The 144,179-nt window shown below is 37.1% G+C and overlaps 2 protein-coding genes across 5 annotated transcripts; both read right to left on the bottom strand.

Moving 5' to 3' along the window:
- Positions 1-20,731: 20,731 nt before the first annotated feature.
- LOC140158242 (uncharacterized) lies at positions 20,732-102,821 on the bottom strand. Of its 4 annotated transcripts, XM_072181354.1 has the most exons (14): positions 102,639-102,821; positions 78,399-78,494; positions 77,346-77,517; positions 75,072-75,098; positions 73,158-73,291; positions 71,155-71,217; positions 69,520-69,588; positions 66,545-66,616; positions 61,538-61,609; positions 55,210-55,278; positions 52,943-53,149; positions 45,301-45,438; positions 35,170-36,231; positions 20,732-20,829 (listed from the first exon to the last, which is right to left on the bottom strand). In XM_072181354.1, the coding sequence occupies exons 2-14, from the start codon at positions 78,420-78,422 to the stop codon at positions 20,758-20,760; spliced, it is 2,181 nt and encodes a 726-aa protein (XP_072037455.1). In that variant the 5' UTR covers positions 78,423-78,494; positions 102,639-102,821; the 3' UTR covers positions 20,732-20,757. The 4 variants fall into 4 exon arrangements, with proteins under 4 accessions (XP_072037455.1, XP_072037457.1, XP_072037458.1 ...); XM_072181356.1 differs by lacking the exon at positions 69,520-69,588; XM_072181357.1 differs by lacking the exon at positions 66,545-66,616.
- A 26,308-nt stretch (positions 102,822-129,129) lies between these two features.
- LOC140159464 (craniofacial development protein 2-like) lies at positions 129,130-129,876 on the bottom strand. The gene has a single exon (XM_072182948.1). The coding sequence runs from the start codon at positions 129,874-129,876 to the stop codon at positions 129,130-129,132; it is 747 nt and encodes a 248-aa protein (XP_072039049.1).
- Positions 129,877-144,179: the final 14,303 nt, after the last annotated feature.

The raw sequence follows: 144,179 nt of genomic DNA on the forward strand, positions 1-144,179 counted from the left end.
AAATTTTACATTAAAAAAAACCCCTAGTTCATGTACACTCATCCATGTACCATACCTCGTCCCCATGTCCCCCTGGCCTATGATACTAAGTTTAAATTATACCCCTCCCCCAATACCGCTTCACCAAATGTTAGGGTTTAGGTTATATATTTTGAACACAAACTCATGATTTCCAATATTGGCATATTTAGATGTCTGTATGGTACGTGTCAAGTCATAGCTCACAAATCTGGATTTCATATTATGTCCCATCATTCAGTGGGACATTCTGCCTTACTGTAGTACCGGAGTATAAGCATAGACCATCCAAAGATATGCATTATGGGATATGATGTCACAAATCTACACTCATAATTGACATAAACAATGTGTATATTTTGTTTTGGAGAATATTTGCCAAGAAATAGTTCATGTTAAGGTGATGCTGACTGAATCATTTAAGACTGAATGTTTTTTTCCAAATTGAGATGCAGACACCTAGAAAATTGATTCACACTCATAACACAAAGCTCGAGCATTGTACAGTCATCCAATCTAATTAATAGCATCTCTCGCAAATTTTGAGATGTCTGGCCAGGGTCAAACAAAAGTATTTATATATCACATGTGTTTATATTTTGTTTACGACATTATGCCCAATCTTGCAATAGGCCCCCTATTTGATGCTTACAACTCGCCACTAAGAAACTCTAAAAATATGCAGTATGCAGGTATGCAAAACGAACCTGCCGCGATATAATACAAGTTATCAAAAAAATTATATTTTTGACATTTAACAGTCCTCGCATTAGGTTTCGGGTTATTAGGCCAAAAAAAAAGTGTTTGTTTGCCCAGACACGACCGACCCAAAAAATTCAAAAAACATCATACACTTTTTTTTTTTTTTTTACAATGATATAAAAATAAAGAAAATGATGTTTTTCCCCATAAAATGCCAAATGACACTTGAAAGTTAATATTCCTGGCAATCACAGCATTCATTTAGCCCTCCCCAACCATGCCAACAATATTTTACCATCAATCAACATCAATATAGAGAACCAAGCACGGTGACAAGTACATGTACAGGTATGGTCTGGGATTTTGTACTCCAGCCCGATTTTGTTACCAAAGAGGTTTATATGGTAAGGTTGAAATACATCCATAGATCAAAGCAGCCAATCAGAAAAGCGGTTAGAAAAGTATGTGGAGTACATTGGTTGTATATAATGTGCAATCCGCGTACAACGCGCAGTGCTTTCAGACGCTTTTTGGGCGGGTTGATGCATTTTTATTTGGTCCTATTTTCCAACATTTTTAGTGATAGTTTTGTTATAAAAACATCAAAAATCACATTGTTTTTTTCTTCTTGTGTAGGAAATAGGGCCTACTATTCAAATAGGTTAATGAACACGTTTTTAATACTTGTTGCTCGAGAAATTAGACTAAATAATGCACTTGCGCTACGCATCAACATCAGCGCGCATGCAGTATTTTTGTCTAATTTCTCTCCCAACAAGTAATACACGCACGCGTTCATTAACCTATAATTAAAGTTTGACACAAGTACAAAATGTAAGGCTGAATGTCGTATATTTTCTCTTACACCACTTGCTGCAACACATGTACACATCTAAAAAAAAAAAGAAAAAAAAAGAAAAAGGAAATCGACCTACCGACCCACTCCTTTCTCAAGGGTGAACAGTACAAACAACACATTACATGCCAGTGTACGAGATCAATTAATGATGCTTACCCGCCAGCCTAATATAATCATACAAATAGAGGAAGAGGCTTACGCATCATACACTGGAACATGGAAACATTCAGACATTACAAACTAGTGCACGAGATCAAATTAAAGGGGTCTCCGGTAATCACAACATTATGCCTTATATGTTAGAAAAATAATTATCAAGCATGAATCGCATGGTTTTATTTAAAACAAACTCATAGTGATCATAAAAACGAATAAAAATATCCGTCTCTAAACAATCATGCGATATTCAACATTCCCGGGCACCCAAATTATCGAGTGCAATGACGTCCCAGTATACAGGGTGTCCCAGAATGATCTGTACCGGAAAAGATGGAATTTTTTAGGTATGAAGGGCATGTTGAATGGTCATATTGTTTTGTTTTTTAAGTTCTACATATATTTAGCTTGCTCAGATTTTTTAGATTTTAAAAATTGGACGTTTCTAGTAGAAGTTATAGAAGATTGCGTAAAAATGGTGAATTCTAAGTTTTGACAACGCAACCTATTTTGAAAATCTGTAACATTACTAACCGTTCAGCACAAAGTTATTTGGAAAAAGTTATGCAGGTGTTTTAGTTGTGCCCTGTTAATATTTCCACTAAATAACCGATATCTATCTATTATTTATGACGTTACGAAGCAATCATTATATGGAATTAATGATTTTGTGACCTAATCCCATTCTCTCTTTGGCGGTAGTTTTAAATACTAGTTATTGTGGTGTGAGGTCCATGTCATTTGAAATGCTTGCAGAGATCGAACTGGTTGTGGTACAGAAAAGACGGCTCCTCAATTTACTGTACAGCAGCGTGGATTTCTTTCAAAAACTTACTGGCAAACCGGCAGCTAAGTTGAGACGAAGAAGGTTCATTAGACGATAGTGTATAACGATAACGTAAAGAAGTTTGACGAGCACGGAACTGTCAGGAATCGGCAGAGTGAAGCTTCAGGTGCTCGTAAGACTGTAAGAACTAGAGCGAACATTGTAGCTGTCCGGCAAGCTTTAAGGCCCAACCCCAACAGTAGTTGTCGTCGAAATGCTGTGCCAAACATCCCACGTTCTTCATTTAATCGTATCGTGCCATTTTTCAAAGGTATGCGAGTCGTTTTTCATCGATTTTGCATTATTGCATGCCACGCCAAAACAAATAAAGGTAGCGTGCTGAAATTAACAGAATAAGTAGGAGACATGTCCAACATTATAATGCTGGTATCATAAATAGATACACTGCCCGTCTTCTATTTTTAGTTATTTTTGCAAACACGGTACAAATCATTCTGGGACACCCTGTACAATGAATGCTGACGACAATTAAGCATAAATAACCATTACGTCATTGCACTTAGACAATTTCGGCGTGGGAATTTTGAATATCGCGTGTTGAGAGGCGACTGTTTTTATTGTCAATATGAGTTTGTTTTAAATAAAACCACGTGATTCATGTTTGATAATTATTTTTCTAACATATAAGGCATAATGTTATGATTGCCGGAGATCCCCTTTAATGATGCTTAATCGTTATTCTCGGCCTATCGCTCGGCCTACAAGAAAAATGGCAGGCTCCCTATAATACTATACATTGCTTGGACCGATATACCATGCACGATGCAGTCAAAATCGAAATATGTATTGTGCGCAGCACAGTAAACGTATTGTTGTATTTCTATTCTATACCCGATAAATGTTGGATTTGCCTATAGCCTATGTTTAAAAGTCAATTTGGCTACCAAAAAGTTATGTGGTTCAATGGATCAGCGTGCTGGACTTGAGTATTCTGTATGTAGCCGCGGCGGCGTGGGTTCGAGGCCCACCTCTGCGAACTGAAATTCCATTTTTTTTTAAATTTCGTATTAGGGAAATGGGACTGGGCGAATTTATGTATGACTAAAGGAGGAGTGAATCAAGCCAATCGTCCCTGCCGTGATCTCTGAATTACATATCACCTGGTAAATAAGTAAGTATTACGTAGCGCTATGTTATACGCTGGCGAAGTTACGTAATAATCGGATTAACTACCATAGCAATAGGTGAAAACAATTTTTGAATATACCGCGCTGCACTGATACGTTCACGCGGTACCTCTTCATTGAACCATATCATGCTGATTACTTGCACCTGTAAGATTAGTATCTTTGAAAAGACCAGTATTGTATTCAATCTATGATTGCAGACATACACAGGTGATGAGTGTAACCTGCTTGTAGTGCAGCGCGGTATGTTCAAAATTGTTTTCACCTATTGCTATGGTAATTAATCCGATTAATTACGTAACTTCGCCAGCGTATATGACTAGTTCAATTCCCATCCATGCATGCTGCCAGATCGAGGCTCTCCTCGCATATGGTGGAACCCTGCAATCGGTGATAAGTAATTACTTCAAACTGAAAAAAAAATATTTAACAGCATGTACGAAATAGCATAGCTTCAGCGGGATGGCTGTCAGATATATTTAAATATGTCAAACTTTCAGGTGAAGATTTTCCTGAACCGATATTGAATAATGAATTTACGATTACGCCATTGGCGAACTGATTTTCTTAACGTAATGGGCACTAATGTTAGAGCAATCTCTATAGCAGAGCTATGAGGAAAAACGCGGGACTTAGTAATGGTTTGAAACCATTTACAATGCATTATGTACGAAAATAAGGAAAACAAAACTGTATACTGATCGCATCAATTGAAGAGAGGATTTAAAGTGAACATGACTTACATGACTTATCTCGTTAAATCTTGACATAATGCTTGTCTGTTTGTCACCTATTTAAACTATTGTTAAATTTGAGAGGAATATCCGTAAGGCTAGATTGGGTTAGATTTTGTTATCCGGTGTAAGGTTAACTATCAGATAGCGTCATTTTACGTCGACGTTCAATCATGCATTATACTCTGGTATGCTTTCAGGGTGCAAACCTTAAGACTTCCAGGCAATGTCTGTGATTAATTTCGGTTTCTCCTCCGTAACTGTACGTCCCGGGGGGGGGGGGGCACTCAACTTTTGAAGTGACGGTATGTGCCTGTCAATAGGCCCCTCTTTTGAAGTCGACTATACCCGATGACCCCCTTTTTTTAAAGTCATACCCGATGACCCCCCTTTTTTTTAGTTGCGGCTACCCAATGACCCCCTTTTTTTGGTTGCGGCTACCCAATGACCCCCTTTTTTCTAGATTTTCTAGAATAGCATCATCAAAATGCCAAAAAATAATGCCGAAACTTTCCAATTTTGCTCAATTTTTTCAAAATTTTGCTCCATTTTTTCAAAATTTTCTACCCGATGACCCTTTTTTGAAATCCTATACTCAATGACCCCCTTTTTTCAAAATATTATACCCAATGACCCCCTTTTTTATTTTGTTTGTACCCAATGACCCCCTCTTTTAAAATAACGCTTTGTGCCCGATAGGCCCCTACTTCGCGACGCCGGTAGGCACATACCCGTCACTTCTAAAGTTGAGTCCCCCCCGGGCTGTACGTACAGTATACAGGTATCATATTTAAAGTGGGACAAAGTTCAGTCAGATGAGAGCAATCTAGAGCAATCTTTTGGCGGTGATGAATGACACCGATAGGGGAAACCTTTAACTTCATTCTAATTGGATACGTCTACCAAGTGTTTTATTTTTTAATTTCAAATACCTTTTGCAGTATTTTGCTCCGGTATTTTGTTGGCCGTATTCATAATGTATTTAGGTATCTAGAGAAACCAATTGTAGTGTATCTCTATCGACGGATTTTTCCTGTTGAGCAGTTATGCTGGTTTCATACTTTCTGCCGCTTGCCGCTGAGCGGCATGACGCTTCATCATGCTGATTGCACTTGTCTGCAAGAGCGGCATGACTCCGAAAACCGCTCTTGCCGCTCAGCACCACTCCAAAATCGTATTTTGTTCTCAACGGTCAAAGCGGCACCGCTCCGAGTTGATTTGAATTCACCTCCCAGCGGGTTGCCGCCGCGGCAAAGTGGTGGAGTGATCGATATATCGGTTTGCCGCTGGTCACCACTAGCGTTTTTGGTGCGACTGCGCAGTGAAGTCAAAATCAAGTTTGAAACCGGCATTATAGACCAGCTGATGACCATTCGCTGCAGGATGTGTTCAGGTGTTGTTGACGTTAAGTCTACGACCCATATTTGCACCGCCTCAGTCCCAACTCATCTATACATTGCAAAAAGATTGCATTTGATTCCCTACCTGTGAATTCTCTTCCTTATATCAACAACACAATGAACTGCAACACATTCCTATACGCTGGCGAAGTTACGTAATTAATCGGATTAACTACCATAGCAATAGGTGAAAACAATTTTGAACATATCGCGCTGCACTACAAGCAGGTTGAACTAATCACCTGTGTATGTCTGCAATCATAGATTGAATACAATATGGTCTTTTCAAAGATACTAATCTTACAGGTGCAATTGATCACCACGATGCGGTTCAATGCAGAGGTACCGAGTGAACGTATCAGTGCAGCGCGGTATATTCAAAAATTGTTTTCACCTATATTGCTATGGTAGTTAATCCGATTATTACGTAACTTCGCCAGCGTATACTCTACGATGCTTTTACTTGAACTTCACGCCATTCATTGATAACAGCAGAATGGTTTAAAATGTCATTGTATAATTGGAGGCCAAAATAATGGCGTGTGACTCAACACATAAAATGATTTTGGTCTTTCATAATCTGAGTTGATATTTTAACCAACGTGAGTCGTACATTTTAAAAATTAGATTAAAACAATCATTCGTTAAGGAAGTTGGTCCATTTTTTGCTACGGTGTAATTTAACGTGTTTAATGTAACTAAATGATTTGATTTAATCTTTTTTGAATATCATATTGGTACTTTCACAGGCGTAAGGATATGACATGGTGTAATTACGTGTTATATTTATTATTATTATTATCGCTTCCCCTCTCCAGTTACCATAACTTCAAGTTTGTTTATTACCCAGCCCTTAACATACGATTTTAAGATGCAGATAAACGGTGCTTGTTGCATATCTATCTGTTATAATTCAACAAAATGATTAAACCTAATTCTTTCGGCACTCAAAAAGCTACTGACCTACTGACCTTCCTCTTGTTATGCATAATTATTCTATGCATAGTCGTGCTGAAAGTCGATCGCTGAAATCAACACAATTCACCTTTATGCTTTGAAATTAATTTTCTCGGTCAAATAAAAAAATAACAATTTTTTTCATTCATGTCACTTAAAAGCACAGTGCTGGAATATACGTGTTTTTTTAAACCTGGTGTTAAAATTACGCATGAAATTGTGTCTTTTAGCGTAAGAATTTTCATTTTTATAGGTCTGGGGGTAACTTTTTAGCGTTTCAAACTAATATAGTTCGCTAAAGAAACATTTCCCCAACTCTATAAGGCACATCGTCTCGGTCTATAATATTATACTTTTGTCAAAATATCCGTTTTGATTTCACCATTTTTACTTGCGACTGCCGATATTTCCATTGTGACTCAACCAGCGATTTAGTAGCCCAATTGGGTGCCCTGGTTAATGATTGAGATAAACATTTAGTGAATTCTGGACATATGCTCCCATGAAAAATCCTTCATAAGCGAATTATTTTACTCTGAAAAGCTAAAAGGTTGATCAAAAAAAGCTCATGGGGCAATTTGAAGCCTGTGAAAATCGAAAATCTTACGCTAGAAGCCTAAATTTCACACCTAAGTTTAGCACCAGGATTTGAAAAAAAAATACAGTATCAAGCATCAGTTTTTCTGCCATTTACCAAAATTAATGCTTTTCATCTGACCGAGAAAATGAATTATGAAATGAAAATGTGTAACTAAACATTGTGCTCATTTCAACACCAAATTAGATCGTTTCCAAGTGACTGAGTGGGTCTTGTATAACAATTAGTAGAGGCAGAATATGGAGCCCCATGGGACTGTGGCGGAGAAGGTTTGAATATGTTTTTGTACTTTCAAGGGTGATAAATAAGAAATGTTGGGTCCAACCTCTGGAAAAGGTGGGGAACTTCCGCTAGAGGACGGTTTTCAAAATGGCCACCAAAATACCATTAAATAGCACTCTGGAGTCCTAGAATAGTGTAATGATGAATATATTGACTGAACTTTGTACTTTTGAGGATTCTGAATAAAAGTTTTTGAGTCCAACCTTGGGGAAATGTGGGGAACTCTCGCTATAGGGTATTTTTCAAAATGGCCGCCAAAATACCTTTAAATGGCATTCTAGAGCCCTAGAATAGTAATACTGATGGGATATATCGACTGAACTTTGTACTTTTGAGGATGTTGCACAATAATATTTGAGTCCAACCTCGGGGACATGTGCTGAACTCTTGCTAGAGGTCGTTTTTCGAAATGGCCCCCAAAATACCATTAAATAAATGACATTCTAGAGCGTTAGAGTAGTAAACTGGTAGGATATATTGACTCAACTTTGTTCTTTTGAGGATGATAATAATATTTAAGTCCAACCTCGGGATTATGTAGGGAACTCTCACTAGAGGGCGTTTTTCAAAATGGCCGCCAAAATACCATAAAACAAATGGCATTATAGAGCTATAGAGTAGTAAACTGATAGGATATATCGACTGACTTTGTTGTACTTTGGAGGATGCTGAATAAGACATTTGTGGTTCAACGTCGAGGAAATGTGGTAAACTCTCGCTAAAGGCTGATTTCCAAAATGGCCGCCAAAATGCCGATGCCATTCCAGTGCTCGAGAATAGTCTATAAATGGGATCAATTGACGGAACTTTGTATTCTCGAGGGTGCTAAACGACAATTTTGGGGTCAAACCTCGGGGGAAATTCGGGAAACTCCCGCTAGAGAACATGTTTTAAAATGGCTACAAAGATACTAATAAGTGGCATTCTATAGCGGCTTAAATAGTTTGCTAATGGGATATGTTGGTTGAACTTTAAAAAACCCTAATATTACCTGATGATAGCCTAATCAATTACTAAGGCTAGCATCAGACTATATCCAAAATGAGAGCGAAATGGCACCCTTTTAAAAGGATGAAATGGGGGAAATTAATGGTGATTAAAATTAAAGACATAAAAATGAGTCTAGTTATTCACAATAACTTTTATTACACCAATTGCTGCTAATTTGGTATTACTAAGCTTCTAGTGGTATTTTCTAAATATGAATGCGTTTCTAATTCTATTCCGGACTCAGTATTATCGAAATTTTGTGACGGCACTGTTTTGGCGCAAAAAATAGGTATGGATGAATACTTTTCCTTCTATAACGGGAGTCCGTTGTTGGATGGACACATCCAACAAACAAAGGTTTTAACGTTTTCTATTCTGCTCACTAAATGTCAGATGTTGTCCTCATCTGCTGTCAATGAAGTGATATACTATATTATACCCTGAAGGACAAGAGCATTAATTTAACAACATGGTCGGTAGAACCCTGCTTCACATACCATCAGTATGAAGCATTGTGCAACAGCAAGGTAGGCCTACATCAATTATCATAGATGATGAGGACACTGACGTTGTTGTCATTGTTGCTCATATGTCTCACCACATACAAGGAAAACAAGTAAACATCTCAAAAAAAAAAAGTAACCAACCCCTTTAAATAATGACCAATTTACAGATTCTAGCGAGAGTTCCCACGGTTCCTCGAGGTTGGACTCCAAAGTCCGTATTCAGCACCCTTAAACGTACAAATAGTCCGGTATCTACAGTAAGTTAATGATGACCCCACAGGACCCTACCAAACCAAATTTTTTAGCTTCCTTTTATTGTCCTATAACACATTCAAAATAATTCCCGGCACTCCGGCCATATTCAAGGTTAAAGGTCATCACAGTGGTCAAATTTCAAAGTTGTTCAAATCTGGTTAACAAGCACACCAAATTGTTCCTCTCATTGCAAGGATTCTGAAAAAGTATAGTTAAACCTATCTGCGACATGCCTTTCTTAAAAGTTCAGTCTATATATCACATTAGTAATCTATTATAGAATGTCATTTAATGGTATTTTGACAATCATTTTGAAAAAACGCTGTCTAGCGGAGGTCCCTATATGTCCCAGAAGTCTCAAAATTACAAGGTTCCGTCAATATATCCCATCAGTGTACAATTCTAGAGCTCTAGAATGCCATTTATTTAATGGTATGTTTGCGGCAATTTTGACAAACGCCCCTTAGCGAGAGGTCTCCATGTCTCAGAGGTTGGACCCAAATATTATTATTCAGTATCCTTGAAAATACAAATAAAAATTTCAAACCTTCTCCCCCTCGTTAGTCGCACGGGGCCACATATTCTGCTTCTTCTTAATAGCAAGCGACTGACTAGCGTTCTGAGTGTCGTGCAGTTAGGGTGCAGCATAGAATAGCACTTGAGATAGTGGTATATTCAGTTCGCTCAAGCATATCGATATACCAGTCCCTTTCCTTTGTTGATAAACAATGAGGTGAACTCATCTAATGCGGGCCATACACGATCAATTTGATTGACCAATATTGGGGACCCTAGATGCAGGACTGGATACAAAATAATATTTCTCTTCAATATTATTGAAGAGATCTAATCTAGTTTGATTTTATTTACGGTTAAACAATAAAATCACTATTATGTTCGTGTGTAGTACACAATGGTTGATTTTGTATCCACTCTTGTATTTGGGGTCTTTGATATTGATCAATCAAATTGATCGTGTATGGCCCGCATAATGCGCCCTATGTCAGGTTTTTCCTTTAGGGATCAAATCAAAACTCGACCGCCGGTTGCCCGCCGGTTCCGGGCGGTTCCGTCCGGTTCTAAATTATACACAGTAATGAGGTCAGTCGTCACACCTATTCCCCTGCCATGATACCCATTGGTCCTGAAATCCCATGACTTACCATGGTACCCCTTGACCCATCCGCCTTTCCCTTGACACACTCCCCCACAGCGTCATCATCCCTATTTCTTCGTGTCATGTCAGAAATTGCCATGCTAGTAGGGCGAATATACTAGTTCTTCAAGAGTCACGCATGGCGAGTTTGTTCGAGATAGGCAAATCGACTCAGGCTAAGCACACCAATAACAGCGGTTATCATAAAAATACACGCTTCTTCCACATTATGAATTGACAGCGTTGCCATTTATCAGCATTTATCCTCTTTAACTCAAGAAAACTCGATTTTTTTTTGTGTCAGTTTTTGTTTTCAAGACGTAGGTTGGGTTTTCAATACGCACAGTATCATATTCTTCCAATACATATATTCAACGGCAAACTTTTTGTACAAATAGCAAAAATAACGGTAAGGGTTGGAATGAAATTAGTACGGTATTGCAAATGGACCCCGTTCCCCCGATTAATGTTGAATCCTGAAATTTTGATCATGTGCGCGGAGTAGTGCCCAACATTGATTGGTGGGGCAGGAGGAGGTATTGTGGGTGAGGTAATGTTTAGACTTGACACTAAACAAAGCGCCATTTCATCACTCTAAAAATAACGTAAATATGCCCATTCAAGGTGCCCATTCTATTTTTTATTCCAACCTATTTTGTAGTGCATTGTAGTGTGAACTTTGTTTTTAAGTTTTATCACATGATCCGAACTTGTTTTTAACCTCATTTGTTTCAATGTTCCTTTCCGTAATTAGTTAACAATGGTATTCAAATGTGCAAACATAATGTTTATTTGAATTTCATTTTACCATTATTAATATTAACTATGGTTCGAAATGAGAGATAGAAACTCATGTTAATTGTTGTATCAGCAAAATATAACCGGACATTGCATAACCATAACTGAGGTCGCATGTAAGAGCCCAGTACAGTCGCATGCACACCACCAGATGTGTTTATTAAGCCCATTCCTGTATGTTAATATTATTGTGCGAGAAATATCATGGTCTGTGTATTTTACATTTTACAGTGATCATAAAGTCCATATAATTTGCACCATAGTGTGTGTGAAACATGAAGTTTTTACCATTACCCGTTCTAGAGTTTATAAGTAAAAACGAAGTAAAGATGCAATATTTGGAATTTTGCTCAGAAAATATAAAGGAAATCAATGGTGGCACACTGTGGGGCATATTAAATGTAGACCTAAATGGTTACCGTTTGGCTCGCCCACACCGACCCCTTATTCAAGTCTCTCAGGACGCCTAAAATCCAAGACCTTTACATTTTCCAAACTGCCCAATTTATGTTCAATTACCTTCATGACCAACTACCATCTCATACTACTGACCCAGACTACTTTATAACCAACAAAGACATCCACACCCATGACACCCGTTTTTCGAATGACCTTCATGTTAGCCTTACCAATACCAGGCTGGCTGAAAATATCCTTCGGATTCAGGGTGCCCTACTCTGGAACTCCCTCAACCAATCATTGAAACAGTCTCCAACATTGGCTATTTTCAAACATAGACTTAAAGATTATTTAATCGAATCTTATACCACATATTAAGGGTATTTTCAAACTTTCCATCTCACTTGGGTCTGTCCCGTCCTGTCATGTCTTGTACTGTTCAGTCTGTCCATACCCCATTAATTTATTTGGCACAATATATTTGATTCCGATCTTGTCCAAATTATCTTTACTAGCGGGATACCCGCGCTTCGCGCGGGTCCCCGCTAGATGAGTAAATGGGAGCGTTCACTATAACAGGAAGAATTACTGAACGGTAGAATCATTTGAAAAGGTACATTTTATTTATCTAAATCTGTCTCTTCTTACATTTTCTTTTTTAGTTTCTTCTGCTTAGCTTGTGATTTTCCGTTTCCATGTTATTTATTTATTTATTTAACCCCGTTCCCATTATTATAAATCTGTTCTACATTTCCCTTTTAGCTTTTTTTTTTTTATTTGCTGCTTGTGATTTCCCGTTTCCATGTTTTTTATTTAATTCTGTTCTCATTATTTGAGCTTCTTATTTTTCCTTACATTTCCTGATTAGTTTCTTTCCTTCTTTGTTTCGTTCACAGTCCCGTTTCATTTAGTTACTTTAACCCGTCCATGTACCTTTTTGTCCTTTATTTTCTATTTATTTTTCCTTCTTTCTATATTATCATGTCCACTGGTCTCTGGCTCGCATGTCGCGTGGCTCTGCGCCCTTTACGCCCGCATTGATGTAGTGCGCATTACGCACGCGGCGCTGACGCGCTGCACGCGGCGCCGACGCACTGCCGGCCAGCTGCAGTGACGCGTAGGCTGGTAAACGATTTTCATAACAAAAACCCCGTTTTTACCCATATTTTCACTGTTTTTGCAGCCAATTCTTGACCGATTTCAACCAAATAAAGTCCAGGCAATTTCCCGTATATTCCTCGATCTCCCGTATGAATTTGGCGACATTTGGATCGAAACTGACGGAGCCTTTTACATAAACCACATACATACATACACACATACAACATTAGCCTATTTATAGTAAGATGTGAAGGAATCATACGTTTCTCCTTTCATTCAGCTTTGTGTCAAAATATGTGATTTATTATATATTTTTTTAATTATTGTACTTTTGAGTATTATTATCTGATTTAATGATTCCGTTCAATTAAATTTCAATTATTCTTATTTCGGCCACATGATATCATCATTGTAGTACATATTAATATTGTAGCGTAAGTTAAATTTCCATCTTGTTCAGATTCACGCTCTGCGTCTTTGCGGCATCCACATCTCTTCACTTCTCATGTTCTTATATTGTGTTTCTGTAAGTAAATATCATTAAGTATTTCTTATCTTGCATTTCCATTTGTATAACTTCTTGTGAATTGAGATGAAAACAAATAAAACTTGAACTTGTTGAACTTGTTGAACCCTCTTCCCCAATTCAATGCTGAAAAAAGCACTTTTGACATTGGGCTCTCTAGACATCACAATATTGATTAAGGGGGATTTTTTTACTTTGATTGTCGGAGTTATTTCAGTTCGGGAGCACTCGTAATAAAGTTTTCTAACTCGTGAAACAGTTAGACAACCCATTTGACCCAAGCAGAGATACTTCCGGGTCGTATTTTGTCAGACCGGAATTCCCCGGGAGTTTCCATGGTTGCGATTTTAGCATCGTCATTTCAACCAATGAGAGCGCTCCTTTCATATGGGTTTGGCCACGGAGATCCCAGATTTTGATCATTGCATTTGTTGACCAGCAACCGGGAGGACGTAACAAATTTATTTGCACAAATATTTTCTCCATCTATACTATTAAAGAGGAACTTGCCGATAATCGATACTTTGAAGAGGAACTGATCGATTCATCGGTATCATGTCAGAGATTATAGATGACAAATAAATTAATAAATAGATAAATAAATAAGTTCTAACATTTCCAGATGAATGGTAATTGCATAGATAAATAGATAAATTAATAAATACAAATAATTATTTGGATTTATTTGGTGGATCAACCAATGGTGGCCCGTCATTTCGTTGCCATGCTATAGGCCTACGCACATTAATACGCACACACGCATAGCAACCCAGCGAGCGAGGACGCGTCAACCTCAAGACACAAAAATGGCAGTGACGGTACGAAAAATGCGACAGAGTAAATGCTATTACCGTTAGAAGATTTGAAGCAGTTATGTCATCATATTGGGGGGTCACCGACCATGGGGTGGGGGGGGGGGGGCTTGATGGCCGCAGTTTTGCGGTCTTCGTGCGAATTTGCGGCAATTTTCCTGTGGAATTTTCTAAATTTTCAGACCGATCGGAGGCACATGCCTGTCCATATCACGCTACACGCAACTGATTTAAAGGTAGGCCTATGTAAATTTGTAATTTGAAAATCAATTTTGAGTTTTGATGGCGTTTGACTATAACTTGAGTAGGCCTAGAGTGGAAGAAAGACAGAGTAGGAGAAAGGGAAAGAAAAACCTAACGTAAGAGATATAGATAGAAAAAAAAAAAGACACAGAGAGGGAAAATGAGAAAGAAGTAAAAAAAAAAATGATGTGAGCAAAAGTAAATTGAGATAGAAGGACTGAGAACGAAGGAAAATAAGAAAGAAAGAAATGAAAGAAAAGAAGGGTTTAATGACAAGGAGCCCTGGCGAGAAATAAATAAATAAATGGTGGGAAAGGGTAGGTATGAAAGAAAGTGAGGACGGAAGGATGTGTCGAAAAGAGATCAAAGAAAACAAAGAACGAACGAGCGAAAGAAAGAAAGAAAGGGGAAGTGACAATTGGAAAGAAAGAACTTAAAAAAAGGTATGGCCTACCAAAAATACGCAAAATGGATTTGTGTTTTGGTCAAATTCTAATAGGCAAACACGCGTTATTGGGCTGGTAAAAGCGATATACCACTTGCCATAATTACCATTTCCCCCACCCCACCACCTGAAGTTATACGCCTATGTAACTCAACCTTCGTGAAACCCAATGTTGCCATTATAGTATAGGCCTACATGATGAAACAGAAACAAATTTAAAAGAACGAACGAACGAACGAAAGAAAGAAACGGCCACATACATGCGTGCAAAAGTGGAACAAATTCGCACAAAGACCGCAAAAATGGGCACTTTTTAGTAGGCCTATGGCCAAATATGAGGTTAATCAGAAACCCACATGTACATATGTATACAGGAAAAAAAGAAAGACAGACAGACAGACAGACAGACAGAAAGAAAGAAAGAAAGAAATACAACGAAAGAAAGACAGACAGAAAGAAAGAAAGAAAGAAAGACAAAGAAAGAAAGACAGACAGAAAGAAAGAAAGAAAGAAAGATAAAGAAAGAAAGACAGAAAGGCAGACAGACAGAAAGAAAGAAAGACAGACAGAAAGAAAGAAAGAAAGACAACGACAGAAAGACAGACAGAAAGAAAGACAGAAAGAAAGAAAGACAGACAGACAGAAAGAAAGAAAGACAGAAAGAAAAAAAGAAAGAATGAAAGAAAGCAAGAAAGAGAAAGGGTGAGAGAAACGAAAAGAAAGAATGGGAAAGACAAAAAAGACAGACAGACAGACAGACAGAAAGAAAGAGCTAGAGAGAGAGAGAAAGAAAGAAAGGGAACAAGCAAGAAAATAAAAAGGAGAGAAATGGAACGAAATAACGGGGAAGTAGTGGTGTGCGCAAAGGGGGGGGCGCAGGCGGGCACATCCCCTCCCCCCCCGCACTTTTGTTGGTCATTCGGGGGATTCGTGGGAAAAAATTTGCCCCTTCACACTAATAATAGAAACTCCATGCGGGAGAACTGAACAACCTCCCCCCTTTCAATGTGCTGCACGCCACTACGGGAAAAAAAAAAGAAGCAAGAAATGGAAAGAGATAGAGAGAGAAACTGAAATAAAAAAGGAAAGACAAAGAAAAAATAAGTCAAAAGGGTGTTTGGTACACAAATTACGCAAAAGATTATGCTAAAGGAAATCGTTTGCAAAATGGAGGCAACAAATTGTACCACATCACTGACCGAGTATAGGCCTAGGCCCTAATAATTGAGCTGTTAAATCGATACCAATTGTCATGATTACCATTTTCCATCGTTTATGCTAACCGCTCCCGTTTACTAACCGCTCCCGTTTACTCATCTAGCGGGGGCCCGCGCGAAGCGCGGGTACCCGCTAGTATTTTACAAAAGTACGACCATTTCTGAACATCTAACCTAGCTGTAATTTTAGGTCATAAAAGGAAAGACAAAGAAAAAATAAGTCAAAAGGGTGTTTGGTACACAAATTACGCAAAAGATTATGCTAAAGGAAATCGTTTGCAAAATGGAGGCAACAAATTGTACCACATCACTGACCGAGTATAGGCCTAGGCCCTAATAATTGAGCTGTTAAATCGATACCAATTGTCATGATTACCATTTTCCATCGTTTATGCTAACCGCTCCCGTTTACTAACCGCTCCGTTTACTCATCTAGCGGGGGCCCTGCGCGAAGCGCGGGTACCCGCTAGTATTTTACAAAAGTACGACCATTTCTGAACATCTAACCTAGCTGTAATTTTAGGTCATGTTAGAGAAATATATTTGCTAGAAGTTTTGGAGAATAAATAAAATATTGGCTGGTTATTTTTCACACAGTGATGATAACTAGTTTAACTCGTGCGCATATAATATGCATGAAATAAAAGTTAAATTAAATATAGAGTATTACAATTTGAAATTATCACAATGTGGAAATAATTCATTCCTTCATGTTTTATTTCATATATCACAAAATAATAATAATAATAATTATAATAATAACACTAATAATAATATTAAACAAATATTAAAACTTAATGTTATAAAGTTAAAATATTCCCACTTTTATGTTAAATCATTGGCCATTTATTTGTAGCCTTTAGTATAAAGATACCACATAATCTACATTTTAATGTGAACGTCTGAAAGACCATAGTTGAACCAGAGAAGGTGAGATTTTGAATAAAACAATATATAATAATAACAATACTTTTAAATATTGCTACTCTAAATATATGAAAATAAATAAAACGTAATACTAAAAGGAAGCAACCTTCCCAGCAAACACAAAACATTTTCGAGATCATTCGCAAACGGTTAGAAAAGGTTGTCAGAAAATGTTTAAATGTCGGGTTATATAAAGGGTATACAGACGATATAAAACGTTGGTTTTCAAAAATATTTGTTGATAACTTACTGTAAATATTCTAACAATATGTTATTTAAGTGTTGACAAAAATTTCACACAAAAAATGTTTGGAATTTTTATTAACAATAACATTTTGAAAACATTTTAAAAATATTGTTGTAGTGTGTTTTCATAAAAAAACATTTTAAAACGTTTTAATGACCTTTATATAATCCGACATTTAAAGGGGCATTTCGTGGTCCACAGCATCATCCCCCCACTTTTTTCAAAAACAAAGTTGAGATTGTTATATCACTGGAAACCTCTGGCTATAAAATGTTTATGTACAAAAAAAATCTTGCAGATTAATTCGTTTAGCAAAGATATCGTGAAATTTGAATTTGAATTCGAAATTACAACATGTCTATGGAGCAGTATAATCATGTATAACTCGCAAACGCAAAATTGGATTCAACTGAAATTTTGGGAATAGGGCCTAAGCTTTTTTCGTGGATATCTACTGAAAATTGTCATAAAAAGAGGATGCTATGATCACGAAATACTCCTTTAATGTTATTAAAAAGTTTTAAGCAAAACCAAAACCCAAAATACAACCTGCTTACAACGTTTTAAAAATGTTTTGTGTTCGCTGGGTTAGGGCCTACTACAAAAATGTATTAATTGGAAAACACTTCAGATTTATTGTCCTGCTTTTTTACCAAATAAAAAATAATAATAATAAATTCATTGTAGGCTGAAAAAGCTTGTCTCTCAGCCTATACCTCAGCGTGCAGTTAGGCCTATATGGCGTTTTAATTGAATTTAGGGCCTACAAATATCGCAAAGCGCATTTTAATATAAAATTTTTCTGCTAAATTGGATTGGTAGGCTATTGTTTTGTTAAAATAATTAAACAAATGATACGAGAAGCAATATTGTATAAATAAAGACAAAATGACAAACTGAGACGAAAATCTAGGTATTTTCGTCTCATGTTTTCAAGTTATTTGACAAGTTTATAATATTCATCATGTTCATGCTGTTTGTGTGGCCTATAAGATGTTGCGAAATGATATAGGCCTTGGCCTATAGTTAACATGTTAAATTAGGCCTATGATCAAATATGTTTATAATTTCTTTAATATAAAACAAAATCCTATATATTATAGTATATATAATATTATCATCGTTTAATTATTATTATAATTTCGTTGTTGTTTTTTTAATCGTAATCATAAAGAATAAATTAAGTCATGGCATCCTGCTGCTGAATCCAGTTACCTGGCTGAATCACCTCGTAAAGTATTAAAGCGTGCCGCCATAGTTCATCCACAATCTTGATTCTATTTTTACGATATTTTTATCGGATCATTATGTATTGGACACAATAGATGAAGTATTTGATTGACAAAGTTACCCCTGCGTCCCCACACCCGCGGGCCCCACACACTGTGTCCCCTAGCTGCTTGAATACATCTGGTCACCAAACATACTGTCAGATATCTGACTTTTGCAGTTCTGAGTTTGATCATGCTAATTATCGATCATCATGTCATCATTGTTGAGAGCTAATCAGCTATGATAGGCCTACGTGTACGTTTCCAGTGCGTAAATTCGTATCCATGACGATTGTCGAACGATTTTACCTTGTATGAACTTTGAACTTTATTAAATCCTATCTGATTTTTTGAGCCAGTCCCATAATCGTTGCTATGCGCCATTGTTACTATGCAGGCAGACGCAAAACTAGCTAAAACTGCTGATAGCCCATAATGTTGGCAACGTCGAATTTGCGACGGCGTTTTACAATATTCTTTAATACAATCACCACCATGCGTACACATTCTCTGAATCAAGTATTGACTTTATCCCTTTTTACATCAAGCGCACGTCCTTTTTCAGGTTGGATAGTAGCTGGATTTTGATTGGTTCACATGCCATGAGGTCATCGCGAGATGGCGTGTTTCTCACAAGAAGCCTAAAAAGTTTATTACGGGACGCTAAAGACGTGACGAGACAAACCTTTAGAGGTTCAATAAACAAAAAGAACCTTCGTGAAAGAGTTCTTCAAAGAACCTGTCACAAACACCCTTTCAGTCCGGTCCGACTGCCTGATCAGGAAATACTGCCGAATCAGACAGCATGCTGCCGAGTCAGGCAGCATGGTATCCCACAATGCAATGCTCTATTTCAAATAGATCATCTTTTAATATACCGTTATTTCTTGGTTTAGAGTAAAGAAGTAGGTAAAATAAATAAAATTATCAATGGATGTACAATTAGTATATAGTATTTTTTCATCAATTTTAGTTAAAATAAAGTTAATTTGCATATTTAAGTAAAAAAATTAAAAAACCGTTAGAAATTGTTTTGTTATTTAAATTATTTTCCGCCCGGTGGAATTTTTTTTCGCCCGGTGAAAAATTGTCAACTTACATGTAGCTCATGTGTGTCAAAGTACAATTTCCACCGATCTTTTATAAAATCACCATGAACAATTTAGTCCTTAGTCTGACAAATTCGGAAGGGTTACCAAAGCCTGTGTTGCCTGACTCGGCAACATGCTGCCTGATTCGGCAGTACTTCATGATCAGGCAGTCGGACCGGAGACCCTTTAGAGGTTCATTGAAGCACCTTTTTGATAGGGTTCTTCAAAGAAACCAAATGTAAAGGTTCCCTAGAGGATTCCATATACGGGACAAGGTCAATGACGCTTAGGGGTTCCAACTTGCACCCTTTTTTCGAAAAGTGTGTATGCGTGTAGACATATCGCATACTATTTCAACGACGTTTCTTCGGGGGGGGGCACCCCCATATATTGACCATGAAAAGACCCCGGTATTTTTGGCAAATCCTACACACAATGACCCCGTTTTTTCAGTAGCCTACACTGAATTACCCCCTTTTTTGAACAATTAGTCTTCAAAAATGAAATTTCGGCGCGCTTCGCCGCATTTTGAGCAAAATAAATGAATTTTGTCTATTTTGTACTGTAAAATTGGGTAAAAAGCTAGTTTTGATTGTCAATGATGTGAAATTTTGGGCGCTCTCACACAAAATCACTCCATTTTTGACATTGACAACACCGAATGACCCCATTTTTTCTGAAATTTTCTACACCGATAGACCCCTAGTTTCGTACGGGGGGGGGGGCAGGCACAGGTACATCACTTTCATATTCGAGTGCCTCCCCGGACGTTTCTTACCACTTTATGTTATCTTTTATACGTAAATATATGTCAGATGGGCTTGTATTACTTAAAATTGCATTTTTATTGCGCCCAAAAACCCAATTGCAATATGCAATCAGAAAAAAGGTTATTTTGAAGTATACCTTAATAATAAAAAAAAATACAGGCTAAAGTTCCAGTATTATAGCCATATAGGATCACGTCAACCAACTGGCACATACGTGTAACCTGCGCATGTGAACGCACCCACCCACCTCTACATACACACACCCCCCGACCCCCCCACACACACCCAACCACACACCCCTAAATCCCGGGTTCGGGTTCCGGTTAGGAGGGGGGTTCCGGTTCTGGTTCTGGTTCACACGCGTCTCCCATAGTATCGTCGCCATACGTGTCAGCCTGTAATTAAAGTTTTATGCGGATAAGTTAATTAAAATTATAAATTGCAAATTGCAGATAATTAATCACTGGTCTTAATACCGAAACCCTCCACCATAGGGCTTTTGGAAACAACAATTTTTTGAAACCTTACCCATAGTGGGAATCAAATCAGGTTGTTTGTTAAAATGGAGACCCTTAGTTAAACGGCGATGGCGCTTTTTTTTTCAAATTGGCTGCCAAAATCCCATACAATTGCATCTTTCAATGCCATTGTATTTCAAAATAGCAATTAGAAGTCATTGTCATATTTCTTAAATTTAATTTTCTTTGCAAAAATGGTGTAATATTAGCTCAAACCTACTTTTGTTAATGAAAAGCAATGACGGAAGGCGCTTTTTTCAAAATGGCCGCCAAAATGCAATCACGTGCAAGAATAATTTATTTGCTTGTACTAACTTTGCTAATGCCTTGACATTTGAAGGTTGAAAGCAGAGTGATTTCAGTTAACCCTTACACCAGAAAAAAACACAGAATACCACGATGAAAAATTCTGCACATGCATGCATCCCAGGGTCTGCGATGACGCAATCACCCTAGTGCCCCGGGCCTAGTGTCAAATGCTCACAATTTTGATTTATACACCGCGTGTGAGCCGTTTAGTAATATTAAGGGTACTTGCCCATCAATTTCATTCAAGGGCGTGTTTGAAAAACGGCACAGCGCATTAGTAAAAAGAATAAAAAATACTAAAATTTTCACCAGGGTTCGAACCACTGCCAATTGCACTATGAATGTTAAAGATGCCTACTGTGCCACGGTGACTGTGGTTAACATTCGGCGATTTTCAAAGATGACAGTCATAGAAAGACATATGACTCTACTTGTCTGTTTGTTTTTCATTTAATACAAATTAATTTTGATGAATTGAACTGGTACGACTCTTAAGACTCGTGATAAACGACGATTAATTTTTTAATAATAAAATGAAAACGCTGGGTCACTCACGACGTCATTTGTAATTCATGTCAAAACCTGAGGAGGACCACACACATCCATGTTACTGTATACGTGCGCAATCGATACTCAAGATGATCCAGACAATACCGTTTGAATATACCGCCCTTATGTATGCACCTGCTTGACACATCTTGTCACTTGCGGGAAGATATACTATAGGCCTTCCCTAATAGCTTACAATAGATACCCCACCGTAAATAGCTCTCTTCATTACCTCGCTGTGCCATTATATACGCAAAGTGTACGAACTTTTGAACCATATTTTGTTCAAAAATTATAGGAAGGGACTGTTTTCAGCTAAAATGTTGGTTATCAGCAGATGCTTAATGATACCGGGAAGTGTTGCAGAAAGGTAAGCGTACTCTTTATTTTTTCAAAATATCACATATCAATGAATTTAAATTGGAAATCCAAAAAAATTCTCACATTAGAATTATTGTGAAATAAAATCAAACCAAATTTAGGCTCCGCAAACAACGTCCAATTATTCCCATTGGTGTTTGCTACACGTGCATATAATAAATTATGATTTGGGGCTAATTTGAGAAGAGTTAATGCCTCGAGTTTCAAAATACACCGAGTGATGTTGTTTGATCAAAAACATCGACAATTCAAGACTCTGTAAAAACAAATCAAGAATTTTCTGGGATAATTGCAACTAAGTATAATGAAAGTTATGATCTAAGCTACCAGATGCATCATTAAATTCTTGACTATGATATTTAGTTGTGGGAAAAGATTACTTTATAATGTTTTGGCGGGATTATTTCCCGCCAAAAATTTCAACCAAAATGGGCATGTAGCCTTAAGGGGTCGAGCTGTATTGTTTCAAATATCTCCGAAATGAGAGAAATTTGCCATGTTTGATGTGAATTTTTGCCTAGCAATATTGATCATAGGTTCAAAATTGATGGTACATATCAATGACCAAACTCTCTAGTTTTATATTTGAGCCTGATCACTTGTGTAAGGTCTTAGGAAATTATGTAAACAGGCGTGTATATTTGATGTTACATTATTGCTCACGCACTTTCTAGTGGCAACGAAGATTTCATGAATTGACTTTGCATCGATTTCGCCAGAAGTTCGCCTTAATATGTTGCACACTCTATATAAATAATTACGGTACTTACTTTCAACTTGAGGGTAAGGCATGTGTCTTAATTGGTATCGTTTGTGCACACAATTCATCGTAATTTTGCAACCTTGGAAACGCCTATTTCTTATTGCAATTTTGTCCATCAAAATTTAAAAAATGTCCCACTTTTTTAACGAAAAAGACTTCTACACCCATTCCGTTAGCGAAGAAACCCAAATTTGTGTGTATTTAGTAAATGCATCCTATTCAAAACGTCCACTTTAGTGCTGAGTTTTGCCTTTATATGTCATATCTACAGAATTGATGTTATGGAATTTTTTAGCATAAATTCATTGATTTTATTTTTTTTACTCACCGCCTTGCCTCGAAATTTCACACATAAGAAGGCCAAACACAAGCGTTGCACATTGGTTACTATGTTTCTTCCGATTGGTGTCTTGAATTAGTATAAATCCACATTTTCCTGGTAACAGTCCATTGCAATACTTCATAACTAAAAACATGTGTCACTCTGAGCAGCTCTGGATTCAGTGTCGATATATTTATCATCATTTCAAGGGGTCTCAATGTAGGTTGTCAATATACGCTTAATGTATAAAACCGAACTTAGTCTCTGGCCGCGATACTGCCCAGATCATTTTTCTACTGCCAAAATATGTTCTAAAAGCCTTCTAAACATTGATCGCTTCGGCTAACGACTAAAATTTACAGGGACCGGCTTATTCTATACACTGTTCAATAGCCTTATTGTGATCTGGAGCTAGCATTTTTTCATAAATATCGCTTTCAGCCTCTATTGGACTATAAACCATTCGATAAAGTAGGCGGGGCATATATCGGAAAAAACGACAACCAATTTTTTATATTCCAACATGTATAATTATTTCTAGAGTAATTTAGTGAGAGTTATTAGTAGAATTTAGTGTCGAGTTATTAGTAGAATTAGAGTTAGACCCGAATGGGGTAGGCCTATTTGGGGTAGCCGGGGTAGGTGTGTGTTTTAAGTCGACGGAGTGTGGATTTATTGATGTGGGTGCTGTAGGGGGTGTGTGGGATGTGCGTGTGTGAGTATTAAGGGTTGCAAGGTGGAATGTGTGCATAGGTGAGGAGTTGGAAGTCTGAATTGGGATTCAGAGAGTCAGGGGTTAGATAAGGTTTGGGGCTAGGTTTAGGTTTAGGATTAAAACTTAGGTTACAGGTTAAGGCGACGTTTAGGGTTATGGTTGGGGTTAGGTTTAGGATATATTTGTGTCTTATCATTAATTGTGAACAAAAAGAAAGAAAGAAAAACAATAAAAAGATGCATTTCAGCATATACCTTCATATTACATAAATGTTTCATTCAGTCAAACATTTTACCTCAATCACCCGAAGAAAATAATACCACAAGGCAAGAGCAAAAATTAGGAAAATGTACATTTTTCGGCAGGCATAATTGATGACGTTTTAACGTGAAATGTGTACAATATTTCAAAACCAAATTGTTTTTGTATAGGACAACGGATCAAGTTTTAATATGCCACAAATGGCCATATTAAAAGATAAGCGCACCCTAAAACAAGCAACCTGTCCTACACACCATCACATGTTACGCCACACTATAGGCCTACATGCTACCACACAGAGAATGCTGCAGTATTTTAAAACGTAGTTTATAAACTCTGCAAAGTAAATCACAACTCGCCAATACTATATTCCACAAATATGTACATTAATGTATTCGGATCACTGAGGTGTGTCCAATTTAAACATTGAACTGATTTCTATAAAGCTTAACAATATCAATTGTTATACCTTTACGGTTAAGCTCGGTTGGTTTATTCAGGGATGAGACATGGGACAGCTTTAAGGTGATAGAGGCACAGGTGTGTAGTTCGATTCCAAAACCACTAACTACCATTCATACCCATCACCTGTTTTTATCTGTATTATCATTCGAATTGCCCGTGGTACCTTATACGATGTCAATATTTTATATTGATGATGAGGTTGACATGAGTGACATATTGTATACCCTCTGTTGCTTTAGACTTGACCAAGTCTTTTGACATGGTTAGAACAGTAAAATTAATTTGCAGAGAAAATTCATGATGTAGGCTGTATATGCCTAAGCCTAAATTACTAAGTTATAAGAGGTGTACGACATATTATCATTATCATTATCAAGATATCATAGGCCTATTATTTTCTATTTAACATAGGCCCTACTTTACAGTTAACATGGTACTTTATGAAGTAGTATTACATGATGCAGTCATGTCTACAGTAGAATTCATCTCGACCTTTGCAGGACTTAACCCCATTAAAAGCTATTGAACCAAGATAACACTCATTGAAACAGCTCAACTGATTAAATCGGATCTTCTCTGGTTGTGCACAAGTAGCCAGACGATGGTGGACTACATTATTCAATGTGGCAACAGCCAAAAGCGTAAACAAAACAGACAATATGACGGCAACACTGCCTGCACGATGGACGCAATTATTTTTTGCCGGGAGCAAAGATCCGTTCTTAGCTCTATTGGCCGGGTGGCCCCATTACAGAAAAAAAATGCACAAAATATATTTCCCAGTGCAATATATACATTTTCACATGAAAATAAATAATTTTAAATTCAAAGAAAAAAGAAGAAGAAAAGTTTTTAATCATCGCCGGTGATGGGAATCGATCCCGGGACCCTTTGCGTGGGCGGCGAGATCCGCAACCACTACACCACGTAAACTCATTGATACACGTAGGGGAAATTTTCAGTATATATCGTAACATATCGTGCGTTATTCATACAAAAAAATTAAAAAAACAGTACTTACAATGAGGTTCACTGGCGAACCTCAACGGATTTAGACTGATAAAATAGTGCTTAATAACATACGTACAGTTTTGGAATAATTTGAGACATTTTTGTGTTTACGTGTAAAACCAATGACAACGTCAAAATTGAGCCAATCTTGGCCGGCCCCCCCTGCAAGTAGCCTACAAGTGTCTGTTTTCATGTGCGATATCGCAATAAAGCTGGTATTCATAGCTTCAGTTGGGTAACCGATTATAAAGGAAACGAAAGGAAACAATGGTATGTGTGGCTTTGTTCACGAAATCAGACAATGGCGTGCTTTTTGTAAACCAGCATTCTTGAAAATGAGCAACATAATGATTGTTGACTTAACACGGTTTGGAAATAATTTCTTCATATTTTTGGTGTTATCTGTCGTTTACATGTCCTTCCTAAAACACAAAAGTACGACCCTCTCCAAACACCTAAATTAGCTAAAAATTTAGGACATGTTACAAAACTATATTGTCTAGAATTTTAGAAGAGTACTTTTAATATTGGCCGGTTATTTTTCACACAGCGACGTTAACTAGGCAATGTACTATTACCTATAACATTAACTAAAACACCAAAGTACGAATATTTCCAAACATCTAAATTAGCTAAAAATTTAGGACATGTTAAAAACTATATTTTCTAGAACTTTAGAAGAGTACTTTTAATATTGGCCGGTTATTTTTCACACAGCGACGTTAACTAGTCATATTCCCATACTTTTAACGTAGGGCTATTTGTAAAGGTCACGCGTCAATGGGAAAGAGCACTGTGTAGGCCTATTGTGTATAGGAAAACGGACAGTAACTGCAGTATGAATGAATCATCAAAAATTCAAAATTCAATTCATGTAGGCCTATATACCAAAATTATTCACTTCAAAATCTTCCAAACAGGACATAAAAGGTATAATTTACGAGGATACTATTTTGGTGCCACACTCTACATGCATGTAATCTAAGACCAATTGTAGGATATTGAGTTTGGATCTATGATTTGTTCAGTTTCTTGTGAGTACACAATTTTGGGCCTACATGTATGTAATCTAACAGTATGGAAAATGGTGCCAGGTGCAATGCTAGCCATTTACATGTAAACATTAAAGAAACCACCATGAGTTAATATCAGCACATTTATATTTTTTGCAAGCTGGATTTGACCAGGGATATGAGATGAGACAACACAAGGGGGGGCATATAAAGCAATTATTGAATAGGCCTATATTGTATGCTTTCCCACATGTGACTTATAGAACCAAAGCCTTGGGCCAAGGCTACTATAATTGCTTTAAGCAATGCATTATGTAAAGCCACAAAATTTATTATTCAAGGTCTGACCGTCTGTTAATGACCTGGCAACAAACACGCCCACGGTACAAATAGTTGTATATAGCTTGTAAACATGGTAAAAGATACTGTTTATCGCAAAAAACATTAAAAAACGATACTTTAAGGTATTGTTTTGTTAATTTTTGTATGGCACATCATACATACACATGTGCTGAGGTCAAAAAGGTATCAATTTTGTTTTTGACCCCTGACTCACCTGTCATTCAAAACAACCCCTTAACTCTCTTCACGCGGGTGTCGACTGCAGACGACAAGTTTCAAAAACAATTTAGAAATTCAAAAATTTCAGAAATGTAAATTTTCATGACCATATTTGGAATCAGCATGAAAAATGCATTAAAATGAGTACAAACAAGCCTAGTATTGATTCAGTAGTTCTTAAGATAGCTCTTGATATTTTGAGAAAATATTTCAAAACTTGAACTTTTTCCATTGAGGCGCATGGCTAGCACGCAGAGCATTAATGAAGTGACACATTGATGCACGGCGTTTATAGCACTTGTACATTGCACTGATATGTCACTTGTTGAATTACGTGTAGGCCTACTAGAAGAGTTTAGGTCTATCAAAAGAATAATTGAATGATTTTGGAGATTATCAAGGGCTGTGTAATAATTCTGAGCCGGGGGGGGGGGGGGGAGAAGGGGGATTTTTTTGCACACATTCATGGTAGGCCTACGCCTATTAAATAAAACGCTCTAAAATGGCTTAGGATAACAGTACCTGTCCGGAAACGCTTAAATATGCAAATCGTCTTTTGAACAAAACCAAATTCTTCGCCTGTTTAATAGGTCAATAATGAGTAAAAAATCGGTTTTGTTCAACAACAAAAATGTTTCTTACTGTAAGCCTATAGGAGGGCCTATCCACCAATCTGATGAATCTATTTAATTTAAGGTTTGCGGGATCCCAATAATTTGGATGTGCAACGACGGGTGGGGGTGTCACAATTTTATTTGCAGATAAGCGATTTTTGGCAGGCCGTGGGCGGGGGGGTGCATTTTTGGACACGCCGTTTGGAAATTTTATCCCCGGGGACCCATAATTAGCCCCGGGGTAAAATTTCGAACGGCCCGCCAAAATCGCTCCCCTCTCAGCCTGCCAAAATCGCTTGCACCCCCTCTCGATCCGCCAAAATTCTTAGCCCTCCCCTTGCACATGTCAAATTTTGGGATCCCAATTTGCAAACATTATACCGGTATCATGCGGTATGGCGTATTATGTTGCGAGCGCAGCGAGCAGGAAAATTTGTATATTAGTTCCGTACTGTTTTCCGAAGCCTTTTTAGAGCGTTTTATTTCAAACGCACCCCATGGATGTGTGCCAAAAATCGCTTCTCCCCCCCTCTCGGCTGGCCAAAATTGCTTGTTCCCCTCCCTTGCGGCTCGCCAAAAGATTTTGCCCCCCCATTTTACCCTCACCCAGGGCTCATAATTATTGCACAGCCCCTAATGATTTCAAAAGAGAAATAGGCCTACAACAATTTTATGAAAACAAAACAAATATACAGATAGATAGCCCTAAACGAAATGGGACATCTATTGCATTGATTTTTCTTGCACAACTTTTTTTTATTTATCTAATAATTAATTAGTTAATTCATGACCGAATGTATGAATTAATTACTTAATTAATTTTTTTTATTTATTTATTTATTTATTTATTTTTTTTTTTTTTTTTAATTTATTTTTTTATTTTTTATTTATTTTTTTATTTGCTTGTTTATTTAGACCTATTGAAGTAACTCAGCTCTTAAACATTTCAAGTACTCACTTGCAACGGCTCAAAGAATTAATCAATAAATCAATTCTTCAAGTTATCAATCAATCAAACAATAACAATATTAATAATTATATAAGAGTCAATTTCGATCAATAGACTTATCAAACCATCAAACAATGAAACAATGAACTGATCGACCAATCAAGTTGTCGATCAATTTTAATTTTATGACTTGTGATGACGTGAGACTAAATGACTGACAGATTGACTGATTGATATGTTGATGTATGGATTGATTGATTGATTGATTGATGATTGATTGTTGGAATAAAGTGTGAAGGTATAACATGTAAATGAATGAATGCAAGAGTGATTGAGAGGAGGGAGTTGATTGGTTGATTGATTTACTGACCACATAGTATTTCACACAATATTATTTTGTAAGATGGATGATTACTGAATCTGTCATTATGGTAAAATAGACAGTGGTGACGGTGGATGAATAAATTTTTCTGAAATAAATGCGAGCAATATATTATTATCAATGTGTATCAATGTGTTTTTCAGTATTAGACACATTAACATAATGCACTTTTGATAATACATTAAACAAAATTTTAAAAGTTATGCAAATCGGATAAAAGATTTAAAAACAACGGTTTTTTTAATTTTCAAACGCGTTTTTTACACATTTCATTTTTTCACCATATTTCGACCTGATATAAAATGTAGCTCCAAAAGTATACCCACCATAATAGGCCTTAAACTTTGCATATATTGTCTTTAGACTATTTTCTACTGCATGCACCTACAATCAAATTGATCTATCTGGGACATTTATAAAAATATTTGGTCAAATTTACAAAATTTAAATAATTTAAATAATATTGTTCATGATATAATTAATTGGGTTGTTTTGTCATCAGAATGAGATTAATTTTAAGTGAGTGAGTGATGAAGTGAGTATAAATGTTAGTGATTAAATAACAAATAAATAAATAAATAAATAAATAAATAAATAAATAAATAAATAAATAAATAAATAAATAAATAATAAATAAATAATAGTATGGTTATTGTAATATTTTTTTTCCAATAGAGCCGTAACATTCTGTTTCAAAATATTTATTTAAATTTATTTGATTATTTTCTAACTTAAATATTTTCTTTAGAGCAAAGACAAATATTTTCCCTTTTCTCTAGTAGAGCTTTCTCCAATTTGAGCCCTAAATAAAACTCTGTTGGCCCATTCCATGTCAACTCAGGGATGTGCACCGCAGCACCTCTTCAATTTTTTCTTTTTTCTGTGTGGTGGTAGATATTGATGAGAAAGTAAAATCCTGAAAATTTGAGCTTCATACTCCATTTCGTTTTCCCGTGGCATCAATTTGAAATTTAGGGGTCAGCGTAAAAAATGTGTCGCAACGCGAAAGACGATGTTTGGAGGTCCATAAATGTATAAAGGGAACCCTTTAAAACTTTGAAAAGTATGTATCCTGGGGTACTTTTTGGTGTAGAATTCAAATCTGCTATCAAAAACTTGTAACTCCTTTACTTTAAAAGATATAGGGCCCTCAAAATGCAACTTCGTCCAACCAGGACCAACTTTGGGGGGGTCAGAACTCCAAAAGTAAAAATAATTTTATTGTCCATTTTTTGGCCAGTCAGAGCCCTTTGGTAGGACATGACTCTTATCCAATATTGAGCATATTAGAATACATTTAGCTGAGATATTACCCATGCAAAACTACTTTTTTTACATTTTGACTCCCCTGAAAACCAATGTCAGATACAATTTGAATTCCCCACCATCAACCCAGATATGTTGAAAGTTATATTCTTGGACAACATTTATGAGAGATATCCAAACTTTTGGTCTCTTGGCTTCAACACATTAGTTAAATTTCAAATTTGCCACTCCATAGAGTTGTACATCAAATCATTACTTTCAAAATCAAAATGTACCACCACACAGAAAAAGAAAAAATTGAAGAGGTGCTGCGGTGCACATCCCTGAGTTGATATGGAATGGGCCTGTTCTTTTTATTATTGATTTAATTTCACGATTTATTCCATTGAGCAATATCAAGGATTAAAATCACACGCCTCACAGCAGATAGTTTCTTGGCTTAGTGGTCATACGCTGTGCCTTTCAACCGAGATGTACCGAGACCGATTCCCGCCTCTGCCTACTATTTTGTTCAAGACTGGAAAGAATGAAGCTTATTTGACTTTACAACACTAAATTATTCATGACTTACCCTACGTGGTGGTGTAAAGTCACAGAGAACCAGATGATGGTGGATGCGATATCGCTATTTTTGACGTCGCCATTGGATTAACACATAATCATGTAATCTTCACAAACAATTCTAAATTTGTTATGTGGTGTCAAAGCAAAATTATCTTACTCTAAAACCGTTGGGGTTCTGCAAAGTACCCCACTGCAAGTATGTTAATTGTCCATTTATAATCGCTAACCGTGTATTGTGAATGGGGCTGTCAGCCCTGTATCTTCGCCAGCCTCGTACGTCCGTGTTGCGTGTCCTATGCCGCCTGCAGAGAACCTATTCTTGAGAGGGCACTCTATTCACGTGGTTTCTTTTCCAACGCTAAAAGATCACGAATTTTGGTGGTTTGCAAATGAAAAGTGTCCGCACTATCGATTGATTACGTAACTGTTATGAATAATTTATTAGGTTTTTCAATGCAATCGCCTCGACCCATTAATACATATTATCTGTATTATCAAAGTACTTGGAATAGCAATCCGATGAGTTCACTGAACTACGCCCTAATACTGACGGAGTTTTAATGGCGTTAATCCTCTCCATACACAGATGAACAAATACAATAGATGAAGGTCAACACGTATGACCTCCTATGTGACATGTTATATGTGATGTACAAAAACCTGAATATCATAAAGATCAGTATTCGTTTGTGCATATGAACTGCACGTTTACGTTGCTAAATATTGCTCATTATATATTATGACAAATATTGGTATTATGACAATACGATATATACATTGTATATAAAACGACTAATAGATCCTGCTATCATGGCGTCAGGTCAATGTTCATCATATCCCGTATGTTTCTTGAAATTCACTCATATTTGAGACAAATTTCTGTGCCCATTTTATAGGTGCACAAGTAGAGCCGTGTTGTTTTTAATTTTCATTTCTTTTTAATGAAAGAATTAAGGTTTACCACTGCACGGGGGCCAAAAGGGTGATACTAATTTTAATGCTATATTTTCAAAACAAATACGTGTTCCCGGTTGGCTCTATAGCGATTTCACAGAAAAGGTATTTCTAGTACAATGCAGCGTCGGACTCTAGCTGAGAGCGTAGCCTAAGTCATTATAGACTCCAATAATGGCTCTCCATACACAAATGAACAAACACAAAGGAGGGTAGTCTCCTCCGTGGCCAGCTTGATTTCGATGGAGCGAAACCATATTGGCTGCGGAGGAGACGGGTAATTTTGCCATGCAAATGAGCTGAGTGTCGTAGCCCTGGTAAAGTGTTACCGGTAAACATGAATATGAATTTATAACACAATGGCTAATTTAAATAAGAATGCGGCCTCATGCTAATTAGGGAGTGCCTCTTCCTATCAATTATTCCATGGCAGCAGGTACATTTATATATGTCTAGGAATTCAAAATGGCCGATAGTGAATTCAAATTGGCCGTCCCCTCGCTTCGTCATAAAAGAGCAAAAATGATAAATAGTAACACAATTTTTATTTATCTCGCGGTACATAAAAATAAAAAATCCTTTAAAAAGGAAATGGGCATACCAAAGAAAACTGTCAATGATGTAGGGTAATGTCAATGTGATATAAGTATTGGGAATAATAGTATTATGAATGATTGAACAGGGACACAAATAAAAAAAAAAAAAGCACTTGAGGGTTGTGGTATGAGCGTTTGGACAGTATTCTAGGTGGGACATGAGAGCACATGAGGCGGATTACATTCCGAATACTATAAGAATGTCGTTCTGATATCTAATAATATTGATGTTTTGAAATTCGCGATATAATTTGGCCTACATTGTGTAGCAAATGATTAGAAATTGATATTACAGGTCTCGAATATGTGTTTTAAATCTAAATGATGTATTTAAAGTATATAGCTGGGACAAAAAGCCAAGGGCAATTGAAAATATTGACCTTTGTATTGAGGATACTGTTTTGCCTCCAAAACAACCAAAAGAAATAGGTCTTTCTGGAAAAGAAATGTGTATCATTAAGGGATGGGGTATGAACGTTTGGATTTTATTGTGGGACATTAGAGCACATCAGACATATCGAATTGCATTCTGAATACGAAGAATGTCCTTCTGATATCAAATAATATTGATTTTTTGAAATTCGGAATGTAATACACATTTTATGGCAAGTGATTAAAAATTGATATTTTTGATATTTAACAGTACTCGAAGTAAACTTTAAAAATCTGATGATTTATACTTTAAGTGTATGTAGGTGGGATGAAAAGCCGACGATCAATTGAAAATTTTGACCTTTCGTATTGAAGATATGGATATTTTCCCAAAACACCACAAAAAAAAGATCTTTTGGACAAAAAACAATGCTTTGTAACCCACCACTTGAACAAGATTTAGCAAGTGTGCCAACTATATATTATTTGCTGATTGTAGTTCCTGCAAGCTTGAGAAGGTATATAGGGAGGAAATATCCACTGTTGATGAAAATGCTATACCAGGTTCGTTGATCAATGATCAAAAAAGGCCTCCAGATCAAGTGTATACAGTATTAACGTCAAAAGAGAAACCCAACGACCCGGGAAAACATTTCTTTGGGCAGTTATCTTATAATAGCAGTCTTGTTTGCAACTTTGGATGAGTTCAGTAACTTTGAAGTAAACTAGATCAAGACATTTGCAAAGTTAGCAAAGTTACAAAGACAAGTAAATCATCACTGTGTGGCTGAGCAGATAATCCCAATCCCCCCTCCCGGGACTGCTCTAATTAGGCAGAACAACTCGATATACATTGCAGTTTGCATCTCCGGAGGGTACATCATACATTTTTGGTGGGTATGCTCACCTGGAATTTTGAAGTGGTGGGTCTTTGGCAGCTGACGGCGCGCGAATGGCATACCGGTAAAAGGGGGTCTTTTGGAGCTGCAAACAAGTGAATGGAAGTCTTTTGGAGCTAACAGTCAAAATCAAGGGTCAATTTTGGCTTTTTAGCTGCAAATCGCCTGGAAAAAAATGTGATGAATGAGCAATTTAGGGGTCTTTTAGAGATGAAATTATCAAAAACAAGGGTCTTTCAGCGCTCTGTTTTGGGGGGGTCTTTGGGAGCTGCGTGGTCCAAACACAGGAGTCACTCCGGGGGAGCATACCCGTATGGTCATTTGTGTTGATTGCCTCCCGGTTATGTATCTTCTTTTTCAACTCAAACAAAAGGGGAGATACGATCAAATTTATGACATTTGTATACATGCAGATAAATAGTGCACATTAATGCGGACTGGGAAAATGACGTACTGGGAAAAGAGAAATGGAAATACAATATCAATTGCTATTTTTAGTAGATTTAAGTCATTTTAATAACAAAATGCCTTTTAAAAAAGGCATTTTGGAGGACATTTTGAAAGAACATTGCTTTTCATTTACAAAAGTAGGCTTGAGCTAATATTAATATTACACCATATTTACAAATAAAATAACATAATCTAACAAAAATTTAAACACCTTTATATTTGATTTTGCCAGCCATTTTGACGTTGAACCCATGGTCGACATTTATTTAGACAACCTGATTTCAATTTCCAAAAATAGTCGTCTCCAAAAATCCCTAGCGGGGTTCAGTTTTGAGCCCAGGGCTAAAATGATATACATAATTTACAAATAAAACGGGCTTAAAAACAAATAACAACCCAGAGGTAGAATAAGTTTTAAACAAATAATAGAGGTTCATTAAAAAGGCTGATGTTGAAATTGACAAACATGAATACCGTAAAACCTCGTCTACAAGCATACAGTGCTTCTGATGAAAGCTAAATTAATCCAGGCGCCATCATGGAGTTTGAGCAAATAAATTACAGATCCAAGAATATACAAACTAGTATTATTGTAAGACCAATCTATTGTATTGGCATATTTATGCATGTATCGTATTAAATCAGCTTCCATCCAAAACACTATATGCTTGTAGACGAGGATTTACGGTATTCCAAGCAAAATAAATCTAACACATCAGAGATAAGATATTGCTATATTCTTGAATATATAATTGTCACATACACATGTCTCTCTTTACTTCCTGTTTACCGGGTTTCCACATGAGATTTATTTTACTAACCTGGTCAGCGTTGGAGACGTCGGGGCAGTTGTCACACACGTCGCCAACCCCGTCGCCGTCTCCGTCATCGGCCTGATCAGCGTTGGAGTCGTCGGGGCAGTTGTCACACACATCTCCAATCATGTCGACGTCTCCATCGGCCTGATCTGCGTTATCGTCGTCAATGCAGTTGTCACACACGTCGCCAACCCCGTCGCCGTCTCCGTCATCGGCCTGATCAGCGTTGGAGTCGTCGGGGCAGTTGTCACACACATCTCCAATCATGTCACCGTCTGCATCTGCCTGGTCAGCGTTAACGTCGTCGACGCAGTTATCACACACGTCTCCAATCCCATCACCAACCACGGCTCCCATCTCAACTTCTCCATCGGCCTGATCAGCGTTATCGACGCCAATGCAGTTGTCACACACGTCTCCAATCTCGTCACCGTCTGCATCTACCTGATCAGCGTTAATGTCGTCGACGCAGTTGTCACACACGTCTCCAGTCCCGTCGCCGTCTGCATCGGCCTGATCAGCGTTAACGTCGTCGGGGCAGTTGTCACACACGGTTCCAATCTCGTCGACGTCTGTATCGGCCTGATCAGCGTTACCGTCGTCGGGGCAGTTGTCACACACGTCTCCAATCTCGTCGACGTCTGTATCGGCCTGGTCAGGGTTGGCGACAGCGGGGCAGTTGTCACACACGTCTCCAATCTCGTCGTCGTCTGCATCTACCTGATCAGCGTTAACGTCGCCGGGGCAGTTGTCACACACGTCTCCAATCTCGTCGCCGTCTGCATCGGCCTGATCAGCGTTAACGTCGCCGGGGCAGTTGTCACACTCGTCTCCAATCTCGTCGTCGTCTGTATCGGCCTGGTCAGGGTTGGCGACAGCGGGGCAGTTGTCACACACGTCTCCAATCTCGTCGTCGTCTGCATCTACCTGATCAGCGTTTACGTCGTCGGGACAGTTGTCACACACGTCTCCAATCTCGTCGACGTCTGCATCGACCTGATCAGTATTACCGTCGCCGGGGCAGTTGTCACACACGTCTCCAATCCCATCAGCATCTGCGTCAACCTGTAATTATTTTATTTCATTCATGTCATTCGGACAAATTCATATTGACCTTTGACCCCAAATGGGTCATGTCAAATTTAAAGCCTGGGATTCCGAAATTGAGCTTATTTGTCTCATTTTCCAAGCAATATGCGTCAGAGATATAGGTTAATCAGACTAGCCATCAATCTTTGCCTTATCAATAGAGGTGAGAATCCTGTTGTGAATGTCAACCACAAATCCCCAAGCACCCCCTGGAGGCACTAATATTTAGCACATTTTTATGATAAATCAAATGTTCTGCACAGTTAAATCAAAGTATTCTGGTGCTTAATTTGCAAATGTTCTTGTGTACAAATCCAAATGTATTTCGGTATAAAGATCTTAAACATACCTCAATGAGGTTACTCAAATTGACTGATCAAAACAGGCAATATCAAGTTCACATATAAAAAGTAGAAAACAGTCAAACTGCCTTCCTTGACACTCATCGTTAGCAGGATGGTTCAATTAAACTCTTAGTCTACCGGAAATACACATACAGATCAATACCTTCACTTCCAATCTCATCACCCACTCCAGCACAAACTCAGTATCATTCGTACGTTAATGGACAGAAAGGACAAAGTTATTACGGAAGAGGCAGACAAGCTTGTTGAAGAGCACAAAATCAAAGAAGCCCTGAAATTATGTGGTTACCCTGAATGGGCATTTTAAGCTGTTAACAAAAAGACTGCAAAGAAAAAAGACCAGTCGGAGACAACCACCAGAGGCATCCCAGCAAACACAAAACGTTTTCGACATCATTCTCAAAAGGTTATAAAAGGTTGTCAGAAAACGTTTAAATGTCGGGTTTATATATAAAGGGTACATTAATGGTATAAAACGTTTTCATAACATTAAATAACATTTGGTGGTACAGACTTGACATTTAATATGGAATATTTTTCGCAAAATTGCAAGACTGGCTTGGACGTAGTCTGCATAGACCGCGCGGGCTAAATATTAATTGGGGTGTGTCGGGAAATGGTGTAAAATAATTGTTTGATAGAAATTGTGCTTTCCATATGTTTACATAGTGGTGCTCATAATGTAGCGAATTTGCCTAAAATGCCGGATTTAGGGAGGCGGAATTTGAGCTTTGTGGGGGACACAATTTCAGACTTTATGCAACATGGTTCTGTTATTATCAAATTTATAGGGGTTTGAGGTGATATTTCTTAAACTTCGTCAGCAATTGGCATTCATCACAGCTGAAATACACTTACAATGTACCAAGTTTTTGAACAGGGGAGGAGCTTAAAATGGGGCTCATAGAAACTGTACGTACTCAGAAAGTTTGAATGGCCCCTGAGGCCAAATGTTATAAACTTACGGTACAAAAACACATGTGTGGATTGCTGGTTATCCAATGAACTCAGACTATTTCTTTGTGTACAGTAGGTTTATAACATTTGGCCCCAGGGACCATTCAAACTATCTGAGTGCGCACCACCTTTAAGAGCCATATTTTTAAAGCTCCTCCCACTTTCAAAACTGGTAGATCACAGGTGCATTACAGTTCTGACGAACACTTATTGGTATTTAGGTTCAGTAAAATCGGCTCAAACAACAATGAATTTGATATTATCAGAATAATGTTGCTCAAATTCAAAAATTTTACCCCACAAAAATAAAAATCAGTCTCCTTAAATCCGCCATTTTAGGCTAATTCAATAATTATAAGCACCATAATGTAAACAAATGGAAAGCACATTTTCTGCCAAACAATATTTTACACCATCTCCCGACACATCCCAGTTAATATTTAGCACGTGCCCTTTATGCAGACCTCTACCAGACCAGTCTTGAAATTTTGCGAAGAAGTATTCCATATTAAATGTCAAGTCTGTAATTTACTGCAAAGCCAACACAAATGTTTTACAGAAAATATTTAAATGTCGGGTTATATAAAGGGTATAAAAACGTTTTAATAACATTCCAAAAACATTTGTGAAAACTTGGTACAAATCATTCTAAACAGAATGTTATTTTGGGGTTGAAAAAATATATTGCAAAAAATGTTTGCCCAAAATATTTACAATAACGTTTTAAAATATTTTCACGACCTTTATATAACCCGACATTTAAATGTTATTAAAACGTTTTGTAAAAACATTTTAAGAACATTTCTGTGTTTGCTGGGTGCAAATATTTTAACATAATGTTATTTAAGTGTTGACAAAATATTTGGCCAAAAATGTTTGCAAAAATAGTTTACAATGACATTTCGAAAACATTTTTAAAATATTGTTGTAGTGTGTTTTCATACAAAAGTAATCTGACATTTTCATGTTATTAAAATGTTTTTACCTAAACCAAAACCCAAAATATAACTCATTTAAAATGTTTTAAAAACGGTTTTGTGTTTGCTGGGATGGTTATCCTCCTCACAAAGAGGGACTTTCCCAGCGAGCAAGACGCGTGCGCGTGTTTAAGAAACATGGTATCCAGCCAACATTCAAGCCACGTCAGACCTTTATGAACATACTGGTACACCCTAAAAGACATGCGCGACATAATACAAACATCGGAGTGTGTCTATGAGATTCCTTGCCTTAAGGTGGTCCTACACCCCTGGAGAAATTTGTAATTTTTTTTAGCATTTTTCTTAAATATAATAACACACTGGTAACAAAAGTTATGTATATTATAGGGGCAAGGAATCCAGTTACTACACTGAATTTCAGTGACTCAAGACAAGCGGTACATAATTTATGATCAGAAAGAGGTACCGCGAGAATGTACCTCATTCATTTCTTAACAAATATAATGCACCACTTGTCTTGAATCACTGAAATTTCAGAGAAGTAATAGGATTCCTTGCTATCCAGTGTGTAGTTATCTTTTGAGAAAAATGCAAAATTATCACAAAATTTATCAGGGTGTAGTACTACTATAATTGTGAAAAAATCTTACATAGGGAAATCGCGTGGGTATTCGGAACACGCCTTAACGAACATAAGACTGATGGATGACAAAGCCTCTAATAAGGCTTTCACAAGATCTCAGAAAAAAGGCCTCTGTCGTAGGAGAGGTAAACAAATCAGCCATAACAGACCATGTAGCGGAAGAAAACCAGGTAACTGATTAGGAAGACGCAAAAATCAGAATCAGAGACAATGAACAAAACAGAAAACGAAGACATAAGGAAGCCATCTTGATCCGGCAAAAGGGGCCAACACTTTCAACCGAGACGAGGGCAACCACTTCCTACCCCACATTTCTGACCAATTACTCCACTCCAAAACGCCATCAACGTCAAGTTCCAACAGGAAACAGACGAAGAGTTTGAGAGTTGATCAGTCAATTTAAGAAAGTACTACGGTGTAGTACGAAATGTCATTGAGGTATGTTTAAGATCTTTATACCGAAATACATTTGGATATGTACACAAAAACATTTGCAAAATTATGCTGGCCAGAGGCATCAATAAGTGAGCAATTAGCGGTTTTGGCCCAAAACTTTTTAGACAGAGTTATCAGGCTATACGTTTCTTTTCTAGCCGTTACTATGGCTAGGTCTTGAAATCTAACTGATTCTTTCTTCTTCCTTTCTTAGTCCAGACCTTTTTATTTCAGCAGTTTCTCTCTTCTTCTTCTGTCAATGTTTGCTATAATTTGCTCGAGCTCCTTCATTATTTGACCGATTATGACCAAACTTTGGCAAAAGCTCCTCTACCCCAGCCTTTACATTAATTGACATGACCCAGTTGGGGGTCTAACGTCACGCATGAGTAATTTTGGTTAATTAATGTGATTTTTACCAAATGAGCTTCTTCTCCTATAAATTAAATGGTACAGTAATGAGATTTGGACATTTACCTTGGCATTATCCATGATTTATGTGGTAAACACATATTTTGGGTCAAAGCTCATTAAGTACAGAAATGCGACTGACACATATGCATTGACATTAGCTGGTGTCTATGGGGTAAACACAGATTCGAGTTCAAGGTCATACAGGGTTGATTAGGCCAAAAAAAAGGTTTGTCTCAAAGCTCACGAGTGGTTTGAAAACAAATGCGAAATGCGATTTTTTTTTATTCCCGACTTTTTTATGGTATTTTGAGAAAAAGTCTGATTTTCGCCCAACTTTTCTGGAAAAAACTATAAAAAAAAAAATTTGAAATAAAAAAAATTTCCGCATTTCTTTTTTGTCAAATCGTGTGCTTTTACAAATGCGCGCGCGAACTTTGAGACAAACCTTTTTTTTGTTTTGGCCTTACTGAAAATCACTTTAAAATTCACAATTTGTTGCATTATTAAGCGCTGTGATCATTATAATAATGCCAAAAGGGCTCTAGCATTATATGCATGATTGTAATCAGACTTGGCTTAAGGATAGAGGAGGGGTCTGTTTGGGGGTCAAAAGGGTTAAAAGTTTTTTTCCAATTTAAATGAAAATTAGTATATGTGATGTTGATATGATTCAAAATATGATGAAGGTCATTTCAAAGTCATCAGAGGTCAACCAAATAGATTTGAAATAATGTGTTCAGCATGTAATCATCAAAACCATCCCAGGTTCAACATATAGTTTGATCAGCTCCTAACCGCCGGGCCTTATAACATCGCGGATTGATATCAATATATTTTATTTCGAGAATTGTTTTGTGACATCTCACCAGAAACATCATTAATTCAAGTCTTCTACTTTGTCTACTTTTTTAACACGCAGGTTATAAAGCAGACATATCAACTATATATCACTCTTAACGTGGGTCTACTTTTTGGCGTAATGGTAAAAACCACACAATTCCCGTCGATTACGAGCTGATCAAACTACAGGATCAACCTAATCTAGCTAGCTATAGATCTGAACCTAGCCGTAGCCGTTAAGGAGAAAGGACCCATAAATGACCTTTGAACCCTATTAGGAGTTTAACTTTTGTGCATCAGCTAAAGTCAATGACTATGCAAGTCACCATTCTGTAATGGTTGTGCAAGAGTTAGCATTTTGAGGTATATTGTGAAATGTGAATGCCCGGAAGTGACCTCTAAATGACCTTTGACCCCAAATTAGATAATAGCCTAAGTGTGTCAGCTAAGGTAACTGCATTATGTGCTAATCACAACTCTGTACTACTTAATTTGTGTGATAAGTAGCATTTTAAAGGTATTTAATAAATAACCGAAAATGATCCCTTCAATGACCTTTCACCCCAAATCTGACTTTAACTGTTGTTTACCAGCTAAGGTCAATGCACGTGTGCAAATCCCAGCTCTGTACTTCTTAATTTGTGCGAGAAGTAGCATTTTGAAGGTATTTCGTAAATGGCCGGAAGTGCCCCTAAATTACATTTGATCCCAAATCGGAGATTAACTTTTGTGTACCAGCGGAGGTCAATGCATGTGTGCAAGTCCCCACTCTGAATCATAAAATTTGTGGAAGAAGTAGCATTTTAATCTTGCGTCACCTTTGACATGGAACTGGTCACATATGTTACATCTTGGACAGTGGTGCTTGTATCACCGCCAAATACGATGCCAAAAATATTGGTTCCACTAATGTAGGAAAACTAGATACTAACTCAAAAATCACCCAATAGCACCCTGTACTATTATGTGCATATAGGATTGTAATCAAACTTGGCTTATTCAGGGAGGAGGTATGTTTTGGGGTCAAATGGGGTAGAATTCTTAAGTTAATTTTAATGATAATTAGTATAATCCTGGTCCAAATAAATTTGGTCAAATTATTTGATTAGTTTTAGTTGTTATTAAACTTAGTGCCAACATTTTTCACGTTGTTGACAATTTTGTCCATCGTAATTTTAAGGTCATCAGAGGTCATTCCAAGGTCACTGCTGGACTTCGTGGCCTTATAAGGCTGCACCATATCTAGTTTTGTTTTGTTTTGTTTTTGTTTAAAATATTTTTATAGTAGAAGTGTTTATAATACTTCCAATCGAATGTTAAGAAAAAGTTAGTGTACTTTGGTGCATCAAGCAAATAAAATAGGTGGTTATTTCAAGAGTTACATTTAAAAGACATTATAACACTGTGTACTTTCATTCTGGACAAAATTAAGTCCACTTTTCTACGGTGTGTTTATTTTTAATTATCCATGCATGCAAAATGAGCCCATTTCCGCCTTAAGGTTAGGCTATATGATTAGGGCTAGGATATGGGGTAGGGTAGGATAGAAATAAAATTAGGATAAGGTTTATACATGTTAGGGGTAGGTTACGGTTGGGATTAGATTGTGTGGATGGTAACCAGTTAATTAGAATAAGTCACCTGATGATGTTAGCTGGCTTTGGTCGGAAGTAACATGGTTTCAAAAAAACACTTTAGAACTGCAATGTAAATCCCTAAGCTGTAAGACTTTTCAAACATGTTAGGCGTTTAGCCTATAATGAAAGACAGAGATAAAAAGATTTTATCTCGTCAAACGTCATCTGTCAATCAAACTCGAGCACGGTTTGTTTACAAGTGTCGTGATGATGACTTGCTGAACGCGGCGGTATAACCGGACGCCTTATTGTTAATTTTGCACCTTCAAACATCTCAAAAGTTAGGTCGTTATAGTAGGAAACTTTCTTTCGCGAAGGCACCATGTCAACAATGCCTAGAAAAGTTGCTTTTTGTCTTGTAAAAGTACGTAATTTTTGCTATTTCTGCTATTCCTTTTCTCCGACCGGCACCAGATAAATCGGCCTTCCTTTTACGCGCTATTAACCCGTGTAAACCAATCAAGGATCGTAATTGACAGTGACATCAGACGATAAAATCTTTTTATTTTTGTCTTTCATTATAATTTCATTACTATCTACATGTACCTTAAAGCGTTTCATATTTTGAAACCTGATCCAAAATGAAATCAACAGCTGATGAACAACACTACAACAGGTAGCCCGGAAAAACTTTGCTTTCTGCAATTGGGAGCTTTCCAGCTTTAATTCTTTGTGTTGTGCGAATATGTAATTTTTAACTTTCCAAAGAACATTTGAGCTAAGAATGACAATGATCGAGTGCTTACAGCTTTACGTGTGATTTTGATATCATGATTTTAAAAGTTTTAAAAGATTTAAACTTTGCATTACCATTTCTTGGAATATTCCAAAATTATTTAAATTTATTTTAGCCAGCTAGAATTCTTTATTCAATATTTCTTTATGCAATAATGATATCAACAATAACGAAAAAAGATATTTACAAGTACCGAACATCTTATCTTATCTTATCTTATGCAAGCTTTCATTCTCAATATCGTGCAATTTTATCAAATTTACACTAAACCTAATTAAACGTTTTGCAAGAAACATATTATTTTTAAACAATGTGTTTAAAAAAGAACGAAAAGGATTTACCCAACAAAGTCCATTGACAGTTAAAGCAATAATGTGTGATTTGCATAAAGAATAGATTCCTATTTAAATGCTTGTTTTCACTAATCACATTATCCTCTTTTAATTTCGAGCCAAACAAATGAGGTAAACGAAGAAAATTGTGATTTTATTCCAGCGCCTAAAATGCGTGTACTACGCTCACCGATCATAACATGTAATATTGCACGGAGCATCGCGCTCGACGTGTGTACACATAAGCTGACATCCACGGGAGACGTTAGTAAGCAGTCGATCGATGAACTCTGAATAAAACCGGGTCGACCCGGTTTTAATATAAAAAGTTAAATTTTACTGTTATTAAAGCACTTCAGGCTTAGTCTTTTACGTGGTATTTTAGCACACCACTGGGCATTATAATTATGCAAAAGGTAGAAATCCGAGTAAAATTGAGGGCGTCGCTGTGAAGCAAATCACACATTATGGCTTTAACTACTAGTGCGCATTGTGTTGTACTTGAGTGATCTTTCTTTCATTTTCATTTCTTCGCAATTAATCAACCGATTCAAGTAAAATTAGCGTATAAGATGCATAGTAAGATGCGCTACACGCTTTAGTTTTTTGGATTCTGATGCCTATTTCTCGACTTCTGTCCAAATTCATTCACCCGGTATTTTTTTTCTGGGACACCCCGTATAGTTATTAAACATCAACATTTTTATAATCTAAACACAAGCTAAACAGTGGTGTTTAGCTTACATTATATAGTTTGATGTTTCACATCTAAACATGTCGTTTCTGGTTTAGCCCCGCGTTTAGCTAAATGGCAAGTGCTGTAACACTTTTTAACACGTTAGGCGTTTAGATAAAATTGTTATTATCTATCGTCTACATGTACCTTTTCAGAAAAAAGGGTTTCGTATTTTGAAGCCTATTCTCCTACACATCAGGCAGAACTTTAGTCACCAGCTTCTTTTGTTATGCATACGATGGCGAAGTTACGTAATAAATCGGATTAACTACCATAGCAATAGGTCAAAACAATTTTGAACATATCGCGCTTCACTACAAGCAGGTTGCATTCATCACCTCTGTATTTCTGCAATCATAGATTGAATACAATACTGGTCTTTTCAAAGATAATAATCTTACAGGTTCAAATTCTTGAAGTATAATGAATCCAGCACCTTTTGACAACAGAATAAGTCTATGTTACAAATGCGCGCGAAGCGCGATAAAAAATTTGCTATTTTGAAGCTAAACTGAAGAAATATGGTGCAAAAGTGGAATAAATGCGCGCGAAGCCTGCTAAAATAGGCAAATATGAGGTTAATTTGGTCAGAAACCCATATTTAGGCGTCAACATTGGGGGGATGATTGTATGGACCTTCCCCCTTACAAAAATATTGGGGGTTACCCCCCCCCCCCCGATCTATGCCTATGGAAAATGACCTCTGATTACCTTGAAATAAACTTGGACACAATTATCTTTTCATGAAGAATACATTCATAAAGTCTCAAAAATTCCGAATATAATAACAGAATGTGACATTTCTGAGATACTATGAATATTAGCGCACGTATTCAATTAGACAATTTGTCCAAGGTCACTTCAAGTTTATCAGAGGTCATTTCAAGGTCAAAAGATGTCATTTCAAGATCACGGCTGGACTTTGTGGTCTTTTTAGTTCATTTTGTTTTGAACCAAATATGACAATTCCGTTTTCCCCACGTGTAGCGAAAGCTCGTTGATTACTAACCTGATCAGTGTTAGCGTCGCTGACGCAGTTGTCACATACGTCTCCATACCCGTCGCCATCTGCATCAGCCTGGTCGGCGTTGGTGTCTGTGACGCAGTTGTCACACTCGTCTCCATGTCCGTCACCATCTGCGTCGGCCTGTAATTAACACATCAGAGATACGGAATTAACGCCGTGTGGGGCAACCCGAAAATCCAAAATACCTCTGACCGATCTGGACCGAACCCGGGGGGCACTCACATAAATGGTCTGTACGTATATGCGTGACCAAAAAAACAAGTAAAAGGGGTGGTTTTTTTAGGCAAGACAAGTTACGCGCGTGACGCATTTAGGGTCTAAAAAACACTGATTTTTAAGAATAAGGGTAGTTTTCTGAATCTGAACAACTTGTTTAGGGTACCTTTTCAAATTTTTGGTAAATTACGAGGCTAAAAAGGGTACATTTGTTGCATTTTTTACTAGCCTTAAACTCATTAGGGGGTAAATTCTATATTAAATTACCTTATTAAGGGGCTAAATTTGCTGGTAGGTAAAACTCACTTAGGAGGTGTTTGAAAAAATATTTGGTCACGCATGCGTACACTGTCATATTTGAGTGGTACCCCCGAGTAATTTGACATATCTCTCAATAAGAAGCGTTTTCAGTTTTTTACCCCTGTGTGACCTTTCGTGACCTCTAGCAAAACACGCACCCTACAATTTGAGTCCATAACCCCTTAGCAGTGATCTAGAAGGTCTATCCTAACACCTTATGGTAACAAACATTGGTAGATATGGGTTTTGAACTCTATCCTTAATTAAGGCCCGTATGAGATTCAGCTCCTAGACTATATACGCGACGAAGCAGCATCTGAATGATGCGCATCATAGTGCAGTTATGTCCACGGCAAATTCAACGTGACCTTTCCAGTCATAAACCCGCTTAGTGAAGATTAAACCGATGCAGTTCTAAAACATTATAATAATCTATTGTCCAATGCAAATTTATTACCACGTGATAATATTAATCCAATGAGCGATCGAATTATCCGCTACGGTCGACTAATCCAATCGATAATGACGCTATTGACATGTACGAGCGGAGCTCCACTGACCGAGTTTTGGGATATTTTTCACTGGTTTGCTGTCATTTACTCATCAAGGCGGTCCCCCGTTATTATAAGGACTATGCTAATTACTTAAAGATTGACATGTAGAGAATAAACCATACTTGATTGACAGAAAGTAATAAATTTCTACCTATTACGGTTTCGTGACACCAATCTTCCAAATACGACCAAGCCAGGGCTGCCCGGTGAAGCAAAATGTGCATTGGAATAACACGGGAGTTTGGATAGATGGTAGGATTTCTTTCTCATAAAAATGTATGGTCCCCGTTAATAAAGCTTGTACCGGGTTGAAAGTAATTGAAACATAGAGCAAGTACTAAAATCATAGCTTTTATACATTTTGATATATGACCCTAACTAGTTCATCTCCTATATCTACAAAACAGCGCTACCAGTAGGGTTCAATTGCCTATTGTGAGTGTCCCTCCTTATTACAAACCGAGAAAATTTAAGGAAGAATGATACGTACGAGGATGTTTAGAAAGAAAAAACAAGTCCGAAAACAGCCGTAACACTAAACACTAAACTTTTCGGGCTGCCTTAATCATCATCATCATCATCATCTTTATGTCAGTCAATTGCACAAATTGCCTACAGTTGCAAGAAAGTGTGCAATTTGTACAAATAGCACAAATAGCCATGTACGTAAGCAATTTTTACAAATTGTAGAAATAGCCACAGGTGTTGCAATTTATGCAATATCTGAGTTGCTTCCAGTAAGCGCTATTTGTGCAATTTGTGCAATTTGTGCAATTGGTGGAAAGAAAATTTAAGGAAGAATGATACGTACGAGGATATTTATAAGCAAAACAAAATCCGTCACCACCCTAACTACGGTTACACTCAACTTTCCCGGGCTCGCGCTGGGTCCCAAATATTCAGAAGGGTTCATAAATTCTTGGAAAGAAAAATAGGGGGGGTCATAAAATTTTTGATGACCACAATGTAGGGAGTTACAAGATGACCACAGATAGTGTGGTTATTTTGATTCAAAAAGAATGATTTCAATACAATTTTAGCCTGTTTAGGGGGTAAATAGGCCTAAGGTGTAGGCCTATCGGCGGTGGGGGTCTTAAATTTTTTGTCGCCGAAAAGGGGGGGAGGGTCGTAATTTCATTGCCGCCGACTTTTGGAAATTTCGGCCCCCCCCCCCCCACTTCCAAAAGCAGTAAAAACCTTTGTGTTGGATCTAATACAAACTTTGTATTTCATGAACCGACATATTGTCATGGGAAGTTATTTTGTGTTTTGTTATTTTGTATTTTAATCAGTATGCCTATTTGACTATTTTCGAAGTTTAGAATTTCGGATCCCTTTTGTAGGCGAAGATCCTGGTGGGATGGAGGATAAATCCCACTAATATTTTGTCAGGGGAGATGGTCCATACAATCACCCTCCCAATGTTGACGCCTGTATGTGGGTTTCTGCCGGGGGGTTCTGATTGCATAAATTGCACAAATTGCTGACGGCTAGAAGGGACTTGGCGATCAATGTCATAATTGCTTATATAGTCGGCACGTTAAAGCCCTTTCCACCAATTGCACAAATTGCACAAATAGCGATCATTGGAAGCAACTAGGATATGAGAAAAATAATCTAAGTTCAAAATTGCATAAATTGCACAAATTGCTGACGGCTAGAAGGGACTTGGCGATACTGTGTGGGTTTTTGTTTACGGAATGAGACAATAGTCTGCTTATTGTTAACCAGCATTCTTGAAAATGAGAAACATAATCATTGCAGACTTAACACGGTTTGGAAATAATTTCTTCATATTTTGGTGTTATCTGTCGTTTACATATCCTTCCTAAAACACCAAAGTGTGAATATTTCCAAACACCTAAATTAGCTAAAAATGGACATGTTACAAAACTATATTTTCTAGAATTTCAGAGAATACTTTAAATATTGACCGGTTATTTTTCACACAGTGACGTTAACTAGGAGCTACTAGGCAATGCCCTATTACCTATAACATACACTAAAACACCAAAGTGCGAATATATCCAAACACCTAAATTAGCTAAAAATTTAGGACATGATACAAAACTATATTTTCTAGAATTTCAGAGAACACTTTAAATATTGGCCGGTTATTTTTCACACAGTGACGTTAACTAGGCAATGCCCATAGGCACTAACATGCACTGTTTGTAGAGGTCACGCGTCAATGGTGAGAGTACTGTGTATTATGTATAGAAAAATGGACAGTAACTGCAGTATGTGACATTTCTGAAGAAAAGAATATTGCTTTATATTTGACCGAGAAAATGAATTTCATAGCAAAAAGGTGCTGATTTCAACATTGTATCGATCGACTTTTAGCGCGACTATGCGTAACAAAAGAAGCTGGTCAGTAGCGTACATGGGCCCAGATATCACTTTACACTGATGTTTATGCTCATGAATTGAAGCTGAGGTACATGCATTTCGTGTATGGACCAGTGTCTGCCCACGGATGTTAACAGAAAAAAGAAGAAATATTTTTCCTAGAAGGCAAAGTTTCATAATACCAGTTATACCACATCCATCCATCCCTGGTATACTCAGAAACGGATTTTGCTATCAATGCATATTATCCGTTTTTGACTATACAATGTAAACATGAGCAAGGTCATGTTTTTGTAGAATCATCAGGTAGTACTGATAACGAAATTGCACGCTAATTGAATCTGAACATACAATTAAAAAAACCGCTTATTTTGTAAACAGATAATACTCTGTAATTATTTATGGAAGAAATTTAAGGGAAATGCTCTCAATGAAATAATATTAATATATTAAACATAAATTTTGTTTTGTCGACGATGAAAATCCGTTCACAAATTAAGTTTTAGGACATTATATGACAATTCAATTCATTCAGCAAATGCAAGATTGGATTGTGTAATCATGCAGTCTTTTTGATTTAATGTGCTTGCAACTAAATCCTGTTATCTACCCAGCAATGTTTGCTTATCTTAATTGGAACCCTAATGATGTGGTATAATCTGTGATTAAATAGGCCTATGATAGTGATATTGATTTGAAAGCTTGTATTTCCACGAGTCAGGATGTTGGTATCATTATGCCTCAAATCACTGATTTATTGTAAGATCAGTAGAGAGTAGATTAGATACGAAAATGGAAAATTAAAACAAATTACTATACACCTATAAACAAATTACTACACACAACTGCGTCTTTTTGAAAGCCTCTTCTTGCTTCAGTTTTAGCCATTTAATTTTAAAAAAAATGTAGTGTACTAAATGGTACAAGACAGAAAAGGTAAACAGACAGAAATTTAGAGTTATGAATTAGAGAGTTGGCAGGAAGTTTTAAGAGTTGCATTGTTATGGACATGATGGGTGTAAGCGCGAATATGTTGAATGTCAGATCAAAGTCATCCGAGGTGAATTAAGTATAGATTGTCAGATTGTCGATCACAATTCTGTGCCAAATTTTTAAAGGTCATCTGAGGTTTTACTAAGTATATATTATTGGATTGTTAGAATATTCAAAGTCGTGCCATAAAACGTAATCACAATTAAGCATTAAAACCATCAAGGTCATATCAAAGTTAACAGTTACTGAAAATAGATATTTGGATTGTCATGGCTGGTTATGATCACCGGCAGCAAACATTCTTAAGGTCGCCTGAATATGGATTGTTGGATTGATGCGAAACTCGGTGGATGTGATTTCCATTGATCCCTTTGTTGTACAAATATAAATTAAATGTAGACCTATTTAGCACACATTTTTCAATTTAGCTTTCAACATAAAAATTCTTGAGAATTTCCTATAGTATGTCATTGGTGGTAACAATATTTCCCACCCGGTTAGTTGTGCATGTGCTACAAACAAAAAATTCCAAGTACTTGTCAATGTAAAATTATGAAACATGAATTTCATCCATGGCGTTGTCTTTTTAAAGACATTTCTTGTTATAGGTATGTTGTGGTCTGAAACGACCACGATTATCAACCGTGACCTAGAAATGACCTCTGATTACCTTGAAAGAAACTTGGACAAAATTATCTTTTCATGAAGAATACATTCATAAAGTCTCATAACAACGCATCTAATAACAAAGTTTAACATTTGTATAACCTCTGGTGAGCTTGAAATGACCTGCATCCATGAGATCCCCACAGATTTGGAGTTCAAGGTCATGCGGGGTTCAAAGAGAGAGAGCTGATTTATACTAAAAATCACATGAAAGTTCAGTATCTGTGTTGTCAAGTGATCATCACAATAGTGTCAAAAGGCCTCAACGTTAGGTGCATATCCCAGCAAACACAAAATTGTTCTTAAAACTTTTATTCAAAATGTTTAATAACATTTAAATGTCGGGTTATATACCGTAAAGGTCATGAAAACGTTTTAAAAAGGTTATTGTAAAAAAATTTGGGTGAACATTTTTGCCAAATATATTGTCGACTCTTAAATAACATTCTGTTTAGAATGTTTTGCAGCATATTTTCAAAAATGTGTTTTGAATGTTATTAAAACGTTTTTTATACCATTTATACAACCCGACATTAAACGTTTTCTGTAAAACAGTTTGTGTTTGCTGGGATGGGATAAATTGTTATTGAACTTAACATTTTATTTAAATTTTGTTCAATTTGCATGATGGAGATCATTTCAAGGTCACCAGAGGTCAAAGAAAGGTCAAATTATGTGTAATTAGTTGGATTACTATGAATAGTTGGATTACTATGAATCTTAGTGCATGTATTCAATTAGACAATTTTGTCCAAGTTCACTTTAAGGTTATTAGAGGTCATTTCAAGGGTATTAGAGATCATTTTTAGGTTTATTGTTCATTTCGATTTGGATTTGGAAGATACCTTCTCTTAAATAACAGTATTGCGAACCACCAGCATCCATGGTTCGATGTAGAGTCTTTCCTATTCAGAGGAAATATTGCAATTACACACCTTATTGCCTTTTAACAATAGCCAATGACACTAGCACGTAATGTGACCATCCATCTCAAATTGTCAAGCACCAATCTTTAATCCTATTGTTGAAGAGGATAATAAGCTTATACTTATGTATAGCATTAGTAAAAAGCTTAGTCTATGTTTGCTTTGGCTAAATCCTCCACCAATTAACAATGAGAGGACATTCATGAACCTCGTTCAGTTGGGGATGATTTGAAGTGACCGCCAATTATGACCATTTGATATTTAATACCAGCAATGTGGAAAAAAAAAAAGAAATAATGTAGTGCCAAAATAATGTACCCTTTTACGGAAGGAGCAAAGTTTAACCAGGATTCAACTTTCCTGGTTTAACAAGTTATAACGCTTCTGCAGTACGAATGTCAGTGGCGAATGTCAGGTTATTATTTCCCAGTCTTTAAAAAAAAATGCAGGCAGAGGTGGGAATCGATCTCGGTACCTCCCGGTTAAAAAGCACTGTGCGAGTCCACTAAGCCAACTAAATATCTGTTGTGAGTTGCATGACATTATTCTTTGATATTGCTTAATGGTACAAATCGCGGAATTAAATCAGTAATAAAAGAAGTAGATTCTCATTTAGCGGTCAAAGGGGAAATATTTGTCCCTGCTTTAAAGAAAATATAGGTTAAAAAATTATCAAATAAATTTAAATTAAAAATTGAGATTTTATATTTATTTCTTTCACGAGGCGGCATTATCACAGACAAACACTGTATAAGCTAAAAACTCGACCCTCATCACTAGATGCTGTCATCTAGCTCAGTGGTAGAGCATCAGACTGCTAATGTCAATATCGTTGGTTCGAGTCCTCCTGCCAGCAATGGTTTATATTTATGATTTTAATGCTACGCTACAATTTGTTCAAATTTTTTCGTTTATTTATTTATTTATTTATTTATTTATTTATTTATTTATTTATTTATTTATTTATTTATTTATTTATTTATTTATTTATTTATGTTTGTTTATTTATGTAAATAATTTGATATATTTGAAAGAGGTATTTGAGCAATTGAAATTTTGATTTTATAATCCTATGGGTCATTTTGAACCCCCACCCCTCCCAAATTGCCAAACGCACAACACCTATGAGTTTGCATCATACATTTCATCATCATAAAAAAAAAATCTTTGTATACCTGACGCCGGCAACTAGACTACTATACAAAAAAATAGTATCACATCTTTCCTGCTCAATCAATAATAACACTTGAAAATAGATCATAGTTTACTAATCTAATCCTGTAATATAGACCTGTTATATCACCTGTAATATAGGTGAACATTGTTTATTATGTTAGGTTTGTTATGGTAGGGATTAGTGTCCGATCTCTGTAATGTAATGTAAACGAAGCATATTGATATGCAGGAAGAATCGATCAGTGCGCTATCTATTAGGGAAAGATAAACACTATTCAAAATATCAATAGACAAGAAGAAAGGGATGTAGAGATTTGTAATTGAGTCATGCATGATTTAACAGAAGGTTCTTTCCAAAACCCAAACGTAATGTGGACTTTGTGGTTTTTTTAGTTTATTTTGTTTTGAACCAAAGATGACAAAAGCTTGTTAACTGCTAACCTGATCAGTGTTAGCGTTGTTGACGCAGTTGTCACACACGTCTCCATACCCGTCACCATCTGTATCCGCCTGATCGGGGTTGATGTATGTGACGCAGTTGTCACACTCGTCTCCATGCCCGTCGACATCTGCATCAGCCTGATTAGCGTTGGCGTTGTTGATGCAGTTGTCACACACATCTCCATTGCCGTCGCCATCTACGTCGGCCTGTAATTAATTCGATTTATTCAAATTCAAGATTACAATTATGCACAGAACGTCATATGAAGCAAAATACAAAGAATGTGGTCTTTTAAAATAACTTCAGAGCTATATAAAACATATTGAAGTATTTAACAAATAATTATATGGCCATGTGTCCTGAACTCGCCACCCTTAGCGTTACATCACAAATATTATGAATTTTAACACCAATCGAGTTTCTAATTAGATTATCTCCACAATTATCAACCCTAAACTAGCATTTTTGGAAAGCTGAAGGCATAGGCAATTCCAATATACACATTTTAACTCATTTTACAGAGTGACCTTCAAGTTATACAGGGTGGAATAAAAAAAGATTCGGATAAAAAATGGGTTACTTAATGCATTGCTTATAACCAACTTGGGGTAATGAACTGGAAGTAAACAACATTCATTTGGTTATAGGATAGGGGGAACCCACTGACTTTGGAAGAAACCAAAATCACGGCTGTTTGGTAATCTCGGAATACAGGGTGTCCCAAAGTATGTTAGAATTTTTTACAATTCAACCTATTTTGAACTGAAACATTTTGCCCCTAACTCATACAGTAAAAGTAAGTTCATATTTAGATTCCTCATCAAATTTCCCTTCAGAAAATCTATACTTTGACTATGGTATGATAAGTAATTAACATTTTACAGTAACTTTTAGATTTGAAGTGCATCCGCATTACTTACTACAGTGTTTAATATGAAAACGGGTAGTTTGTATGGAAAAGTTTGTATTTTCAAGACTAAACCAATGGTAAATGATTAAAAATAGAGTGTTTTAGATGCTAAATAGAGTCAAAATCCAATTTACAGCCTTTACAGAAGCAGATTATGCACTAAAAATATCAATCCCATAGAGTTTGTGTGTACCATACACATCCCCCACCTCCACATCCCCCACCTCCGCCACCCTGCCCATTCTGACTTCTATGAAGCACAGTGTCAGTATTAAAAAGGCTAATGCAATTCTTTTTACAGGGTTTAAAGTGCATTTTATTTAGCAATAAAATGAGACCACAAGCATGACAATAACTTCTTCCTTAGCAGAGATATCATCATTTAATTTGAGTCGAATTTGGGAAAATGTAACATCGCCACCTTTTGTGAGTGGCGAGTTCAAGACGCACGACCATATAAGAAACGACAACCAGAATCACCAATGAAATTCGTATAACAGAAACTTATTTCCAATCCATTAAAAGACCGAAATTGAATTGGCAGGCAAGAATGTTTAAAATAGATTTAATTGGAGCAACTCGGATTGATTTGTTTTTTAATTTACGGATCGTATTAGGCCGTATTAGTTCTCGCCGAGTTGAAACGGACCGGGTTTTTTTAGATTCAGGGTCAGGAAAAATAAACGGCGGTGTGATCACTAATTTCTTGATTCACAGTAAAAGTTCACTTCATGTTATTCGGATAAGGATATAAGAGCATTATTGTAATACATAATAATAATAGTACAAAAACCGGTATAATTAAGGAAGCATGATATTTGATTTTTTTTTGTCATTCAGGCTTACAACCAAATCCGAACTTCTATTAACTTTATCCCAAGTTGTAAGCACAACCCGATGACCGTGTACCCCAAACCCATGAAAGTCGTATACAAGAAAACTACTGCCAATGGACTTATAATATTCTAAATAACAAACTTGAAATTGGCTGGCAAGAATATTTAACACAAAATAAATATGTTAATGGGGTCAGGAAAAATAAACGGCGTTGTGATCACTAATTTCTTGATTCCCAGTAAAATTTCACTTCATGTGAGTGCAAGTGTCATTGCATACATATAGGTCATTCTTACTTTATCTGATCTGGGTGAAACTTCGGAGCGGATTTGGAAAAGCTAGAATGGATCGGGATTCGGTTAATATAAGTTAGGGTCGGCCGGTCCAGTGTGCAATAAAATGAATCAGTCCGAATCTGGCGGGTTTGTTCCAAATTTTTCGTGACGGATATTGGTAATATTCGAGGAATGCCAGGATCGGGGTGGACAAAATCTTGTCCCGCAGGGCTATGGTACTAACCTGATTAAAGTTAGCGATGTCGACGCAGTTGTCACACACGTCACCGTCCCCGTCGCCATCTCCATCAGCCTGTTATTCGGATAAGGATATAAGAGCATTATTGTAATATATAATAATAATAGTACAAAAACCGGTATAATTAAGGTTAAGCATGATATTTGATTTTTGTTTGTCATTCAGGCTTACAACCAAATCCGAACTTTGATTTGCATAAAGAATAGATTCTTATTTAAATGTTTGTTTTCACTGATCACATTATCCCCTTTTAATTTCGAGCCAAACAAATGAGGTATAATGAAGAAAATTGCGATTCATTCCAACGCCTACAATCATGACAATGCGTGTACTACGCTCGCCGATCGTAATATGCCAACTACATGCTTCGATTCCCAACTCATCTTACTCATCAAATAAGACTCGTATTTTACGTAACCTGAACAAAAGCAACATCAAAGTTACTCTTCTCATTATTTTATCCGGAGATGTCTCCATGAACCCAGGTCCTTCGCAAAATTCTAACGCTGATTTTAGAATACCTAGGCCATCGGAAGCTCAAGAAGATCAATTTGACTGTTTTAAAAGGAGAGGTCTGCATTTTATTCACTTGAATACCAGATCCCTTTCACCTAAGCTTTCTGAAATAAGGTACCTGGCAAGAAAAACATCAGCTGCTGTAATAGGTATTTCTGAATCATGGACAATTCGTTTACTGACTCTGAAATTTCAATTGATGGATACACTGCTCTTCGTAAGGACAGAAACAGAAATGGGGGTGGTGTATGTGCTTATATTAAAAATGACATTGTTTTCAATCCAAGACCTGATTTACATGACAACAAAAATGAAGCTCTGTGGTTTGAAATACTTCTTCCCAGGACAAAGCCAATCATTGTTGGAGTATGCTATAGACCTGAAGGAAACCATGGTTTTATCAACTATCTTGAAGAAACGATCTCACAAATCTGACTGCGAGATCGTTGTCTTGGGCGACTTCAACATTGATTATTTTTTGCCTGTAAACTCATGTGCAATGTTAAGGAAATACAGAAAGGTTCTAAATGTATTTGATTTTGTAAACCTCATAAATGAACCAACTCGTATTATCAGTAACACTTGTTTGGATCACATTCTTTGTAATAACAAAACCAAGATTTGTCAATCAGGTACAATATGTATTGGTATGAGTGATCATATTCTGACTTACTGCTCCCGCAAGGTTGTAAAAAAGTAGATTAGACAACATAACGTCATCAAAATAAGATCTCTTAAGAATTACTCTGCTGAAAATTTATTGAATGCCATCTTTAGTGCTGATTGGTCTGAAGTGTATTGTAGTAATGTTGAACATGCTTGGGTGACTTTTAGGATGATTTTTAGTAGTATTTTGGATAGTGTTGCGCCCATAATAAAAGAAATCCGTCTGAAGAGTCGCACTGAGCCATGGATCAACACTACAATTCTTGATGACATCAGGAGTAGAGATGACTTTCTTTATAGATTTAAAAAAACCAAAGTCAGTACTCTTTATTCGGAATATTGCAGATTACGCAACAAGGTTCAGAGAGCTGTAAAAACAGCTAAGGCTAACTACTTTCAGGATAAAATTGAGGAGAATAAATCTAGCCCATAAAAACTTTGGAAACAGTTTAAGACCTTGGGCTATAGCTCCAAAAGTAAAGACCAGTCCAAAGTAGTTTTGAATATTGATGGTAATCTCTGCTTTAACTCTAGTACAGTTGCAAACTATATCAATTCATTTTACACAACCGTGGCAAGTGCTTTAGTCAAAAAATTACCACCTTCCCTTGGCAAGTTTGATATGAAATCAAAGCTTTCACCAGTCTGCTCTGATTTTATCCTCAAAGAACTCCATTCTTTAAAGCCAAATAAAAGTACTGGCATTTATGAGATCCCAGCCAAATTTTTAAAGGATGGTGCAACAGGTTTAAAAGATCAATTAACGCACATTGTGAACTTATCAATAACAACTAATACAGTTCCTGAAGAATTAAAATCCACCCGTGTTCGGCCACTTTTCAAGAAAAATAGTAGGTCTGAAGTGGGTAATTATAGACCCGTCAGTATTCTTTGTATAACATCGAAAATTCTTGAAAAAGCTGTTTTTGTTCAAATTGATTCTTACTTACGGGAAAATAATATTCACAGACTTACAGATTATATAAACAGTCAAACTTCAAAAGGCATCAACACTGGACTAGTATTATTGGCTCTCCAGAAGGCATTCGACACTGTCGATCATGTCATTCTGTGTGGAAAACTTGGGGCCATGGGTATTGACTCGGTGGAATGGTTTAGATCATATTTGAGCGGTCGGAAGCAGGTTGTCCACGTGAACAAGGTGGATTCTGACCCCCTTCCAATCTCTTGTGGAGTTCCTCAGGGCAGTATCCTAGGGCCAGTCCTTTTTTTGTGCTGTATAAATGACATGGCCGTCAGTGTCGAATGCAAACTCCTGCTTTATGCAGATGACAGTGCTCTGTTAGTTTCAGACAAAGATCCAAAGTGCATTGCTGATAAACTAAGTAAAGAGTTAGAGACTTGTCGTCAATGGCTTGTTGATAACAAACTTTTCTTACATCTTGCATGTCTTGGAAAGACTGAGAGTATAATTTTTGGTTTTTCAGTTGTATGCAATAGTAATCAAATTAAGCCTACCAATTCAGCTAAGTATTTAGGGGTAACCCTTAACGATTCGTTATCTGGGGAAGAAATTGCCCGGGATATTCTTAAAAAATCTGGCGCTAGACTTGCTTTTTTATATAGGCATGTTCATTTTTTGAATGAAAAGTGCCGTAAAACTCTGAGCACTGCCCTGATTTTATGTCACTATGACTATGCATGTTCTTCATGGTTTTCAGGTTTGTCTGTACATTACAAGAAAAAGTTACAGACAATGCAAAACAGAGTGGTAAGATTTATTTTAAACTTAGATCCTCGCTCTCATATTGGACAGAGAGAGCGGGATAGAGTTGGATTTCTCTCAGTGAAAGATAGGGTGATTCAAATGAAAATGAATAACGTTTTTAAAAAATTTACCCGTATTTCGTCCATTCACAAATATAGTACCAGGGGTAGCTCAGTCAATTTCATTGTCCCCAAAGTCAAAGGCCAAGCATACAATACTTTTTAATTTCACTGCTATTCATCATTGGAATTTGTTACCCAAATCAATCAAAGAAATTGGGAATTTGCCGCAATTCAAACGTGCTATCAAGAAGCACCTTTCTGAACAGGCTTGGCTAGCTGAGCGTGATATTATGCATCACGAAAATTATTAGGCCCTTTTTTGCTCGTTTGTTATGTTATGTTTTGCTCGTCCTCCTGCCTTAATCATTGCTGCTGCTGCTTTATTGTTTTTTTGCCTTACAATGACCCCAATGGAATTAAGCTTTCTTCGGAAGGCTTTTTGGGCTATCCTTGGTACTCATTGGTATTTATTCTCGTGCAATAGTTTATTCTGGTACCCTGAATTACATACATGTACAGTAGATTTTAAAGTATTTTATCCATAATGTGCAATCTATTGTATTTTCTTTTTAGTGCCGCAATACGAAAGTTCAAAATTTTCAATTGTTCGTCAGCTTTTCATCCCTGAGCTACATACACTTTAAGAACATTATCATCATGCACAGGCAGGTATGTCCGGAGTTTTTACTCTGGTATATCTGCCTATGCATGTCATGTTTCCATCTGTAAATCCATGTTTAATAATTGTGCTAGTGTGCGATGCGTAATTCTTCTTTCCCCTGCATATTAGGCTAATTATTAAGAATAACCTTAATCTTGTGCGCTAGTTTGTAATGTTTGAATGTTCCAGTGTATGCGTAAGCCTCTTCCCTTGTTTTATGACTATATTTGGCTGGCATGTTAGCATCATTAATTGATCTCATACACTGGTATGGAATGTGTTGTTTGTACTGTTTACCCTGACTGCCAATGTCTATATGTGAGTGGACGCGGCGAATCAGCCGTAAACTCGGCAAATTGTATTCTGAGTTTAAGTGTAAAATGTATGTGAAAGTCGTATTCATAGGTGTCTCAATCGTTGCGACAAGTATCTTATCAAACGCTGTTTAAGGTTACACAAAGAGACGTATAAAAAACGTATAAAAGACGTATAAAGTTGTTCTCTAAAACAGAGTTTTCTCAGTAATCAAATATCGCAGCGAGTGAAATGTTGGTGCATTGGATGTAGCTTAACATTTTGTGTGTGTTATATACAAATTATTAGAATAAATTTGAAAATCCTTCGTTTAAAGCATTTTTACCCACCATGTTCACAAGATCAAAAACACGTTCCATGAGGTTTTTTTTTTTTCAAATGTGCGCTCCGTATAAATCCACACCGAGGGATTGTTTTCTTCTTTTTCGTATTGTATTACAAATCGATCAAAGAAATAATGTTGCCATGGGGAAGAACTAAATACAGTACCGATTAAATTTTAAAAGCCCGTTTTGGGGGGAAATTTTGGAGAATTTGCTTGAGAAAAAGCTGGTTTGTGAAATTATCGATATCTTGATTACGAGACGTTAATTTAGACATCTGAATACCTACATTATTTCTCAACATTCTGCCAATTGCTATTCCATTTGATTTTCACTCCAAATTGAAGCTAGTTTTGCAAAAAACGAGGTTTTCCTCCATCAGTTCGTTCAAAATTTCAGCGCCGACATTCGTGTTTATTCTAAGAGCCATAATGCGGACGCGATTGTAATCATGTAATTGCATCCAATTACAGTTAAATCATCCGCTTTGAGAACAGTGAATTGCGTAAGCTGATCTATGGCCGAGTGGATAGAGCGTTGGACTGGGAATCTAATATGAACTATTTTTGTGGGTTCGAGTCTCCGTGTGGCTGAATTTCCTTTTTTTCTCTTTTCTCATTTTTACTTCCTTTCTTTCCTCTTTTCTTTCTACCTTTCTTTTTTCATTTTTTTTTTTTTCATTTCTTTCTTTCTTTTCGTTCATTTTCTTTCTCTCTCTTTCTTTCTCTTTTTCACTCTTTCTTTATTCTTTCTTGCTCCTTTCTTTTTAGTTTTATTTGATTGATTCGCTGAGTGCAGTGAATCGTGATTGACTGTTTTTCACTTTATATAAATCAGAAATTTGTAGGCCTGCTAAGTCTGTCTTGTTGATTTTCATCCCAAATTCGATTTACAAATAATTGCTTTTGATATTGTTGTTGTTGCCTACCCTTACATTGTAATCAGGGAATAGCAGCATTGACTTCATCAAAGATATCAAGGCTATAAATTCAAAATGCCCCCAATCAATTTAAAAGTTGATAAAACCCTTGTGAAAATTGCCGAAAACGGCTTGTGCCACCGCCCCCCCGGCATCCGAGCTCCGGGCACGAGCTAAGCCAAGTTTCATAGCCTTTTCATGTCTTGACCGTGGATCAATATTCTATTGTAAGTAGGCCTACGTCCCGGTACGCTTGTTCATTTTCTGCATGGCTGTTTCTGTTATGAACTTACGCCCCTCTGAAATCAAGCGCATGAAAAACTCTCGGCTAACCTTAAATCAATCAATAATACTACTGCTGAAGAGGATAATAAGCTTCTACCTATTTCTATAGAATAGTTCTTGTCTTTGTTTGCTTTGGCTAAATCCTGTTCAAGTGGTAGATAACAAAGCATTGCATTTTGTCTAGGTATGTATAATCAACAATGAACAATGAGATAATATTTCTGAACCTCGTTGACTTGGGGATGATTTGAAATGACCGCCAATTATGACTGTTTGATATTTATTACCAGAAATGTAGAAATAGAGACACATGTAGAACCGATAAAAAATACAATTTTGTCGAAGGAACAGAGTTCAACAAATCATAACCCCGCTTTTGGATATCGTTTGAAGTCAAATGATATACCATTTTAAAGCTTATGATATATATTTTCTAAACACGAAATAAAACAAAATTGACCGGGGCCGACTTTACAGCTGATTCGCCGCGTCCAGTCACATATATTCATCCATTTGTAAATCCATGTTTACTTGTGCTAGTGTGCGATGCGTAATTCTTCTTTCCCCTGTACATGTCATTATATTTATACAGTTTACTTCGAGGATTGTTAAATATCAAAAATATCAATTTTTAATCATTTGCTATAAAATGTGCATTAAATCGCAAATTTCACAAAATCAAAATTACTTGATTTCAGAAGGACATTCTTCGAATTCAGAATGTAATTCGATATGTCTGATGTGCTCTCATGTCCCACAAAAAATATTGTCCAAACGTTCATACCCCAGCCCTTAAAGATGACAAATTATGTTATCAAAATCTCATTGTCAACTTACTTGATCGGCGTTGTCGCCGTTGTTGGCGCAATTGTCACACGCGTCTCCAACACCATCGCCATCTGTGTCAGTCTGTAAGTAATAATATTGATAAGAGCAATACAAATAAAAATTACAGTACTGCACAGAATGTTAATCATTGCTCTCAAAATAATTGACAATTCCAATTAAAAATCTTAGTTTATAAAAAATAATGTTACAGGTTAAGTAACAAAGGAAAGTGTGTTGTGAAATCCAGGGACAGTCTTTAACGTGGAATAAAAGCAACTTATTTCCAAAGTGGCCCATAAAAAGATCGAAAGTGAAATTTGCAGATAAGAATATTCAGTGTTGTGAGTCGGTAAATTACCGGTTAATTTACATGGTAAATTACCGGTAATTTACCGCCATCTTAAGGGTACTTGCCCATCAATTTCATGCTGGGGCGTGTTTGAAAAACGGCACAGCGAATTAGTAAAAAGAATAAAAAAAATACTAAAATTCAAGGCACTATGAATGCTAATGATGCCTACCGTGCCACGGTGACTGTGGTTAACATTCGGCGATTTTCAAAGATATATATATCAACACGTTTCTAGTGTATTGAAAATCAGATTTTGGAAGGAATACAGTCATAGAAAGACATATGACTTTACTTGTCTGTTTGTTTTTCATTTAATACAAATTAATTTTGATGAATTGAACTGGTACGACTCTGAGGACTCGTGATAAACGACGATTAATTCTGTAATAATAAAATGAAAACGCTGGGTCATTCACGACGTCATTTGTAATTCATGTCAAAACCTGGAAAGTGACCACACACATCCGTGTACGTGCGCAATCGATACTCAATGATCCAGACAATACCGTTTGAATATACCGCCCTTGTGTATGCACCTGCTTGACACATCTATATATGCCTATACCCTTATAGCTTACAATATATACCCCACCGTAAATAGCTCTCTTTATTACCTCGCTGTGCCAGTATATACGCGTAGTCTACGCACTTTTGAACCATATTTTGTTCAAAAATTATAGGAAGGGACTGTTTCAGCTAAAATGTTGGTTGATCAGCTGATGCTCAATGATACCGGGAAGTGTTGCAGAAAGGTAAGCGTACTCTTTATTTATTGAAAATATCACATATCAATGAATTTAAATTGGAAATCCAAAAAGGAAATGTCAGGTTGAAATTCTCACCTTAGAATTATTGTGAAATAAAATCAAATCAAATTTAGGCTCCGCAAACAACGTCCAATTATTTCCATTGGTGTTTGCTACACGTGCATATAATAAATTATGATTTGGGGCCAATTTGAGAAGAGTTAATGCCTCGAGTTTCAAAATACACCGAGTGATGTTTTTGATCAAAAACATCGACAATTCAAGACTCTGTAAAAACAAATCAAGAATTATCTGGGATAATTACAACTAAGTATAATGAAAGTTATGATCTAAGCTACCAGATGCATCATTAATTTCCTGACTATGATATTTAGTTGTGGGAAAAGATTACTTTAATGTTTTGGTGGGATTATTTCCCGCCAAAAAATTCAACCAAAAAGAGCATGTAGCATTAATGTACCATGGGGTATAGTGTAAAATAAGTAAAATATGAAATAAACGGATTTTTATTAGTAAAACTTCAAATAATATTGTTTTTGTTTGTTTTATAGTAGATGCCAATTTTGTTTGCAATATTTGCACAACTTACTTAAAATAATGATTTTGTAGACCCCTGCTATATACAACTGCCCATACTGTACTAAATAGTGTACAATAGACTAAAGTAGCAAGTAGAGTAGAGCAAGTGTTGGTGATTGTGCATGCAGCTGATCAACATGTTCTTGTGACTTTATACAAGTTCATTTACTGCATTCAATTTAACACTCATAAACAAGAAACAAACAACACCTCAAAACTTTCACATATTAAATCATATTAAATCAGGTTAATGAAATTATGAAAGCACTGAAAGCAACACCCTCATCCCAAGCCCCTTTGATGGTACATCCAAATTCTGAGGGGTTGATCATTCGTATAATTAAAAAATATGACCGATGCAAAGGTTTTGAATATCAATACATCGAAAAATTCATAGGAATTGGCGTAATCGACCAGGAGGTAGACACTTTTTTTCGAAGGTGCAATGAGGTTCGAGAACAATCAGCCAATGACATTCCCCTGTTTGAAGAGCTCTAATTTCTTTATTTTAACACGAAAAATTATCTCTTAAATTATCATACCAAACTAGTGAACTTGCATGTCGCAAAAAGAAGGAAATCAAAGATTAAAAATAAACGTGTGTTTTGAACTAAACAATTTCAGTAAAAAGTTGGAAAAAAGCACCATATTTAAACTTAATTTTTGTTTGTAATTTAAATAACACATTTTTTTAAAAATTACAAATATGAAAGATCAAACGGTTTGGTACACAAATGCTACGAAATGTTGTACAAATTGACGTAAATCACTCGGTAGGTAGACAGTTATCGGCGAAGATGAAATGAGCTTTGAAAATATTCAGGTTTTTTTTTCATTGTGTTTATTTTTTTGTGCCGTGACGAACTCACACTGAAACTGACGAACTACATGAAAATGACGTCAAGAAAGTTCATGATTAAGTAAATTTTACCATATTTTTGCCCAAAACATGGTGTTTTACGGGCTGGCCCAATGGTAAATCCGCCCTTGATCACCCATGAAAGTCGCATACAAGAAAATTACTTCCAATGGGCTTCATTCTAAATACCAAACTTGAAATTGGCTGGCAAGAATATTTAACCCAAAATAAATATAACATAATTAGGGGTTCATTCATATATTTTCATGACTAAACGGTTGTTTATGCCCGAGGGGCCGCTTGCGGCCCGAGGACATAAACAACCGTTTAATTATGAAAATATGAAAACGCTGTTTATGCCCGGCTCTTGACCAATTACTCGCGCTGTTATAATAGCGTGTATGTGTGAATTGAATGATAAGATGCACGCAACTATCCATTCATTTTTAAGGGCTCTGGTATGAACGTTTCGACAGTATTTTTGTGGGACATGAGAGCACATCAGACATATCGAATTGAATTCTAAATACGAGGAATGTCCTTCTGATATCAAATAATTTTCATTTTTTGAAATTCACGATATAATACAAATTTTATGACAAATTATTAAAATTTGATATTTTTCACTATATTTTTCAATATTAGTCCAAAATATGTTTGAATGTTAGAATGAGATTACCACTAGTAAGATAATACAAAATAAAGCACACAGGTATGTATAATGTTGATAAGCATTCTGCCATGTAATATAAACCACACACTTTCCTTTATTAAACCCATTTTTTGTTCAAAAGTCATTCTCCAGCAATGAATGTGTTACAAGTGGACTTTTATACATACTGGATTTCAATCAATGTGTTACAAGACTCAAATCATGGAATTGGGTGGTTCTTTCATACATGCTATTTTTCACATGCCCAATAGACACAGAGGATGAATTTGAGTTGTTCTTTCATGCATTTAACAGGTTTATGTATAGCAACAATTTCCCATGCTTAACTCAATTTGGCCAAAGTATGGACTTAGGTGGCTTTTGTATTCATATATTCAATTACTCGCGCTGTTATAATAGCGTGTATGTGTGAATTGAATGATAAGATGCACGCAACTATCCATTCATTTTTAAGGGCTGGGGTATGAACGTTTCGACAGTATTTTTGTGGGACATGAGAGCACATCAGACATATCGAATTGAATTCTAAATACGAGGAATGTCCTTCTGATATCAAATAATTTTCATTTTTTGAAATTCACGATATAATACAAATTTTATGACAAATTATTAAAATTTGATATTTTTCACATTTTGATATATAACAGTCCTCGAAGTAAATTTTATAAATCTAATGACATATTCTTAAAGTGTATGTAGCTGGGATGAAAAGCCTACGATCAATTGAAAATCTTGACCTTTCATATTGAAGATATGGATTTTTTCCCCCAAAAGGCCTAATTTTTTTGTGGGTGTTTTGGGAAAAATCCATATCTTCAATACGAAAGGTCAACATTTTCAATTGATCGTCGGCTTTTCATCCCACCTACATACACCTTAAGTATAAATCATCAGATTTATAAAGTTTACTTCGAGTACTGTTAAATGTCAAAAATATCAATTTGTGTATTACATTGCGAATTTCAAAAAAATCTAAATTATTATATCAGAAGGACTTTCTTCGTATTCAGAATGCAATTCGATATGTCTGGTGTGCTCTAATGTCCCACAATAAATACTATCCAAACGTTCATACCCCACCCCTTAAATTATTAACATATGGTACTTTTAAAATTTTTGATATTTAACAGTCCTCCAAGTAAATTCTAAAATCTAATGATATGTACTAAGATTGTAGCTGGGACGAAAAGCCGGAGATCAATTGAAAATGTTGACCTTTCATAATGAAGATATTCAAATCTTTTCCCAAAAATACCTTTTTTTATTTGATCTCGTGCGCTAGTTTGTAACATTTGAATGTTTCCATGTTCCATTGTATGATACGAAAGCCTCTTCCCTTGTTTGTATGATTATATTCGGCTGGCGGGTAAGCATCTTCAATTGATCTCGTACACTGGCATGGAATATGTTGCTTGTACTGTTTACCCTGACTGCTCATATCCATAAATTCATCTATTTGTAAATTCATGTTTAATTGTGGTAGTGTGCGATGCGTATTTCTTCTTTCCCCTGTTCATATCATTATATTATACAGTTTACTTCCAGGACTGTTAAATATCAAAAATATCAATTTTTAATCATTTACATTTGCTATAAAATGTGTATTATATCGCGAATTTCAAAACAATCAAAATTATTTGACATCAGAAGGACATTCTTCGTATTCAGAATGCAATTCAATATGTCTGATGTGCTCTCATGTCCCACAAAAAATATTGTCCAAACGTTCATACCCCAGTCCTTAAAGATGACAAATTATGTTATCAAAATCTCATTGTCAACTTACTTGATCGGCGTTGTCGCCGTTGTTGGCGCAATTGTCACACGCGTTTCCAACACCATCGCCATCTGTGTCAGTCTGTAAGTAATAATATTGATAAGAGCAATACAAATAAAAATTACAATACTGCACAGAATGTTAATCATTGCTCTCAAAATAATTGACAATTCCAATTTAAAATTTTAGTTTCTAAAAAGTAATGTTACAGGTTAACTAACAAAGGAAAGTGTGTTGTGAAATCCAGGGACAGTCTTTAACGTCGAGTAAAAGCAACCTATTTCCAAAGTGGCCCATAAAAAGATCGAAAGTGAAATTTGCAGATAAGAATATTCAGTGTTGTGAGTCGGTAAATTACCGGTTAATTTACATGGAAAATTATCGGTAATTTACCGCCATCTTAATTTACCATGGGGTATAGAGTAAAATAAGTAAAATATGAAATAAACGGATTTTTATTAGTAAAACTTCAAATAATATTGTTTTTGTTTGTTTGTTTTATAGTAGATGCCAATTTTGTTTGCAATATTTGCACAACTTACTTAAAATAATAATTTTGTAGACCCATGCTATATACAACTGCCCATACTGTACTAAATAGTGTACAATAGACTAGCAATTAGAGTAGAGCAAGTGTTGGTGATTGTGCATACAGCTGATCAACATGTTCTTGTGACTTACAAGTTCATTTGCTGCATTTAATTTAACACTCATAAGCAAGAAACAAACAACACCTCAAAACTTTCACATATTAAATCATATTAAATCAGGCTAATGAAATTATGAAAGCACTGAAAGCAACACACCCATCCCAAGCCCCCTTGATGGTACATCAAAATTGTGAGGGGTTGATCATTCGTATAATTCAAAAATATGACCGATGCAAAGGTTTTGAATACCAATACCTCGCGACCCGAGGACATAAACAACCGTTTAGTCATGAAAATATATGAATGATTCGTTCATACATACCAGAACAATTTGTGATTCTTATTTCATCAAAATAATAACAAAAAATTACAAGTAACATTATTAAAAAACATGAGTTTCCTTCACTTTCGTTACCCGGCGACAGTCACATCCGGGACACCGGGCATAAACGCTGTTTATGCCCGGCTCTCGACCAATTACGCGCGCTGTTATATAGCGTGTATGTATGAATTGAATGATAAGATGCACGCAGCTATCCATTCATTTTTAAGGGCTCTGGTATGAACGTTTCGACAGTATTTTTGTGGGACATGAGAGCAAAGAGCTTTTAAATAGAAATAGAGTCGCAATAGATTATATAATCTTTTGTTCGTTTGATGCCGATTAGAAGTTGCGACAGGCTATTCATAAAAGTGGTACCATTGTTTCGAATAAAGGGGTTCCGCCATTAAATTGGTCACTGATCCGGCATCATATTAACGCTCTACACAACAGGCGAGTATCAATAAGTGACCACGCTACAGTCATGTGTAAGGGCAGTCATGTAAAGTGGTACCATTGTACTCAATGTATCCCAAATGTGTGCTTGTGTGGGTCTGAAGACTATAAGGAGGCTTTAGCTGTCGATGCAATCATCTTTACCACCCACCTGACGATAGGTGTTTCATTTAAATAAATTGAATGCTCTTGGTGATCGATTACACATTAGAATGTATGAAGGCTGCCATTTCCAGTCCATATATCTATATTACACTATAATGGTAATCGCTATACGTATACATGTAAGTATAAGTATAGGCCTATAAAGGTTGTTTTTAAGAAATTTCCATTTTTTTTATTTTAAGAAGGAGATTGGTATAGAAATAGTGGCGTACCCAAAGAGGGGAGGGGGTTGGGGAGGGACAGATTCACCTCTGTGAGAAGTCTTGGGAGGGGGGAAGGAGGAAGAGGGGAGGAGGGATATGGAGAATGAGAGAGGGCTGGAGGAAGGGATAATAAAGACAAGTAGATAAATAGAAATATAAGGAAAATGGTGGGAATGAGAGAGGGAGAGTGAGAGGGGACAATGAGAGCGAGGGAGTGATAAAATGTAGGCCTAGGAAAGAATAAGTACAGAGAAGGGAAAAGAAAGGAATGATGAATACATTTAATAATAATTATTAGGCCTATATAATAACTAAACACATAACAGCACTGGGCAGCCATTCGACGATGTCAATGCCTTTATTCGTTACGTAATTAAAACGCCCAGTCAGATGTATTTCACACCTACCAAACACAACTCACCCAATTTCGCAAACTGGACGTTGAATGTACACTCTCATGAATATTGATTGGCAACATTTTCCAATATGTCAGCGCTCTAATCGGAAACAATAGAACAATAGACCCTGCAGAGCGTTGCATGAGAGCACATCAGACGTATCGAATTGAATTCTAAACACGAGGAATGTCCTTCTGATATCAAATAATTTTCATTTTTTGTAATTCAAGATATAATACAAATTTTATGACAAATTATTAAAATTTGATATTTTTCACATTTTTTTGATATATAACAGTCCTCGAAGTAAATTTTAAAAATCTAATGACATATTCTTAATGTGTATGTAGCTGGGAGGAAAGGCCTACGATCAATTAAAAATCTTGACCTTTCATATTGAAGATATGGATTTTTTCCCCAAAAAGGCCTAATTTTGTTTGTGTGTTTTGGGAAAAATCCATATCTTCAATACGAAAGGTCAAAATTTTCAATTGATCGTCGGCTTTTCATCCCACCTACATACACCTTAAGTATAAATCATCAGATTTATAAAGTTTACTTCGAGTACTGTTAAATGTCAAAAATATCAATTTGTGTATTTCATTGCGAATTTAAAAACAAACAAAATTATTATATCAGAAGGACATTCTTCGTATTCAGAATGCAATTCGATATGTCTGGTGTGCTCTAATGTCCCACAATAAATAATGTCCAAACGTTCATACCCCAGTCCTTAAAGATGACAAATTATGTTTTCCTCACGTGTAGCAAAATCTCATTGTCAACTTACTTGATCAGCGTTGGCGACGTTGACGCAATTGTCACACGCGTCTCCAACACCATCGCCATCTGTGTCGGTCTGTAAGTAATAACATTGATTTGATACGGATAAGAGCAATACAAATAAAAATAATTTACAATTCCAGAGGTTGAGTTAAAACAAATTCCAGTTGAAAAAAATAATGTTACAGGTTAACTAACAAAGGAAAGTGTGTTGTGAAATCCAGGGACAGACTTTAACGTGGAATAAAAGCAACCTAGTGGTCCATACAAAGATCGAAAGTGAAATTTTCAGATAAGAATAAATTACCGGTATTTTACCGCCATCTCAATTTACCGTGGTAAAATAGGTAATAAATAAGTAAGATATGAAATAAAGGGATTTTTATTAGTAAAACAAATAATATTGTTTTTGTTTGTTTGTTTTATAGTAGATGCCAATTTTGTTTGCAATATTTGCACAACTTACTTGAAATAATGCTTTTGTAGACCCCTGCTACCTACAATTGCCCATACTGTACTAAATAGTGTACAATCAGTGGCGTAGATTTCTTTTTGACATGGGGGGGTGGTGTTGAAAAAAAATTCTTGAAGAATAGTGAATCCAGCACCTTTTGGCGACAGAATAAGTTTATGTTACAAATGCGCGAAGCGAGCCAAATATTTTACTATTTTGAAGCTAAACTGATGAAATATGGTGCAAAAGTGGAATAAATGCGCGTGAAGCGCGAACATTTGCACTTTTGGGGCTAAAATGGGCAAATATGAGGTTAATTTGGTCAGAAACCTATATTCAGGCGTCAACATTGGGGGATGATTGTATGGAGCACCCCCCTGGCAAAATATTGGGGGGGATAAATCCCCCCATCCCCCGGGATCTACGCCTATGTGTACAATAGACTAAAGTTGCAAATAGATTAGAGAAAGTGTTGGTGATAGTGCATTCAGTTGATCAACATGCTCTTGTGACTTGCAAGTTCATTTACTGCATTTAATTCAACACTCATAAGCAAGAAAAAAAACGCCTCAAAACTGTCACATATTAAATAATATTAAATCAGGCTAATGAAATTATGAAAGCACTGATAATGAAACACCCCATCTCAAGCCCCCTTCATGGTACATCCAAATTTTGAGGGGTTGATCATGGCTTGACTATCTCATTAACATTTTAAGGAACTGTACAACTCAAGGTAAAATTTCTCATATTTTTTGTCACAAATATGAGTGAATTTTTGTGCCGTGCCGAACTGACACTGACAAACTACATGAAAATAACGTCAAAAAGTTCATGATTAAGTAAATTTTACGCTTTTTTTGGTGTTTTACGGGCTTGCCCAATGGTAAATCCGCCCTTGATCACCCATGAAAGTCGTATACAAGAAAATTACTTCCAGTGGGCTTCATTCTAAATACCAAACTTGAAATTGGCTGGCAAGAATATTTAACCCAAAATAAATATAACATACTTGAATGATAATTAATGCATTTTTTTAAATCAAGGGCTCTGGTATGAACGTTCGGCAGTATTTTTGCGGGACTCTCAAGTCCAACAAATAATACTGTCCAAACGTTCATACCCCAGCCCTTAAAGATGACAAATTGTGTTTTCCTCACGTGTAGCAAAATCTCATTGTCAACTTACTAGATCGGCGCTGTCGGCGCAATTGTCACACGAGTCTCCAACACCATCGCCATCTGTGTCGGTCTGTGTAAAGTAATAATATTGATTTTATACGGATAAAACCAATACAAATAAAAAGTACAATACTGCACAGAATGTTCTAAAAATAATTTACAATTCTAAAGGTAGAGTTAAAACAAATTTCAGTTTATAAAAATAATGTTACAGGTTAACTAACAAAGGAAAATGTGTTGTGAAATCTAGGGACAGTCTTTAACGTGGAATAAAAGCAACTTATTTCCAAAGTGGTCCATACAAAGATTGAAAGTGAAATTTTCAGATAAGAATATTCAGTGTTGTGAGTCGGTAAATAACCGAATAATTTACATGGTAAACTACCAGATAATTTACATGGTAAATTACCGGAAAATAGGGTAAAATAAGGAAAATAAGTAAAATGTAAAATAAAAGGATTTTTATTAGTAAAACTTCAAATAATATTATTTTCCGTTTATTTGCTTTATAGTAGATGCCAATTTTGTTTGCAATATTTGCATAATTTCCTTGAAATAATGCTTTTGTAGACCCCTGCTAGCTACAACTGCCCATACTGTACTAAATATTTTGGGTACCACTGTAAAACATCGTCATTCATTCTACATGTAAGTTGTAATTAGCATCCTTGAAGTATAACTTTTGACAAGTTAACTTTTAACCAGATCCAAATAATATGAATGACCAGGTTCATTACCATTAGTCATGAGGTCTACAGTGGAAATTTCAATTGAACACTACCTGAGGATTTAATTTTAATGAAAGCGTGTATGTGATTGCATAAAAACGGAATGTAGTTTTCTCAGATGTCATAGTGTAGTGCCAAGTGGCTAGACAGGCTCTGTGTCCGTGTGTTATGAGAGAAAACATTGAAACGCTTGCAAAAAAAACTTGTACGTAAATACTAAATGACTTTTGTTTCACTTCTTTCAACTTCAGCTTTTATGAAACTCATTTTCATCTTGAAAGGTATATTCAATAAAACAAGTATCTATGTAGCTCTTACTTTAAAAAGACTTGAATTTTTATTATGTTTATCGTTCAATTTAACTCTTTTTATAATTTACTTAATTTAATTATTTTACCATTTTTACCGATACCGGTAATTTACCGTAATTTACCGGTAATTTACCACCATTTTTAATTTACCGGTATGGTTACCAAATGGTTTTTAATTGCATATTTTCATATAAGATTGGATCGATTTAGTGCCACAGCAAGATAGTTGGGTTGTTGCCATGACCACCCATGACAGCGGAAAATTATACTACTATTTACCCGGGTAGTAGCAGTACTATCACAGAGTTAGAGAAGGAGAACCAGGACTCGACCGCCATCTTGATACTGGCATGGAGCAAAAATTGGGGGTATTCGTTTTCCCGCGGAATGCGCTCGAGGTATTCGTTATCATGTAAGCACGACATTGATGATGGGCGCATACCACGGAATCATGGTGTTTTGCCTATGGGGATCGACGCTAAGTCGGGTACCGCGTGAGTAAATTCAAAATAGCGCAAAGAAACTTCGCGTACCCTTAGAGGGCACAGGCATGGAAAAGTCCAATCTGTACGTTTATTAATCTAAGGATGGGCGCATTTTAAAGACATTCTACATGCGACATGCACGCGACCCTCAGATGAGACGCAGAGTTTTCCTCGCACCGTCGGCAAGGATTAATACCCCCATTTCCCCATAGCTGACAGCGCGATTCTACGTGGCGGTATAGACTGCTGCCCTCATTCGTCAACCATCAGCATTGACGACTGAGAAAACTATGTGGGGAAAAAAGTGAACTTTGAACTTACACCGAGACTGCGCAGTTGGGCCCAAATTAAGGTTTTGACCGAGTTTGTTATTTTTAGAACTTCAGAGCGCGATCTTGTCACAACGGCGCGGTACGAACGGCACGGTACAAGGGCGTCGCTAGTCAATCACTCCCATGTGTATCGAAAGCTTTATTGTCCACAAACCTGATCGGGGTTGGCGGTGTTGACGCAATTGTCACACGCGTCTCCAACATCGTCGCTATCTGCGTCGGCCTGGCCAACATTTGATATAAGAGGGCAGTTATCTAATGTATCTCCAACTGTATCTCCATCGGTATCTATGAATGAAAATGCATCATGATTTAGTCTCGATCCCAGCCGATTTGTGCTCCTTCGTCACTAAACAAACCGTCTTGCGACAACCCCGAAATGACGATCGCTAATTGGTTAATGAATTTCCAAATGAAAGGGTTTTCAATTGGCTATGGAACCCATATGGCTGATGAATTAGGGCGTGACTTGTGTAAGTGACACAAACATCGTACTTAGTAGATTTGTACGAAAAATGTACGCTAGCTTGCAGCCATTGGCGACAATCGTCTTATATCGCCTTTCATGTCAGCGACTCAAATCACCGCATGGCTGTCCACTTGCCAGGCCTGCACTTGCCTTATTTTACTGCGTTAATTCAGCCAATCAGGAAAGACGTACTATGAGGTTGTCGCGGAGGAACACAAACCGGCTGGGACTGAGACAAATCATGATTTTAATTATATTTTGCCTTAGATAGGCTACTCGAAGTCGAGGCTACAGTACATGTTCACATGTGAAGGGATTATATTGTTTACAGACAATATCTTCTTTACATTATTATTTAGCTCCGAAAGAAAAGTCTTTCTTTATTTATTTCTTGACAATTTTGATCAAGCGAAGGTATTTTGACGTGTTTTTTCTTTCACATATTTTGGGTTTTTGAATTAAAAGGTATACCAGTGTATTGAATGAGAATAAAAACCCATCAATGAATACATCCATAAATAGTGCAGGAACTTAAAGCTGAAAATTTCGAGAAACAGTAGATCACAGAAAAATGTAATCATCGACAGCCTTATTTTCCCCCACTTCACCGCCATCAAAATTGAGATTTTGGCATCTGAGGAAAGTTCTTGTAGCTCTTCTTGTTTTGTAGACCCGAGATATATGTCTCTTTTACATGGTATAAACAAAAAGTGCCAGCTTCAACCGGACGGTCATCCCCATGTGATTACCATGCTCTACGTGTCGTTTGGATACCCGTATTTTATTTCCAATATCCAAACCACTGGAGCAGTATGCAACTCAATATTAAAGCCATGTCATAACATTTTCATACAAAATATATTAGCAATTCTTTGCCAATAAATGTTAGCTTTTACTGTCAGATATATCCCCTTTTATTATTGAGCCGAACAACTAAGGCAAAACAAAGAAAATTGGAATTTACTACCAGCGCCGATGTTGCCAATACGTATCATTCCTTCGGTCGTGTTATGGTGCGATCCTTTGTTGTGTAGATCACCGTCAGGACGCCATGTACGGTACGTATTGTGTGTAACATGAACATCGTGTATGCATCCCGGGGTATGCGTTCGACTAATCGTTATAATAAAATGACGGTTCCTGCGTTTTATTCAAAATCTTGCATTTTGACATAACCTAGAGTCTTGATTTTTGCAAGGTATATTGGTTTAATAAAATACAATATAATCGTGTAAAAAAAAAAGAATTTTGAAAAATATTGAGGGCGTTCGGATATCCCTCGGCCCATGATGCGTCTCAAACAGGTCGGAACAAAATGGCCATGCGTGTCTGTGGATTCAACCTACTATCATGGCGATTCCTGCCATGAAGATATTGGGGCGATGACACTGTGCGGTACATTCTTCATGTGATCAAAGGGTCTTTGATGTGATCAAGAAATTCCATCTAAATATTCGATATAAGGGGTCAAAGGTCAACTTTCATTATATTATAGATCAAACCTCGTATATGCACATTGTTTTAAAATAAAACCGCACAATGTAAATGGAGAACGATCGACTTATATCAATTAACATGGTTGAATAAGATTATTATTACCTGACACAGTATTATCGGCTGATTGTCCTGTTGGTTAAAAGATAATAAAAAGAGCAAGAATATTTTATGACAATTCTATCAGTAATGTAGCAGTCAAGATTGGATATATGCAGTAATAGGTGTGCTTCTGTGGAACCAAAGAGATTATTATTATGATGCGATCAAGCAAAATTAGTCGGAATTCGGAAATATTGATTTTGAGATGTAGCCAAACAAAGGTGATATTTACTTTTGCTTCCTGTTGTTTTGGAAACTCTTTGATTTCTCTTTGGAACTGGTTGTTCAATTTCAATGGGTGTTTCTGCAAAATGCAGCTTTGTAAATGCTTTTGACTATCCTATAAGAAACTGAATATTTCATATTTAATATATAAGGAGTGGACACTGGACAGTTCTTTCAATCGGCACCCAAAATTCTAGGTGGTGAATGATTTCATTTGATTCGATTTATTGTTAATCCAGGCACAACACAAAATCAAAATATATCACAACCAAATTATAATATAGACTCCGGGCCGGATCTCCAAAGCAAACAAAATCACTGTGAGTGGGTCTTCAATTAGTCCAGTCAGGACGACCGTGCAAAGCAAGAAACAAAGTGCAAAGTGCTAAGAGTGCAAATGTCTACGCAAACCTAAAGCAAAAGTGTTTAAACTAATCAGAACATTAATGCCCACAACAATACGAACAGTGCACCAGAGCCTGCAGCTGGAAAAGTAACATTAAAATTTATACAATTGCATTTTGACTTCTCGGGAAAAAACAAAAAGAGTAATGGCACCAATGTTATATGCAATACAATCAGTGATATCTTGGCTAAAAGAAGACGTTTAGTTGGTTCCTTTGCTAGCTTGAGTTCAAAAGCTATGTCTTCAGAGTCTATGGTCCGATTAACTAAATCGTCCACAAAACGTGTGGCCTCTTTATGTTTACGCATATCAAGTTTGCACCACGTCATTACTTTATGCCTATTGTGCATTAAACATCAAAGAACTGACACAAAAGAATTATAAGCAGTTTTCTTCATATAATTAAAAGGGCATTTCGTGATCCACAGCCTCATCCCCCCACTTTTCTCAAAAAAAGGTGAGATTTTTATATCACTGGAAACCTCTGGCTATATAATGTTTATGTACAAAATATTTCTTGCAGATTAATTCGTTTAGCAAAGATATCGTGAAATTTGAATTTCGTTCTGGTGCACTAGAACGAAATTACAACACATTGTCTATGGAGCAGTGTAATACACATAATCATGTATAACTCGCAAACGCAAAATTGGAATCAACTGAAATTTTGGAAATAATCTTTTTTCGTGGATAACTACTGAAAAATGACATAAAAAGAGGATGCTAGGACCACGAAATACTCCTTTAAGATGTACTAAATAATAATACGATATTTTTTTTAAATTTAATAAATGAGGTCATGATAGTGCTTTCAAATTAGCATATGAATAAAGTAATTTCTCATATCCCTACGGTATTATCATTGGTAAAACTAAGAACAATTTTTGCATCCATAAGTACAAAATAAAAGTTTTGAAATTAAGTTCAGCACAATACACCATGTAAACATAATATTAATCATGTTCAAGCAACGGCAGGTATGATTAGGTTCATAATAAAAATTATCTAATCTCTTCTACCACTTCGAAAACCCATTGTTTAAAACTACCTATCATAAGCGCACCGACCAACTAAACTGGCCCATGGTTCAACTCTATTCAGTCTCCATGTGTTTGACAAAAGTGGCCCCAGTGGTTTAAGACTAGGTTACATAATAATTGACCATATCTTCCTCACTTGTATACCATCAATTTTATTGGAACAAAGCTTATCTGGTGGCTAAAAAAAATGATCTTGACAGACATATAAATATCAAACCAAAAAATAAGGGGCATACTTGTGTAATTCTATTTTCCAAATTGAATACATGAATACAAAACCCACCCAAGTCCATGGAAAGTGATTTTGAGAAAACTAAAAATAAGTGTGTATCATTTAATTCCTTCAGTTAGATTTACCTGGTAAAGAGGGCAAGTTTTACATGCAAATGAGTGGGTTAAACTATCAAACTATATTAGGTATGACGATTAGGATTTCGGAGACTTCGTGAGGGGTCATTTTGTATGCCGGACTTGGGTGTTTTTTCTTATCATGGCACCTTGGGTGCAATAACAATTAGAGTAAACTTCATTTTGTTGCATAGTCAGTTTGTACAAAGTCCTAGTAATACGCGGTTAACCCGCGAAAAAGCGTAGTGTTACATTCACCTGGAAATGAAAGGCTGATAGTAATCCCGATTGCAGCCAGCCCCAACACAACGGCTATCATAGAAAGTGCTATGCACACGATCATACCGCGGCTTGTACCTGTACGTGGTATCTGGTTATTGGTGACGATCGTCAGTGGTACTCGATTAACGCCATCTCCCAGAAACCAATTCTAAAAGGAATCAATAAAACTAAGGCGGTTACCGCACCATACCTGAACCCAGATGTGCAATGGCTGTTGTTCACGGAGTGAACATTTCCCTCACTTGAACCCATATCTCATATGCACAGTTTATCCCTTACATCCCTTTTTCTAATCCTGCCCCACATGACAAGAACGTTTTAGCACATCTTATCTTGTATTGAGACAATGGCAGCCAGGACTATTTTTTTGCCTTTTTTTCTAAGCATATTTACTATTGTCTCGACCTAGACCTACACACACTTGAATCGCCACGTGATATCAGTCGCTTATTCGCCGTAGAAGTGACGTAATTAATCGGATGTCAAAGAAAGGCTGATCACTCGCACCTGTAAGATTAGTATCTTTGAAAAGAGCGCTATTGTGTTCAATCTATGCTTGCTGACCGTACCTACACAGGTGATTATTGCAATCTGCTTGTAGTGCAGGGCGATCTATTCAAAAATTGTATTCATCTATTGTAGTTAATCCAATCATTACGTCACTTCTACGACGAATTTCTATTAGTTAACAATCCCCACCTTTCGGTAAATGGCCCGGTTTTTTGTTGTTGTTGTTCTTTTCAGCCACTTTTTGACAATTCATGCCCATTGCCCCCCCACACACACACCCCACACGTATCAAGCCGGATTGGCGCTAATGCCTTTTTTTAAAATTTAACTGATATACTCGAAGTATATGACATATAATGTACTCGTGCAAATGCATTCGTCAAGGTAATCGCATTTGCCTTGGAGTTATTGCATTTTGAAATGCAATAACTCCACGGCACGTGCGATTATCTCCCAGGGATTATCTTGACCATGTTGACTAATTCATTGGACTCAGTTCATTATCTGAACTATACGTACCTGAGAATACACAGTTGGATCCATTTAGCTCTCAATAGTACATATAAGAATACATACACCTTCACGAACTTCGGAAAAGAAGATGAAACGTGCTTCCTGCAATGAACCGAGTCAAAATATCACACTTTAAATCTCGTAAAAAAGGCCAAGTTCAAATGGTTCAAACGGATTGAATGGATTAATTAGGGTTGGCGCAATAATGAAATTTGTGCATTATTGGGCATAGTATTGTAAGCTTCAGAGGGGAAGGGGTATTTTCTGATAAGTTTTGGAAAAAATATGCACAATCTAGGCATTAACAGCAGTAATAGTCTGATAACACTCGCGATGACAGGTTAGCACCAAGATAGCTATTATAAGCCTCTGGCGCTTGAAGCGCTATCGCTACAAACACGTACATGCCGGTTCTCCAAATGCCTGCAGAATATGGGAGAAATAATCTTCTGTGGGACACTAAGTTTAAAATTGGACCTCTACAACGTCTGTCATCAGTGGCGGCACCAGGATTTTTTTTGGGGGGGGGGGAATTGAAGTACTTTTGAACGTTCAACCACAGGCCGTCAATGGTTCAACACTTTGTTTTAACCATTTTTGCCTGTATGTAATCATAAATTAATGGTAAATTTTATTGTTTTTTTATGATAGTTGAAAAAATAAAAAAATGTGGTCAAAGTCATCAAAGAAAAGTGTTAGCACAGTCTTACACCCAACGTGATTTGTACTTTTCAAATTCCAAAGTTCAATATAAAAACCCCATTTCTTTTCAAATTGAACTTTTCCCGCGATAAAAATTATAAAAAGCCGTAGAACGTCTTTTTTGAATCAATCCATTGCAATGGGGACTCATGTCATAATAAATAGATGGGCTGAGAAAGTATTTATTCGACCATCCGCATCAGGAAGTTTTGTCCAGCAAAATAGTTATATTTGTGTCGTGTTCATTAGGAAATGAATTTGGAGAAAACCTTCTGACAATAAAATACTATGCTGAGCCATCAGCCTGGGTGGCTCACGCTCCAGTAATTTCAGATGATTGAGCCCAGTAATACATCAAAGAATGTCTTCCAATTCATGAAAACAAATAGATAATCAGCTTATCGGATTAAAAGCTTACAGGGAAGGTCTTGCTTCTCAGCGAGTGTTTGTAATTATCAGGTTTTCTCCAAATTCTTTCTCTAATGTGAAACCCCGCTGTTGAAATACGGTATTACGCTATTTTTAAAATGTGAACATGGTGAAGATGAGCTAAGGTTTTCAGAATATATCCAGCTTATATAAATACATTATTTATTTATTTATTTATTTATTTATTTATTTATTTATTTATTTATTTATTTATTTATTTATTTATTTATTTATTTATTTATTGGATATGAGAAGGTGGGGGCCTAGGCCTATTATTAAACTACACACATATTTGCAATTTGTTATTTCGTTTTGTTTGCTGAATACAAACTATGAGAAGGACATTTTTGAAAGAACTTTCGTACAAGAAAATATTATTTAAAACAATGGCTTCTACAGAAAACAATTCTTGTAAAGTAAATTATATTTACGTATGCAATGTTGCTTAAAACTACACTAAAGTTGTTGTTCTGTATGTGAAATAGTTAATTTCCCTATATCGTATTTAAAGTGCATCATATACTGGTCTATCTTGTGGGCTATCTCAAGTTCGCGAACGGTGACGTGACTTTAGACGCATCACATACTGGTCTATCTCGAAGCTTATCGAGATAGACCAGTATGTAATGCACTTTAAATACGATATCGGGAAATTAACTATTTCACATACAGAACTACAACTTACGTGTAGTTTTTAAGCAATATTGCATACGTAAATATAATTAAAGATTCCACTTAAATAAATCTGTTAGGTATATGCTTTAATTTAAAACCACATTCATGAAAATCCATAATCTAATTAAATTATAGAAAGGTAAACTTAATACGCAGATTTTCAATTGAGATTTTCTATAAATGCGTGTTTTTTCGAGAATAGTATGTGAAAACCGTATTTTGTAAAAATCATAGATAGTTCAAATTTAATATTTTGTAACTAATTATTTAGGATAAATTGAGGTCTGTAATTTGTTGAATTAGAAGAGCTTCGCAAAAAAGAACTATACACAATTTTCTCAGAAAAGTAAAAAAATTCAAGATAGACCAGTATGTGATGCACCCGACGATATTATTCTTATGTTTGCTTTTTCCAATAAAAAATATAATGACAAAAAAAAAAAAAATCACGTTGGGTCTAAGGCTGTGCTAACACTTTTCATTGATGACCACAATTTTTTATTTTTTCAAATATTTAAAAAATACAAAAATCCAAGCTTATTGAACAGACAGCAAGAAAGAAACAACAACGCTGCGAGTAATCACCTGCGCCCTCACACTCCTTCGCGCAGCAGCAAACATTTAATGCACCCGTTGTCACACTTTTATCGCTTACTAAGCGCTATAAAAGGCACTGGCTAACCCGCTGCAAGCGTTTAGCAGGTGCCTGTTTTGCCCGTCGTACCTGTTCAGCCCGGCGCAGCTCACTAGGACCAGCATAATAGGGTTAGGGTTAGGATTAGGATTAGGTTTAGGTTTAGGGTTAGGGTTAGGGTTAGGGTTAGGATTAGGGTTAGGGTTAGGGTTAGGGTTAGGGTTAGGGTTAGGGTTAGGATTAGGGTTAGGGTTAGGTTAGGGTTAGGGTTAGGGTTAGGATTAGGGTTAAGGTTAGGGTTATGATTACGGTTAGGGTTGTTCATTGGTATACTAGTAATAGTATACCGTGTGCGCGCGCTTTATTCCGTAAACAATAAGTATAATAAATAGACGACTTTCTAGCACAACCACTTGTAGCATAGTGTGTTGTGCTTCGACTATGGGTCGAAAGTTTGCTGGTTCGAACCCCGGTGGACCCTTGGTAGAATTTTAAAACTTGTTTCGTTTCTTTTTATTAAGTAAGAGGAAATAGTAGCCTAAGTAACTCGACAACGGAGCGCAACACAAGGCAACACTATTAATAGTAAGTATTTCGAAAGGTGTGAAGAGGCACGCTTCGTAGCGCTTGAATAGGTACCCGTCGGATATCGTGAAAGTGTGACAGGAGGCTGTTTAATACCAATATGCTGCGAGTGATTAATCACCTGTGCCTTCACATTCCTTCACGCTTGGCTTCTTCTGAAGTATACATTCAAAACACAAATCCAAGATTTGTAAAGTATGGAGTAATAAATTAGAGAGTTGACAGGAAGTTAAAGGAGTTAATATTTGATTTGTTTTAAGGCATCTAAACCCTAGATAAGGCATCTAAACCCTAGATAAGGTGTCTTATCCTTAAATAAGGGACATAAGCCTAAAATAAGAGAAGTAAACCCCAGTCCTGGCAGTCTAAACCCCAGATAAGGCATCTAAACCCTAGATAAGGTGCCTTATCCCTAAATAAGGGATGTAAACCCAGGTTAAGGCAGTTTAAACCCCATATAAGGGACATGAACCCCAGATAAGGCGGAAATGACACACTTATGCTTCTGCTCTCATTCAAAAATCAAATTTACGCTCTACCAAATGGGGGCCATCATGGATTTCTGGGCAAAAATTATGTTATAACGTCAAATTAATGTCAGATTCGGATTTCTTGGGGTCGACTTACCCGAAAAAAGTGTCTTTGTACACGATTTTTGGTACTGTGGTTCAAAACTTTTTTTTTTTTAAGATGGCGTCCGCCATCTTGGATTTCTGGGTAAAAATGAGGTCGTAATGTCAAAATAATGTCAGATTCAAAATCCTTGTGGTCGACAAATGCAAAAAAGTGTCTTTTTACACGATTTTAGGTCCTCTGGTTCAAAACTAAATTTTTCAAGATGGTGCTGGCCACCATCTTGGATTTCTGGGTGAAAATGATGCCGTAATGTCAAACTAATGTCAGAATCGGAATCCTTGTACTCGACATATCCGATAAAGTGTCTTTGTGCATGATTATAGGTTCTCTGGTTCAAAACTTACATTTTCAAAATGGTGGCGGCGGCCATTTTGGATTTTGGCCTCTAGCGAAAAATGCCGGGATTTTCGCGAGGGACATGGAGGCTATTTTGTTTCTAAATGGTCCATAGAAGTCGAATCAATCGTCAAACCTTACTAGCCAGAGAGTGGTCACCAAAGTGAGTTTTTTCACTTAACTATTAGTGTGGTTTTCTGGCAAATGCAGCTTTGTAAATGTTTTTTACTATCATATAATAAACTGAAAATTTCATATTTTCGAGTTCCGACTGATTTTGCTTGATCGCATCACATATGTTAATACATTGATCTGATAGGAAATGAGTCAAGGAAGTCAATAATCCCAAATTATATTTACATGAATATGCATGATACATCTTGCGGCACCTCCCCCCTCCCTAGAAAAAGTTTGCACATGGAGCAAAAAGGACATCCCTTGATATCATGCTTATATCACGCATAGGATCTCATTATAAAACCTTGGATATTTATAAATCTATGATACTGTGGCAAACCAGTAGCGATTGAGTTTTCCATTGGTGAACACAGGCTGAAGTCCGTTAAAGATGCTCCGGAAAAGTTTCTTGGTGTTTTAATAACATTATGTAACAAAACCAGTGATCATTTCGAGGTGGTGAAATCCAAGTTGTCTGCAATGATTGAGAACATCAACTCCCCGGGGGGGGGGGCACTCACATTTCCCAGCTATACGGGTATGTGCCGCGGCGACGACCCCCTTTTTCAGAGCCACTGGCCGTTCCTTAGACCCTCTGAATTCATTGTTTGCCCGCTCTGAAGCCCCAATAGACCATCGATTTCCGCTCTCATCGGCATCTTGAGAGACGTGTTTTCTGTCCTACTATTTCAAGCCCAAAAGCAGACCCAAAAGCTACTTTTGCGAGCCCAAACACTTCAAAGAGAATTTTCCATTAATTTCTTCCCCATTGAAACACATTGTAAGGAATAAGGTGAACTTTGGGTGGGATTTTGGGCTCCTTTAGTAGTGGCAACACTGGTTGACTGATAATAAATAAACATTGCAGCAATGACGATCGCGAGAGTCCAGCTGGTGAACATTTAGCTAGAAATAAATGATTTTGAGATCTCTTTTTGGAATAAAATTGCCAAATATGAGGAAAAGTACCTTAATAATTATGTACACATCCTTGCAGCTCTCCATAAACAATGAATTAAAAGGTAATTTACGATCTACTGGTCTAGTGAAATCGGGAGTGGAATGGCTGTCAAATTCTGCACACTTCACTCAATCATCTCATGGTATAAGCATGACAGTTCAATGTAGTCTAAATGTTTTTCTATTCGGCACTGAAAAAAATAATTCTTGTGGGTTTGTTTTTATGGTGGGCTTTTGTAATGCTGCTATAATTATCAGTAGGCTTATAGCATAGATTGTAGGTCTACAGGGTCTAGTAATTTTGATTTGAATGCTGTTTTGCTTTGTTGAGGTTTCCATCGTATAATGGGCCAAACCAGACCTATTTTGCATTAATGATTTTCCCGATTAATAATTTAATGCACAATTCAAAGTGAAATCGATTCCTTCAAAAATCTGTGGCAAAAACGCAACAAAATTGAACCCTGGTTTGGCCTGCGGGTTTAGTTTCCGAGATTTTTCAGATTTTGGCGGCCGATCAGTTCCCAAGACCCCCCTTTTGGCCAGTCAATCAGTTCCCAAGACCCCCTTTTGACCGGCCAATCAGTTCCCTAGACCCTCCTTTTTGGCTGGCCGATCAGTTCCTTAGACCTCAAGTTCGAAACTGGCGGTGGCACACCCCTACCAAAAAAAAAAATTCGAGTGCCCCCCGGGATCAACTCATCCTTAATTCGCAATGAGTTCAAGCTTAGGATCTATACCGAATATTCAATCCCATCTATTCGGTATCTTCTCATGACTCATGAACTCACCGACTCTCAGCTCGAAACCCTTGATCATACACATACGAACGCCATCAAATCTTGGCTCCAAATGAAACCTTGTGGGCCAACTCTAGCTATCATTTTCAGTCCAGATGGCTTGAATATGAAACGCATATCGGACATATATCTAGAAAGCCATACCCTCCTTTACGGCAGATCAGTCACCTTCGCTGATGATCGTGTGCAGAATGCGCTTCAGTCCAAGTTAGAACGCGAATCGAAGTGGACAAAAAAGATGGCCCGTAATGGCATTCGCACTAGCAATTCAATTGTTGCTGAGGCTATTGAGATTCAACCTTCAAATAGATGATCCGCCATCGAAAAGACCATTCAAAGCATTCTCAAAAACAATCGCACGGACTATTGGAGAGACTATGTTCGTCCCTTATTACAGCAAGGGAGAATGCTTGAGGTTATATGTGCTGAACAATCTGATCTTAACTGGCGTTCTATAATTTATGATCTTCCCAAAGGGGTCTTGTCATTTGCTGTCCGCTCCTCCATCGACTTCTTGCCTGCCCTTTCCAATCTAAAAACCTGGGGCAAGCGGAGTAATGCTCGGTGTCCGCTCTGCAAAAACAAAGAGACTTTACACCACATTCTCAATAATTGTTCCGAGTCCCTTAAGCAAGGGAGGTATACTTGGAGACACGATTCGATCCTGAACTACATTGTTCAGTGTTTAATCTCCCTTTCTAAAAACGACGATGTGAAGGTTTATGCGGACATCAAGGGCATGACCTCTTCCGGGTGTACAATACCTCCAAATATTTTGCCTACATCTCAACGCCCGGACATATTTTTGTACAATGAATCTGCCAAAAAGGCTTTGATTGCCGAACTCACTGTTCCTTTTGAACAAAATATAAAAACAAATCTCATGATCGTAAGCAAAACAAATATGCCGGTCTTCTTTCTGATCTTAACATGGGGGGTGTGAAAACAGATCTTGTTTGTTTTGAGGTTGGTTCTCGTGGCCTGGTCAGTAAAGATAACGTTTCTCGTGTGCGTTCCATTTTCAAATTTTGCAAAGCTACTTTCACCAAAAAGGTCACCAATGACATTTCTAAACTAGCTTTGTTGGGCTCATACAACATTTGGAATTGTAGGAAAGAGCCCTTGTGGGATGACCTCAAACACCTCAAATTGAACATTGTTTAATCCTGTTTGTTGGCTCTTTTAAATGATTTTTATGCATTTCTTGTATGTAATTGTTTGTTTTTTTTTTTTTTTCCCTGCATTGGTCCATGCTGTTGTATTGCACTGGCATGTTGGCCATGTCCTGGGTTTTGTGTGTGCTTTTTAACCTTGTTTGTTAATAAAGTAATATGGTGATGACCCATATGCCACCCCTCTTGTGTCCTGGCGTTTTATTTGTCTCAACATTGCTGTAGACATAAGTTATCTGTTATATAGCTACAAACCAAGAAACAATGCACATACAATGATACAACAATACAAGGTAAATAGAATAAAATGCATTAAGATAAATAACATATAATAATACACATAAAAGCAATGCAAGGAGATATTTTTGTACAATGAATCTGCCAAAAAGGCTTTGATTGCCGAACTCACTGTTCCTTTTGAACAAAATATAAAAACAAATCTCATGATCGTAAGCAAAACAAATATGCCGGTCTTCTTTCTGATCTTAACATGGGGGGTGTGAAAACAGATCTTGTTTGTTTTGAGGTTGGTTCTCGTGGCCTGGTCAGTAAAGATAACGTTTCTCGTGTGCGTTCCATTTTCAAATTTTGCAAAGCTACTTTCACCAAAAAGGTCACCAATGACATTTCTAAACTAGCTTTGTTGGGCTCATACAACATTTGGAATTGTAGGAAAGAGCCCTTGTGGGATGACCTCAAACACCTCAAATTGAACATTGTTTAATCCTGTTTGTTGGCTCTTTTAAATGATTTTTATGCATTTCTTGTATGTAATTGTTTGTTTTTGTTTCGTTTTCCCTGCATTGGTCCATGCTGTTGTATTGCACTGGCATGTTGGCCATGTCCTGGGTTTTGTGTGTGCTTTTTAACCTTGTTTGTTAATAAAGTAATATGGTGATGACCCATATGCCACCCCTCTTGTGTCCTGGCGTTTTATTTGTCTCAACATTGCTGTAGACATAAGTTATCTGTTATATAGCTACAAACCAAGAAACAATGCACATACAATGATACAACAATACAAGGTAAATAGAATAAAATGCATTAAGATAAATAACATATAATAATACACATAAAAGCAATGCAAGGAGATATCACAGGATAGCCCTTTAAGCCCAAAGGCTTATTTCCGAAGGGGTCCTTTATACATAGAAGGGCAAAAAGGTATAAATAAAAACAAAAACATACAAATATATGTAAAGTCTGCACAAAAAGTAACTCAGCTGTTTTAAATATGCCTATAGATGCAGAACTAATAAATGTTTTCACAATATTTCAACATATAAAGAAGGATGATTTATTTACGCGCATTTTGATAACCCCATTTGTCCAATTTTGTTCAATATTGTTTTTTTTTTATGACACCAAGACCCATTTCTTCACCATTCAAGCACTGGTCAATAGTAAGACCTAAGTATTTAACCATGGAAGAAAGAGATAAGAAGGAACCACAACGAACGCATTCACTTTGTTCACTCCCTTTACCGACATTTCATTGCACATCCGCCATCGGCGATGTGCATTCTTTTTACCGCGTTCTTCTTCTTTCTTTCTTTCTTCTTCTTCTGTCAACACTATGATCAGCCATCGTAGCCACATGCTTTCAGGCATGTTGACCATACTTGGTCAGTATAACCGTTTGGTGGTGCCACAGATGTCACATGATCAACTTCCGGTCAAATGTCATCCACTTCCGGTCAATGGCCAAAATTGGAATCAAAGGTCATTAAGGGGTCACTTCCGGTAAAAGTCTGAAAAATTTGTAAAAATATTCAAAAAATCACTGTCTTTACAAATTACATAGCAGAGAGTCGCCATTAGCACACATGCATTGCTATTATCTAGGGTCTTTAGGATGCCTACAGTTTTGGGGTCAAAGGTCATTAAGGGGTTACTTCCGGTCAAAAACCAAAATTATCAAAAAAGTTTAAATTTTTTATCTCAAAATGTAAACAAACCAGAGTAATATACCCATCATACATGAATTAGTGTTACATGGTGTATGCATGGTATTTTTTATTTTGTTGGTCAAAGGTCATTAAGGGGTAACTTCCTGTTTTAGCTAAATAACTTCAAGAATTTTTATCTCAACAACTAAACATAGTAGAATTTTTTAATTAAAAGTGGAACAATGCATTTTGTCGTTGTATATAAGGTTTTATTTTCATTGAGGTCAAAGGTCATTAAAGGGGTCAAAGGTCAATCATAAATTAAAAAAAATCATAATCCATGTATAAGTTCCGATAAAGCTGAAAATTCACCAGGAATATTCCTTATGACATCCTAAGCACTATGTAATATTTTTGCGGGGTCAAAGGTAATTAAGGGATCACTTCCGGTTCTCACAGATTCGGAGTCATAACTCATTTGTCACTGCTGGCTGTGCATCCTCGCGGTCGCAGGCGAACGCAATCAGATCTCGTTTACATTATTGATTTTTATTTAGGGTCAAAGGTTATGAGGGGTCACTTCCGGTGTTAAACAAAATACCTTCTAAAATACCTGGCGGTTGTGCATGCTCGCGGTCGCAGGCGACTTTATAAGTTCCGATAAAGCTGAAAATTCACCAGGAATATTCCTTATGACATCCTAAGCACTATGTAATATTTTTGCGGGGTCAAAGGTAATTAAGGGATCACTTCCGGTTCTCACAGATTCGGAGTCATAACTCATTTGTCACTGCTGGCTGTGCATCCTCGCGGTCGCAGGCGAACGCAATCAGATCTCGTTTACATTATTGATTTTTATTTAGGGTCAAAGGTTATGAGGGGTCACTTCCGGTGTTAAACAAAATACCTTCTAAAATACCTGGCGGTTGTGCATGCTCGCGGTCGCAGGCGACCGCAGTTATATCTAGTTGACATTGTTATTCATGAGGATTTACTTTGATCAATACCCTGCGTTAAATGGGTGATTGGTATTGTACTCCATGTATTTGTATGTCTTCTGGAGCGTGTCTGGAGGATGATTTGAACTAATGACCTTCCGTGCAAGCACCCTATAGGATTTTCTCTGGTGACGTGATCATCGGTCATTGATGGCCTACATCTCTTTCTTTAATTTTGCCCAATTTTCCCGAACTTTGATGACTTTTTTCTCAGAGTTGGCAATCTTTTGCACTGAAACGAGTTAGCTAGTTACGATTATACACATATAAGCTATTAAATTAAACAGGTTTCATGTACCGGACTCAACCGGAACATTGTGCATTATTTAAGAACATTTTACATCTATTTTTCTTCGAAAAAGTCATCAAAATCTTACATTATTTGATAAAGATGAAACTCAGCAAAAAAACGGCCGATTTTGATGACCTTTTCGATGTTTTAAAGGACATTTTCTACACAAAACGATCAAGAAAACAGTTTGACTGTAGATCCCAAAACAAAGCTACTATAAATGTTCAGAGCATCAGTGAAATTCCAGAATCTTACCAGAGAGTTGATATTCTTGAGAGGGCACTCTATTCACATGGTTTCTTTTCCAACGCTAAAAGATCACGAATTTTGGTGGTTTGCAAATGAAAAGTGTCCGCACTATCGATTGATTACGTAACTGTTATGAATAATTTATTAGGTTTTTCAATGCAATCGCCTCGACCCATTAATACATATTATCTGTATTATCGAAGTACTTGGAATAGCAATACGGTGAGTTCACTGAACTACGCCCTAATACTGATGGAGTTTTAATGGCGTTAATCCTCTCCATACACAGATGAACAAATACAATAGATGAAGGTCAGCACGTATGACCTCCTGCGTGACATGTTATATGAGATGTACAAAAACCTGAATATCATAAAGATCAGTATTCGTTTGTGCATATGGACTGCACATTTACGTTGCTAAATATTACTCATTATATATTATGACAAATATTGGTATTATGACAATACGGTATATACATTGTATATAAAACGACTAATAGATCCCACTATCATGGCGTCAGGTCAATGGTTCATCATATCCCGTATGTTTCTTAAAATTCATTCATATTTGAGACAACTTGCTGTGCCCATTTTATAGGTGCACGGGGGCCACAAGGGTGATACTAATTTAATGCTATATTTATAAATTGAATACGTGTTCCCGATTGGCTCTATAGCGATTTCACAGAAATGGTATTTCTAGTACACTGCAGCGTCGGACTCTAGCTGAGAGCGTAGCCTAAGTCATTATGGACTCCAAGAAAGGCTCTCCATACACAAATGCACAAACACAAAGGAGGGTAGTCTCCTCCATGGCCAGCTTGATTTCGATGGAGCGAAACCAAATTGCCTGCGGAGGAGACGGGTCATTTTGCCATGCAAATTATTCAGTGTCAGGGCTCTGATCTTACTTCCGGGTAGCGCTTGTTTGTTCGTGGATGGGTTTGCTATAGTTTTTTTCCAGTAATGATTTCGCCAAGCATCGATCGCGGTAAATGGATCATACATGAAAGGAAGTACCATTGATAGCTTTTCTTTTCATGCGTCAATAGATAAGCGGATTAAAACTTGGCCGATCGAAGTCGTTGTGGTTCCTTCTTATCTCTTTCTTCCATGATTTAACTGAGGGAGTAGCATGAATTGTTTGCTCTTCACACTCAATGGTATAATTTTGCCAACTCTTCAATTTACGTTTTGTTCCAAAAAGAATGAGTTCTGTTTTACCCATGTGGAGAGACAGTTTATTATCAATGAGCCATTTGTTACAGCTTTCCAGATTTTTGCTAAGCTGCTGCCCAATGTTTAATGGATCTTTATCAGAAACCAAAAGAGCGCTATCATCTGCATACTGAAGGAGCATACAATCAACACAGTTAGGCATGTCGTTCACGTAACAAAGGAACAAAATGGGACCCAAGATACTCCCCTGTGGAACTCCACATGTTAAAGCCATAGAGTTAACATTAACAATCTGAGATGACAGATATGACTCAAACCATTTAGTGGAGTTCATTCCCAGAGCAGTTAGCTTATGACATAAAATAGAGTGATTAACACTGCCGAATGCTTTCTGGATGTCAAGAAGCACCATTCCAGTAAACAGACCAGCACTGATTTGGTTCCTGATATGATCTTGAAGATAGATAAGACATGTGTCTGTGGAATATTTACCTCTAAAACCTGACCGAAATTTAAATAAGATGTTATTTTCTGTGAGATACTTGTTAAATTGTACAAACACTGCTTTCTCCAAAATTTTGGAGGCCACAGACAAAATACTAACAGGTCTGTAGTTGCCTACTTCCAACCTGCTCTTCTTTTTATATAATGGTTTGACCTGGGCAATTTTCATTTCACTTGGAAACACTTCAGTCCTGATAGAGAGAGTAATAATAGTTTAGTTTAGATTTATTTGTACATAGGCCCTTGGCCCTTTGCACTACAAACATAATAATTACATATGAGGAAGACATATAAATAGCGTGAAGAAATAATTACATAAATTCAATCCTTTCACGAAGTTTCATAGCATGAAAAACAAATAATGAAAGACCACTGATGTCAGATGGTGTGTCTGAACTCATGAGAGAAATGAATTTTGGGGGACCCGGTTCCGATCTGTACCTGAGTGGAAGATATTTTTGACGAATCTTATCAAAAAACTTGCAGACCATGACAAAATGATATTCATCTTCAATATTCCCATCCCTGCACAGATCACAACCCCGGTCCTCCAAATCCAATTTCAGTCTTCTACCTGTTTCAATCTTGAGAATATGACTGGAACACCTTAATTTAGCTAAAAAAACCGCCTATATGAGGCGTGCTTTACATCTAAAAGATATTTTTCAGGAGTCATTATTGATACTTGAAAGTGCAATAAGTGCGTAGCTTATCAAGTGAAGTTACATCAGAATACCAGTCTTGTTTTGCAACATCTTCAAGTCTTTGTTTAAATAATAATAGATGTTATTGGAGTTTTAATGACCTCTGCAGCATCTTTCAGAAACGAGCCGGCAAGCTCGTTAAATGTTGGTTTGGGTGACTTCCTTATACAGAACGTGAAAAAGTGATCACTTAACCCAGTTGTTACCATATTGACTGATAGACTACTGATAACATTGTCATAAGTACTTGTACTTGTACTTTTCGACTGCATTGCAAATAATATTATTATTGAAAGAGGCTATAATCTAGTTTTTACACATATTACACTTACTTTGTTTACAGGTAATGAACCTAAGCAAAGCCAGGTACCGCCCACACATCACTAAATGTGATATCACACACACGATTAGTCTCCACTGGTAGGGAACGTTCATAAATACTTTGGTGGGTGACTGGAAAATTTTGATTTCGGTGTTTCAAAACTGTTTTCCCCCCCCCCCCCCCTGTCTGTATGTTAAACTTTTAGAACCCCCCTCTTTATGGACTCAAAACCTTTTGACCTCCCCCCTTTGTCTGTATACACCCAAACTTTTTATCCCCCCACACACACACACAATGCAATGAAGTATACTTAAAATACTTTGCTCTTGTTTCCTTTAATAGGCCTATAATATAGGTAATGCTTTATCATTTTATCAGTGTCATTCTTACAGGCCTCATGTCTAGTATAGGCCCTAGGTCTAAATTGTCCATATGCTCATGGCATATAATATATTGCTTTCAAACCAGGTCTCACAAGTTATTGCACGCGCGGATGTATTAGGGGCGTAGCCAGCTTTCTTGGTGGGGGAGGGCAAAATAAAATATCGGGGACAGAGACGAAAAACAATTGCAGTTGCTATACCCGTTTTGTTTTTAGGGACTGTACATGTCTTCGAGCTTCAAAAAAAGCTCTACTGGACGATGTGCGTATTTTGTATTTTATACTATTTTCGCCCATGATTGGATAAAAAGCCGGGGCTATATTGTGCCAATGTGCGCTTCGTAGCGAGTAAAAAAACTAAAACTTTTTTGACCCCCACCCTTCTTATGGGTTTCAAAACTTTATTGACCCCCCTTTGCCACGTCCAAAACTTTTTGACCCCCCTTTTTTTTGGAAGGTCAAAACTTTTTGACCGCCCCCCCCCCCCGGGCCCTCCACTAAGGTATTTATGAGCGTTCCCTAAGCAGGTAATGAACCTAAGCATAGCAAAGTACTGCTCAACACATCACTGATATTACACGCACGATTAGTCTCCACAGAGACTGGTTCTGTTTTGGTTTTGGCAACATGTGCTTATTTAAGCATCAAGCGGCAAGTTCGCGTAAAGCTGGCACCCGGAGCTGGCAACCAAATTATTCGGGTATGCTGATTTCAAAACTTTTGTCTACCAATCTATATTTGAACCCCGTACCCCTAAAAAAGACCCCCAAACCCCTTACAAAATCATACAGGGGGCAAAAATTTAACATGCTCTAAATTCACCAAAAGGTCACACAAATGTGTCCCGTTCTGACAAAACCAAGAACAAGTCGCATTTTTGACATTTCATGATTTGAATAAATATGTAAGCACGGGACAATAAGCTTCAAAATGATACTAAAATTATACCATCAATATTTTTCAAGTTATGGATAATTTTGTAAATGATACCTTGATATTTTTGATGAACTGCTATTCTGAGAATTGGGCTAATTAGTTTCCTGGTTTACACAGGATTGAATATGGATATCATAGTTCAACTGTCAATTATTGATTAAATAAACCCCTTTTTAATAAGTACTTACAGGATCTGAAAGTCTACTCAGTCCCAAGGTCAAATACCATGAAATTAAAAATTCCAAAATTTGATCTTTTTATGGGAATGTCATCTTTAAACTAAAGGCCTATAACTCAATAAAAATTCCCTTTAAAGGGAAAGCCAGCTTCAATGCAGAAGAGGTCTTGTAATTAGTTTGGGTGGCAGGCATTTTTAGGATCACTCTTTTTTATGATCCATCATGTTTCATGACAGTCCACCAAACCATCAATGATGAGAACATGCACACAGAAACAGCAAACCAAACATTAACTCCTATAACGTCCTGTCAACTCTTTAATTAATTACTCCAAATTGTTCTGTCTTTTTGTCTTTTTTGCCTTTTAGGCTACCCTTAGCTCAAAACTGCCATCCTATACTTGCCTTATACATGCACATTAATTTTATATTAATTTTTATATTAATTCGCAATTTTTACTTAATATAGCACATTATAAAATGTATAAAGACTGATATTGTTCAATATAATAAATAATACCCATATCAAAAATAGGTCCTGAAATTGCATCGAATTTTTCCCGTTGAAAAGACAAAACTGATGTTTAGGATATCAATAATTATTATTTCATAAAGGACATTTTGAATCATTTTTATCCATAAAACGATACAGGATATAGGATATTTTTAAGAGTTGACAGGTTTGCTGTTTCTGTGTGCATGTCTCATCATTGATGGTTTGGTGGACTGTCATGAAACATGATGGATCATAAAAAAGAGTGATCCTAAAAATGCCTTCCACCCAAACTAAATTGCAAGACTTCTTCTGCATTGAAGCTGGCTTTCCCTTTAAAGGGAATTTTAATTTTAATTTGACTTTAACATCCATAAAGATTTTAATTCTGTTATCAATACACTCACATCTCATGCTGTGTTGGTCTCCAGGAGGTCTGCAAATGTAAATCTAAAAACGCCTGATAACAAGGATACTATAATTTTCTTTCGTTGATATGCTGTGGTAACTATTATAGGCCTGGCATATAACTTCTAATGTCATATTTCCTTCAAACCACAACTCTTGAAATTATCACTCGTTTTCATTCGTTGAAACGGCAAAACATACTTTCTTTTTCTTACAAATCAAATGGTAGGCATTACATTATATTTTCACCATAAAAAGGTCCGCAAAGTAATTCAAACCAATGCTAGTAGGCCCCCTACCCTGTAATCTCTTTAGCAAACAGAGACGATCTCCGAATTCTCGCTATTCGCAATAAGGGCGCCGCCAGCGGTTTGCGATGTAATCGTGATGTATCATGGGAAAATCGTGATGTATCATGGGAAAAGATATTACCATGCTATTACATAGGAACACGTGACAATATTTTTTAGTTTGTCAATATAACGGTATTACACGCAAATCGATAGAGAAAAAATTAATTGTGCACATTTCAAATCACATTATTAAGTATTATTGAGTATCGATTCGCGTGTAACACCTTTATTTTGACCAGCTAAAAAATATTGTCACGTGTTCCTATGTAATAGCATGGTAATATTCGTATTGCGCGGACTTGGATGTCGACCTTTTCCCATGATACATCACGATTACATCGCAAACCGCTGGTGGCGCCCTTATTGCGAATAGCGAGAATTAGATAGCCAGCTGTTAGCTGGCGAAAACATGCCTGGCGACTTGTTCCGGGTTTTGTTGGAGCTGGTCACATTGTTTGCCCGTATAGTTACCAAGTTATGAGGCTCAACAGGTCCAAGGTCAATGTTATACAGGGGTGAAAAATGAAAGTTGGTCCGATTCTCGTAAAAATGGATGCAAAGTGATCCTCAAGTTCACGGGATTCAGAAAAAGAAAAGTTTTTTTATCTGCTATGTCATGTTCAGAAGATAGATGATGAATAAATACAAATTCCATTGATGGAATCTTACATATCTTTGATGTGTAACATGCTAACTAGACATCGCAGATAAGGCAAACTATTCTTATTCTAAAACCTCTAAGCTAGGAGAACAATTTGCCCCAGCTTAACCCATACACAACAAGCAACACGACCTGTGACCTTTTGTGCCCCATAACTTCTTAACGACAGGTCGTACACGCACAAACATTACACATCTGGGATACATGGGGCCCGACGCATAATTTGGCATGTTTGAAAGTGTTATCGGAATAAAATTATTTTTTGACCCCTATACGATCCTATGGGGTCACGGTCTCAAAATATTGCTTGGCAGACAACAGATTCGAGTTCAGCATACCCAAATTAACAAAAATAAGCAAATAAGCTGGTTGCCAGCTTTTACGCAAACTTGCCGCTAGGAAAGCGATTTTTCCAAAGTAGAACCACTCAGAAAGTTATTGACCTTTTCAAATCGATTCAAACCCGAAGCATGAAATAATTCCGATCGCGCGTGCATACTGGTCCTCTTCAGCATCATATACAGTGCGAAGTTCCAATGTGTAACAGCCATCCCACGATGAACTTTCAAACTGTCAATTACGGATGAGAGAGGTACTTTTGCCCCAGGGATACTCAATGTGCAATCAAACGTAAGAGACTAACTTGTGGAAGAGGTGGTGCATGTTTTTTTGTTCGGTAACCCATGTATTCCAACCGTTCAAGGTACCTATGAATAATTAAGCAGGTGACGTATTTACCATCTCTAAAGACGTAGTGACTAGTGTTTCGCCGAATACAAAGTGTTTGAATGTCAATTCCCATTATAATCCATAATTATTCAATTAGTATTGTTTATTATTTCTACTATTATTATTACTATCATCATTAATCATTCATAAAAAAAACAAGAATTATTATACAATGTATGTTATTATTTTTTTCTCCTTCATTGTAACTTAACATTTAGATGTTTCATGACAAGTATAAAATAAATCAATCATCCAATCTATCAATCAAGCAATCAATCAATTATTCAATCACTCCAGCGGTGTGCAGTGGCGTTGGTGGTTTTGAGAAATGTAATTTACCTGATTTCGCTGAGTAACATTTCCAAAAATATGTTGAAATTATTTGATAAAGGAATTATGAAAATCTGTCATTAAAAAACACAAACAAAACAGGCTGGTGGCTCAGCATAGTATTTTATTAACAGAAGGTTTTCTCCAAATTCGTTTCCTAATGTGATTAGGTATTAAGATATTCACATGTATTTTATAGCATTTTTTGCCCAAGCCAGGAAAATGAGGTTAGAATTTGTCAGTGAATAGAAAACCTTGAATTGGGTTGACCTATCTCCCAACTATAAGTAAAATGTTTCCTTAACCATGTTAACCATTGGCCCAAAGTTGCACACACTACTTGAATAGAGACCCAGGTAAAATTACAATCTAAAGATATAAAAAGTAAAGAAAAAATAGACAATCTATTCTTTTAAGGTGGTTATATCCCCTGGTAAATTTTGTGACTAATCTTGCATTTTTCTCAAAAAAAACTACACACTGGTATATTATACATGTTATAGGGGCAAGGAATCCAATTACTTCACTGAAATTTCAGTGATTCAAGACAAGTGGTTTATTATTATGTATGCTATGAGATGGGTTTATTCTAGCGGTACCTCTTTTCTTATCATAAATAAGGTACCGCTTGCCCTGACTGCTTGTCACTGAAATTCCAGTGTAATAACTGGATTCCTTGTATACATAACGTTTGTTACCAGTGTATTATTATATTTTGAGAAAAATTGATTACAGGAAATTATTATCACAATTGATACTATGAGTGATGAGCGTATAAGACTTCAAATAAAGAATTCAAATCATATTTCAAATCTATTAATTTGAGACAAACAGCTCATTGAAGATTTCAAATTTATTTTTTTGTGTGAAGAAATTGCTCATTAAGGGTAGACGAAGTATTGTTGGTCGAAGCAGCCAAAAGAATTTTCATTATCTAAATAAATAAAATAATAAATAAATAAATACAATACATTATTGAAAAATAACACTTTGATGTTTTGCAAAAGTTCATTCTACAAATCATATACTTCGAAAACTTGCTTAATTTATTATTGTTAATGAGTTATGTACGTTTAACAAAAGTGTTGTTGTTTCAGCCCACTTTGCAAAATAACTCAAGAACCACAGAACTTATAAAAGTATATCTGTGATATTTGAATTCTTCTACACACTCGCTATGAAATAATCAATTGCAATTTTTGCTCACTACCGATCGCAAGATGTTGTGAACTACCAAACGCAACAATTTAAAATAGTTGCTAACCTTAAATGATTTAAAGAAATTTAGCTTTCACTATAAATAGGGATGGCCATGAAAATTTGAAGTTTCTCCTGTTTTGTAGAATCATACCTTATTCAACCGGTTTGTTCAAAGATTTTGGAAAAGCTCGTTCATAAGCAACTGTATAAATATGTTTCTGATAATAATATTTTGTATACTGCTCAATCTGCTTTCAGAAAATACCACTCTACATGCACAGCTCTTATTAAAACAATTGATAAATGGAACATGGAAATAGATAATGGAAATTATGTTGGTGCTGTTTTTGTCGATCTCAGCAAAGCATCTGACATGGTAAATCATGAATTTCTTGTGCACAAATTACAGTCACTTGGTATTTCAGGAGTTGAAGGTAGCTGGTTCAAATCTTATCTTGAAAATCGAACACAGCATGTATTGGTTAATGGCAAAATTTCAAATCCAAATTTAATTAGATCCGGAGTTCCACAAGGATCTATTCTTGGTCCCTTACTTTTTCTGATTTTTATAAATGACATGCCAAATTATTTAAACAACTCAATTATTGACATGTATGCTGATGATACTTTATAAATCTACGTTTGTCACACTACTATTGAAAATCTCCTAAACGATGACCTTATGTCATTAAATAATTGGCTTGATGATAACCATATGAAAGCAAATGTAAACAAAACAAAGGTAATGTTGCTGGATACGTCATTTAAAACAAGACAAATTATTGATTTTAATGTAACTATGAATGATATTGTGCTTGAAAATGTAAATTCGTTTAAGTATCTTGGTGTTTCTATTGATTCAAACTTAAAATGGAATGATCATGTTAACAACGTTTGCCGAAATGTATGTAATGGCCTTGGTATCATGAGGAGAATTAAGCCATTTGTACCAAAGAGTTCCCTTATCACAATTTATAACACATTGGTACTTCCTCACTTTGATTATGGTATGGGTGTAGGGAGTAGTTGTACGGAAACTAATATAAATAGGCTTCAAAAACTCCAGAATACTGCCATGAGAATTATTTTATGTATGCCATTCCGTACACACATCAAAGATATGTTAATGACTTTAGGCTTCATGCATATTCGTAGTCGAATTGTATATAATAATGGGTGTATGATGTACAAAGTTTTGAATAATATGGCACCTGTTTACCTTAATGATTTATTTCATGCAGTTAGTTCTATCCATGCTGTACATACACGAACAAGCAAAGCTGGAAATCTTTACAAGCCTAGTTTTAATACTTATTATGGTAAAAGTACGTTTCAATATCAAGGATGTATCACATGGAATCTTATTTCAAAGGATATCCGATGCAAAATCATTCTCGTCTTTTAAAACAGCTTTTAAAAAAGATCTGAAATTATGTTAATGTATCTTGCCATTTATGAGTTATCATCTTGCTCTGCATTCTTAAATTATGTTTACAATTGCAATAGATTTTTAGCATATCAATGTATATTTCTTATGTATTTTCTAATGTGTTTTTTTTTTATCAATTATCCTATTTATGTATATATACTGTGTACCTGTAGCTGTAAGAGCACCTGTAGCCGTGATAGTGCTCCCGTGATATGGAGAATAACTTTCACCAAGTTTAAGTCAAATCAGATGAAGTTTAAAATGTAGCTCCTTGATGACCTTTGACCTCGGATGACCTCGATTTTAAGTTTTAAGTTTTTAAGTTTTTAAGTTTTTGATATCATGAATTACATCCACCAAGTTGGAGCCCGATCGGACAAAGTTTGGATTTTGAACCCTCTGTTAAGCCAAATCAGATGAAGTTTAAAATGTAGCTCCTGGATGACATTTGACCTCGGTTGACCTCAATTTCATTTCGGGCATGTATTCCCCTCGTATCAAGGATTGCACCTACCAAGTTTGGGCCTGATCGGACAAAGTTTGAAATTTGACCCCTCCATAATGACATTTGACCTCGGTTGACCTCAATTGTATCTCGGGCATATATATTCCCCTTGTATCAAGGATTACACCCACCAAGTTTGAGCCCGATCGGACAACGTTTGAAATTTGACCTCTCCGTAATGACATTTGACCTCGCTTGACCTCAATTTTATTTCGGGCATATATTCCCCTCGTATCAAGGATTCCACCCACCAAATTTGAGCCCGATCGGACAAAGTTTGAAATTTGACCCCCCTCCGTAATGACCTTTGACCTCGGTTAACCTCGATTTTATTTCGCGCATTATACTCCCCTTGTATCAAGGATTCCACCCACCAAATTTGGGCCCAATCGGACAAAGTTTTAAGTTTGACCTTTGACCTTGACCTCCGATAACCTTTCAAAACACCCCATAAACGTGGAATGCCCGATACCTATCTATATCCGAAATATCGGAACGATGCGTCGAAGCGCGGCGAAACGCATAGCCGGATAGACAGACAGACAGACAGACAGAGCTCATTATTTTATTAGTATAGATATCTTTTATGTCTTTTACATCATCATGTCTCTTAATATTATGGTTTTTATGGTTCGATTATATGTTTATGTCAATATTTATATTCTTATACATTTCTTATGGAGTTTCTAATGATTTTATCAAATATTCAATAATGTATATACATATCTTTTATGTCTTTTACGTCAACGTGTCTCTTAATCATGGTTTTATGGATGGATTATATGTTTATGTAAAAATTTATTTTCTTTTAACATGTAAAACTGTATTTTATACGTTAAGCAGGGCCCTGCTGAAAATCAATTTTATTGAGCAGGTTACCCTGTTGAAATATTGTGAAATAAATAAATAAATAAAAAACCATTTCATGGTTCAGCAAAAATAATAGTGTGCGTTGTTGACATGATATATTGACATGGTTGACGATTTTTTTTAATCCAGTTTCGACAGCCATTAGTGTTACTGGCTATGATTTAGTTCACGAACTTGACGTTAATTACAGAATATGTGGTTAAGCATGTGTGATAAAGTTAAATCAGCATAGCCCTACTAGTACAGTGCCTTTTTTCTTTAATTTTTTACACGCTATATTCGGAGACACGCTATACCCCGAGAACTGTGGGTTGTGAGCTATCACTGGGTTTTTAGCAGTTCTTAATAGTTTATAGCATGGTGTATCTCGGAGTATATAGTGTGTAAAAAAAGGCCCTGTGGTAGGGCTAAATGAGCACTGGGGGATCATGTTTCTCTATGTTGTCAACATTTTTTTGGTAGATTGACTTGATGAACTTGGGCCACGCATCCGAAAGGTATTATGTGTAGGCCTTTGTTATTTCCACAGTATAGACTTGCTTGGAAGCTTTGCCACATGTAAAATTTCTGTTTCAAAATTTGGAAGTTATTCTTTCAAAATAATTATTTACCATCATAACTTTGTAAAAATCTATTTGACATTTGAATTGTTAGGCCAGATAGTGGCCTTTCTTATCTTACTTTACCCCCTAGCTAATAAGAAAACGTTATCCATGTCCAGTCACATCAGTGAAGTTTGCCGTTCATCATTTTTGTCTAAGACGTATTGGGTGTATTCGGCCTTATCTGTCTGATAAAGCTACATCATGTCTTTTCAATTCAATTATTATATCACGTCTTGACTTCTTTCTTGACTGGTATCACCACTGACCAACTTAAGGGGGTACTACACCCCTCAATAAATTTGTGTCTATTTTTGCATTTATCTCAAAACTAATAACACAGTGGTAACAAAAGTTATGTATATTATAGGGCAAGGAATCCAATTACTACACTGGAATTTCAGTGACCCAAGACAAGCGGTTTGTTATTTATGATCAGAAATAAGGTACCGCTAGGATGTACCTCGTTTCCTATCATATATACTGAACCGCTTGTCTTGAGTCACTGAAATTTCAGTGTAGTAATTGGATTCCTTGCCCCAATAATATACATAACTTTTGTTACCAGTGTGTAATTATTTTTTGAGAAAAATGCAAAAATAGTCACAAATTTACCACATGGGTGTAGTACCCCCTTAACAGACTTCCAAGAATACAAAATTGCGCGGCCCGTTTTAAGCATGAAGAAAAGGAAATATGAGCATATCACCCCGTCATATATGAGCTTCACATGGCTGCCTTTAGAATTTCGGATTCAGTATAAGTTAGCTGTTTTTGCTTTTCGGCACTTTGAAGATACTTTACCAACTTATCTGTCTGCTACGCTCTGCACGTACAAACCAGCTCGACCACTTCGATCTTCTACTGAAAGATTATTGAAATCTCCCCGTGTAAATCTTAAATCGGCTGGTGAACGCTCCTTTCATTTCGCTGCCCCGGCTGTTTGGAATTCGCTTCCAAACAGCCTCCGTAACACACATTCGCTTACTCAGTTCAAAAAGCAACTTAAAACTCATCTTTTTCTTCGTGCTTTTCCGGATTCACATATGTAACTTGTTTGTCTTTATTGTTTGTGCGCCTTGAGTTCTTTATTATTATTATTATTATTATTATTATTATTATTATTATTATTATTATTATTATTATTATTATTATTATTATTATTATTATTATTATTATTATTATTATTATTATTATTATTATTATTATTATTATTATTATTATTATTATTATTATTATTATTATTATTATTATTATTATATTTGGTGTAATTAAAAGAAGAACATGGCTAACTCATGAAAGCCAGGCATATTTCCAATGGGTTCCTTATAAAATGAAAAACAACGACAAAACGAATAAAAATGCACAGAAATAGAAATCTGACGCTAGCAAAATGAAACAAAATTATATATAAAAGTGGCATCCCATTGGAAATCAGACATTGAAAAAGTAATTAATTATCCGTCCGATGCACACCCCCACGCCATACCTATATACAATGTCATTACCAAAGATTATGGGTAGACTAGGTATTGTTGGTCGAAGCAGTCCAAAAAAAATCGATTTTCATTATCTAAATCAATAAATTATTGAAAAATAACACTTTGATGTTTTGGAAAAGTTCATTCTACAAATCATAATATTTTGAAAACTTGCTTGATCATGAGTTATGTACGTTTTACAAAAGTGTTGTTGTTTCAATCCTCTTTACAACATAACTCAAGAACCACAGGACCTACAAAAGTATATCTGTGATATTTGAATTCTTCTACACACTCGCTATGAATTGATCAATGCTATTTTTGCAAAAGCTCAATACTATTCACAAGATGCTGTGAAATACCAAATCGCAACAGTTTAAAATAGTTGCTAACCTTAAACACAGTATTTTCACATATAGGTAAATGAATGTTGTTCGTACTCACCCTCTCGATGAATAGAATGTCTATCCTGCTCAGAGCTGGTCTTTCTTCCTCTCTTATCTGCTTGTGACGATCAAAAATACGTTAAATATGATAATGTAATTATTTAACTTTTTAAAACTATAATCAATAATTCGCCAAGAACATCAAAATCTCAGTCCCGGTACGGTACTTGGAGCTGATTTTATGTTCTGAAAATGTGTTTTCTGGATCAGGACCCTGGCCCTGACCGCTTTATCATTGAACTGGAAAAATTGCTATACAGATTGTAACAAAAAAAATTATACAATTGCAATTTCGCTTTTCAGAATAAAATAAAAGATATCATATGGTAACAATATTATATGCAGTGGAATCAGTACCATCTTGGCTCCCAGATGTTCTAGTTCGGATTCAAACGCTATATCGTAAAATCGATTTTCATGATCATCAATAATTGCGTTAGCGTGAACCATGGAGCTTCCACTGTCACACGTTTCGGATTTTTTTCTCTTTTATGTGACACCACCCGGTCCAGGGAGTCAAAATTTTGTTTTCGTTTTCGATACATTTAATGTAGCAAAGACCCAAAATATGAATTGTTTTCGAGATATTTAATGTAGAAAAGACCCAAAATATGAATTGTTTTCGAGATATTTAATGTAGAAAAGATCCAAAATATGAATAATGACCCGGGTCTATAAAAGGAATATTGACCCAGGTCTTATGAGGAGTGCCACCCAGGAGAGCGCACATTTTCGTCAAGGAGCTTCCAAGCAAGCAGTGAATTTTCTCTAAACAGTCTTTGATTACACTACACGGTTGAGTGCATAGCATTGGAAGAGCTGTGTGAGTTTCTAGCTGGAAAATAGACCTCTGTGATTGTTTTTTTGTCAAAACCTCAAGTGTTCCCTTCATCCAATCAGAATTTATTTTATATAGAACGAAATCTAACACTTCTCCCTAAAAACACATTTTAATGTTTATAGAAAGGCGAATATGGTAAATCTGTTGACAACGACCTATCCCAGCACAATTTTTGGCCAAAATGTAGGCTTTAAAAGTCAAAACCTCAAGTGTACTTTACAATATTTTTAAAATTGTATGTATAAAAAAGACGCTAAAACATGTAAAAGGAAAATGTAAGAAAGGACAGATTTAGAAAATAACGGGAACGGGATTAAATATTAAAAAAATGGAAACTGAAAATCGCAAGCTTAGCTTAGCAGCAAAAATTGTTTTTTTAAATGAAACAAAATTAGCCCATGTAGAAGAATCTAAAAAGATAGAAAGTAGCTAAAATGGAAATGTAGGCCTAAGGAGGGTCATGTTTACCTTTAAAATTTACCTTTTCAATGATTCTACTTGTTCAGTTATTCCTCCTGTTTTAGTGAATGCTCCCATTTACTCATCTAGCGGGGACCCGCGCGAAGCGCGGGTGTCCCGCTAGTTAAATGAAAAAGCACACTAATATTGTCCATATACTAGCCTCATTAGAATGAGCAATTCTCTTTAAATTGCAAATCTTGTGCACAAAGTTACTATTTTCGCCTGTTTAGTCATACGGTTGTAAATTCAATGAACTATGACTTTGCTAAAGAACGCTTACAAATTGATATGATATTGTTGGACTGTCAGAATGTTCAAAGTGGTGTCAAGCGCATTTGATGCCAACTGAGCATTGATAGTCGGATTGTCATAAAACGTGATGCACGTAATCACAAAATATAAGCGTCAAAACCATCAAGGTCATGTCATGGTTAACAGTTACTGATAATAGATAGTTTCATTGTCATGAAACTTGGTTGATATGAAATCCTTTGTATAAATAAGTAAGTAAGTAAGTAAGTAAGTAAGTAAGTAAGTAAGTAAGTAAGTAAGTAAGTAAGTTAGTAAAGTAAAGTAAAGTAAGTAAGTAAGTAAGTAAAGTAAGTAAGTAATTAACATACATTATAGGCTGATACCATTGCATGGATCAGCAAAAATGAAAGGGGTCGCGTGGTGTAAATGCGATATACAGTAGTATCAGTAATATCTTGACTAACAGAAAAACTACAGTCTTTCCTAAAAGTTCAAGTTCAAAAGCTATGCCTGATTTTACTTAATCGCCCGAGTTAACCTTGTTTGCCAACTTTTCGCACATCAAGTTTGTTCCGCGTTGCAAATGAACTCAGAGATCTCAGATCAGAAGCAAAGATTTTTCATGTATTTCTTTCACAAATTGACATTAGAAAATAAATAAAAAATTATAACTTTATTTCAAAATCATCAATTAAAATACCACTTCAAATGGCCCATTATATTACCTATCTTAAGATTAATGACCAGATGGTCCATGATTCAACTCAATTCAGTCACTTTACAGTCTCAACGCAGGACAACCGATTCTTTTGTTCTGCAAGGCTCACTCAGTCATTTAATGAGGCAATACAAACGATCGAATTTGGTATTCAAATGAACACAATTTTGAGTTACACCTTTTCAGTGTAATTGTTTTTTTCTCGGCCAAATGAAAAGCAATAATTTTCATTTTTTCAGTAAATGTCAGGAAAAACTGTAATGCTTGATACTGTATTTTTTTAAAATCCTAGTGTTAAACTTCGGCGTGAAATTCAGTCATTTGGTGTAAGATTTTCGATTTTGATAGGCTTCAACTCTGCCCGCGAGCCTTTTTTGGATCAACCTTTTAGCTTTTCAAAGTAATATAGTTGGCTAACGAAGGATTTTTCCCAACTTTCTAACGCACATCACCGTGAGCGATATATCATAGTTTTGTCAGAATTTCCGTTTTGATTTCACCATTTTTTACTGCCGGCTGAAAATTTTTCAAAATCAACGCGTGAAATCTGAGGCTAATGCTAGCATTGTGGATCGATATCTCTGGGTGCCCGGCCTGGCTACAGTGTTGCGAGAACTTCAATATAGCAAAGAAATTCCCAGGCCTAGCGCTCCTATGACACTGATCATATGTTAAACAAGATGAGGATCTTTCATCACGTGAGTGATTAATTATTTGATTTCATCATCACCGTGATCATCGGACCAATGTTCACGGAAGCAAATATCCAAAATTCACTTTAATTTACCAAAGCACCCAAATGGGAGATTTGGGCTACAAAATCGCCCGTCGAGTAATCCTTGCTTTCAATGCAGAAGAGACCTGGATTAGAGCAATGGAATTATCGACTATTTATGCTGCTTGCTTTCGAGATAAAGTACTGAGTTTGAGATTTTAGGAGCATGACGTGAAAAAAGGTGAAATCAAAACGGACATTTTGACAAAACAATAATAGATAGACCCACACGATGTGCTTTACACTGGAAATATCTTTCCTTAGCGAATTATATTAGTTTGAAACGCTAAAAAATGAATTCCGAAAAAAGCTCGTGGACGGATTTAAGGCCTATAAATTCAAAAATCTTACACTAAACGACACAATTTCATACCTAATTTTAACACCAGGATTTTTAAAAAATGTATATCCAATCACTATGTTTTTAACTGACATTTCTGAAGAAAAAAAAATTGTTCTTTATATTTGACCGAGAAAATTAATTTCATAGCAAAAAGGTGTATATCTGAATTGTGCTGATTTTAACATGTATCGATCGACTTTTAGCGCGACTATGCATTTCTAAAGAATCGGTTGTCCAGCGTTCTAACTGTTTAGCAACACAAAGACACGAAAGTGGTCCAAGCTGTTTCAGGACTACTTTACACAATTGGCCATCTTCCCTTGTAGACAACCGCACAGTGTCAATAATCGCCCTTGATATCTTCATGGCAGAAATCGCCATGGTAGGTTGAATCCACAGCCACGCTTGGCTGACGCATAATAGGCCGAGGCAGGGCCGTCGCCATGGGGGAGGGGGGGGGGGGTCAGGTGAGTTGAGATGATGTGGACATAGAACTAATGATTTTGCAAGATCGACAAAATATGTGCGCATCTCATCACCCTTCTGCACCGCGCCCTTCATCATGTTCATCAGCAAACCAATGAAGATTAAGTATAGGCATAGGTGTAGATCCCAGGGGTGATGAGGGATAAATCACCCAATATATTGATAGGGGGATGGTCCATACAATCACCCCAATGACTAAATTAACCTCACATTTGGCCATATAAACCAAAAAAGTGCCAATTTTTGCGCGCTTCGCGCGAATTAATTCCACTTTTGTACCACACTTCACCACTGGTTTAGCTTCAATATGGTATTTTCTTCTCAAACTTTGACACGATCACGAATCTCACAAATGAGAGTTATAATTCCGTCTTTTCTATTATGTAAATCATAAACATGAGTGCTAGGGCAACCCCTCTGATGCCCGGAATAAGCATAAAACTCATGAGCTGGATCAAAATACCCGGACTAAATTAACCTAAAGATGTAAAAGGCCTAGACATCTTCCTATGGGCCATAGTATGGCACGATTTTAGTACCCATAATTGTGTTCATTTTAGCATTAAAATTGCATTTTTTATTAATCCCGGTAATATTTTTTATTAGAAGATCAGTGGGACAATAGGGAAATTTTACCTCCGGGCTCGGTGACTCCGGTGCATCCCCCTTTGAATTTTAGGATTGAAATAGCAAATTTTCGCGCGCAACGCACGCACATTATATCAAGATTTCGTGCATTTTTAAGGTAAAGGAATTCTGGGGACAGCTTGGAAAAACTTGAGTTACAGTGTGGGGGAGGGGTGTCTTCTATCCGAAGAGCCAGGGTGGTAATCATGTTGCTGAAGGGCAAGCAACAGGTAAATCCGGCCATATACCAGCAAAATTTATTTCTCGACACCCCCCTGAGAAAATGATCTAGCGACGGCCCTGGGCCGAGGGACATCCGACTAAGGCTATTGACAATAGCCTGGTGACTGACCTCTTTAGATGTCATTAAGCATACGCCATGGCCTCATCTGCTTTTAGACTGACTCTATCAGTGGCCCACGCTTTTTGAGTTCAATACGCACGGTTCTTTTTCAATACGCAAGCTAACGACTATCATATTCTTTCAACACATACATATAAGCATGATAAGTGCAAGCCTTGAAATCGGCTTCTTTAAAATAAAAAAATTACGGGAGATATTCGTCATTTTCTACCCCGGTATCCAAAGATTTATCGTCTGAATATCAAATATCTGAATTGTGCTGATTTTAACATGTATCGATCGACTTTTAGCGCGACTATGCATTTCTAAAGAATCGGTTGTCCAGCGTTCTAACTGTTAAGCAACACAAAGACACGAAAGTGGTCCAAGCTGTTTCAGGACTACTTTACACAATTGGCCATCTTCCCTTGTAGACAACCGCACAGTGTCAATAATCGCCCCGATATCTTCATGGCAGAAATCGCCATGGTAGGTTGAATCCACAGCCACGCTTGGCTGACGCATAATAGGCCGAGGCAGGGCCGTCGCCATGGGGGGGGGGGGTCAGGTGAGTTGAGATGATGTGGACATAGAACTAATGATTTTGCAAGATCGACAAAATATGTGCGCATCTCATCACCCTTCTGCACCGCGCCCTTCATCATGTTCATCAGCAAACCAATGGAGATTAAGTATAGGCATAGGTGTAGATCCCAGGGTGATGAGGGATAAATCACCCAATATATTGATAGGGGGATGGTCCATACAATCACCCCAATGACTAAATTAACCTCACATTTGGCCATATAAACCTAAAAAGTGCCAATCTTTGCGCGCTTCGCGCGAATTAATTCCACTTTTGTACCACACTTCACCACTGGTTTAGCTTCAATATGGTATTTTCTTCCCGCGCTTCGCGCGCATTTGTAGCATAATCTGATTTTGCTGGATTCACCATACTTCAAGAAATATTTTCAACCCCCCCATGTTAAAAAGGATTCTACGCCACTGGCCATATGGTATGGTGGCAAGTAAGTCCCCTCCCCTGCTCTGTCGGCAGAAATGTTGTGACAAAATTTACGATTTGCATCTTCCTTTTGGTCTATTTTAGAAAAAAATTAAGACCATTTTGAAACATTTAGCGTTGAACTGCCAAATTGCCATGCACTTATCTCGGCAAACCCATTCTGTGAGTAGATTTACGAGACGCCCCATTGGAAATTCCTTTTTTTTCATCTCAAACTTTGACACGATCACGAATCTCACAAATGAGAGTTATAATTCCGTCTTTTCTATTATGTAAATCATAAACATGAGTGCTTGGGCAACCCCTCTGATGCCCGGAATAAGCATAAAACTCATGAGCTGGATCAAAATACCCGGACTAAATTAACCTAAAGATGTAAAAGGCCTAGACATCTTCCTATGGGCCATAGTATGGCACGATTTTAGTACCCATAATTGTGTTCATTTTAGCATTAAAATTGCATTTTTTATTAATCCCGGTAATATTTTTTATTAGAAGATCAGTGGGACAATAGGGAAATTTTACCTCCGGGCTCGGTGATTTTGGTGCATCCCCCTTTGAATTTTAGGATTGAAATAGCAAATTTTCGCGCGCAACGCACGCACATTATATCAAGATTTCGTGCATTTTTAAGGTAAAGGAATTCTGGGGACAGCTTGGAAAAACTTGAGTTACAGTGTGGGGGAGGGGTGTCTTCTATCCGAAGAGCCAGGGTGGTAATCATGTTGCTGAAAGGCAAGCAACAGGTAAATCCGGCCATATACCAGCAAAATTTATTTCTCGACACCCCCCTGAGAAAATGATCTAGCGACGGCCCTGGGCCGAGGGACATCCGACTAAGGCTATTGACAATAGCCTGGTGACTGACCTCTTTAGATGTCATTAAGCATACGCCATGGCCTCATCTGCTTTTAGACTGACTCTATCAGTGGCCCACGCTTTTTGAGTTCAATACGCACGGTTCTTTTTCAATACGCAAGCTAACGACTATCATATTCTTTCAACACATACATATAAGCATGATAAGTGCAAGCCTTGAAATCGGCTTCTTTAAAATAAAAAAATTACGGGAGATATTCGTCATTTTCTACCCCGGTATCCAAAGATTTATCGTCTGAATATCAAATCGTGCATAGCACATACATGTGTATCGATCCCGGGTGATTTTAGTGCCTCTGCTGTACAATGTAATTATTTACCAAGCGATGTCGGTGTGCCCCGATTTTATTGAAACAACATGAACAAAGCTTATTAATCCAGTATATCATGGAGCAGGGTTTAATGTGCATCCCCAGGACTCAACCATTACAACGTTTTTAGCTTCCTTATGGTCCTATTCATTCAAGATGTTAATAAAAAATCATCCCCGGCATTCCGGCAATATTCAAGGTCAAAAAACTTACGATTGCAGGCCTATATGAGAAAGGCGCTATAACTGATAATAGCGATATTAGCGCTCTTTTTTATACTAGACGCAATTGCGCTATTTTGTCATTCGTTTCTACACATAATTGCGATAATAGCACTGCTATTATCAAAAAGTGCTAATTTCGCTATTATCAGTGTATTTTTTAGACTTAGAAGAAAATCAGTTTGGTGAAAATGGCTCTTAGACAAAATTGCGCAATTATGCAATTTTCACTTTACCCCACCACTCAAGTGATAATAGCGCTATTTCGCTATTTTCAAAAATGGCCTTTATACAAAATTGCGCAATTTTGCAATTTTCACTTTACCCCACCACTCAAGTGATAATAGCGCTATTTCGCTATTTTCAAAATGGCCTTAAGACGAAATTGCGCAATTATGCAATTTTCACTTTACCCCACCCAACAAGTGATAATAGCGCTATTTCGCTATTTTCAAAAATGGCCTTTAGACAAAATTGCGCAATTTTGCAATTTTCACTTTACCCCACCACTCAAGTGATAATAGCGCTATTTCGCTATTTTCAAAATGGCCTTTAGACAAAATTGCGCAATTATGCAATTTTCACTTTACCCCACCACTCAAGTGATAATAGCGCTATTTCGCTAGTTTCAAACATGGCCTTTAGACAAAATTGCGCAATTTTGCAACTTTCACTTTACCCCACCACTCAAGTGATAATAGCGCTATTTCGCTATTTTCAAAAATGGCCTTTAGACAAAATTGTGCAATTTTGCAATTTTCACTTACCCCACCACTCAAGTGATAATAGCGCTATTTCGCTATTTTCAAAAATGGCCTTTAGACAAAATTGCGCAATTATGCAATTTTCACTTTACCCCACCACTCAAGTGATAATAGCGCTATTTCGCTATTTTCAAAAATGGCCTTTAGACAAAATTGCGCAATTTTGAATTTTTCACATTACCGCACCACTCAAGTGATAATAGCGCTATTCCGCTATTTTCAAAAGTCGAAAATGCGTATCTGTCTGACCTAACACGTAGCGGAATCGAAATGCGTAAACATTAGACGTAACAGTTCTGCACCCTTGCGATGGTCCAGAATTTCGAATCGGCAATAAAAATATCCGATCTTTCCGATCAAAAACACAAAGTTACAAGTTTAAACATACTATTGTATTGACAAAATACAATATTGCCAAACAATATAGAATAGAACTTTCCACGTTAAGTTGTCACATTATTGCAGGAAATACGGTTACCAAACATTGGGAAAGTTCGCAATGCAATTCCCATTCGAACGTGTGGGAAACTGAAAGTGCATTATTTGCAATAACATACACGCAGCAGCCCAAAAGTTTCGAGAACATGCTGCAAGTGGGACCGAAACGGAACATGCTCCAAGTCATGGATTAAACGGAATAATTACCAAAGACAAGGCAAATGAGTGGTATTTTTTGTTTTGAAAAAATTGACTTTCAACTGAAAAGCCCTGTACAAAGCATTAGGGATTTTGCAATGTCCCCTTTCAGAACCGTGACAAGTGGGTAAATGCAATAGATGGAAAAACCCGTTCGGCTGCTGCATGTATGTTATTAAGAAAAATAGAAACACATTTTGGCCGTAAATCCCCAGATGTGAAGGAAATGCGTAACCATCAGACCTAACACGTCAGACCTAAGAGTTCACACTTTCTTACTTGCCCTGCGGGGCTCTTCCGTTTTGGTCCCACTTGGAGCACGTTCTCGAAACGTTTCCGCTGCTGCGTGTATGTTATTAAAGAAATGAGCAGTTCAGTTTCTTTCTTACCCTGCGGGGCTCTTCCGTTCTGGTCCCACTGGGAGTATGTTCTCGAAACGTTTGGGCTGCTGCGTGTATGCGTAAACGTTGAACAGTAGAATGAAGAGGTAAAGTGAAATTCTCAAAATTTCTCAATAACAGTTCGCACTTAAACTGCATAAACATCAATTTCTTAAGAAAGACCTAACACATCAGACCTAACAGTTCACACTTCCTTACTTGCCCTGCGGGGCTCTTCCGTTCTGGTCCCACTGGGAGCATGTTCTCGAAACGTTTGGGCTGCTGTGTGCATGTTATCAAAAAAATTAGCAGTTCACAGTTTCTTTCTTGCCCTGCGGGTTCTTCCGTTCTGGTCCCACTTGGAGCATGTTCTCGAAACGTTTGGGCTGCTGCGTGTATGTTATGAAAAAAATTAGCAGTTCACAGTTTATTTCTTGCTCTGCGGGGCCCTTCCGTTCTGGTCCCACTTGGAGCATGTTCCCGAAACGTTTGGGCTGCTGGGTGTATGTTATTAAGGAAATAAATAGCGGAATAGCGCAATTATCACTTGAATGAGGAGGTAAAGTGAAAATCTGAAAATTGTGTCATTTAGCGCAAAATTGCGCAATTTTTTTGAAAATAGCGGAATAGCGCAATTATCACTTCAATAAAGAGGTAAAGTAAACATTTGAAAATTGCGCAATTTAGCGCAACATTGCGCAATTTTTTGAAAATAGCGGAATAGCGCAATTATCACTTGAATGAAGAGGTAAAGTGAAAATCTGGAAATTTGAAAATTGCGCAATTTAGCGCAAAATTGCGCAATTTTGTTGAAAATAGCGGAATAGCGCAATTATCACTTCAATGAAGAGGTAAAGTGAAAATCTGAAAATTGCGCAATTTAGCGCAAAATTGCGCAATTGAAAATAGCGGAATAGCGCAATTATCACTTGAATGAAGAGGTAAAGTGAAAATCTGGAAATTTGAAAATTGCGCAAATTAGCGCAAAATTGCGCAATTTTGTTGAAAATAGCGGAATAGCGCAATTATCACTTCAATGAAGAGGTAAAGTGAAAATCTGAAAATTGCGCAATTTAGCGCAAAATTGCGCAATTTTTTGAAAATAGCGGAATAGCGCAATTATCACTTGAATGAAGAGGTAAAGTGAAAATGTTGAAATTTGAAAATGGCGCAATTTAGCGCAAAATTGCACAATTTTTTTGAAAATAGCGGAATAGCGCAATTATCACTTCAATGAAGAGGTAAAGTGAAAATCTGAAAATTGCGCAATTTAGCGCAAAATTGCGCACCAGTTATTGTCATAATTGCGCTATTTTCATTGAGCATTGTGAAAGATTCATAATTGCAATGTTTAGTTCAAAATTGCGCTAATTTCAAAATGGGGTTGATAATTGCGCTAATTTGGAAAAGTTATTATCATAATTGCGCTATTTTCATGGAGCATTTTGAAAGTTTCATAATTGCAACGTTTAATTCATAATTGCGCTAATTTCAAAAGATGGTTGATAATTGCGCTAATTTCAACAAATTCTTATCATAATTGCGCTAATTTCAAAGCCTCACATTGATAATTGCATATTAGCAGTCAGTGTTGCTATTCTGTGTTAATATCGCTATTGTCAGTTCCAGCGCCTTTATGGCCTATATTATTAAATAAATGCTTAATTATTCAACGTTAGCCCTTTCCAGTTGTCAACACAAAGTGTAATGAAACACCAATTTTTCTTTCATTCCACTCCTCAATCTCTCTCCCCTTCCCCTACTGTTTCCCCTCCCCTCCCTTCTTCATATTCTCCCCTCCCTCTATCCTCGCTCTCTCAAACTTTACTCCCTCTGACCTCACTCCCACTCCAGGGCACCCTAGTTGCCCCCTCACGAATGGCGTTGTCAGCTTCATGCATTTCTGCACATGCTGCCTGGCTCAAGAGATGCTTCCTAGTCCTACGGTCCAGAGCTGCAACCTCAGCTTCCTTTACAGTCCACCCGAGGTCCAGCCTTGAGATGTCTCTGTGGATTACAGCCGGGATTACAGCTAATTACGTCTCTCCCCGGGTCGCTCCATGATATCTTTGGACGACCAGGTTTGCGTTTCACATGTGTTGGCTTCCGAAGATAAAGCCTCTTGGGTGTGCGGTCTTCATCCATTCATTGCAGATGGCCAAACCACTGTAGGCGGAGCTTCCTGATAACTTGGGGCTGTTTAGTCTTGGATCGTATGCGGCTATTTGATTATGTTATGACCATATCACTCGAAGAATTTTGCGTAGACAGCGAATGTCAAAGGCATCCCGTCTAGCCTCATCCCTCTCTGTGAGTGTCCAGCACTCAGCGGCATTAATGAGTGTGGAGAGTATACAAGCATTGTAGAACTTCAGCTTGGTCTCCAGTTTGATGCGGGGGTTGATGTTACGGTCCTTCCACACCTTGTCCAGCTCTCTGAAGGCTCCTGTGGCTCTACTAACTCTTTTCTTTGAGACCCGTCAGCATGGTCAGCACTGCAGTAAGTACTTGAAATGGTCGACTACTTTGATGAAACCTTCATTGCCTAGGGCGACAGCTGGTTTTGTAACATCAATTGGATCGGCCGATGAACATGATCCCTGTCTTCTTATAGCTCATCTGGAGTCCTAGTTTACCGGCAGTAACACGGATGGCTTCGGTTGTCTCTGCCATCTTGACATCAGTCTCTCCAAAGAGAAATAGGGTAGCTATTGGTCCAAGCACTTCTCAATGATCTGAGTTAGGCTGAAAATTTGGTCTTGACAAGAACGACCCTTTCTGAAGCCTAGGCGCCTGGATGTCTCTCATTTTCAGTCCACTTCATCCTTTACTCTCTGGAGTAGAGTGGTGGACAATTCTTTCCCAGCGATGTCAATCAGGGTGATGCCTCGGTTGTTACTACAGTAGGAGAGTTCTCCCTTCTTTGACAAGGGTAGTATTATGCCTTTTCTCCACTCTGCTGGTGTAACCTCGTTCTTCCATATACTGAAAATACGGAGCAACCATTCTCTGATGACATCTCCGCCATGCTTTAGGATTTCGGGATGGATATTGTCTACTCCTGGAGCTTTGCTTCGGTTTAGAAGACCAAGGGCTTTATCAACCTCCTCCCTACCTGGTGGCTCCATATTGATGTTCAGTTCTTCTTCTTGGGCGAAGACAGAGAAATCTATATGGTTTTTTCAGGTTCTTCAGCATTGAGCAAACCTTTGAAGTATTCAGACCATCTCTGAAGTCGTGCAGCGTCGACATCCTTGATGATGTTGCCGTTGACATCTCTTATCTGTTAAGATGTTCTTCATTTGGTATACTTCTCTCATGTTGTTACTTCTAGCAGTAGACTCAAGATCATCAGCAATCTTACTGTACCATGCATGCTTTCTAATCATTCCTTGGGCTTGCTTTTGTCTGCCTATTGAGCTCACGGTAGTCACTGCCAAGCGAAGGTTTCGCTCTCTTTCTCCTCGATATCAGTTCTCTGGATTCAGAGGATATCCACTCTTCCAGCTTTCCTTTCCTGTATCCGTGATGTTCTACAGGGTGTCCCAGAAAAAATTACCGGGCGAATGAATTTGGACGTAAGTCGAGAAATAGATATCAGAATTCAAATATCTAAACATCAGCGTGCATCCCATCTTATTCTGCATCATAATTAAACGTCAATTTTACTGGAATCGGTTGACTGATTGTGACGAAATGAGCGAATACATAACGCATGCGTCTATTCACTATTCCACGTTTGAAAGAAAGATAATTCAACACAATGCACACTATAGTGGTTACCTGTCAATGGGCTTCATGTTTTGTTCTGTGAAATCCTTTTCGTTCTTTTTAAACAATCTGTTTCTTGCAAAACATTTAATTAGGTTTTGTTCAAATTTGCAAACCTACACGATATTGGAAATGAAAGCTTGCATGTAAGATGATGCCCGGGGGGGCACATCAAAAAATTTTGGTGGGTATGCTCCCCCGGAGTTTTGAGGTGGTGGGTCTTTGGGAGCTGGCGGCGTACCGGTAAAAGGGGGTCTTTCGGAGCTGCGAACCGGGCTGTGAACAAGTAAAATGGGGTCTTTTGGAGCTGCGAAAAGTCAAAATCAAGGGTATTTCTTGGCTTTTTTGTTGAAAATCGCTTGAAAAAACAAGGCATATGAGGAATAAGCAATTTTTGGGTCTTTTAGAGCTGAAATTATCAAAATCAAGGGTCTTTCGGAGCTTTATTTTGGTCAAATATAGGGGGTCTTTCGGAGCTGCGAAACCCAAAAGGGGGGTCTTTCCTGGGGAGCATACCCGTATGGTCATTTGTGTTGAGTGCCCCCCGGGAGATGATGCTCGGTACTTGTAAATATATTTTTACGTTGATGTTGATATAAATGTTGCATAAAGAATTATTGCATAAAAGAATACCAGCTGTCTTAAACAATTTCCAAAGTTTTTGGAATATTTCGTAGAAACTGTAATGCAAAGTTTAAATCTTTTAAAACTTCAACATTAATGTTGCATGGTATCAAAAATCGTATATCACGTAAACTGTAAGCACTTGCTTGATCATTGTCATTCTTGGCTCAAATGTTCTTTGGAAAGTTAAACTATAACATTATTTACACAACCTAAATAATTAAAGTTGGAAAGCTCTAATTACGGAAATCAAAGTTTTCTCAGACAAACTGTTATTCATCTTCAGTGAAAGCATGAATAACATAACACTGTCGGCCTTATAAAATTGATAATGTGGACTAAATTTAATGAGATACACAAACTTTAGGAAGCGGTGAGCGAGTATGAAAAAAGCGTCTGTTGATCAAACTTGGAATGAACTGCATTGATGCGCACATTATGTAATCGTTAATTTCTTCGCAACCAGTCAAACGAATCAAACAAAATTTTACGTACGTGATGCACATTAAAATAGGCTATGCGCTACATTTTTAAATTTTCTGATTCTAATGTCTGCTTCTCGACTTACGTTCAATTTTATTCATTCGGTGGGTTTTTTTACTGGGACACCCTGTATTGCTGCTGAGTTCACAGTGAAATTGGCCCACTCTTCCTTAATATCAGAGGTATTGTCTAATTCATTCAACAAAGGATGTTGAATTTGCCGCTAATTGTAGTATTGAAGCTTGCGAGTATGTCTCTGTTTAACAGGTTTGAGGAGTTGAACTTCAGCTGCTTCTTCTGTTGTTTCAGGACTGCCAGAGATAAGCGGAAGGTTGAAATAGCAAGATTGTGTTCGCCTCCAACATCAGCCCCTCTATATACTTTAACATCTTTTAATTAGTTTCTCCATTTTCTGTTAACCAAGGTGTGGTCAATCTGGTTCACTGTTTTACCATCTAGAGAGTTCCATGTCAGCTTGTGGTTATTCTTGTGCGGAAAAAGTGAGGAGCCGACAAGGTCATGTGCGAGAGGCAGAATGTCAGAAGTCTGATGCCATTGTCATTTAGGGCCCCTTCAGCATGTTTCCATGTGTTCACATCATCTCCTACAATCTACGAAAAAAGTCCTTGGAACGCTTGGTACAATCTGTCGAAATTCCGTGGAGAATTTCATTCGATCATGGAAATGACGTATATTTTGCCTGGGAACAAGCATGACATCTACAACAATGATTTACCCTTCCCCTCTCCCCATCAATCAATGTTGGAACACATTGGGAAGCCGCTGAAGACATTGGCATTTCTCAACATTGAACGGGGGAGAGGGGGTGAGAGTTTTCCGTTATTTACACGCAAGCGTTCCAAGACTTTTTCGTTGATTGTAGTTGGGCATTCATGTCTCAACTATAAGTTGTATGTCATGTTTAGGGATGTTTGATACCACGTCATCCAGTAGTTGTAGAAGGCATCCTTATTGCAGTATCACCAGGACGGGTTTCACTGTTGGCAGGAGCATAGCACGCTATGTTGAATTTCACGTGCTTGCAGTTTAATCTTGCTATGAGCATCAGAAATGCATTCATATGACAGCAGAGATTTTGCAGCTGTGTGGATAACAAAAGGCCGACGCGGCTTTCTCTCTTCTGCTGGTGTCTGGGCCGGAGTGTATGATCTCCCAATTCTTGTGTCTACTCCTTCCTTGGCCAGGTCAGTGCCGTTATGTCAGAGCGACTAACATGACCAAGTCCATCACATTCATTAATCACCACTTCGGTGTTTCCCGGGGCATTGAGGCTCTGACAGTTCCAGTTCCCTATCTTCAGTTTGTTTTGTGATGTTCATTGAAGTTGTTTCTTTTGGATTGTACCTACTTCCTCCCTCTAATCGGGTTAATGGCTTCACTGGAAGGCTTTCCACCACTACCCTTCATATGGACTGGTTTAGTCGAGTCTGAGGTGGCTTTTCGGTTTTGGTAGTTTCTCTTTTTTTCTTCAGGTTTCGTAGTCATGGTAGTGAATAGGCATTTTACACTGGATGGGACACTATAGCCCGTCGCAATAACCTATGGCTGGATGATGTACTTGCAGAATACACCTTGGTTGGGGGAATCCAGATAGGCTGCTCCCCCTTTGGACAGTGTGGTAGTTAGAAACAGGCTGTTATCAATGTTTCCTTACTCACATAATCACGTAAACAAGGGGGACCGGCCCTTGTTGGTTTAAATCAGGGTTTTCCTTCCCATACCCAGAGCCCCATCGGTAGTCTGGTCGCAAAGCCTGAGTTATATCCACCTGGTACCAGTGGCGTATGCATTATGCATGGACAGATGGGCTGATGGAATTACCACCTGTAGGCCTACATACAGCTGGGAGAGTTAAAGCGAAATTAGAATGAAGAGCATAAAGGGGAAGACGTGCAAGGAGAAATGCAGGGGTGAACTAAAACAGAGGTGAAAAAGAAAGAGGAAAACAAGCTGGAATTGCGCATCTAGGCCTACAGGTCATTTACCAGGCAATTTATTGACATAAATATTAGCTAAAAAGGTCTAAAACGTAAAATATCAGGGCTGTCAGCATCTAACAGGGGGCCGGGGGATCAAGAATGAGGACAAGATGTCCCATCCCATGGGTGAGCTGTCTCACCCCATTGGCTACCGCCACTGCACCTCCCTACTTCCAATCCCCCCCCCCCTCCTCCGTTGTCGCATGGGCATCAATCCTGGGGAACCGGGTGACGTGTTCCCCCCCTGCACACCCACACACACATTTCGGCAACATGCCCCATTTTTGGTTCTTTTCAGCCACTTTTTGACAATCCGTGCCGATTGTCCCCCCCCCCACCCCCACACACCCACACACCCCCACACACCGGATTGTCGTTACTGCTCTCCTCCTCCATCCCTTTCTTTACCAGACACAACCAATGACATGTTCTATTAACCGGTACTCTATAAGTACAATCATCCCCCCCATGTTGACGCTGGAATATGGGTTTCAGACCAAATTAAAGCCTTAATGTACGATCTTTTTAAATTTTTAGATTTTTCTTCTTCTAAAATGATAATATGCAATCATTATGAAAGTTCCCAATACATTTGGACGCGAATTGGGAATTTGCAAAGAAACAACATCATAAACTTCACCTCTATCACTCGAAACATCTCGCACTATTTGGATTAGGACAGCGAGTGCGGCCTCAGAGTTAGTCTCCTACGCGGCCAGTTTGGTTACGCTCGAGGAAAATATGCCACATAGTGCCAGGTTGGCACTTGCCAACTGATACCAATGTGGCATTTGCCAGGTTCGGCCAAGAAGAATGTGCAAGGGGTACGCACAACCAGGCATTTGCAGTCACGGGCCAAATTGGCATTTGCCATCAATATCCAGAGTGTCAGAAATCATTGGCATCTGCCAATTGTACCAGGTTGGCAAGTGTCAATCTGGCAGGGGTTGGCATTATCATTTTTGGTGATTTATAGATTTGTATTATTTTTGAACAAAAATGAGATTTTTAGATGGTTTCCAGCGGTGGTTCCCAGTGTTTTAGGCTCCATATTGTTTTGAACATACAAAACATTGCATGCTCTTTGTTTTCATTGGTTTTTGTAATTTGAATAAATCAAAACAATGATTTTGTATAAAAATGAGCTATTTCTGATGATTGAATTTCTTTTTCATGTGTTTTTAATTTTATTATTCTAATTTATTTTGGAACAAAAATGCAATTTTTGGATGGTTTCCTGCGGTGGTTCCCGGGGTTAGGCTCCAGGTCGTTTTGATAATAATTATGAATTTGCAGGTTTGTACTTTGATGTGTTTTTGTTATTTTTCAAGATTTAAATTATAATGGAAAAAAAAAAATGCATTTTGGATGGTTTCTATGGTGGTTCCGATGTTTTCGGTTCCGTGTTGTTTTGATAGTAATTGTGCATTGGTTGATTTGTGCTTTCATATGTTTTTGTTACTTTGCAAGATTTAAATTATTTTGGAACATTGAATGCATTTTTGGATGGTTTCTTGTGGTGGTTCCCGGTGTTTCGGCTCCGTGTTGTTTTGATAGTAGGCCTACTGCTCTCTAAATTCCAGGGACTTATTAGAAGGACAAAACCTTGAAAAGACTTAAAATTCAAATCTAATGGATTTAAATTTTACTCTAATAAAGATTTGAATTTTAAGTCTCTGAAAGGTTTTGTCATTCTAACAAGTCTCTTAGACTTATTTTTAAATCTTAGGAATTTAGAGAGTGGTGCATTGGTAGTTTGGGCTCTCTCATTTGCAAGAATTAGGCCTAAATTATTTTGGAACAATGTATTGTTAGATGATTTCCTGTCCTGGTTCACGGTGTTTTCGGCTCCATTTATACATTTTTAGATTTGTGTTCAGTCGTGAGCTCCCTCAAATGCTGTTGTATGTGAAAGAGCTCTAATGACAAATTATCATACCAAACCAGTAAATGTGCACGTCGCCAAAAAAAGTAGATTTAAGGCAGATGTGTACTCTCAGACATGCATGTAGTAAAAGTGCCATAACTTTTTAATTATTAACGCAAGACATATAAAAGTATACATTTTTATAAAGGCAAGACATCAATGAATCTTAATATAAATACAGATTTGGTGTAAAACAACAATTATGAAGAAAATCACAAAAAGTGAGTTTTTGGCAATTTTTGTTCGGTACATCATAACAAAAAAAACACCCTTTCCAAAAATTTTTGTTTTGTTTTTTTCTTAATCTTGAGACACCATTCCAAAAACGTTTTTTTTTTTTTTTTGATATTGGCCTTATTTTTTGAGATATTGACCATATAAGGCATCAAAATGAACTTTTTAAAATTCACAAACGCCCATTTGCACAAAATGATGCCTAAAATCGGAAATAGACCAAAATATAAAAAAATGAGAAAACCGTTTCTTAAGTCGATCATGCTTTTTATGATGAGCATAATTGCTTACCTATAGATGCTGTATTTATTGAGTTATCGTGTACCTAAATCGTCATTTTACCGAGAAAATGAACATTGAAATAAAGGCCGTTGAAGTTTAAAGTGGTCATATTTTGCACTTTGATCGAAGCTCACAGGAGAATGCGACAGTTCTCGTTTTTCTACCTTACATTACGTGAACATCGGGTAAATCCACAGCCCTTTGAGAAGTTTTGGCGAAATCTATTCATATCTTGATGTTTAAATCGGGGAAAGAACTTGAAAAATTCACATTTTATCAGCTAAAACGGAGCCATTTGACCGCTAGGTTTTTATGAAATCAGTGCTTCCGCGGTGCTTCCATAAGATGCGCGGCGCATGCAGCTAAGCGTTGCGTATGCGTAGCGTATCTGTGCGTTAACAAATTGCGCATCTACAAAACGTGATGCGTTGTTGCGCGCGTATTCCCCGATGGTACAACAAAGATTTTCTTTCCTTTTAAATTGCGGAAACGAATGAAATAGTGAAATAAAATCCATAAAATAGAGCAGTTGGAGTTAACAAATCTGGATTTTCTTTCCTTGTACAGGGTGTCCCAAAAAAAAGAGGCCCCACATTGCGCCCTCTTTTTCTCCTATTTCTGAAAAGTTGATCAAATATATTTTGGTATGTAAAGAAACCTTCAATCGTTAGTTTTAATAAACCAAAACAATTATTTCAATCGGCTCATAACTTTTGAAGATATGTCCTTTTAAAGAAATGTATCCGTTTTTCACTCTGTCCACAGAGGAGGTTTGGCTACTTCAAACATTGAAAAGTGCATATACCATGCATGAATATAAAACATTCCTCGATGATAACTTTATAAAATAACAACTTTATTTAAGGGAATGGGCTTTACCGGTGGGCTTATGGGTTATGGATTTTGTTAAGTGTCATTAATTTGGGCGAAATTGATGTGGGATGGGACTTCTTTTGCTATACTTGCAATTACTTATGTTTTTCTCGTTTCTTGCTTTCTTTTTATTTACAACATAAGTAATTTCTCTTTTTGGAATAAAAGGTAGCCCTGAAAAGGGCTGTTTAGTTTGTCTTTGGTTCTTTTGAAATGAGTTTACTGTGCTGCTCTGCCCTCTACCTGGTTCCCTCCGTGACGAATACATGTTTCAGCCCTAGTTCTCATTGCATTAATTGCGTTGCGTACCATCCTTAAGGCCTTGTGCGCCGGGTACTTGCGAATGCAGCAGTAATACGGGGTTGCGAAGATGTTTGAAGCTAGCTGGTGATCCTCGCTTATAGTGAATGCTTTCCCAAGACTAATGCTATTATCTATCCATGTCATTAACCGTGTGTTTCGTTTAAATCTTTGATGTAGCCAAACCTCATCCGTGGACAGAGTGAAAAACGGGTACATTTCTTAAAGAGGGCATATCTTCAAAAATTGTGAGCCGATTGAAAGAATTGTTTTGGTTTATTAAAGCTAACGATTTAGGGTGTCTTTACATACCAAAATATATTTAATCAACGTTTCAGAAATAGGAGAAAAAGAGGGCGCAATGTGGGGCCTCTTTTTTTTGGGACACCCTGTATTTATAAAAAACATAACAAAGTAAATACATTTCAAAAAAGCTCAATTTCGCGAAAGAAACAATGTCTTGAGTACACAGCCGCGTTAAGATTATTCAGATGAAAAATTAGTGTGTGTTTCAGTCAAAAGTAAGAAGAAACACCATTATTGAACTTCATGTTTTGTTTGCAATTTAAATAACACAATCTTAAAAATCACAATGAAAGATAAAACGGTTTTGTACACGATACCACGGAAATACTGTACATATTGGCGTAAATCAACCGGGAGGTTGACAAGTATTGGCGAAGATTAAATGAGTTTTGAAATTTCAGTCTTTTTAAAATTTTGTTTACTTTTTTATGGCTTGAAGAACTGAATCGCGTATTACGCTGCCCACCACTCACATGGCGCAGAGCGCCACGCAAAGTTCATTGCGCGTACCGGCGCGTAATTTGAGCGCAAGCGCGAATAAGCCAAGTTGATTGATCGGTGACGCAAAATCACGCACGAGAAATGCATTATTTACGATCTGCATCATTTTCTAGCTCGGAAGGCGCGCGCGCAAACGGCTATCTTCTGAAGATAGCATTGCGGGCCTAATAAAGCAACAGAAAACATTTCACGCATTTGAAAAACATCTCTTGTTAGGAAAGTTTGTTTTTGATGTGTTTTGTTTGTTTGTTTTTCCACTATCTACTCAAGATAGCGGTTTTTTTATAATAAAATAGGCCTAAGAAAGTAAGAAAGCTGGTTGACAATATTTTGTTATCTACCATTTGAAACCGTATGAACTAATTTTTAAAAAAAATCAAAGAAGTCGGAAATTTCATTTGGTATATTTTGTGTACTACATGTTTGTTGTTTGTTTGCTTGTTTGTTTGTTATCTACTCAAGGTAGAATTTACGGTGTGATTTGTAAATCATTATAGGCCCTTTGCGACATCACGAATCATGCATATGCTGTCAAAAAACGCGCTCAAATCCTACTTACGGCCTGCATCATTTTGTCGGCACTCGCAAACGGCTTTACGGGCTTAATAAAACAACGTAGAAAATAATTTAGAAAACGTCTGTTAGGAAAGTTTGTTTTGATGTTTTTTGTTTGTTTATTATTATTTGTCTGCTTGTTAGTTTTTCCGCTATCTACTCAAGTAAAATACAAAGAAATTGAGAAAGGTTGAATATATTTTGTCAGGCCTATCTACTGATGATAGCATTATAAAACCTAATGAAATAATACAAAAAGAAGGAAATTATAAGACTTACAACCATGGCCAAAATGTGTTGGGACACTTATGGAAAACGTACACTATATTATGACCTTATTTCCGTTATTATTAATGTGATAAAGTGGAGTTTTTTTTGGTGTCAAGCCTAAACCCTTTCCTAACACCCCAACCCTCCCCCTTCCCCACCAATCAATGTTGGGTGCCACAAGGCTTGTGTGACCAAAAAAGTCGGATTCAACATTGATCGGGGGAGTGGGGGGCTTATTTACATTACCCTATCAAACCGTCCCAACACTAATGGCCAGCATTGTCTCTAAGGTACAAAAAATCAAACTTTAAAATGTGTGTTTTGGCCCATATCTCCTCAACCATAGCTTGGATTTTCATCAAATTTTACATGAAAACGGAGAAACTATTTATCTTTTCACTTATATAAAAATATTGCATTTTCCTCACGTGATTTAGGGATACGGTCACATTTTATACGCAATATCATGTATTTTACAGTGCGTTCTGAACATTATTAGCCTATGCGAACTACGTATTTTGCTTAAAATTATGTTTTATTTTGAAAGAGTAGTGATTTAAATCGCCAGAAATACATGATATTTGTTGACAGGAATTGATTGAAGTCTTTTAAAAGAGTGATTTTGGAAAAAAAAATACTTAAAATTAAAAAAAAAAGCTAATTTTTAGACAAAAAACAAACAAACTTTAATCATTTTCATCGTTTGCATCAAAAACGTATGTGGTATTTGCAACGAGTAAATCGTGTAAATATAATCATAGTCGGCAGGAGTGGGCCTAAATTACATTTTATGACTGAAATTTATTAAAGCGCTTTCAAAGAAACTTTGGTATAAAAAATAACATAGTACATAAAAAGTAATTATCATAATATTACACATAATTTCTAAATCAGAATTTCATCATCTTCAGAAGATAGCAAACATCATTGACTATTCACCTTCATATCCTATTAGACTAGTCGACTTTCTGCTGAGTAATAGAAGTCTTAGGTGCGTTTTTTTAAAGTTAAAAACGGTCTCTATGTTTTTTAAAGTCAATTGGGGTAGGCTGAATCCAACAAACGTGGATACCATAAACAATTATAATGTTTTGACATTATAATTTGAATAAAAACAAAATAACCGCCAAAATCATCAAATTAGTATTTAAAACTCTGATAACTTTGGTAGTCAATTTGTTTGATGCAAATTAGCAGGTCAAAGCATATAAATTATTTTTGGTATCGTGATTCATGAACTTAGCATACCCAAACTGACTTTTGTCATAGATACCACTTTAAACAAAAAATGCGCCTTGATGGCTTATGCCCCTTTCCAAGAAATTTGACTAGTCTATTACAGGCATAGGCACACCTTTTGGATCCAATGATGATGATTATGATGATGATGATGATGATGATGAACATGATGATGATGATGATGATGATGATGATGATCACCATCATCATCGTGATGATGATGATCACCATCATCATCGTCATCATTATCATCATCATCATCATCATCATCATCATCATCAGCTTCAGCATCATCAAGACCTAATAATTATATTTCCTTATTAAACACATTTATAACTCGCGTATACCATTATGCGCAAAGCTGAAACCCTAATGCACGGCATACATGTAGGTCATTTAGATAATACAATGCCTCAGTGAACCGTTCAATAATTCGATTCATCATTGACATTTGGACACGGAAGGTGATTTCGGGTCACGGTATGCAGGCTATAATAAAAGAGAATCACTACCATCTCTTTATTTAGATTACGAGTGCATACCGTGGGTTTCAGACTTTCTTACACTTTTAGAATATATTTTCTTCAAAAAGGCCTTGAATACCGTTCTTCTATAGCCAATAAGGCAATTTTCATGTCCGAAAAGTAGCGGGTTAGTTTAAACACTTTTATTAACTTTGCAATAGCTTTTATGCCCCAAAATACTTCGTAGTGGTACTTGAAACTATTAGCTCAGTTGATAAGGCGTCTGTCTTATGCTCAAAAAGTCCGAGTTCGATTCCTAATGATAAAAAAAATTGCTTTTTTTTTTTTTTTTTTTTGATTTCTTATTAAAATTACCAATTTCTCACTTATCTGTTGAAATGAAAATATGTAGGATTCTTATTTTCATAAATAATATCACAAATAAAAGCAGAGTATCAACTGAGCTAACACACAGTACTTTTTCATCCATTATTGTATGTAATCGAAATTAATGCTAACAAGTTGATTTACTCCGCTGCTTCATTTGTGGTAGACTGCGGTAAATTGGGAAAACAGGTGTGCATGGGTTCGATTCCTTTATTTGTTTTTTGATCAAGAGATGTTGTGATAACTTTCATTTTCTTCTATAGCTGTAATGTAACATTTTAATTGGTGGAAACAATAATTTTCCATTTTAAAACCCAAGTTTTTGACAGTTAAAGTGACGAATAGTGAACTTAGACAGGGCCAAAATATCGCTTTAAGACATTTTAAGTGACCAGTCCCTAAATGTTAAATGTAGCCATCCAAAAATTTTTTGGTAAAGCCAAATGATAAGATCTCTAACTGCTACAAATTTGGTGTCAATATCATATTTACTTTTTGAGTTATAAGCAAAAAACTAAAATTAGATGATTTTTTTTCAACTTTTCAAATACATGTCTCTAAGGTACAAAAAATCAAACTTTAAAATGTGTGTTTTGGCCCATATCTCCTCAACCATAGCTTGGATTTTCATCAAATTTTACATGAAAACGGAGAAACTATTTATCTTTTCACTTATATAAAAATATTGCATTTTCCTCACGTGATTTAGGGATACGGTCACATTTTATACGCAATATCATGTATTTTACAGTGCGTTCTGAACATTATTAGCCTATGCGAACTACGTATTTTGCTTAAAATGATGTTTTATTTTGAAAGAGTAGTGATTTAAATCGCCAGAAATACATGATATTTGTTGACAGGAATTGATTGAAGTCTTTTAAAAGAGTGATTTTGGAAAAAAATACTTAAAATTAAAAAAAAGCTAATTTTTAGACAAAAAACAAACAAACTTTAATCATTTTCATCGTTTGCATCAAAAACGTATGTGGTATTTGCAACGAGTAAATCGTGTAAATATAATCATAGTCGGCAGGAGTGGGCCTAAATTACATTTTATGACTGAAATTTATTAAAGCGCTTTCAAAGAAACTTTGGTATAAAAAATAACATAGTACATAAAAAGTAATTATCATAATATTACACATAATTTCTAAATCAGAATTTCATCATCTTCAGAAGATAGCAAACATCATTGACTATTCACCTTCATATCCTATTAGACTAGTCGACTTTCTGCTGAGTAATAGAAGTCTTAGGTGCGTTTTTTTAAGTTAAAAACGGTCTCTATGTTTTTAAAGTCAATTGGGGTAGGCTGAATCCAACAAACGTGGATACCATAAACAATTATAATGTTTTGACATTATAATTTGAATAAAAACAAAATAACCGCCAAAATCATCAAATTAGTATTTAAAACTCTGATAACTTTGGTAGTCAATTTGTTTGATGCAAATTAGCAGGTCAAAGCATATAAATTATTTTTGGTATCGTGATTCATGAACTTAGCATACCCAAACTGACTTAAAAGTCATAGATACCACTTTAAACAAAAAATGCGCCTTGATGGCTTATGCCCCTTTCCAAGAAATTTGACTAGTCTATTACAGGCATAGGCACACCTTTTGGATCCAATGATGATGATTATGATGATGATGATGATGATGATGATGATGATGATGATGATGATGATGATTATGATGATGATGATCACCATCATCATCGTGATGATGATGATCACCATCATCATCGTCATCATTATCATCATCATCATCATCATCTTCATCATCATCAGCTTCAGCATCATCAAGACCTAATAATTATATTTCCTTATTAAACACATTTATAACAGCAGGACGCTTTCTACAGTAGCTTGGAATAGGTGTGTTTTGAGGTGTCTGGGTAGAGACGATTTCCAAATATTATTGAGCTTGTTACAAGCTTTCCATGCCATTGCCTTTCTTACTCTGATGTCTTGCTCAGTACTCCTGACCCACGACCCCAAGGACTTGAAGTCTTTTACTTCTTCCAGGAAGCTGCCATCCTCGGTTTGGATTTCAACATCTGTTGAATGGTTGTACACCATGAATTGTGTTTTCTTCGCATTCATGTGTAATCCCACACGAAGTGCAGCGTTTTCTACGTTTTTGAGCAGTTCCTGTGCTTGGTTGGCAGTATCAGATAGTAGCGCAATGTCGTCTGCGAAGTCAAGATCAGTTATGTTCAGTGGACCAACTCGTCGGCTTTTTCTAGGTTTTATAGTGAAGCCTAATCTCTCATCCCTGCCGTCTATTGCAGATCTGAGGCAATAGTCTGGGACGATGATGAACAGATATGGTGCCAGCGTATCACCTTGTAACACACCTGCTAAAATTTCAAATTCATCTGTGTCACCATCTGGGGTCGTCACTTTAGCCTCTGTACCCTGGTAGGTGTCTTCAATTGCATTCACAATGATATCTGGGATGCCATAAGCTTTCAAGATCTTGATCATTTTCCCTCTGTGGACGGTATCGAAAGCTTTTTGAAATCAATAAATGTTACCACTGCAGAGAGGTTCTTTTCTTCAATGCCCTCAATAATCCTTCTCAAGGCAAGAATCTGCTCAGTGGTCGATCTCTTTTCTCTAAAGCCACATTGATTCTGTCTGAGCTTATCATCAAGGTGTGGTCTACTATTGAGCTTAGGCTGATTCCCCTGTAGTTGGCTGTTAGGCTGAGATCGCCGCTCTTAGGTACTGGGATGAGGTTCAAGATGGACCACTGGTTAGGTTTCTGTCGGTTTAGTAGTACTTGATTGCAAAAATCAAGTATGATTATGTCAATATTGCATCTCTTGATCACCTCTGGTGGAATACCATCTTCTACATAACTCTTGCCTTCCTTAATAGCCATCTTTGCTTTCTGGTATTCCTCCATATCAAAAGCATCTGTTCTGATGGGTAGTTCATGAAATATAGTTGGTATATCCTCATTTTCCATTGTCACTTGTGGTGGATTCCCTAGTAGGTTCTTGAAATGGTCATGCCATTTCTTCAGTCTTTCTTCTTTGTTGTCATCCTTTAGTCTTCCACTCCTTGCCTTTTTCCTACCACTAACACAATTGATTATGCCCCATGCTAGTTTATGTCTGTGGTTCAGATTGGCCTCTTCACATTCCTTCAACTTGTTCTCTATGAACTCCCTATTTGCTCTTTCATATGCCTGGTCTAGTTCATCCTTGCTGTGATGATAAGGTTGTTCTCCTGTGCAAACTCAAGTAGGAAGTCTCCGTTTCTGTTTGTGTTTTGGTGGTATGCAAATTTTGCATCATCCAGTCCAATTCTTGCATTAAAATCTCCTGCAATTATCAATACGTTATGAGCAGGTACAGATTGTGTAGCTGCATTCAGCTGTTTGTAGTGTTCTTCAACATCTTCTTCATCCGAGACGGGCGTTGGTGAGTAGGTGGTAATTATGGTAGTCTTTGGATTTCCACCCAGTGTAACTTGTAAAATTCTTGATGTTATGAATCTGACAGATAACATTGCTCTCTTAGCAAATGAACTAAGAAGAATGCCCACTCCACCTATTGATGCTCCTATCTTGTTTCTGTAGGCAGAGGCTGTTATCAGTTGGAAACCTTCTGGGAGCTGTTCAAATTGGAGTTCACTGTTGTCGCTGTGAACTATCCTGTGCTCCTGGATAGCAAGTACTTCAATTCTGTATTTCTTGGCTAATGCACATAGTTCAAGTTGTTTGTGCGGATTTTTCAATGTCCTTGTATTCATTGTAGCAATATTAATTGGTTTCTTACATTTCAGAAATTGGGCTCCCCTGCTGATTCCGCCATCAGTTGCCACCCTTCCAGTTGGATTTGAGGTACCAACGTCATGACTTCCACAATTGATGTGAAGGGCTTCACCAGCAGGAAGATTTGCAGGGGCTTTAACCCTGGTGCTGTTAGTTTTCGCCATCATAATGTCTTTCATTTGCTAAATACTGTTGATGGTCGCAACTCCTATCAACAGGTGTCCAGTGGCCGTTGAGAATGAAAGAAAGATTCCTTCTTCATCCGCCCTCAGCACTTGCTGCTTCTGTCTCCAACCAAAAGCGCTAAGTTGTTGCTCAGGTCTCAGGACTCCCTGATTTTGTTCACTGGCTGTTCGATGAATTACCTTCAAAGCACCCTTTTGCCGTTGTAGAGATTTATATCTCTAATCCTTCTAAGGTAGTGGACTACCTTAACTATTTAACCCATAGCTGGGAAAAGCGTTGGTGAGCACCAGAGCGTATCCACACGCCGGTGGGTCATGCATACTGCACCTCTAGGGCCGCTTGTTGCTCCGAGATCCCCTACATATCTGCCTGGGGTCGCAAGATCCCAGTTACCGGTAGTGACCGACGTGGAGGTTATGTAGAAGTCTTGAGATAGGAGAGGCTATGTACTGGCAGGAGAAGACTTACTCAATCTGCTTCTCTTTTCACCTTTCGGCTAGCCAGCGGCAAGTTGGGTTCATCCGTAGTATAGGAGTGTTTCAAGCAAGCAAGCAAGAATCAAAGCGAAGCAAGGAGAAGGAGAAGGTAAAGGATAGGAAGGGAAGGAATGAAGGATAGGGAAACAGCAACTACAACTACTAACTATATGCACTAGACTCATCACTAACTCCTGTGGCAATTTGTCACCCACCACCAATAGTTTTTAATAGTTTTTAAACGCATAAATGGGCTGAAGGACATCCGACTAAGGCTAATGACAATGACATTAGCCTGTGACTGACCTCTGTCACTGTCTGTACGGTCAGCGAGCATACATACGCCATGGTCATCTGCTTTGACTGCCTCTACGATAGTCTCCTACGCAGCCAGTTTGTGTCAGTCGGTCTGACACTCGTCGATAATATCTGTTGAACATATATGTTCAAGTGCAAGGAACCAGATCTGGTTTCTTTATACGAAATCATTTACGGGAGATATTCATCATTTTCTACACCGGTATCCAAAGATTTATCGTCTGAATATCAATCGTGCATAGCACATTTACGTGTATCGATCCCGTGTATTCATTTCAGTGTCTCTTGTTGTATAATGTAATTATTAACCGGGCGATGTCGGTGTGACACGCAACGTAGCATTGCTAAAAATAGTAAGTCCAGTATTTTGATTCAATTCCAAATTTCATGTTACTTAACTGGATGACGGAGAACATTCATCAATTTGCTATAAGAATAGTTCTGTGGGCTTCGGGAGAGTGCCTTGAACTGATTGCCACCCCAGTAATAATCAAGTTTGTGATGTACCCTGTATAATTGTGATAATATAGGTTACCTTTATAATCATGCAATAGTTTGTTTATTATGGTTTTCTAGAAAACCCCTATGATGGAAATAACAACATCATTTATTAAGACTATTTATGTCAAGGGGAAAATCCCTGAGACTGTAAAGTGAAATGACATCATGGGAAAATCCACAGGAAGTGATGTAATGTGAAATGTTAATGTCTATTATTAGAACATTGGGGAAAATCCGAGATGGTTTGCTATAAAACATCATGTTTGTAATAATTCTTGGCAGACCTGTGTCGATATGATTGCAATGTGAATGAATGTGAGAGAGCAATGTTAACCAGTTAAAATCAGGATACTCAAGGAGTATTACTGAGTGTGGCCATGGAGATCATGAGTTTCCTACAGTGCTATTTAAAACAGCCTCTGAGCGCTGAAGATGGATGGATGTTTTCACCAACAAGCTGGAAGTATGATTATTTCAAAGCTACGAAAATGAACCAAAGTAAGACATAGGGTCTACTGCGGATTGTATTGGACTTTATGATACAGATCTGACAGGCTGCAATAGCCTTTATTATGACAGAATGTCATGGGTGCTTGTAAAACTCCACATGTGTGTGTTGATTTTCGTGCTTCAAAAAAGCAGTGCATTTTAACCAGTTTACATAGCCAATAATTGAGCTATTTTAATACAGCAACGAAGGGGATTGATGAGTACGCGAATGTGCTCTTCCTCATCGAAGGATTAAAGTTCTTCTGTCAGCTTGCTGGAGTCTGGTAATTTAAAACCACACATCTGTCAAATACAGTGGAGCAATGCAGAAAAAGCCTGTTCCCTGGAGAAAGAGTAATTGGTGAAAGAAACCATTTTGGAGAAAGCAGCGCAAGGAGATAAGCGTTTGGATAAAGCAGCGCAAGGGGATAAGCGTTTGGAGAAAGCAGCGCAAGGAGATAGTGTTTGGAGAAAACAACACGTGAAGATTTTATTCGCAAGGATGTTTGTAAGCGTATATAAGTCTACAGTGGACTTCGCTGATTTTTGCAGGACAAGTGAATAAGGATATATACATCAGCCATCCAGAACATTGCAAGAACTCTATGTTACCATCAAGAAGAAGAATGCTGGCTAAGTACTATACTGAATAGTTTAAAGAATAATTATGATTATTTTGTATGTGCATTTGTTGTCATATATTGTACCATATCTTACTTTCAATTAAAGACTTAGATTTTCTTACTTTAATCAAACAGTGTATTTGTGTTATGCTTTTGTGTGAGTTCGGGTAAAAGGTGATTTTGGCCTTGAGTAAAGTACGACTCGTAACAAGTTCCACCGCCCCTGAGGAAAGATTATGCTATTTTGTTAGTATTGGTTGGTTATTGGGGCAGGAATGAGTTCTGTGTTTGGTATTGGTTCTTCATGCACGGGTATGAAATATTACTTTTTGGTTACAATTTGGTTTGTCATTCAGGGACAGGGAACATTCATTTGTCTATTGGTTGGTCATCGATCCAGTGGCAAGGAAGAGTACTCTGTTGTATTGTTAGCATATTGATTTAGTTACCCAAATGGCAAGGCAGGCTCTTGTACAATGCACTCCATAATAAACACAAGATACAGGGTTAAAGGATCACGAATTTTGGTGGTTTGCAAATGAAAAGTGTCCGCACTATCGATTGATTACGTAACTGTTATGAATAATTTATTAGGTTTTTCAATGCAATCGCCTCGACCCATTAATACATATTATCTGTATTATCAAAGTACTTGGAATAGCAATCCGGTGAGTTCACTGAACTACGCCCTAATACTGATGGAGTTTTAATGGCGTTTAATGGCGCTAATCCTCTCCATACACATACGTATGACCTCCTATGTGACATGTTATATGTGATGTACAAAAACCTGAATATCATAAAGATCAGTATTCGTTTGTGCATATGCCACTGCACATTTACGTTGCTAAATATTACTCATTATTATATAATGACAAATATTGGTATTATGACAATACGGTATATACATTGTATATAAAACGACTAATAGATCCTACTATCATGGCGTCAGGTCAATGTTCATCATACCCCGTATGTTTCTTAAAATTCATTCATATTTGAGACAAATTGCTGTGCCAATTTTATTGGTGCACAGTAGATGCGTGTTTTTTTTAATTTTCATTTCCTTTTAATGAAAGAATTAAGGTTTTCCACTGCACGGGGGCCACAAGGGTGATACTAATTTTAATGCTATATTTTCAAAACGAATACGTGCTCCCGGTTGGCTCTATAGCGATTTCACAGAAAAGGTATTTCTAGTGCAATGCAGCGTCGGACTCTAGCTGAGAGCGTAGCCTAAGTCATTCCGGCCTCCAAAAAGGGATCTCCATACACAAATGAACAAACACAAAGGAGGGTAGTCTCCTCCGTGACCAGCTTGATGTCGATGGAGCGGAACCAAATTGGCTGCGGAGGAGACGGGTCATTTTTCCATGCAAATTTTTCAGTGTCAGCCGCCTGGTCTGATGATGAGTAACCCATGGGTATAAACACATCTTTACACAATGACTAATTTACATAGGCACAAAAGACCGTGTTCATGTACCGTTACTCAGCCAAACATGGCAGAGTAGGTCCCGGATGACGGTACATGTTCCTATCTCATCAACGTTATACCTTTCCAACAAGGAAAGAGATACGAAAAGCGAACGTCTACACCGCCCCTGAGGAAAGATGCCATTTGGTTAGTATTGGTTGGTTATTGAGGCAGGAAAGAGTTCTGTGTGGTTTGGTATTGGTTCTTCATGCACGGGTATGAAATATTACTTTTTGGTTACAATTTGGTTTGTCATCCAGACAGGAAACATTCATTTGTCTATTGGTTGGTCATCGATCCAGTGGCAAGAAAGAGTACTCTGTTGTTACATAGACCGTGAAGACATGGACGGTCATCTGCGGCATATCCTTTGAAGCTATATGATCGTCTCGCCTAAACACAAAGGCAAGATAGTCTTCAAACCTGCCATCGAATCGATTTACCATACAAAAGGTCAATAACCCAACTCTCGTCCACTCAATTGCATTATCAGGCGCAAACAGGGCATGGCATCCTAGTATTACGTAACAAACCAGAAGATGTAGTTTAAGTCTAGACAATAGGCGGATTAGCGACCATTTTGTCTTCTACATGATTTTATTCACGTGTCCTTATACTTTAGTACACAAGTATATAAGTTAACAGGTTTACAATTTTAAAATTATATTTTGTGTATACAATATATTCTGTAGTAAATCGATCAAATGACGGTGATTGTTCATGTCTTATATGCTTGATAGAATTAAATTCTCTGACCAGCTAGTATTCTCCTCCGCTGTCATTGTGATTCCAGTCACTCCACGTACCGTGTTGCGAAGGTGGAGGAGACTAAAGCTGTATTAACGGAAACGGAAGGGGTTAAAAAAAAATCGAACAATAGCGTGTAGCATTTTAAGTCGAACAATGCCGGAAACTACGTCACGCTATTGTTCGACCTAGGCTACATATTTTTTAACGCATGCGTGTTCGGCAATACAGCTTTAGTCTCCTCCACCTTCGCAACACGGTACGTGGAGTGACTGGAATCACACTGACGGCGGAGGAGAATACTAGCTGGTCAAACAGTTTAATTTTATCAAGCATATAATACCTGAACAATCACCGTCATTTGATCTATTTACTACAGAATATACTCAAAATATAATTTAAAAATAGTAAACCTGTTAACTTATATATTTGTGTACTAAAATATAAGGACATGTGAATAAAATCATGTCGAAGACAAAATGGCCGCTAATCCGCCTATTGTGAGACCTAGGATACATATTTCGAAAGAGGGCAGCAGACTAGGATGCCTATCCCTTTGTCTATTATTCCTGGTTGAGACCAAGGCTTATATAACGCAAATTGAAACTCATTCAATGCCAGAGTAACAGCAGGCGGCTGACACTGAAAAATTTGCATGGCAAAATAACCCGTCTCCTCCGCAGCCAATTTGGTTCCGCTCCATCGAAATCAAGCTGGTCACGGAGGAGACTACCCTCCTTTGTGTTTGTTCATTTGTGTATGGAGAGCCCTTCTTGGAGTCCGTAATGACTTAGGCTACGCTCTCAGCTAGAGTCCGACGCTGCATTGCACTAGAAATACCTTTTCTGTGAAATCGCTATAGAGCCAACCGGGAACACGTATTCGTTTTGAAAATAGAGCATTAAAATTAGTATCACCCTTGTGGCCCCCGTGCAGTGGAAAACCTTAATTCTTTCATTAAAAGGATATGAAAATTAAAAAAAACACGGATCCACCTGTGCACCTATAAAATGGGCACAGCAATTTGTCTCAAATATGAATGAATTTTAAGAAACATACGGGATATGATGAACATTGACCTGACGCCATGATAGTGGGATCTATTAGTCGTTTTATATACAATGTATATACCGTATTGTCATAATACCAATATTTGTCATTATATATAATGAGTAATATTTAGCAACGTAAATGTGCAGTTCATATGCACAAACGAATACTGATCTTTATGATATTCAGGGTTTTGTACATCACATATAACATGTCACATAGGAGGTCATACGTGTTGACCTGCATCTATTGTATTTGTTCATCTGTGTATGGAGAGGATTAACGCCATTAAACGCCATTAAAACTCCATCAGTATTAGGGCGTAGTTCAGTGAACTCACCGTATTGCTATTCCAAGTACTTTGATAATACAGATAATATGTATTAATGGGTCGAGGCGATTGCATTGAAAAACTTAATAAATTATTCATAACAGTTACGTAATCAATCGATAGTGCGGACACTTTTCATTTGCAAACCACCAAAATTCGTGATCTTTTAGCGTTGAAAAAGAAACCACGTGAATAGAGTGCCCTCTCAAGAATAGGTTCTCTGTGGTAACAGGTAGTGTTAGAGAAATCGAAACGGTGAATATATGTATTTATTTAATTAACTTGAAACTGCAGCAAATAAGCGTTTTTTACCGTTTCATTTCTTGTAACTAGAATTGTTTTGTGACAACAGAGTTTACATTGCACTGAGTCGTAACTGTGTCAGAGACAACGTGTGTACTTCGATTGAATGGCGCTTCTTTCAAACACGCTAATCCAACAGGTGCGAGCGAGACTTACATGGTCTCAGCATAATGAAATTTTTGGAATAAGGTTGGTCCACAAAAGTTATAGGGTTTTGTTTTTTTTTTTGTATGCTGTGACAATCAAGCCCAACGACTTGAATAAAAGACTAATTTTAGATTGTTTGTGCTTTCTAGCCCTAGAACTCTGGCCATAGTATCCGTTTTTACTTCCACTAGGGCCAGAGGCACTTACATTGAAAAATTTGTTGGAGATGCTTGAACGATCCAGTACAAACAATCAATGCTTGATCGAACCAATACAAATGTGTGTCAGGTCACTAATTAACATGATAAAACCCACTTGAGAACACACAATCGCCAGTCATTTCTAAAGATGCATTTATACTCAATCGCTTTTGCAGAAATCTGAATCGCACGCATGATCAGTGTACTAAATCGCCGTCGTATTTGCCTGTTGAGCATGCGCATGAATCGCTGTTTTTCAAAAGCGACACGTAGGCCTATATTGACACCCTCTGTCGGTCAACGTTCTCTAGAATTGCACACATAACTTGTGCAGTTAACGACAAGGATTCAGTCTGATGATGAGCAACCCATGGGTATAAACACAGCTTTACACAATGACTAATTTACAAAAGGCACAAAGACCGTGTTCATGTACCGTTACTCAGCCAAACATGGCAGAGTAGGTCCCGGATGACGGTACATGTTCCTATCTCCTCAACGTTATACCTTTCCAACAAGGAAAGAGATACGAAAAGCGAACGTCTAGTGCTTTCTAACTTTTGGAAAAATATCCATCATGCCGATCCCTAGACGTCTGTCACATGACCAGTCCAGCGGGTCAGTTGACTGATGAAGACTTAGTGTGATGGTATTACACGCAACGTAGCGTTGTTAAAATAGTAAGTCCAGTATTTTTATTCAATTCCAAATTTCATGTTACTACAATTTGATGACTGAGAACATCAATTTGCTATAAAACACAGTTATGTGGGCTTCGGGGGATACTGCCTTGAACTGATTGCCACCCCAGTAATCAATGGTAATAATCAAGTTCCACCGCCCCTGAGGAAAGATGCCATTTGGTTAGTATTGGTTGATTATTGAGGCAGGAAAGAGTTCTGTGTGGTTTGGTATTGGTTCTTCATGCACGGGTATGAAATATTACTTCTTGGTTACAATTTGGTTTGTCATCCAGACAGGAAACATTCATTTGTCTATTGGTTGGTCATCGATCCAGTGGCAAGAAAGAGTACTCTGTTGTTACATAGACCGTGAAGACATGGACGGTCATCTGCGGCATATCCTTTGAAGCTATGATCGTCTCGCCTAAACACAAAGGCAAGATAGTCTTCAAACCTGCCATCGAATCGATTTACCGTACAAAAGGTCAATAACCCAACTCTCGTCCACTCAATTGCATTATCAGGCGCAAACCAATGGAATTTTGTGCTCTGAGCATCCGTGCAAGCATGACGTTGAGACCAAGGCTTATATAACACAAATTGAAACTCATTCAATGCCAGAGTAACAGGTAGTGTTAGAGAAATCGAAACGGTGAATATATGTATTTATTTAATTAACTTGAAACTGCAGCAAATAAGCGTTTTTTACCGTTTCATTTCTTGTAACTAGAATTGTTTTGTGACAACAGAGTTTACATTGCAGTCGTAACTGTGTCAGAGACAACGTGTGTACTTCGATTGAATGCCGCTTCTTTCAAACACGCTAATCCAACAGGTGCGAGCGAGACGTACATGGTCTCAGCATAATGAAATTTCTATAGAATTACGATCCAGACGACCGTCCATCTCTTCACGGTCTATGGTTGTTAGCATATTGATTTAGTTACCCAAATGGCAAGGCAGGCTCTTGTACAATGCACTCCATTATAAACACAAGAAGGCAGATATGAACACGTAAATCTATTTTCTAAGAGATGTTTACTACAATTTCAACCTCTGAAGAGTATAATGTTTATAAATTGTATAGTGTAACTACTCCAGATTCCAATTTCCTGACAATCCTAATCCCTTCGTTAGAACCGTATGGAAATAAAAGTCCAACTTTAATATTTGACCATTTAAAAAAAAATAAGGTTAGTCCACAAACGTTATAGGATTTATGGGGATTTTTTGTATGCTGTGACAATCAAGACTTGAATAAAAGACTAATTTTAGATTGCTGATGCTTTCTTTGGGAAAAATACCCTTTCTAATTTCTTTTTATTTACAAGTTTCTTATAAAACCAATTATCAAAATTAACATAACATATTAAAATTATGAGCAAATTCATAGCATACTCAAGATTTTTAAATGCTCAAGGTTCCCCTGGCCCTGCATGGAGTCGGACATTTTTCCAAAATGGGGATCAAAATCGCCAAAAAATCGTCAAAGGTGTTCTTTTAAGGAGCTGGATCCGCCCCTGCCATCAAACTCCGTCAAATTCTGTATAATGGAGAATGATTTGGAACATATCCGACTACAGTGATTATTCATTTTAATGTTTCAAAAATGTAGAAATATACTTGACAAGAAATATATTGCGGGTTTTCTGAAACACCCTATAGAACTAGTCCGACACGTTTAAAGGTAAATGGTGAAACAGTCGTGTGACATTCACGAAACATTTTAATACTTTGCTGCCAATTTCCGTTCTTGTGTTGAATGAAAACATAACGCTATTATGTAATAAATGATATGCTGGGAATAAAATGTGCCCTGCTTGTTTTGAAACCATTCTGAGCTGTTCTACTTTAATATTTAAAACAGTCAAAACTAGGTCGCCAGAAGCCCAGCTACATGTAGAAAGCTCTGCAATTAAATACTATCATCGATTTATGATGAATTATATATAAGGGCAGCATTATTAACTCAAAATATCTTATTAGGGTTGTTCTACATTGATTGTATGCCGGTATTTTGGTTTTTCTGTTTATCTGCAAATTAGCTAGAACGAGTTTAATTAGCTGATATTTTACAACTTACAAGATGAAAACAACAACTTCTTCTTCGGCCGCCGTCACTGCTGACGATTGGCTACCACCTGGCTGCATCTCCTTATCTCCTTCTACCAAGCTGTTCTGTTCTAAGCTAGACGCTTTGCTTGCACTAGGTTCATTCCTGTCCATTCTTTGATGTCAAACCATTATTTCTTCTGTCGTCCTCTCTTCCTTTGCCTTTCAACTTTTCCTTCAATTACCTGGAGTGTTAGTGCACTGCCACTTCCTCTGAGGATGTGCCCACGATAGGGTAACTTTCTTGTTACTAACTCTCCAAGCAGCTGTCTCTTCACAACTGGTTCCAACCCGGTTCTCATCGGCTTTAGTCATAGTAAAGCCTTCCAAGTCACATAGGAGTACACTCCATACCAATATCTAGATCAGTTTCATTTTCAGTTCTGTTGCAAGGTTTCGATCATTCCACAGATCCTGAAGTTCAACCATTCTTCCTTTGGCCATTCCAATCCTGGCTTTGATGTCTACTGTGCAATTTGCATTGGATGTTTTCAGCCCAGGTACTTGAAGTGGTTGAACTGTTGAACTTCATCTCCATCTATTGTGATGTTGTACTCTTTTTGAGATTCATTTTGTTACGAGTCGTACTTTACTCAAGGCCAAAATCACCTTTTACCCGAACTCACACGAATGCACAACACAAATACACTGTTTGATTTTAAGCTAACAAATCTAAGTCTTTAATTGAAAAATAAAGTATGCTTGGTACATATAACAACAATTACAATAAAATCACACAATGACAGTTTTATTCTATTGGTACTTAACCAGCGGTCTTCTTGTTGGTGATTCTAGAGTTCTTGCAATGTTCTGGACGACTGATGTAATATATCCTTATCCACTTGTTCTGCGAAAATCAGCAAAGTCCATCGTACACTTGCATTTATAAATCCTTGCATATAAAATCCTCATGCAACAATGATGATGCTTCCTCCAATCTCCTTTGCGCTGCTATCTCCACAAATATATCTCCTTGCGCTGCTTTCTCCTCAAATATATCTCATTGCGCTGCTTTCTCCAAAAATGGCGTTTCTTTCACCAATCACTCTTTTCCAGGGAACAGGTTTCTTTAACACAGCTCCGCTGTTTTTTGACAGATGCGTGGCCTTCACAAACCCAGCAAACTCCAGCAATTTGACAGAAGAACTTTTAATCCTTTGATGAGGAAGAGCACTTTTGTGTGCTCGCTGTCTTCTTCGTTGCTGTATTAAAATTAGCTCAATTATTGGCTATATAAACTGGTTAAAATGTACTTCTTTTTGAAGCACGAAGACCATCACACACATGTGGAGTTTTCAATCTCCCATGACACTCTGTAAAGTCCCAACAAAACCTCGAGCTTTTTATATCAGTACTCATGCAAAAAAACCCATCTATTAATAAACCATTACTTCAATCACATTTTCACAACATTGCTGCAATCTTGGGATTTCCCAATATTAATTATACACATTCACCTTTCACATTACATCACTTCCTGGGTTTTTTTCTGACTATGGTGCAATATACTGAACTGGGGATTTCCAAGTTCCAAACATAGATCTGACTTTGTTTACAATAATTTGGGGGAACTCCAAAATACAAGGGGGTTTCCCATCTCATGAAATACTTTCAGCTTGTAAACAAAGTTAAATAATTAAATTAAATCAAATTGCTCAGGGCACATCACAATATCTTTGCCAGTTGCATCTATCGCTGTTGCTAATCTTTCTATGTCCTCTGCTGATGTTTCAAGGAGTGCGGTGTCGTCTGCATATCGGAGATTTGAGATTGGTATGCCTTCTACTTTGATGCCATAAGTATCCACGTCAGCATCCCTCATCCCTTTCCCTGTGTATGTCACGAAAAGATATGGTGACAAAATGCAGCCCTGTCTCACACCTTTGTTCATGCTGAACTGATCTGTATTTTATCCATTCCACCTGATCTTTCCTCTCTGGTTTACATCCAAGGATTAGAGAAGAAACACACGATGTACTGGGAAACCCATTTCTTCCATTACAGCAAACAGTTTAACGTGGCTGACTGAATCAAACGCCTGTGAATAAACAATGAACATGACGAAGACTTCATCACCTATTCCAAGCATCTTCTCCATCAATATGTGAAGGCAAACCAACATGTGTCTAGTTCCTCGGCTTTTCCTGTAAGCAGCTTGTTCTTTCTGGTAGTTCTTGCTCCAGTTTTGCTTTCAGGCGATGTATGGTGATCATTAAGAGAACTTTGCTGGTATGACTGATGAATAGCATCACCAACTCTCGTATTTTCCAGTCTTTTGGCCACTCACAACTTGTCCATATACTTGTGCATAGTTGGTGTAATGCTTCTAATCCATACCGTCCTATGGATTTTATTAGCTCGGCAGGACAGGTACTCCGTCAAGACCTGGTGATTTCTTAGTCTTGAGTTTGCTGACTTGCTCAATTTCATATATGAGAAGTGGTGGTTCTACCTCTGACTTCAACCGGTGTTTTTGGCATGGAAAGTGGTACTTCTCCATCTGGTTTTTCAAACAGTTTTCCCACCTAATTCTTTCCATCTGTTCATGATAATGTTCCGACTCATTAATTACCTTTCTTCTTTATCCTTGATGCATGCTTGCTGTGTTGGGGTGGACTTGGCTTTTACCGATCTAATCTGTTCAAATACTGCCTTGGATTTTCCGGTTGCATTAAAGTCTGATCTGCTAACATTGTTCTTCAAGCCATGTTATGCTGTCTCTTCTGATCCGCCTCTGGATCTCAGCACATAGTTCTTTGTATCGATGTTTCTGGGTTGGTGTGTTACTCTGTTTGCGCAACCTGGTCTTTTCCTCAGCCAGCTCAAGTACTTCTTAGCTAGTACATGGCTTTTTGGGAACTCTTTTGGCTTCCAATTGTTTGCTCAGCTGCCTGTGTCAATATGGTTTTCTATGTTACCCACAAGGATTCAGGTTTGGTTTCACTTGATGTATCTCGGTTCATCGCCTCATATCTGAACTGTTGTTCGGTTTCATGCTCAAACTTGGCCTTGATGCACACCCCGTACAAAAAATTTCGAAGACCCCCCGGATCGATACATGTGAATGTGCTATGCACGATTTGATATTCAGACGATAAATCTTTGGATACCAGGGTAGAAAATGATGAATAGCTCCCGTATTTTTTTATTCTAAAGAAGCCATATATTTTTCCTTGCACTTGAATATAATTGAGTGGCCCAGTATAAAAACGGCCCATGGCACACTTTTGAAAAATAGAGGGCGCTGTTGAAAAATGTCAAAGGTCACCAAAGGTCATCCATACAAACATAACACATGATGAATGTAACTCGGGAATGTTGTCAATTTAATCTTTTAGGCATCAAATTTCGTATGTATTTTATTGAACATTCGTACATTTACAGTGCCGATTTCTCCCAATTACGAAAAATGTGCCATGGGCCGTTTTTATACTGGGCCACTCAATTATGTGTTGAAAAGACATGATAGTCGTTAGCTTGCGTATTGCGAAAGAACCGTGCGTATTGAGCTCAAAAACTGACAAAAATTTTGAATTTATATGTGCCGAACTATAGCGCAGCGTAGGCCACTTGTGGAGGCAGTCTAAAAGACCTCATGGTGCATACCATGCTCACTCACACACAGAGAGGTCAGTCACCGGGCTATTGTCAATAGCCTTACTTAGTCAGATACCCCTCAGCCCATTATGCATCTCAAAACTATTAAACAGGTCGGAACAAAATGCGTGGCTGTGGATTCAACCTATCAACACGATTTCTGCCATGAAGATATCGGGGCGATGACACTGTGTGGTATGTCTTTGCATCCATGAGTGACCATGACACTTAATTTTCACCTTCTTTTCATCATGATGTAGTCGATGTGATTTCTGCAACGGTCGCCAGGTGATTTCCATGTGTACAGATTTCTTTTGTGGTGTTTGAAGCAAGTATTCATGATGGCTAGGTTGTTGGCGCAGCATAATTCAGTAAGTCTGTCCCCTCGTAATTCAGTTATGTCGCCTTGGCCAAACTTTCAAATTCCACATAATTATAATCATATATTATATAATCATTATAGCTACCTATATTATAAGAAAGAGATTGGGTGTAATGCAACACTGGGATAGCACAAATACGTCTACGTGGATTATTTATTTATTTCGATTTAAAATCCAGGCAGTCTAGCTACTTTTTTTTTCTCTCAACTTCAAGTTAATTGTAACATATTTTATCACTACAAAGCATTTCATTAGGTTCACAGAATACCATACTACATGTAAAAGTTCTACAAATTGCCAGTGGAGTAAAGCCTAAAGGGGGTCTAATTTTGCATAAAACCAAAATGACCAACTATTGGTCTCCGATGTATAGTTCTCGAGAAGCACTGGTTACGTGCTCAAAGTACTGTACCATGATGACAATCCAACTTAAAAACCACCGCTGATGACGCGCTCGACGCCACTTCGCACTCGCAATAGACCTTTTCCCCTTCTTCCCATCATGCACTATTCCATGGGGGTATGAATACAGAGTTATGTTCATTACATTCTGGAAATACGGACATTTCGGCTGGTGCCTTCATCACAAAAAAGATATCACCGATAATCATGATAATGACGCACGTTGCACTAATACCTTACGGGGGCAAAAAACAAAATTTCTATGCCTTATTGACATGGTGTCGTCGCAAAAAAAGTTTCCTGTTATTGAAACCTAACTTTGTATACATTTTATAGACCTAGAGGTGAAAACCTAATGACGGGACACGCAGTGATATTTGGTCGGTGTCCGTTTCACCTTTTTTCGGAGATGAAAATAAAATGTAAACAATAATCTCTTATA

Source organism: Amphiura filiformis, chromosome 8 (genome assembly GCF_039555335.1).
Source record: "Amphiura filiformis chromosome 8, Afil_fr2py, whole genome shotgun sequence".
In the NCBI taxonomy this organism is placed as follows: Eukaryota; Metazoa; Echinodermata; class Ophiuroidea; order Amphilepidida; family Amphiuridae; genus Amphiura; species Amphiura filiformis.

Excerpts from the sequence above, each read along its gene's own strand:
- LOC140158242 (XM_072181354.1), bottom strand. The coding sequence starts at position 78,422 with ATGGATCCAACTGTGTATTCTCAG. Across the intron at positions 75,099-77,345 it reads TATCAGCCTTTCATTTCCAG|GACAATCAGCCGATAATACT; the intron begins GTGAATGTAACA and ends TTTAACCAACAG. Across the intron at positions 69,589-71,154 it reads GCGCCGACAGCGCCGATCTA|ACCGACACAGATGGCGATGG; the intron begins GTAAGTTGACAA and ends TATTACTTACAG.
- LOC140159464 (XM_072182948.1), bottom strand. The coding sequence starts at position 129,876 with ATGGCGAAAACTAACAGCACCAGGGTTAAAGCCCCTGCAAATCTTCCT.